General features: G+C 30.8%; 15 protein-coding genes, 1 long non-coding RNA gene and 1 pseudogene across 28 annotated transcripts; 5 read left to right on the top strand and 12 right to left on the bottom strand.

The window, feature by feature from the left end:
* Positions 1-6,621: 6,621 nt before the first annotated feature.
* Positions 6,622-9,367, bottom strand: LOC114418005 (probable inactive nicotinamidase At3g16190). Its single transcript, XM_028383123.1, has 6 exons — positions 9,226-9,367; positions 9,003-9,150; positions 8,813-8,926; positions 7,850-8,084; positions 7,652-7,768; positions 6,622-7,000 (listed from the first exon to the last, which is right to left on the bottom strand). Exons 1-6 carry the CDS (start codon positions 9,336-9,338, stop codon positions 6,927-6,929), a joined length of 801 nt encoding a protein of 266 aa, XP_028238924.1. The 5' UTR covers positions 9,339-9,367; the 3' UTR covers positions 6,622-6,926.
* Positions 9,368-17,373: 8,006 nt separating this feature from the next.
* LOC114418004 (transcription factor bHLH68-like) lies at positions 17,374-20,798 on the bottom strand. 3 transcript variants are annotated; one of them, XM_028383121.1, is made up of 10 exons: positions 20,665-20,798; positions 20,401-20,546; positions 19,850-20,177; positions 19,534-19,608; positions 19,253-19,318; positions 18,893-18,958; positions 18,678-18,734; positions 18,449-18,499; positions 18,160-18,204; positions 17,374-17,855 (listed from the first exon to the last, which is right to left on the bottom strand). In XM_028383121.1, the coding sequence occupies exons 2-10, from the start codon at positions 20,541-20,543 to the stop codon at positions 17,727-17,729; spliced, it is 960 nt and encodes a 319-aa protein (XP_028238922.1). In that variant the 5' UTR covers positions 20,544-20,546; positions 20,665-20,798; the 3' UTR covers positions 17,374-17,726. The 3 variants fall into 3 exon arrangements, with proteins under 3 accessions (XP_028238922.1, XP_028238921.1, XP_028238923.1); XM_028383120.1 differs by having other exon boundaries at positions 20,401-20,789; XM_028383122.1 differs by having other exon boundaries at positions 18,449-18,493; positions 20,401-20,788.
* A 5,631-nt stretch (positions 20,799-26,429) lies between these two features.
* Positions 26,430-30,758, bottom strand: LOC114418003 (peroxisome biogenesis protein 2-like). Of its 4 annotated transcripts, none has more exons than XM_028383116.1 (8): positions 30,428-30,758; positions 29,921-30,034; positions 29,639-29,800; positions 28,970-29,106; positions 28,763-28,861; positions 27,884-28,001; positions 27,037-27,203; positions 26,430-26,866 (listed from the first exon to the last, which is right to left on the bottom strand). In XM_028383116.1, exons 1-8 carry the CDS (start codon positions 30,512-30,514, stop codon positions 26,752-26,754), a joined length of 999 nt encoding a protein of 332 aa, XP_028238917.1. In that variant the 5' UTR covers positions 30,515-30,758; the 3' UTR covers positions 26,430-26,751. The 4 variants fall into 4 exon arrangements, with proteins under 4 accessions (XP_028238917.1, XP_028238916.1, XP_028238919.1 ...); XM_028383115.1 differs by having other exon boundaries at positions 29,921-30,037; positions 30,428-30,757; XM_028383118.1 differs by having other exon boundaries at positions 28,763-28,863; positions 29,647-29,800; positions 29,921-30,037; positions 30,428-30,752.
* A 2,363-nt stretch (positions 30,759-33,121) lies between these two features.
* LOC114418000 (protein THYLAKOID ASSEMBLY 8, chloroplastic-like) lies at positions 33,122-34,143 on the bottom strand. Its single transcript, XM_028383110.1, has one exon. It carries the CDS (start codon positions 34,016-34,018, stop codon positions 33,293-33,295), a length of 726 nt encoding a protein of 241 aa, XP_028238911.1. The 5' UTR covers positions 34,019-34,143; the 3' UTR covers positions 33,122-33,292.
* A 29-nt stretch (positions 34,144-34,172) lies between these two features.
* On the top strand, positions 34,173-36,250 carry LOC114418001 (photosystem II D1 precursor processing protein PSB27-H2, chloroplastic-like). Of its 4 annotated transcripts, none has more exons than XM_028383112.1 (4): positions 34,173-34,300; positions 34,997-35,108; positions 35,444-35,847; positions 35,990-36,250. In XM_028383112.1, the coding sequence occupies exons 2-4, from the start codon at positions 35,027-35,029 to the stop codon at positions 36,125-36,127; spliced, it is 624 nt and encodes a 207-aa protein (XP_028238913.1). In that variant the 5' UTR covers positions 34,173-34,300; positions 34,997-35,026; the 3' UTR covers positions 36,128-36,250. The 4 variants fall into 4 exon arrangements, with proteins under 4 accessions (XP_028238913.1, XP_028238912.1, XP_028238915.1 ...); XM_028383111.1 differs by having other exon boundaries at positions 34,195-34,326; XM_028383114.1 differs by lacking the exon at positions 34,173-34,300 and adding an exon at positions 34,564-34,763.
* Positions 36,251-46,093: 9,843 nt separating this feature from the next.
* Positions 46,094-49,251, top strand: LOC114418772 (auxin-responsive protein IAA27-like). Its single transcript, XM_028384275.1, has 5 exons — positions 46,094-46,819; positions 47,432-47,661; positions 47,909-48,050; positions 48,751-48,812; positions 48,949-49,251. The coding sequence occupies exons 1-5, from the start codon at positions 46,332-46,334 to the stop codon at positions 48,984-48,986; spliced, it is 960 nt and encodes a 319-aa protein (XP_028240076.1). The 5' UTR covers positions 46,094-46,331; the 3' UTR covers positions 48,987-49,251.
* Positions 49,252-51,890: 2,639 nt separating this feature from the next.
* On the bottom strand, positions 51,891-53,845 carry LOC114417999 (aquaporin TIP2-1-like). Its single transcript, XM_028383109.1, has 3 exons — positions 53,631-53,845; positions 53,064-53,314; positions 51,891-52,514 (listed from the first exon to the last, which is right to left on the bottom strand). The coding sequence occupies exons 1-3, from the start codon at positions 53,755-53,757 to the stop codon at positions 52,146-52,148; spliced, it is 747 nt and encodes a 248-aa protein (XP_028238910.1). The 5' UTR covers positions 53,758-53,845; the 3' UTR covers positions 51,891-52,145.
* Positions 53,846-59,066: 5,221 nt separating this feature from the next.
* LOC114419225 lies at positions 59,067-60,223 on the top strand (annotated as a pseudogene).
* Positions 60,224-63,494: 3,271 nt separating this feature from the next.
* Positions 63,495-68,305, top strand: LOC114417998 (protein MODIFIED TRANSPORT TO THE VACUOLE 1-like). The gene is made up of 5 exons (XM_028383108.1): positions 63,495-64,098; positions 64,444-65,202; positions 65,551-65,706; positions 66,409-67,350; positions 67,878-68,305. The coding sequence occupies exons 1-5, from the start codon at positions 63,892-63,894 to the stop codon at positions 67,917-67,919; spliced, it is 2,106 nt and encodes a 701-aa protein (XP_028238909.1). The 5' UTR covers positions 63,495-63,891; the 3' UTR covers positions 67,920-68,305.
* Positions 68,306-69,009: 704 nt separating this feature from the next.
* Positions 69,010-75,882, bottom strand: LOC114417997. Of its 2 annotated transcripts, none has more exons than XM_028383107.1 (14): positions 75,679-75,882; positions 74,532-74,946; positions 74,255-74,346; positions 73,818-73,976; positions 73,286-73,622; positions 72,808-72,926; positions 72,639-72,711; positions 72,325-72,545; positions 72,165-72,221; positions 71,919-72,090; positions 70,610-70,732; positions 70,365-70,535; positions 69,593-69,652; positions 69,010-69,511 (listed from the first exon to the last, which is right to left on the bottom strand). In XM_028383107.1, the coding sequence occupies exons 1-14, from the start codon at positions 75,720-75,722 to the stop codon at positions 69,386-69,388; spliced, it is 2,169 nt and encodes a 722-aa protein (XP_028238908.1). In that variant the 5' UTR covers positions 75,723-75,882; the 3' UTR covers positions 69,010-69,385. The 2 variants fall into 2 exon arrangements, with proteins under 2 accessions (XP_028238908.1, XP_028238907.1); XM_028383106.1 differs by having other exon boundaries at positions 74,532-74,949; positions 75,679-75,879.
* A 1,948-nt stretch (positions 75,883-77,830) lies between these two features.
* Positions 77,831-79,711, bottom strand: LOC114417996 (cytochrome c oxidase assembly protein COX19-like). The gene is made up of 4 exons (XM_028383105.1): positions 79,510-79,711; positions 79,247-79,335; positions 79,069-79,166; positions 77,831-78,131 (listed from the first exon to the last, which is right to left on the bottom strand). The coding sequence occupies exons 1-4, from the start codon at positions 79,520-79,522 to the stop codon at positions 78,026-78,028; spliced, it is 306 nt and encodes a 101-aa protein (XP_028238906.1). The 5' UTR covers positions 79,523-79,711; the 3' UTR covers positions 77,831-78,025.
* Positions 79,712-80,755: 1,044 nt separating this feature from the next.
* On the bottom strand, positions 80,756-84,860 carry LOC114418647. 2 transcript variants are annotated; one of them, XM_028384103.1, is made up of 9 exons: positions 84,575-84,860; positions 84,217-84,293; positions 82,867-83,095; positions 82,593-82,747; positions 82,417-82,462; positions 82,233-82,324; positions 81,978-82,074; positions 81,617-81,673; positions 80,756-81,395 (listed from the first exon to the last, which is right to left on the bottom strand). In XM_028384103.1, the coding sequence occupies exons 1-9, from the start codon at positions 84,716-84,718 to the stop codon at positions 81,234-81,236; spliced, it is 1,059 nt and encodes a 352-aa protein (XP_028239904.1). In that variant the 5' UTR covers positions 84,719-84,860; the 3' UTR covers positions 80,756-81,233. The 2 variants fall into 2 exon arrangements, with proteins under 2 accessions (XP_028239904.1, XP_028239905.1); XM_028384104.1 differs by having other exon boundaries at positions 84,217-84,298; positions 84,575-84,716.
* An 8,432-nt stretch (positions 84,861-93,292) lies between these two features.
* On the top strand, positions 93,293-94,529 carry LOC114417995 (dehydration-responsive element-binding protein 3-like). Its single transcript, XM_028383103.1, has one exon. It carries the CDS (start codon positions 93,429-93,431, stop codon positions 94,050-94,052), a length of 624 nt encoding a protein of 207 aa, XP_028238904.1. The 5' UTR covers positions 93,293-93,428; the 3' UTR covers positions 94,053-94,529.
* A 6,429-nt stretch (positions 94,530-100,958) lies between these two features.
* Positions 100,959-102,108, bottom strand: LOC114419403. 2 transcript variants are annotated; one of them, XR_003668253.1, is made up of 3 exons: positions 101,973-102,108; positions 101,659-101,845; positions 100,959-101,522 (listed from the first exon to the last, which is right to left on the bottom strand). It is a non-coding gene; the product is annotated as an uncharacterized LOC114419403 (long non-coding RNA). The 2 variants fall into 2 exon arrangements; XR_003668252.1 differs by lacking the exon at positions 101,973-102,108 and having other exon boundaries at positions 101,659-101,962.
* Positions 102,109-106,191: 4,083 nt separating this feature from the next.
* LOC114419222 (early nodulin-like protein 1) lies at positions 106,192-107,119 on the bottom strand. The gene is made up of 2 exons (XM_028384864.1): positions 106,960-107,119; positions 106,192-106,562 (listed from the first exon to the last, which is right to left on the bottom strand). Exons 1-2 carry the CDS (start codon positions 107,117-107,119, stop codon positions 106,192-106,194), a joined length of 531 nt encoding a protein of 176 aa, XP_028240665.1.
* A 1,869-nt stretch (positions 107,120-108,988) lies between these two features.
* LOC114417994 (CASP-like protein 3A1) lies at positions 108,989-111,741 on the bottom strand. The gene is made up of 3 exons (XM_028383102.1): positions 111,219-111,741; positions 110,114-110,249; positions 108,989-109,626 (listed from the first exon to the last, which is right to left on the bottom strand). Exons 1-3 carry the CDS (start codon positions 111,491-111,493, stop codon positions 109,411-109,413), a joined length of 627 nt encoding a protein of 208 aa, XP_028238903.1. The 5' UTR covers positions 111,494-111,741; the 3' UTR covers positions 108,989-109,410.
* A 4,034-nt stretch (positions 111,742-115,775) lies between these two features.
* Positions 115,776-117,539, bottom strand: LOC114419246. Of its 2 annotated transcripts, none has more exons than XM_028384883.1 (3): positions 117,377-117,539; positions 117,199-117,261; positions 115,776-116,017 (listed from the first exon to the last, which is right to left on the bottom strand). In XM_028384883.1, exons 1-3 carry the CDS (start codon positions 117,446-117,448, stop codon positions 115,862-115,864), a joined length of 291 nt encoding a protein of 96 aa, XP_028240684.1. In that variant the 5' UTR covers positions 117,449-117,539; the 3' UTR covers positions 115,776-115,861. The 2 variants fall into 2 exon arrangements, with proteins under 2 accessions (XP_028240684.1, XP_028240682.1); XM_028384881.1 differs by having other exon boundaries at positions 115,776-116,038; positions 117,377-117,537.
* Between the last annotated feature and the right edge of the window lie 731 nt (positions 117,540-118,270).

The following is a 118,270-nucleotide window of genomic DNA, read 5'->3' as shown; positions in this document are numbered from 1 at the left end:
AGATACGAGGGACTAAAATAAGTGGCAAATTACGGTATCGAAGTTTTTTTTTTTTATCTTGTTAATTTTAAGGACTAAAGTGAGAATGAATGAAAATTTTCCGAATTAAACTCATAATTTAACTTGTTTCTTTTTTATAAGGTCCAGGTCTTCGTTTTATTTATGCGATTTAATTATCTGATTTATTAAAATTAAGAAAATTAATTAATTTATTTAATAACAATAAATTTATTCTAAATTTATATACTTTTCCAAAAATACTAATGTCATTAATCTTTCTCTTTTTTCTAAATACATGTTAATATAATATCTCATATTTATTTAGGGTTATTTTTAGTCTAAATAATTAATATATGAGATAATATGAATTAAGTCTTATTTAAAGGAACACATAAATTTAAAAAGTTGGATCTTATAAATAAAAATGGAGATAGTGATTCATAATGTTTTATTAGATTAATTATTGTTAGACTAATATACTCTTAATTAAATATACTGCCAATCAATTAGGGGAGAGAGATAGGAGTATCAATAACAAATATAATTTTAAAGAAAAATAACATATAAATTTAGGATTAATTTATTAATTTTAATAATATGAATCACTTTATTAATTTTGATGAATTAAGTAATTAATTTTTATAAATAAGGATAAAAGGAGTATTACTTTGGTAATTTGTATAATAAATAATTAGAATCTGCTAACATGCACTTTCACTTGATTTTTATTTGTAGCACACTAAAGTCACATTATTAGTGTACTTTAAGATAATATATATTTATAACTTATGTATTATATTTAAAGAATAAGGAGATGTAAGTCAGTAACTATCACAAAAGTATTTATTAATCTATACACGTTTTTTGGTTAAAGCATATTAACAAATTATATCTCATCATTCGTGTATTTTAAGATAATTTTTAGTTGTAAATTATAATGTATTGTAATTAAAAAAAGTAAGCATATATCAACAAATTTATATGAAAAAAAAACTTGTAAATAATCTAACTCTAATATGGGGACAACATTAAAAACATTTAAGAAATTGCATCCAAATTTTTCCCTTTTAATAAAACCTAAGGTAGGCCCACGCTCCATTCTTGTAATGTTGGGGTTGCAACTCTTATATTTTTCATGTCAAAAATACGTACCCTGATGAACATTAGGTGTAGGTGTTGCAGTAGCATCAACAATAACAATCACAGGTTGATAGTCCAATGATACAACATCAAAGACAGTTTGCCTGATTCAGTTTGTGGCATCGAAGATTAGGACACATCTCTATTAAGAGAACTAAGAGATTGGTAAATAAATGGGTACTTAGTGCTTTAGATTTTACTGATTTTGAAACTTGTGTAGATTGCATTAAAGGTAAGCAAATTAATAAGTCTAAAAAGTGTGCAAAGAGGAGTTCAAACCTATTAAAAATCATACACACTAATATTTGTTGTCTAGACATGGACTCAAGTGACCTGAAATACTTTATCACTTTTATAGACGATTACTCACGATACATGTATCTTTACTTCATTCTAAAGATGAAGCTTTAGAAGCTTTTAAATTTTTAAGGCTGAAGTGGAAAAACAATGAGGAAAGAAAATTAAGATCGTGAGATCCGACAGAGGTAGAGAATACTATGGTAGATACACGGAGAATGGACAAACACCTGGTCTATTTGCGAAGTTTCTTCAAGAACATAAGATTCTTGTCCAGTACACTATGCCTAGTTCTCCGGATCAGAATGGTGTGACAGAAAGAAGAAACCGAACTTTAATAAATATGGTAAAAAGTATGAGGAGTAATAGAAAACTTTCTTAATTCTTGTGGATTGAAGCACTAAAGATGATTGTATATATATATTAAATCAAGTTACAACCAAGGTTGTTTCATAGACACCTTTTGAGTTATTCAAAGGTTGGAAACCAAGTTTGCAACATATACGAGTTTGGGGATGTCCGTCTGAAGTGAGAACTTATAACCCACAAGAAAAGAAACTAGACCCAAGGACTATCAGTGGGTATTTCATTGGATATGCAGTCCATCACATACCACTAGGATTGTGGAATTGAGAAATACAAAATTTCTTGAGAATGACTTTATCAGTGGGAGTGGTTAATTTCAGGACATTGCTTCTACAAAGGATCACTATGAAGCTTAACCCTCTGGCTCAAGTGACAAATTAATTTTCATTCACACTCCTCAAGTACAAATGGGTGTTAGACAACCAATGATTGAAACTCCACAAACTATTGAAAATGACCCTATAGATCAAGTTGTTGATGAGGAACAACAAGTTCCTCACAAAGATCATGAAGCAACATTAAGAAGATATACTAGAGTCAAAAAGTCAACAATTCCTAATGATTATGTGGTGTATCTGCAAGAATCAGACTACAACATTAGAGCCAGAAATGATCCTAAATCGTTTTCACAGGCCATGAGGTCTAAGGAATCAAACTTGTGGTACAATGCTATGAAAGATGAGATGGATTCTATGGCATCTAATCAAGTTTGGGATCTCATCGAGTTTCCTAATGGTGTAAAATCCATTGGATGTAGATGGGTCTTTAAAACCAAGAAAGACTCACAAGGCAACATTGAGAGACATAAAACAAGACTTATTGCCAAAGGGTTCACTCAAAGAGAAGGAATCAACTATGCAAAGACATTTTCTCTTGTATCTAAGAAAGATTTATTTCAAGTAATTATGATATTAGTAGCTTACTTTGACATTGAGTTACATCAGATGGATGTGAAACCGACTTTCTTAATGGTCATCTAGAGGAAGAAGTTTATATTAAACAACTTGAAGGATTCTCCTTTAGTGATAGTGAACACTTAGTCTTTAAGCTTAATAAATCCATCTATGGATTGAAACATACCTCCCGCCAATGGTATCTAAATTTCATGAGGTCATCACTTCATTCAATTTTGAAGAGAACATCATGGATCAATGTATATACCAAAAGGTCAGTGGGAGTAATATTTTTTTTTCTTGTGTTATGCGTGGATGATATTTTGCTTGCAACTAATGACAAAGATTTGCTATATGAGGTGAAACAATTTCTCTCGAAGAACTTTGATATGAAGGATATGGGAGAGACATCTTAATTATGTCATTGGCATTAAGATCCATAGGGAAAGGTCTCAAGACATTTTGGGTTTGTCTCAAGAAACCTATATTAACAAAGTTTTAGAGAGATTTAACATGAAAGATTGTTCACCAAGTGTAGCTCTCATTGTGAAGGGTGACAAACTCGATTTGAGTCAGTGCCCGAAAAATGACTTTGAGTGGGAACGCATGACGAATATTCTATATGCTTCATTATTGGAAGCCTTACGTATGCTAAGGTTTGCATCATACCTAAAATTGTATATTGTTAACTCATTGGCAAGTCCACCAAATTATCTCAGGTAGTAAAGTACTCGAAACTCCGAGTGTCGAATCCACATGGACTTTGTTTGTACTTAGATTGATGAAAACCCAATTTACATGTAAGAGATAAGAAATTTAAATGTTTTAATTTAAAGAAAGTAAGAGACAGGAAGGATAATAAATTTAAATTAAAATATTAGGAGATAGGATAAAAATTTAAAGAGATGAGAGATTTAAAGATAAAAAAAATAGAAGATAAAATAGACAAGAGATTTTAAAGTAAAAGATATAAGAAATGTTGAAGATAAAGATAATGATGCTTAAAGATAAATTCAAAATTTAAATATGTTGGGGCCTAGCATGCCAAAACTACCGGTGATGCAATGTGAATGATTTTCTCTATCTAATTATCTCAGTTTCCACTCGCATCTACTATGACACTCTATCTTTGTTTTTCCACATGAAGAGCCTAATTTATCTATTTTTCTCTCATAAATTTCTTTGCAAAGATAAAAATAGTAAATCGCATTAAGATTAGAGATGCATGAAAATAGGCTAAACGAATATCAATCTATTTCTAGCAATGATTTCATTTACATGTTATTTTCCAATTCTTTTGAAAACAACCATTTTCCAATGCATTATCCTTAAATACTATATAGGTGATTAGACCATAATAAACAAATAAGCACATAAAATAGCAATAGAAATAAAATTTCATTATATAGATAATAAGAAAGAGTTACGTTACAAGAGTTGCACTCCCAACAATGGGGGTTTAGCCTTGCCATGTGAGGTTTTACACTCTAGGGGCTGATGTGGATATAAGAAGGGAATGGATGAATAAAGGAAGAAAATGTGATAATGAACATAGAAAGAGAGTTTCCTCTATTTGAGATAGAAGTTTAGGATGTATTCATTATATAGCTTTGAGTCTCCATGTGTGTTTCTCCTATGCTTCCTACTCCTTTTATAGGCATAAGGTAGTTTAAAATTCATGCGACCTCGCGCTAAGCTAGTCTTATGAGCTGAGCGAATATGGTAGTGATCACACGCTTAACGAGGGATTCGTACTAAGCGCACCGTTGTGCTTTTTCATGGGCCTTTTTCGTACTAAGCGAGCTGTCCCCATCTTAAACTTTTCTTTAAGGTTTTTTCTTCCTGTTTCTACATCAATTTTTTGTCAAAGCATTTGAATTCTTCTTCTTTTAACTTATGCTGATAAAAAATTACAAAGATATTAATTTCTTCGTTATTTTATTAAAAATAACAGTAAAGTGAAATAATTGTAATCATTCTTTAACCAAAATTAACTCAAATTTTGCGGTTATCACATATGTTGTTGGAGTTTTGAAAAGATACCAGAGTAATTCAGGTATTGACCACTTAAAAACTTGCAAAATATAGTATTAATATAAGTTTTATGTGAAAATAGTTCAAAATTCAAATTTTATTATTTTTTCATTTATTATATTTTATAATCTTATATATTATCTTTTAAAATATAATATATAAGATTAAATTATATTTCCACATAAATTAGAATATATGTTTGTATAAGTTTTATTTTTATTTTATATATTATATTTTTATAATCTTATGTATTTTTATCACATTATTCAAAAACTTATCTTATAAGATAAATATATAATATAAATTTTATCTTTAATATATATTTTTTTATATAAATTATAATTTCATAAAATGATAATATTTTATTATCTTTTTAATATTTATATATGTAATTTAATGATAATATATTTTTGTTATTTATTATAATTGTATCTTTATTTATATTTAACAGGTACAGACTTTTTTTAAAGAATTAAATTATATAGTAAAGATACATAATTAAATAAAATAATAGTATTTTCTATTTTTTAAAATATTTATGTATGTAATTTATTGATATTATTTTTTATCTTTATTATAATAAATAACATAAATATTTTAATATAAATTAAAAAAATATTATCACTAAATAACAAGTATTATTTTGAAAGATAAAACTCTGAAGGTCAATATGAATGACGGAAGGTAAGTACCTTAGAAAAATATTTTTCTTTTTTCCTTCTGTTGATTGATCTGAAAGTGTTATGTATGGTTATTAAGTATTCAGACCATGTTTACATATTTTACATAAACCTGATCCAAGATGCCGAGCACATATCACGGTATGTATAAAATGAAGGTTCTTTTTTGTAAGAGTCGGAAGGATTTGATTATTATACGATTAAAAATGAATTAGATTATCTATAGTTATAAAAAAAATGTCGTACAATTCATAATCCACGAACTAAAAACTTGTAAACAACATTTATTTTAATATATCCTAATTAGAAAATTAAATTTTAAGAACTTGGATCTCCCAAGATTAAGAAATGAACATGATCTGCAAATTATCCTATTCCTACACAAATGTTCTGTTTCTGTCTTATCTTTTCAAGCACGAGTATTTGGTTTAACATTGAATTAAAGCATGTTAATAAAAAAAATGGCAAATATATTGTTTAATATTGAATTACAGCATGTTAACCAAATTTTTTTAAGAAATATTTATTTTAAAAATAGATCAAAAGCATTTAAATTATTATTATTTTAAAAAAAATATATAACATATATTATAAACTAAACACACTTAAAATAAAATAAGTTTAAACTATATACAATATTTATTAATTATAACAAGTTTATGTCTAAAATAAAGAAAATAATAAACTCCTTAAGTTGATTTTTGTTTTATTTTTAAGAAAAAGATAAATATCTTATTAAACACCTTTTATGACCTACCGTAGACCAATTTTTCACTTGATTACTTCTTTTGACTGATTTTCTATTTTTTTTAACTTTGTTTTTATCAATTTTTCTTGAGTCCAGTTCTATGATTTATTTATACAGGACACTAAATCATTTCGCCAGTTTTTTGGCCAAACCAGTCAGACCGACTTTTCAAAACTGTTTTATAAAATCAGAAATTAATAAATGATTTTTAAAACTCCAAATACTTAAGTACTTAATTTACATAGTTTTAAAGACGAATTTGAAGATTTCTTGCAAAATCCTTCAAGAAACGCTGCTAATTCTAGCATTCTTCAAGAAACGCTGTTATTCACTTGCAAACTCCAGAACCATTCAGTGATGGTATCCTTTGTATTCTTTTCTTGTAATAAAAGAAAAAACTCACCTGATATTAGCTTCGATGAATTAAGAATTTTTTTCCCCATAACAGACATTTGGGAGCGTATTTGAAGAATGAAAATGCAGTTGGGTTGCATGGATGATCAGAATTTTTAAGAACAGATTTGAGCTTAGTTTAGCAACTAGGGGTTTTTCTAAATTGGAGTGCATTGGACTAGAAAAAATAAGTTCATAGTAGTCACAACAAAAGTGAAGTGAATACCAAAATAAACAAACTTAGCCATGTAAATCATTTTATTATGCAGTAAACATAGATACGTTTGCTTCACTTCAAACCTTTCTTGAGTCTTGGAATTGAACACCAGTACACCACTGGGTGCAAAAAGTAGCATGCTTCATAGTTCATATAGATCAAGCTTTGGGTTCGCTCCATTCTTGTAATGTTGGGGTTGCAACTCCAATATTTTCCATGTCAAACACATTGGCTGAAACCACCAAAATATTGGTCATCATTGCCATCAACTGAACTTTGATTACATTTTGAAAAAACCAAAAAAAGTTTAACTGCTTTGAGGGCATCTATAATATCAGAACGTATCCACAGAGTAAGGAGAAGACTCAGCAAGGAATTTTGATTTTACAATTATTTGTCCTTGACTCCTCAAACATGTCACCACTTGACAATACATTCCTCTCATAGAAAATTATGAATTGACATTTAAAAAAATGTTTTCATAAAAAATCCTCTCCAGAAATCAGTACTGACCTACTAGATGTTGTTTACTATATTAGGTATCTGCAGAGTTAGATAAGTTCTTAATCTATAACTATGGTACAACTTGTAAAGTGATCAAATTCTAGTATTCATATGCCAAACTAACTAATGGCAGCACTTTATATAGATCAGAGTTCAATATCTCTCTGCACAGAGTTCTTGGACATATGAGTCAATATATGTTAACTAATAGATACTACTCCAGAGATAACGGAGGAATTTTTAAAAACAAAGACATTGCAAAGCTAAAAACCATTATCTACTTAAATATCTACTGCAGAGAAGATCTTCTCTAAGATGAAAAATGCAAATAAAGTTCCTGTCAATTGCAAAAATTTCTGAGAAATTGAAAAATACATACCGAGATGAATATCAGGTGTGGCTGCTGCTGTAGCATCAACAATAACAGTTACAGGTTGATAGTCCAATGCTACAGCATCATAGACAGTTTGCCTAATACAGTTAGGAGTTTGAACACCTACAAATTAACTATATTAAGTCAATGCGTAAATATAAAACCACAAGTAAGTTGACATTGTGCATTACAACTATAACTCACCAGTGACCACAAGACTATTAATTCCTGCTCCTTGAAGGACTGAATGAAGGTGTGTAGCAAAGAATGCACTAAACCTGGTTTTCACAAGTTTATAATCCCCTTCTTTAATTACCAGTCCATCAACTAATTCTGCACCTTCACTTCCTTTAGAGGTTGGACCAACTTTCCCTGCTGCATATAGATGCCGACGAAAGAGTTCAACATCTCTTCCTAAGGGATCATGTTCCCGTACTACCTGGAAACATTTTAGGAGACAGAATTCAACATCAAGGAACTATTTTCTTGAATGTCAACAGACCGAGATGTCCAGTGAAAACAAGAGTATAAGACATTCCTTTCTATGTGTTGGCTGTTAAACAAGTGCAGAGCATTACCCAGGGAAAACACCTTTGTCATGTCACCATTAGTGTGTAAGAAAACACAAGCAAAGAGAGAAATTTGTCTCTTAAAATTCAAGAAGGCAAACAAAAAACAAACCTCTGATACAAAATTCGTAGCACACATCAGGGTATGTATAAATAAAATCTAAAAATCAAGAACCTAAGGAATTATGAAAACTAAAACTTAACTATATATGTTTTTATATTCTTTCCCTAATATAAAACAATACTTGACTGAAAAAACAATATATACAGTCTAAAGATTCTTTACATTGCCATTTAATCACAAACTGTCACATATATACACACACGCGATAACTTTGTTGATTTTTATAATAAACATCTTAAAAGGTCATACCAATAATTATTTCTTATTGGTGGGTACATGCCTATTAAACTCTACTTTATCAAGCAACTTCAAGCATGGAGGCACCCATCAGGCAAGCAAGTAACTCAAATTAAAATTTGTTTCATTTCATAGAAAGAAAAACATCAGTTTACATTTGAAACATCATCCCCACCTTCCCCAACATGAAAGATCATCATCCATAGACAAGGAACATCAGAGAAAGAGTGCTGTTACCCAAACTATGAGAATTCCACGCTGCCTAGCAACATCGACAGCCTTAATAACATTTGGGACAATGTCTTTCCCTCCTTTTACTAGCATGGGACCCCCATCTTCTATAAAATCTTTCTGCAGAGAGAGAGAATCCTTAATTTCTCTGAGAACATGTTCTGAGAAGAAACAACATTGGAAAGTTAGTAAGCACCTGCATGTCGATCACAAGAAGGGCTGTGCGGTTCCAATCCTCTGCCATTTCCAAAGGGTCAGCCCCAGCAACAGCAAGAACAGATTTTGAGCGCAGTGACAAAGGTTTTGGCCAATTGGATCGCTTATTATGTACTGTGTTGGTCCCACTGCACGGGAACTTGAAACATGAACCTCACATAAATAGGGGGAAAAAAGGAAAAATAGAGAGAAAAGGGAATTACCGAAAGCTCAAATTGGGTGTACTGAGCTTCAGAAATGGAAGGGGTGAGTGATTGAAATGTGCAGGTTTATATTGCGGTCTCACAAAAGTGGACCAAACTACAGTTTTGACCATGTTGCTTCTGTTCTGTTTCTACCTGAGTCAAACACTTGCATTTGCATATATTGCTTCTGTTTCACAATTTCACATGGATATTTGTTTTTTTATATATATTTAATTTGAATTTTATTTTTTAAAAATTTATCATTATTTAATATTTTTTTTATAAAAAAAACGCTAAGTTGATTATCATTTATATAGTCGGCAAATAAAAAAGACTGCCATCTATATTATTTGAGATACTTGAAAATTTACAAAAAAAGAAGATGAAATATACTTTCACAGAATAAAAATAATTGTGATAAAACAAATAATGTTTTTTTCTTTCGGCAAAACAATGAAACAAATAACGTACCACATCAATATGTGTCTGTCTATTGACTAAAGGAAACAGCAAAACTAACTTGATCGATAAATCTCATAAACTATAATAGAATTCCCATAATTTTAAGGAAGAAAAATTAGCTTAATTTCATTTTTGCATTCTATAATTTACTTTTCGGAGTATTTTTGAGTCTGTTAAACATTTCTATTTTCAAATTAAGTAAATATTTTGTGTAAGTAAATTTTTTCATTCTATTAAAAGCTGTCAATTTTTTTGCTCAAAATATTCACAAATTAAATTAATAAAATTGTTTTAAAGATTTTTCTATTCTAAACCCACAATCGAAATCCGAAACATCCAATTTTGCTAAAAAAAATAAACAAAGAAATCTCAAATTTTCCTCTTTAAACCCTTATTCCACATCTTGTAAAATCTTTCAAATTTTATCAAGTTCTCACTAATTGTCTTGCTTTTTAAACTTTTTATAAGTATTGCATGTTAGAAATCCATTACAAACCAGCAAATATTTGGATAGCTAACAATAATTTGAGGATTTTAGGTAAAAAAAAAAATAGATAGAAGAACTGAACTTGATTTAAAAATTGAGGAACTTAGTTAGCTTAAAAAACTAAGAGGATTAAAATTGCAAACAATCTAAAAAAAAGTGGCTAAAAAGTGAAATTAAAAAACTTAATGCTAGTTAGGTTGCATTTGATAAAGATAGAATAACATTTGCAAAAATTGAAGCAATATCAAAGCTATAAACTTATTATATTGATGAGAGTACATCAGGTGTATTAGAACGTTTCAAGTAAAAATTAAATTGGCAAGAACCGATCGATTATGTTCTAGGGATCAAAAGTCAAATACTAATTAAAAGAAGAAAATGCAATTACTAATATAAACCGTGAAGAATAATTTATATTTGATTTATTGAGAATTCAGAAAAAAAAAATGATTTGTTGAGAAAGACAATAACTAAAATTAAAGAAGTAATCATTGTTCTGAAGCTATGAATTGTTATTAATTCAACTTAGTTCTTTATTTCGTCTCTGATCTATCGAGTGTTCACTACATTATTTAAATCCTAATTTCTTGTATTTTATCCCTAATTAAAAACCATAATTCTTTAGCTAGGTGAATTCAAGGATGACAAAAAAAATATGACCAACTATTACAAAATATGTAATATTATGAAAAAAAAAAGAATATTTATGCTTTTATAAGTTACAATTACGTTTTATGTATTTTTATACTTTAAAAATATTTTATGATTTTTTTATTGTTAGTACTATAAAAAAATATACAAATAAAAAAAATTTATGGAACAATTACCCCCACACCCTATAAGCTAGATATGCCAATGACTATTCTTATCCTAGAGAATGACACGAGTCATATTTAAAAGCACGATTTTATAGCAAATTTTCACTCAATATAAAAACCTAAAATCATCTTAAGAGTTTATCAGCTCTTAGAAAGTACGAAAAAAATAATTATGAGTAGAAAAATAGAGAAATTCTTTTTTATTAACAACTAAATAAACGATTCATAAAATCCATAGAAATTCACTTGACCCTAGAAAATGGAGATTTGGCTAGAAAAAAAAAAAGAAAAAGGAAGAAAGTGAAATAATTCTATTGATCCTTGGAAAATTTTGAGATACCACGCTAATTTTTTTCATACACCCACCGAAAGCTCTAAAGAGAGAATCCAATAAGGTGTTATTATCGCGACTAGAAAAATGATCAAAAGGTCCCGTCATGCCTCAATATTTTTTACAGGCAGGAGAAGGGGTGCCCAATGCCTTGAAGATACAAATTGAAAGTGGTGGGTGTATCTTTTTAAAATTGACAAACAAATTATATGCAAAATCTAAAATTTTGAAATTTTGAATTTTATTCTTTTATTTTTTTAGTCTTTATATTTTAAAAAATTTAGATATTTTTTATACTTTTTGTTATCCTTTAATTTTTATGTTATCCTCTTAAGGTTTTTTTTATATTGAGAGTTTAATTTTTAATTTGTTATATATTTCTTAATTAAAATGTTAAAATTATGCAAAAATTTGGAAAAACTCTAAAGGATAACAAAAAGTATATAAAATACCTAATAGTAAAATACAAAGAATTAAAAAAAAAAGATAAGAATAAAATTCAAAATTTTAAAGTTATGGATTTTTTGAATCACTTTTTAAATTTGTTGTCATATCGTGTTACTTGTTATTATGCTAATTGAGACACCCTTAACTTTTTTTTTTGTTTGCTTTAAAATTATTCTTTTGTTAACAATTTTTAACATTAAAGTTTCTTTTTTCAAATTATCAAATAAATTTTAAAATAATAGTATAATAATACAACTTGATTCTTATTGGTTGAAAAATCAATTGTATCAATACCCTTGAATTAACAAAGGCACGCTAGAAATTCTCTTATTTTTATCAACCAAAATGATAATTGTTATGCATATTTAGTTTTTACACTTAAATTTCATAGTAATTATCTCATTTTTTTTCTTTTAATGCTTAGTTTGATCCTAACAAAGTAGGATTTAATGTCTTTTGAGGTTTTTAGTTTAATGAAGTTAATTTTAGTGAATTCAATAGTTTTAGTTGTGTTTTGCAGGGTTTTGATGCATCAATAATGAAAATGGAGAATTTGAAGTTAAGTGGCTCGCTTAGTGAGTTAGGAGTCGCTTAGTGCAAGTAAAATCAATAAAGAAGGTTACTTGGCAAGCATCTCCAAGTTGAAAAGGCTAAATTTGAGTTTTTGAAGGCATTTAACTAGTGATTTTTGCACTAAGCCCAAATTCCTTTCAACAAGACAATTTTATGGATTTCTGTAATTGGGTTTAGCTAGCATTTGCATGCGGAGTTAACTACAACTTTTGTTAGTGTAAAAGTAGTGATGCACTTAGCAAGTGATGTTTGTGCTAAGTAAGTTGCCGGTTTGGTAAAAAAAAAAAAGCAAAGATTCTTGTACTATATAAGACACTTTTAACATTGGGACAAGGGGGCTTTAATTTAACCTAGGGTTGTGTGTGATAACTAGAGCTCATCTAACTTCATCTTCCATTTTCCTTCTTTTTTCCTTTCCTCCATTGTGTATTTTTAGTTAGGCCTCTCATGACAATGAGAAGCTTCCTTCATTGGGAAATTGGTGTACTAAAGTTTACTCTTATGTAGTTAATTTGATATTTATTTAATGTTTATCTCTATGTTATTGTTTATTTCTATTTTGATTGCTTGTTTTAGGACTAGATTATCCTAGCTTTAATTCTCTATTTTTATTGTCATTAGGAAATGCTTGAAAATTGAGTTTTGTATAGAGCATCTAATGAATGTTTCATCTAGGGATAAAGAGACATTTGTTGGTATCATTAGTGATCAATCATATGAACATGTTTCATAGTGAAAATGTCATTAAAAAAAATGCTTTTTGACTAATCCAAGTGGTTTAACTTGATTTGCTAAGAGATTAAGAGTTAAGTTAAGTTACTCAAACTCTCTCATATGAGGGATCATAATTAGAGCATCATAGTGGATTAAAATAACATTAAAATGAACATTAGATAAAAAAATAATCTATATAACTACTGATTGTTAGCTTAATGTAATCAAATTCTCAACATTTTAATTTGTTTATTTTACATTTAGCTCTTTTCTCCTACCAACTATTTGTATTTTTGCTCACCTTTAATTTGTTATGTTTTTAGTTTAAAACCAACTTTATTTTCTTTTACATTTAAAACTAAATCCCCTTTATCTAGAAGTTGAATTTACATTAAAAAAAAACTTAATATAAACAAGTTCTTTTGGATATGATACTTGAGACTTTCTATTTTATATTATTTGCATACCAAGGATTTATCCCAAAACAAATAAAACAAAATTACAACGCCCATAGATGAACATTAATATTTTTCTAAATAATGTGTCATAAAAGTAAAAGAAAAAAGAATTTGACATTATGCATGGTACTTTCATATCTTATACTTTATCTTTAATTTATACATAGTAGATAATATAGATGAAACGAAAAATATGAGTATTTGCTTTTTGGCAAGAGTTTTTATTTTTTTAAAAAAACATTTAATAAATTATTGTCCTGCTTAAATTCCATTGAGAAAATAACGTTTTAAGGTTTTCCCCCAAAAATTAAGGGTTATTTGATTGTTATTTTTGTTTTACTTTTAAAAGGTAATTTTTTTAAAACAATTTTAAAAAGTGGATTTAGAGAGTTAGAAGTGGAGAAGTAGGAGGAATATGAGTAATAGAAAATTTACAGTATATATCTAAGGTGAGACAGCAAGGAGTTCACATATGGTTGGTGTCTTGTCTAATTAGCAATCCATCAACCTCTGAACATGGAGTCACAAGTTAGGAGTGACACATATTGTTTAGGGAAGCTAATAGATGTGTTAATGCTTTGGCCAATATGGCTTTGTAATCAAGCCTAATCATGTGATTTATACATGAGAGATCCCTACTGAGATTAGTCGGTTGTTAATTTATGATGTAATGGGAGTTCCTACTTCCCGCTTAGTTTCACTAATATCTTTTTCTTTTTGGACTTAGGTACATTGAATTTTTTTTAAAAAAAATTGTAGAGAACCAACACAATTTAAAGATTTTATTATTTTTTTCATTTTAAAACTAGAAAAAGATATTAATTTTGAAAATAATTTTTAAAATTACTCTAATCAAATATTTTTTTTTGTTTTCTATTTTTTAAAACAGAAAACAGTTTTATATATAAAAAAAAGAAACAAACAGACTATAAGAATGTGATGAATTATCTTTTCATTAGAAGATAGTTTATTAAGTAATTAATATTCCATTCTCTTTTCATATATCCTTGCATGTGATTCCTCTTCCGCTCTTCCTAGGGTTGGCTTTGCAGCACGAAGGCTAGAGGTAAAGACAAACAGAAAGCAACACGGCCCAAAGCACTACTCAATTATTTAAAAACAAGCGTATAAAGATTCACCCATAACCCTTTGCTTTCGTAATTTTGTTCTTTATAATTTAACCCATATCATTCTTGTTCTTTTGTCTCATTATAAGATAATGTATGCACGTGTAAATTTATTATTATTATTATTATTATTATTATTATTATTATTATTATTATATTTGCGGATTTGATTAAATATTAAAACTTTATAATTTATTACTCTCATACATGCATTTTATCATAATTTCAGTTTCCATATACATTATATAAAATTACTTAGACAGATCTGGGAACCATCCTAACTGTTATAAATTATAATAATGATCGATGATTTCACCAAAAAAAAATTATAATGATGACTAACCCTAATTGCATTTTTATTTTCTTTTTCTATTTTATTGTAAAGTTAAACTTTATGCCTGTTGAGAATGTCAACTTGTGAATATGTAAGAAATCCCATATTAGATGTGAATGGACAAGTTAAATACTATATAAATTAATGATAAAAACCATGTGCCAATCTTTAATATTTTGATTTAGATGTAATACTATATTCTATAAGATTCACCTGTTCAATAATATGTACGATCTATACAGTTAACTTCACTTAGTAAGATAAACTTTTTGTTTTTACTGTTATGTAAGATTGACTTATATGATTCTGCTTGACCCTCATATATTTAAGATCTTTCCGCTATTTTTAAACTCCTGTGACTACCCAACATTTGTGAAAGAAAGATGGATATGTTTATTTACTTTTTTAGATAATAACTTAACGTTTCTATTTTAATGTATATTCATTGTGTGCATGTTTAACATAAATTCATTTCTTGAATTATTCTACCCTCCCTTTTGTTTTTAACAATGGAAAGCATATTACGAGGGACATGCTAGGAAACAAATGATACAATCACATTCAAACTTTTAACTTTTGCTTTTTCTCACATAATTAATATATTTATACATATATAAAAGTATTATAATCTACAACTTTCCATGGGAGTACGTCACCGTGAAAACAGTACAAATGTATAGGCCAATAATTAAATTTCCGTAATGGACTAATCACTTAACTAATTCATTATTTATCATTAGCATGACCATTCTATATATATAAATAACTTGTTAGTGGATAAAAGGTATTCACCAGTCATTACCCCATTGGCTTTACATTTGAAAGTGGGAATCAAGGCAGCATATGAAAACACAAAATCCTAACTTTTTCACATTTGCAAGAGACAAATTCATTAGGAAGTACTAGCCATAGGTTTTTTTTTCCATTAATCTTTGTCAAGAAATGTAACTGACTTTTAATAGAGTTTTAATTTTTAATAATATCTTTTGTATTTACAAAACTCGAAACAAAATTTTACTTAAAAAAATTTGAATCTAATTTTACTTGATCAAAATATATAATGTAATTTATAGCCTGTAACAGTGCATATATATATATAGAATAATTTTATTGTGTGAGATGATGCAATATGTAACGTAAGTATGATGAAAGTGCCAGTTGGGTTGGGGGCACACTTTGGAGGGAGCGTGGGAGAAATGGGGCATGGGGGCACTTGAGTAGTTGAACTAAAAGGTGGTCCAAAAATGACCCGAGAGCTGAGATGGGGTCCATATATATACATTCGGGTCAGCCAACAATTAATATAGCCATTCACATGAATGTCTGCCATCAACTGTTCACATCCATCGGCTTATAATTGTTTGTTTTTAACTATATTTAGAGACACAGTTAATAAACAAATTAATATTCATTGCTATGATCATGAGTAGTAGTAGTACAGTACGCTCCTCCTTCAAGGGAAAACTTTCTTGTGCAAATATATGAATAATGTTTCTTATATATATAAATATATATGTATATATAGTTTGAAATCAGACAGAGACCTTCTAATAAAGAGAAAAATAATATGATTAACGTGATGATTTTAAACAAAAGTGCTTGCGATCATTATAATGCATGTGCCACTCACATATATGCGTACAAATTAATTTTCTTCAGTTCGAAGCTTGATAGTTGACAGTGAAGATTTTTCTCTTCAATGCATGCATGCGTGTCTGTATATATAGTACCCTTATTTCTGATTTGTCTGAAGAATACCATATAGCTAGCTTATTATAGCATTTCAAAATAGGAATAGGTAGTAGAAACTACACATTCTTGTCTTAAATCTCTATTGCATGCTTGTATAAGAATGGATGACAAGATGTATCTGCAAAAATACCTCATTGCACCTATATTATTTATAACCCACATATATTAGTACTGATATCATATCAGTGATATGTTTTAACTAACTAGTGGCTGTACAAATTGACATCTATAAAATGATACTGAACATTTTATTATTTTCACCAGGATATAAATTCCGTTAATTATATTGATTATTATTTCTAAATTCTCATGATCCCCTAGACCAAATTAATTTGGTTCAACAGAGGTGATAAACAAGATCATAATCATTATTTCTCATTTTTATTATATATAGTTGATATTTGATTCGAAATCAGCATAAGAATCCATGATATTCAATTTCGCTTTTTCCATCACCTCTTCTTGATTTCTTTTGTCCACTATAAATTATTTTTCTGCTCTCTTTTTACTATGTATATTTAAATTAATGCTAAAACTTGTTTATTACAAATACACAGGTATTAGTCTGCGTCCATATTTATATCTCATGATTTCGTACTCTTTCAAACACTAGACTTGGAAGGGAAAAAAAAAAGTGCAAAGAAGAATAAGAAGATGGGAGGGTATGAATTAAAGTACTAGATATTGCAATCTTAAACAAATTAACATTGACAGAATGTTAATTATCAATAATCATCCTTCATAGCAAAAGCAGGGAATTAATAATTGCTACCTCTGAAAATGCATGTTTAGAAAAACGAAAATTACATCTTAATTAATGTTTTGACAACACTTATTAATAACTTATTGTGTTAACCTAATTAGATTAGAGACAATACATCATAATGGATAAGATTTTTTTTTCAACTGGCCAAATCATCATGAATGGCATATAGCATCGTGAGCAATCAGCCTTTTCATTATTACAGATTGACTGCTCACGATGTTATATCATCCATAAAATTTCTTCCATGCTGTTAAAATCCACTTCCATATGCTGGTGCCCAGTAATCAGCTCCATTTTCATTTCCAACATGTTGGGTACATGACACAGGAACCAAGCACAGCCCTCTACTCTTCAAGTCCCTTGGCTTATCTTTTGCGTCCTGATTAATTAATTATTACAAATAAATGATTAGATGGTAATTAAATAATTAATCCTTTTTTATATCAAAAGAAGATTAATGAATGAAATATCATAAATGAATATATTATCTTCGTCATTAATTAATGCAAAGCCTGACTATATTATTTTTGCCTGGCCATGCATGCATGTTCTACACAATTATGGAACTAATGGTGATAATGATAATAATCATTAGGATGAGCCTTATAAGACATCCAAGATAATAATGAGTAAATGAAAGACATAATAAGCGTGGTACACCTTTGCATAAAAAGAAAGAATACCTGGTTTGGAGCTCCCTTTCTTTTCAGGCCATTGTCATTCAACAGCTAGATGGAAAAAAAAAAGAAAAAAAAGTATTAGTAAATTCACTTCTCTCTCCAAGCTTTTTGACTTCAAATGAGAAATGCAGCCTCGCATTATACTTTTCACTAGCTTTAAAAAGATGTTATAAAAAGCTGAGAAGCCTTGTTTATGGCTTTTTTCCCTGATTAAATATTTCAGTAATAATTACGAAAGAGAGCCTCCTAACTTGATTTTAATGAGTTGATGGATCCAATAAAGCAAGCATACCTGACCGGGGTCCTCAGGAAATACAGAATTTCTTTCTCCGTGTACCTGTTGCTTCAAAAGAAAATAAAGAAAAGAGGAAACTTTCCCCTAAATTATATGTCTTAGTAGGTATTTTTGTCCTACATACTCAAATGTGTGTATATGTATGCCATATGTGAGCGTGTTAATTTGTGAAATTTATTAGCGAATTGAAAGATAGAGAGAGAAGCTTTGGAAAGTGGGTACTTACAGACTGTGGATTCCTCATGTTTTTTGATCCATTGCCCAAGTAAGGAGAACTGAGTGCCTGCACCCAAGAAGGAAAAGAAAAACTAAAGAATGTTAATCATGCATACTGTTATTGAGATAAACATACATTAAAATTGGTGACACTTTAGCTACATGCTCTATCACTAACACTCAATAGCTTGCAGGGTAGTATAAAATATGAGGGAGAAACATCACCTCAATTTGACCCTGAAGGAATCTTATGTATCCAATGGCTTCTAACAAGACAGAAGCTGTGTCAGTCTGCAAAAGTGAAACACACACACACACATACCACAACACCGGTCATATGTCTCTTTTAAGGTTAAAAATGAGATTAATTACGATAAATGAGGAAAAAAGAAAGAGGAAAACAGTAGTTTGGAGAGTTGGATATCATAAAAGAACTGTTTATGGGGTCTCTCTCCTTAAAGAGATTAATAAAACCAAACACATAAGGTGCTTTGTAATTATGGTTTATGGGTTTATAGTTTTTGTATTTTGTGAGATGTTTATAACTGTGTTTGGTAGTGATTGTAATAATGGTTTGTTTATTACCTTTCCGAACGGGGAAACTAGCTGGTGAAGAGCTGTTATTCTATCACCTAACTTCTCCTTTCTCACCTGATTTTTAAGAGATTTCATAATATTTAAGAAAGTTAGTACATGAATTCATGTGTTTTTCTCTCTTTCAACTATCATGCACATTTACCTGCAGAAAGAATATTACAGTTTTTTAGAGAGAGACAATCAAGAAAGACAACACACAATCAAACACACTCAGTAACTCTCTCTCTCTCTTAGTAGTGAAAGTGATGAGGTACAGTGAGAGTGGTCACCTTGAGAGGTGGTTGGCTTGAAGATGGTTGACTCTTAGTCTTCTTGTAAACTCCACCAGTGGCTGTGCTATTACACTAGAAAAGCACAAACAGATATTCATGAAAAATAATTTTGAAGAAATAATTAATATATAATCTATGCTGAGCATGTTTAAATTAGTATTGGAAATTAGGTGAAAGTCTAGAGTCTAGATGAGAGAATATATATATATATATATATATATATATATATATATATATATATATATATATATATATATATATATATATATTTATATTTATTTATAAAAAGGAATAATAAGAACATGAGTCTTACCTCGGATGTGTGATCTGGTAGTTGGTTCTTCCTATGGTCTGTCTTGTTGTAAGTGAAATCCAATAAATTATTGCTACTGAAGCTAGCAACACTAGACCTAGGGGAAGAAGAAACTGGTACCATATGTGACCAAGGTGCCCCAGAAACCTGAAATTCCTGATCATGTCCATGGTGATACAAGTTGCCACTTTGGGAAACCTCTTGCTTTATTACATCAGCCATAGGAACGATAGAGGATGGGTTAAGCATTTGTTCATTCCATTCATCTAACTTTTTTGATTGGAAATGACTGAATGCAACTCTCTCTTCTTCTCCTGGTAAACCAGTGCTGCAAAACAAACAGAACCAAGAAAATTTTACAACAACAATTAATACAAAAAAAAAAAAAGAAGAAGAAGAAAAACCTTGATCATTAAGGTAAAAGAACGTAAATATTTAAGCTGTTATAAACAGTTTATCAAACACTTAAAAGGAAAAAGTGGGAGATATGTATTGACCAAGAAGCCACACACTGCAGGCATGCACAAAGAAGAGAGAGAGAGAGTGCTTACAAAAGAAGTTGGCTCAATGAGTGAGGGGGCTCTTGGTTTTGTGTAGAAGAATTAAAAGGAATTGAAGAAGATCCAAGAACATACTGTGGAGGGATCAGAGATGGTGGATGCATAGTCCACCAGTTAGGGTTCCCAGCCATCATTTGCTGAAATATAGAAAATATTTTGTGTGGAATTAATACTGAATTCTTGTCTTGCAAATGAACATGTAGGTAGGAAATGAAATATTTAATCTCCTTTTCCCATATACTTTTCCTCTTTCACCTTTGTGATATTTCCTTGTATGTGCAACCAAACAAGCCTTTGGCTAAAGCTTTGAGTGTTGTGTTTTGCTTTCTTACTAGCTGTTGAAGAAACTTAAAGTTATGGGGTATCAGTATTTTATAGAGTTGGGGTTGAGAAACTTTGCATATGTTACTTTTTCTTTCCTTTCTTTCATTTATTCAGTATTCCTTTTTATTATAAAGTGGAACGCAAAAGCTGGTGGCCAGTGTTTTAGGGCTATTAAATTAATGGGTTGCTCAGACTTATTTCCTTAATTCGGGGTTGCACCTTGGGATTGTTTTGAGGCTAGCTAGGGTTGGGGTAGAGGTAGGGCATAATAGTAGTGAGATCAATGTCAGATGCTTTATTTATTCCCTAGAGCAATAATTCACTTTAGCAAACAAAACTACAGAATCTAAGAAGCTCATTAAAATAACAAGACCAAAGCAGAAAATTGGTAGAACTCCATCAATACATGCTTACTTGCAACTACAAAATGCAATCGGCAATGCCGTTAATTAGTATAATTTTTTTGGCAAAATCTGTTAGGAATGTTTAGTAATTAATTATTAAAGAAAAGATAAAAATAAATAAGTAACATAATAAGTTTAAAATACAATAAATTTTATTTGTTTTTCTATTTTTTGTTACACTTTTTTACTATAAATTCACGAAAACAAATATCCATATTTATTAGCATTTAATTTCAAGCCTAAATCACCATGTTGAAAATTCCAATGGAAGAGCAAGAATCGCCGTAATTCCACATCCATATTTTTATTTTTCTTTTTTAAAGCTGTCATAATATGTAAAAAAACAACCACTAAACCATACAAATCAAATATTAATTTTAACGGTTTAAAATCATTAGAATTTTTTTTTAAAAATTAACAGTTAAAAATCATCACAAATTATGAAATCATAAATACAATAAACAAAGAGAGACTAAAACTAATTTTTAAAAATCTGAGGGACTAATAAAAATATTTTTTAAGAACTTAAAAGAATAATTATCTAAATTTAAAGGATTAAAAATATATTTAAGCCTTATTTAAATTATATTTTATTTTCTGAAAAAATTGTTTGAATTATACTTCTCTCTCCTTTTATTTTAAAACATACATTTCTCTCTTGAAAGATCTATATTATTGTAGTCCATTTTAATGTAAATGAGTTTTTTAGAAGCCTTTTTTCTTGTTATTTTCCATTATTAAAAACTAGTTTTGAATGCCCATTATCAATTTTGGGATCTTAGAAAGTGAAATAAATATTTTAGAAGAAATTTCAAAATTGATCATATAAGTATTTAAAACCTTATTTTACACATTCTACAATTTAAAATTAACAGGATGCTCAAAATTAATAAACGGTGACATTAAAAGTTATAGACAAAGATAAAATATCATAAGACATTTTCATATTGTTCACCACTATTAACTATTAAGTGATTCGTACTTTATATTAAAACCGATTAAAGTACAATTCATATTCATCTCTTAGAAAAAGGAGCGTATAATTTAAATTATTAGAAGAAAATATATTTTACTAGCTCTTAAAAATAATTTTCATTAAACACGGTTAAACCATGCGCCTTACAGAAAAATAAAATATGCATTATTTTTTCGAATATATAACTTACAGAAATAGTGTTTCAAAATACAATTAAAAGGTAACACTAATAGTATATAACTTCGTTTTTGTTAAATATATTTTATTTTTAAATATGCATTTGAAAATTAAAATTTAAAAACTAAGAACCTATGATCGATTATCTTTAACAAGTCCTAAAATTTTAATTAATTTTTACTATGATTATAATAATATTAAAATTTATTTTATAGATAAGAAACCCTTCAGTTTGATATGGTTAATTAGATTTAAATTTTGGTAATAGTATTTAAGAACTGAAAAATATAAATTATAAACTGAGACCTAAGAAATGTTACTCAATAAACAAGACAATAGACGAGAGATTATGCTACTCCAAAAAGTAACTTTTAGTAAAGTTATTTTATTATCAATAACTAAATATTAAATTTAACTAAACTATTAATTAATTTCATCCTTGAAGTATTATCTCTCTCGAGGGGTCAAGTAAAGAAGAAAAAAAAAACTTAAGTAGTCTCAAGTATTAGAAATCATGCCAAGTAGTCCTCCATATGCAAAAATTAACCTTCAAATTAATTGATCCATGAAATTTATTTAAATGCATCAAATTAAGATTAAAGTGATGAATATTCAAGATAGTATAGAATGCATAAATAGTTTTATTAGTTTAGGGATCATTCAAGAGAAACAGTAATACTTCAAGGATGGAAATTGGTAATTTATTCTATTAATATTTATTAATAGAACCGTGAAATATTTTGATATGGATTTCTCAATAATCATGCACACCAAATTTTAAATGAATAAAAAATATGTAGTCATATTATAATCTCATAGTTAGCATACTGATATATATATATATACGCGTTAAATTAAATTTATTGAATGTGAAGTATTAAATAGTTTTAAATTTCGCAAAAATTTGTTACCATAATCTATTTAACAAGAACCATAAATAAGTTATTGACGAAAATCTTGAAATAATTACTTGAACTCTAAAAATAATAATTTAAAAAAATTCAGTATTTAAATTTATAATATAAGATTCTGATAATTTAGTTACCAAAACATTCCGTTATAATTTCTTGTACAATATGCATTGCAGGCTTGCAGCATCTGTACCAATGACAACCAATAATTAGCCTCCGTCCATGAAAGCCTATGTATTTCTGTCCCTACTCTATGTATAAACAGGTATCCTATTTTTGATGAATACCTATGTTTGACGAATATTTACACATGTTTATATTTTATAAACATGCGTGATATGTATTAAATTATTAAAAAATATAGAAAATTCATTACAAAAATAATTAAATGGTTCTACTAATGACGAATTAATTAAATTAATTTTTTATTTAAATATAGTGAAGAATGTCTATAAGTACATCTTAGTATATTTTTTCAATCATCATAAAACTTTTAGTTCTTGGAATTTTTGATTTTTGGGTTAAAAATGAGACTAATTATTAATTTTAATTACACTTAAAATTTATCATTTCTATCCAAGAGTGTAATCCAGATCCTCCATCCTAACTTAATATGTGCCATCAATTGAATTATACTTATTAGGTCAACTTAATAATATTTATCCATTGTGGTTAATAAACAGGTATAGAAAATCTTCAAATTCAATTATGTTAAATTTTATCCACGAATTCTGCCGACATGGATAATTTCATGCTAAGCATGCGCAAGCTAGGTCCAATTTGCAATCCTTATGCTGTGTGGTTGGGAAGATTTTGTGAAAACCATTATATATGCTGCCTCATACAAGAGCAGCTTCAGGTTTCTATTACCCAATAATAATATTAGAGAAAATTCAAAAGCAACTATTCATTGATCTATCTTAGGCACCAAAGTAGTGCTACCTGTACGGACGATCCATAAAGGAATGAGGGGAGAGAGAGTCGTATAATGTTGTTTGCGTCTTTGTTATTGATGAGAGAGAGAAAGATTAGGGAACCGACATGCCAAATTCTCAGCTATTACTTAGACAATATTCAGTGTTCATGAAAATTTTATATATGATATTTACTTAAATACCCAACAATATATATTTTTTAATTTATTTTAATTTTTTATTATGATAATTTTACTTATGAAAGTTTTACGTGATCAACAAATGTTGATGTAATTGATAAAAAAACAAACTCATATTTAATAAGAATGTAAGTTTAATATAAGAATTTTTCTAAGCACTCATGAGCCTAAGTTAACAAGAAAGTTACAAGCTATTAAGGACAAAACTTTCCTTAGTATTTAATTTTTTTTGGCCGTTTATTCAAATTAAACTTTCTTATATGATGTCACCTTAATAATTTGTCACTAAACAAATTTTATCATGTGATAGTTTTGGTATAATTCGAGACAAGCACCACTCACCCAGTACCGACCAAAAATCAGGGATTCTGTGCACAATGATCCAAAAATGGGAAAAGAATGTGGGAGATGCAACATAAAGAAAATTACATTTACCAAACGCCAAAGAACAAGTTTTTGATCGATACCAGCACATGGCCTTGTACGTATATACGTGCCTTTTGGTTGTATGCTATTTATATGTCTATACTTCTTTGTTTGCCTTGGGACCTCATAAATTAACAGCATAAAGAAACTCACCCAAGAAAAAAAATAATAATTTATTAACAAGTTTATCTAGCTTGACGTTGATTTGAGTAACATAATAAATATTATCAAATACGTTGAATATAAACAGTTTATCATAAATGAAAAAGTATACTACTAAGATCTTGTTTATAAATTTCATAGGAGAAAAAAAAAAGAAAGAAACGAAAAATATTTTTTTCATAAGCTGAAATTAGTTTATATAGAGAAAAAGCTTATTTTATTCTCCTATAAATATTTATAAATAAATATATCCAAACAAGAACTAATCATTTTATAAAGTAAATATCGAATTATTAGTGGTCAAAGTCTCATAGTATACGGAAGTTGCTCAAGGGTGCATATCTTTTCTAAGAACAAATATTTCCGCACATTAAGAATCAATGAAAAGGAAAGACGATAACCTCATATAAGCTAAAAGGAAAAAAGAAAGAAAAAAAGTTGGCTCATCACAATTTTTTTTAACTATTGAAAACAAAAGGTTATGAATTCAACATACCACATGTCATATAGTATACGAATGATCATCAGAAGACCGGATAAGAATTGGATCAGATGGATTCCTTTTGACCATTGGTCTTCCACTCAAGAATATTCAATAATAATAACCCCAAAGTTTATGCCTCTCCAACGGGCCAGAAGCCGAGTGATACCCATCAATCCCTTTTTAATCAATTGTGAACTTTTGGTTAATCATGCACGGAAACAACAAAAATGATAAAGAAAAATTGGAAAAAGGGCTGAGACTGAGTTTGACACATTGTTGATGTTGTTTCTTGTTTTCTCTTTTTGTGTTGTTGATCTGTGATATCATAAATAAATTTTAAGCTGGGTACTGATCATTATGACCGCAATTTTTGAAGTCAAAAGCACTATGCTTATGCCATCAGGTCGTTTCTCTGTCAAGAAAACATCCTAGTCAATTGATTCTAGCCACAACCTTTATTGTAAATAGATAATCCATATTAATTGAACTTTTAACTTTTTTTTCTCAATGCTATTCATAATAAACACTGTAATTCATATCCACAATTCAATTGTTTGCGGTGAGTTGGAAGACATTCTTGTGTCTATATTGTATTTGTAGACCAACCATTAAAATGGGACTCGAAGATCCCTACATGCTTAACAGAAAAATAAACGAGTCTAAATTTCCACTTTCACCTTGTAGTTATTTTCTTCCCATCCCATTTAATGTTTTATTTACATTGTAAAAATTAAAATTCCAATTATGAAAATCTGGTTATGTTAATAATAAAGATCGAGTAATAGTTAAGGTTGATGGAAATATAAGCAAACAACGATTTCAATCAACCCAACTTTATTTGTAATACATATTTAAATAATAACGAAAAAACATAATAAATAAAATCAAATATATATATATATATAATTTCGGCCATTGTTTATCCCAATAATAATAATAATTTCAGCCGTTGATTGAAATCAGTCTAGTTTCAAGTACACTGATATTCTGGCTCTTTTAATAGCTTAGCTTTTTAGTTTATAGGAGTGCTAATCTTTCAGTATTTATATCCAATCACAACATATATAATTTACAAGTATGAAGTTTAACTTAAAAATAACGGAAAGAAATGTATGAGGGATAACTGAATGATACATTGCTACAAGGGAAAGAATGCTTCCCACTGAACCAAAGTAAGTGATGCTATGAAGAAATTTGATTTGTTTTCCCAATTAAATAATAATAATAATAAGGGAGAAACCAACTAAAGAGAAAGTAAGGGGAAAAGAATACCACCACAATTTCAGGTAGTATTTTATATGCTAATTCTGTAAGTAGATAAAATGCTCCCTAACGCTAAAAGATCGTTTCTTAGTAACAATCAATCATTCTGTGGGGACACCACCAAGCCGTTGCATAGCAACAACAGGCTCACTGCACCTGGAACACCTAAATGATGGAGCAGCAGCACATCGTGTCCTAAGACAGTAGTAACAATATCTGCCACAAACAAATTGTCAACCATTGCTTAGTCCTTCTCTTTTAATGAGAAGCAGCTGAATTTGAAGCATATATAAACATTCCGTAGGCTATAGTCCCACTGAATTATGAAAAGAAGTTTAGAGTGGTAAAACAATGTGAGATGAGAATGCATATCTAGAGAGATGTACCTGTGCTGACAAGGTAGAGCAACATAAGGAATTGTTGGAGTAGCCTGGCAAATGGGACATGCTGTGCCATCCTCGGCTGAACCCGATGATTTATCTTTAGAGAAAGGTCGAAGAAGATTTTTCACAGATGATGAATTAAGTAGGGGGAGAAGCAACAATAACATTTCCTGTCATCAGAATCCGACCTAGTTAGCTCCAATGGATTGTAAAGTCAGAAGTGAAACATTCTTGCAAATTCACTTGCCATCAAATCTAGAGGTCACAACTAACTGCAAGGTAGCATCTAGCTGTTGTAAAATGCCCAAAACAACCAATAGCAGCTCTCGGGATGTGACAAACATTTTTAGAAATTGGAATAGGGCCGCATTTGAGTTACCAATTTAATATGCTATTATCCAATGAGAGCTTACTCATATGTTTGATAATTACACTAATTGAAATAAGCTAGTAAGAGCTTATAATGAAAGACTTTTCTAAGAAACTTATTGAAATTAAGCAAAATAGAGCTTATGTGAAAGTTGTAAGCTACTTTTACTGTGACACAACCAACATACCCTTCTCTCCCCTTCCTATATAAAAGATGTATAACTGTTCCCCTCCATTTTTAATCATTTCCTGCCTAAGTGAATATAGGGCCCTAACTATTCTTGGGCCTTCCAGTGTAAACCTGAAGAGATTTAGAGGCCCCAAGGGTTATGGGGTTTGGGGTCCAATCACATTCAGTCAGCTACGCCCATTTTCACATTCATTTGTCTTAACTAGTAAATAAATGAAAGGTCTCATGCAATAACCCATCAGCTTCCACAAAGTAAGTACAAATAAATTTAATGAAGAGGGGAACAAGTACCGAAAATTCATTCCAAACTAATTGCCGGTTCATATATTCAAAGCTAACAGCACGATTCATATTTGGGCTTCCATATACAAGCCTAGCTCGTAATGCTCTTTCAATAAGATTTCGATATCTGCTTCACAATAGCACACAACAAGAAGATAAGTTTTACAGAGAAAGTCAATCATCAGACATTCTCACCCTAGAGGACCCAATGAAAATTCAAACTGAATGAAACCAATTATATGGTAGGAATATATCCTAGAGGACCCAAAGAAAAGAAGAAAAACAACAACAACATCAAATAAAGACTAAAGACTCAGAAATATATGGTAGGAATATATCCCACTAGGTGAGGTCAGCTACATGGATCACACAACACATATGCCTGATTAAAGACTAAAGATTCAGAAATATATATCATGTCAAGTGAGAACTCTTCTTATTATGAGAAATGAGAGAACTATAAATCTAGACCATACAACCATACATGGATGAGCAAGATTAAAAATTAGTTAGTGGTCATATAACCACTTAAAAAAGTCATGCATTTTTCTTTTAAATCTTGATCATTCAAATACTTATATATAGGACATATCAAGTGAGAACTCTTATTGTGAGGAGTCAGAACTACAGATATTACTTATACAACTATATATTAATGGTCAAATTTAAAAGTTCATTAGCAGTCATGGATTTCTAGTCATGACCACTTAAAAAAAGTCATGTATATTTATCTTTTAATTTTGACCAATTAAATGTGATCTAATGGTTTATATTTATTTTTCTCATTTCTCACAATAACAAGAGTTTTCACTTGATACATTACTTGTATATATTTCAAAAGACAAAAACAGGTGTTGTGTGAATTGTTTGGTTGTTGAAAGGAATCACCTTCCCGTGCAAAGAAATATCAACAGGTTTCCAAACGAAGCAGCTCTATATATTCCTTCTATCCGCTGTATCAAGATCCATAAACGTCGAGCCAACGGTCTCTAGGAAAAGGAAAAATTGGAAGTCAAACTAGAGCTCACTTCAATTCAATCCATGTTGGTCTATAAGCTTGCAAGTTGGCAGTGTAGGGCAGCTTAAAAAAAATACCTGCTCAGTATCACCCCATCTACGAAAAGCAGAGAAGGATTGTAAGCGAGCCCATATATACTGGCCACCAACAGTGGCAACACAATACCAAAGCTTCTGAGCAACAGTGAGTCCAGGTCCCTCCAGACCAGTTCTGACTGGAATGTACAACATACATAAGGATGAGAAGATAGCAGTTAGGATGAGCAATACTCATATCAAGGTATAAATGCATCGGTAACAGAGCACCAGAAAAAATGATCACTTTTTCCTCTCCGTTATTGGTTTGTTAAAGCATGGACCCACCACAAAAAAGTATACAATTTAACACCTTCAGAAGTATGCTATATGACCATGAAGCAGAGTACAAATAATCATGGTCATAGATGATGAGTATACTTAAGGTTAACCTGAGAAAAATTGTACAACAAAGACTTGAAGACTATTTTTGAGCACATGTTAAAATTTCTTATTGAAAGGCATCAACAGGGTATCATCAATTACACTTATTTCAGGGCAGAATCATTCGAGATGCTGGTAATGTCAACAATAGCTGGTGTTTTTCCACAAAGTTCATTCCACGCATTTAACCCTTTCAACTTATCAAATAATAATTTCGAATTCAGAAGCATCTCACAGCATTGAAGACCGACTCATCTAAATAGAACTACGTACAGATAAGATTCAGACCTTCATACCTTTATCTCTTGGTTCTACTGCACGTTCATCTCTGTACCTCAGGTTCATGAGAGCAATGCCTGGGGTTGGCTTGTCCACCCAAATTGAGAACCGCCAAATAAGAAACTCAAGGAAAGCATCAAGCTCGGCTTCATACTGAAATAACATTCCTGGCTAATCCCAAAAAGCATAAAAGAAATTTGAAAGATGTTCAAAACAATTCCAAATTGGTAGTGAAGTTCCCACACACATTGCTTTCACACAATTACTACAGTAAGTCATACATAACAGTACCTTCATTAATAAGAACACTTTAACCAACTGCTCTTTCAACATGGCTGACATTTCAACGTCCAATCTTGCTGCATCAACTTGGTTAACTCTTGATATAGAAATTGGAAGAGTTGACTGCTGAAAACCCCACATGGACAATTCCTTAATCAATAGTGTTGTTGCAATTGCAAAACAAAAGTACATGGACAACATAGGAAACACACTATGCAACTCGATCAAACACTCAATCTTCAATTTGATAATAAAAATAAATTTTTATGACATTAAACTATTAATCTCCATGCCGTTTTGCAAAAATTCAGCACGTCTCTAGCTTCAACGACCTTGAAAAAAAAACAAATTTTTATCACAAGCTAAAGGGTTTTGCTGAAAGTAAAAAAGACCCAGTAGGTAATAATGAATGAATATGGGAATAGGGTTATGAAGATGAATAAGGAGAAGGTGAGCAAACCCTAAATCAGAAAAAAAGAGGTGAAGATTGAATTGTATGAACAGAGCGAGAAGAACCTGATGAGAGAGGAGGGAAAGAGATTTCCATCTGGGGAGGAGGGTGTGGGAAGTGTGAATCCAAGCATCGTGTGAAGGGAGAGTCATTGCGTGGTGGTGATGGTGATGATGAATTTGGTTGGGTTTTGTTGTGTGTCCATGCACCGCTTCTTTCTCTCTCTGTCTCTCTGCCACTACTACTGTTTAGTTTAGAGAGAGAAAGGGAGATTAGGATGTTCTGGTCATTAGGGGTAGCACTGTTGTTGCATTACATTCCACCATGTCACGGAATCTAACTTTCAATTCAGTGATAGAGATCCCACAACTTTTTTTTACACCTATTCTTTCTACTCTTTTCTCAAATGTTTCCCCTTTTGCTGATTTAAATTATTATCCCCATCCATTTTCATCGTTTTTCCTAAATACATGTTTCTTTTCCCTAATTTTATTTGTTTTCATTTATTTGTACAATTTTACACATTTTTCTAGTCGGTCATTTGCATTGTTTTTTTTTTTTTCTCTTTTGAATTTTTTTCTCTCTTATTTTGTGTACATTTGTATATTTTTTTCTTCTCATCTGAGATTTTTTTTTCCACTCATTTTTCTGTATTACTTAAAAATGTTTTAGTAATCACAAGTTAGATCGCATAGGAAATTACGGTAAGATGTTTTAATAACATTTTTTTTATTTTCCCTTTTTAATTTTTAATCAATGTTTTAGAATCACGGTTAGTATTCTCACTATGACATTTTAATTCATTTAAGAAGGATTTTTTTTTGTAAAGAAATGTTATTTTATGACAACTATTTATATGATTTAAAAAACTAAATAGTGTATTTTAACTCTTAACTCAATAAATAAATAATATATAAAACAACTATTAACAAGTGTGTTGTTGGAAGAAAGAGCTCTTCCATCACATGGAAGGAAGACCCAGATTTGACTCTTGGTCATGGTTTGATTGTGTTCAAAGAGATAAAAAAAATTAGAGAAAATTTTCAAAGAATTATATGATTTCACACCTCTATCATACTACTTTAATCATTAAAAGTTTGTTAGTAACTCAAGACCATTACTCGAATAAGAACTAGGCCCCCCTTTTAGGTCTGGTCATCTTACCTGCCTGTCAAACGAAGAGATCGCCGAGTTAATGGCACTCAATGAGGATCTTGATTTTATGCTCCCAATCTTGGCCAATTTAGGGGAACCTAGTCAGGGATAGAACTCCCAAGTCCATCCCAAGTCCGAATAATGATAACTTTGGCTAGAATAGTAGGCTAAAAGAATTTAAAAATTTACAAAAGAGTACTGGTGTGGTGAGTAATAAAAATTGAATTTGATCATTTGTGTTATTAAATTCACCCACCCTCCCCCCGCCCCCCCCCCCCCCCCCCAAAAAAAAAGTAATTAATCACATCTTAATGAATTAGTGTAACATTTTGCAAGACCAATCCAAGAAAGACTTGCTCTGCATTTACTTTCGCAAAAATAGTAACTCTTTATAGGAATTTGCAAATATCATTAATCAAAAGTACAAGTGACGAAAGATCAAGACAATGCATGAATATATTGTTACTACAATTTGTTGTGCCTTTGTGGATCCAATTTACTTCAACTTGAGAGTCTATTTCATAAATCACGCGAGACAAAGAGTTGATGAACAACCCGGATAGATTCCCCACAATTCTGTCCAAAGGACATTACTTTGATCAAAATTTTAATGGAAGCCTTTGATAACTTCCCTTTGAAGTCACGGATGAGACCATCACAAGCTGAGGTTTGGCCCACCCTGTCTGTGAGATCCATCCACATTAACCTTGAACACATTGAGGAGAGGTGGCTGCCAGGAAATGGAGATCTGAATATTGGAGGGAGTATACTCTTTTGGCTGCACCAAATTTACTCACTCATGGTGGTTATCAGTTCTCACTATGAAATCACATATATTAACAAATCAATACATATTTTACTAATAGTTATATTATACATGAATTGTTACAATTATTGAATTGATTGAACAAACAAACAAAAGTAACAGTGCAACATTTAGCTTCAGGCTCAAATTACCTCACAGTAACTTTCCAAATGACTTCCATTCGTTTTGAGCATCTCGCAATTGAACCATGCACTATAGGTTTCAAGCAGTTCACAACAAAACACAAGCAATCAACTAATCTACATCTACATACAGATAAAATGACAAAACACATCATCCAAAAAACTATTACAGCCTAAATGGAACGCCTCTTCACTTATCAATCAAAGGTCATGACATGACCAATAATCTAACAATGAGCTTCAAACCTGCTGTTGGACTCGAGAAATAAACACTCCGAATTCTAAATAAATTATAGAACTAATATGATTGAGTGTAAATAAACATGAACAACCAGAGTTTCCCCCAACAAACAGAGGACTTTCTCTGACAAGGAGTTTCCTCCTTCAAAACACCAAAAATAACAATCTGACACCACAAGTGCCTTCTACAATTCTGTCGCACTCACTGTGACTCTGTCAAATCATAACATGTAACAGCCAAATTTAACCTAAAAGTCATATAAAAATAATTACTTAATAACTTTCTAATACACTAGGAACTGCCTAATAAGCCAAGTAAGTAGCTAATTCAGAACTTGTCCTATGTCCTAGATTAACTACAAGTCTACAACTCTTAAACCCCAAGAATGTGTTGATAATATACATTGCTCATAAAGTGGGTGTAAATTAATCAGAAACCATTCAATTAAAAATAAGTTTACTGTAACACTGTAATCATAACATTTGAAAAAAAATGGGATTGACAAAATGCCAGCCAGCACTTTCTTCTTCTGCAGTTACCTAATGACTATATTAAAAATAATAAAAAAAAGTATTTACAAACTTGACTAAAAGCGCAATGTGTTTAATTGGGGCTTAGAGAACATAGCAAGCGCAATTTTGTATTCATCCTGAAGTTCTCTGGCAAGAGCCTCTTCCCCGAAACTCTTGAGCCCATTAACCAAAACCTTAACCACATACTCATCGGGCTCGGTAACGGAACCATATCCACTCTTCTTCATCAGCCCGTAAATCCTGACCGTTGATTCTCTGCTCCTAGCAGCAACGACGGCCTTGATCAAACTGGCAAGCCCCTTGTGATCGTCGCACTTGATTTCTTCATTTTCAGCTTCGAGGTCGAGGATGAGACGGTCCACGTGGTCGGTCATTTCGGCGGCGGCGGCGGCGGCGGCGGCGAGGGCCGAGATAATCTCGGCGTAGAGGGAGAGGTCGGCGCCGTATTCGGATCGGAGGGTGGAGAAGGCGCGGAGGGCGATGGTGCAGTGCTGCTGGCGTAGGAGCTCCCGCAGAGTAGCAAGGAGGTCGGATTTGATGAGGCGCGTGAGGGTGTTGGAGACGAGGGAGGAGAGGTTCGGAGGGTTGGTTCGGTGGAGGCGTTTTAAGGTTTGGATGGCTTGGATTGCTTCGATGCTCAGGATTCGGCCTTTCATCAATGGGCTACGCTGGGAACGCGGTCCACCGCACCGCACCCGAACGTAGCCCCAGCGCGGCGTCGCGATGGTTGGGGGTTTAAGTTTAAGGAAGGTGGGGTTTTGGAACAGAGAGAAGGCCATCGATAATGCATAACAAAAGATGAAATGAAACAAGCTCCAAGTTTATCTAGATTTGGTTGCTCAATGACGCTTTTGCCCTTTTCATAATGTAGACTGGGGGTATCCAAAGCCTTGCTATCTGTAATGAGCTTATTGGTCAGTTTCTTTTTGTGGAATCAATATCAATAAAATAAAAAGGTACCAGCTTTTATCCACACGTAGCGGGTGTTGGAGATTTCTTCTCGGTGAAAGGGTGTTGGAGCAAGAGAAGAAATCCAGTTCCAGAGATTTTCTCTATTTGAGGTGGGGAGCAATTTTGGCTTTATGCGGTAACCCTTAGCTCCCTTGAAAAGTTTTTTTCTGCTTGCTTGTGTTGAGTGTTTAAGTGGGATTGCTGCAAAATTCCCTTGCTGATTTACATCGTGTTGTGATGCTCTATGATCCGTGCATGTGTTCCTTTGTGGGTTACTTGAGTCATGGAGTCCGATTGGTGTTCAGATTTTCAAGTAGATTAAATTTTGCTAGGTTTCATTAAGAATGACCAAGTTGTACTGCTCAAAAAACAAAAAAATGTCTAGCTGCCGGTTTTGCACAGTATAGGGATGAATTGCCAGAGAGAGAGAGAGAGAGAGAGAGACTGGGGGCATTTAATCTGAGCGTTACTTGCTGAAGCTTGGCAAGGTCTTCCCACGTTTCTGGTGGCTACTCTCTACCACTTTGTCTTGGTATAAGAAGAATTTACTCCCTATTATATGTTCAGTTTTAGGTAATTGTAATATTGTAGTATTTTAATTTCAATAAAAAAAAAACTTTATGTATTTACTACTGAAAATGTATTTTCGAGCATAGGATAGATGCCACGTAAATATTACAAGTTATTATTAGTATATTTATATTATTTCGGGTGTTACGCATTACATGCTTAAGTGAAATTAAATTATATATTTCAATAGCATGATTGATGAGACTATTGCTACCTTGTTTACTTGGTGGATGTAGCTCTGCATTGTGGAAATTTACAAAAGGAGGATGGCAATTATCCTTGCAGCAAATATGTGTTCCATTACAAATTCCAAAACAGTTGAAGTGATCAAAAGATTTGATATTGAAGGTATGTCCTAAAAATTCGAAATACTTTTTCCTTCCTCTTCAATCCTCTTTTTGGTTGTATGAGAAATTATTATGGAACTTCTTTGCTGCTCTAGTATATTTGCTGTTTTCATATTCCTTGAGGTTCCTGTATCACTATTTGTCATACTAAAGGGATTACATGATTCTTTTCTGATTGGTTATTTTGAGATGATGACGACTTATTCTAGTCAAGGAAACAGAAAGTCGAATCAATAACAATATCATATCTAATTTGAGGGTGGACAACAGCATGATAATTGATACACCAAGTAATAGTAGGTCCTTCATTTATTGACAACTTCTGCAACATAATAGATAAACTGCAATCCAGATCTAATATTGTACTGCCTCGCCTGGAAGCTTCATCAAGTCGCAGGCATCTCTTAATCAGTGTTGGCCCTTCATTGGTTACCTTAACATGTGGTTTATCACCATCAATGGTATGGGCTGAAGAGAAGTCTGGTGACAAAGAGGAAGAAGATAAAGGGGTTATTGGGGCCATCAAATCCTTATTTGATCCTAATGAGAAAACAAAGTCTGGAAAGGTGTTGCCAAAGGCTTACTTAAAGTCAGCAAGAGAAGTAGTGAAAACAATGCGTGAATCTTTAAACGAAGTCACTGATGATAATGCTAAATTTAGACGGACTGCAGACTCAGCAAAGGAGTCAATTCGGGAGTATTTGGGCAGTTGGAGGGGAAATCAGACTGTTGCTCAAGAAGTATGTACTTCTAACTGAAACTCTTTAAGCAATGAAAATTCAATGCCTTCACTAATGACTACTAATCTGTGCCCATTTTGATGTAGATTACCCTTTTAAAGATATATATATGATCATCATGATTTGGATTGATTCTTTGCAGGAATCATATGTTATTTTGGAAAAAGTAATCAGATCTTTGGCAAACTTTTACTCAAAGGCAGGGCCATCAGCTCCACTGTCTCAGGAAGTAAAGTCTGAAATATTAGATTATCTAAATACAGCTGAAGAATTTTTGTAGAACATCTTCCAATGTGTTATAAAAAAAAAACAACATATCTAACTCCCTGGATGTCGTCAATGGTTGTGATAAAGTAAATTTATTCTTCATTCAATTTAAATTTTGATTCAAACTTGTTTTCTTTTTTCATGTGAATTATACTTGCTAGCTTTGGTTGATGATTAATCCCCCCTTCCCCAAACAAAAACCAGAGAGAGAGGACAATGCGAAAATTGAGTCTGTATGCTTCATGTAATCTGTATCTCAAGTTATATCCCAAGTAAAAGAGCAAGATACATTCTTGTATGTTTTACTTTATTTACCGTCCTCCCAACTGTTACTCATCTTTCCATTTATTTTTACAACTAGTTTTTTTTACCGTGCATTGCACAGGTTATATCGAGATTTTTTTTTTTTGAAAATAGTTATATCGATATTTTATACACTAATAAAGAAGATTAAAGTCACTTTTCATATTTTATAATAATCAAACAACCACTCATATAAGCATTTTCATCAATTGCTGTAATCTTGCTAATGTATAAAAGAAATGTAATCACCAAAATAAATTTTAGATCTCAATTAGCTATTTGTCCTTATAGGAACATGAATAAATTTTCTAAATGCTTAACTTTTCCTATCATTCGTGTAACAACATACAAAATGAAAATACTCACTTTAAGTTAATGAATAAGTTACAAAAAGGTGTTAAATCAATGCATATACCCCTTGTTCTCCTTTTACTGTTGCATTTTTTGTTTATTATCCACCTCATCCTCATTATTGCATTGAAGGAAGCTTTAGCCGAAATTGAAAATTTATCTGCAAAGCGTAAAATATACATATGAAACACCTTGTTAAGAAGCACGATCAAAGTGAGTGAAAATGAGACACACATGTATGTATCAGCCATTTAAGATTGTTAACTTTCCAATGAAGATGTGGTCAAGTCAATTCAAGAATATGAAGCTTGTTGTTCAGGAAAATCGTCCCATAGAAGGTAGTGATTTAAAGTTCCGATTGAAGCTGGTTTTTCAAGCGGCCCAACCTCTTCTCAATGGACCGTGACCTTCGGTTTTTTTTTTTTTTTTGTCTTGAAAACTTTGAACATGCTTATTCCCTTATATATATATTTTTTTACCACTATTCCCTTATATTTATGCTTTATTTGATATGAAGGAGAGCAAGTTAAAAAAGAGAGAAAAGTTTAAAATTTGACTTAAGAAAGTTGAAGTTTTTTTTTTGTTTAAGTTCAACTTTTCTTTATATTTTTTTTCATTTCTTTTCAATAATAATAAAAAAAGAAATATACACCGTATTTTCCTTTGTTTACTACATCTTGAAGACTCTTGGCTTTTAGTATATATTTTAATTAAAATTATTTTTTAAAATCTTTTAAGGAATATTCCTTAATGGTGTTGTTCAACTACTTTATTCGGAAAAAAAAAACTAAATTGACTGAACTAAACTAAACTATATATTTTAAAATAAGAAGAAAGGAGCAATGCAATATTCACATCTTTTTTAGCATGGAAGTATAATTTATTATATATTTTGATATAAGAGACACTATTGCTAACATTTCTCATACTTCTATATTTTTATGATTCTATCTTTTAGGAGTAAGGATTATGATTTTTTTTGGTTTTGTCTTATGATTCATCAAAGGAAAGAGACCTTGATTAATTCAATTGAGAGATAAATAAAATCTAATAAAAAATTATTTTTACCAGTGATTAAATTCGGGTATTACTCAAATGATTCGACCTTACCTTCAGCAAATAAATCAATTGTGTCCAATCACATGATTTAAGGATTGTGATTTACTCTAATGATGTCAAACTAAACGGGACAAACTGTGTATTTGAATGACTTAAATATCAATTTAGTTCACGTAAGTTGTATCTTTTCAATTTTAGTCCATATTAGTTTTTTTTGCTTCATTTTTAGTTTAGGAAGTTTGTGTTTTTAACTTTTGGTATCTTTAAGCTTTTTTTTTTTTTTCATTTTTTTGCCTCCATAAGTTTGAACCTTTTCAATTTTAGTTATTGTAAGTTCACACTTTAGGAATTAAAACTAAAAAAAGTCAACTTACAAAGACTAAAATAAAATAAATTATAGAAAGATCATATTTAAAAAATACGAAGACTAAATTATAATTTAAATATATTTTAAGAGAAGATAACAAAATATATCATCTAAGAAAAAGAGAGTATAATTTACTCATATTTATTTGAAAAAACAATGACAAGACAACTTATATATATGTATATTAAAAAATTAAAAAATATAATTTTGAAGAGTACTTCTGTTCAGTACCAAAAAAACAAATGCACGAAACTAACAAATGATCATGTATAGGATGTTATTTTCTTAATAATTAAAAAATAAAAAAAATGTTTTCTTTTTTTACGGAAAACAACCGTTCATATGATTTGTATGAAATTAGTTTTATACTAATAAGCATTTCCCTTTTTTAAAATAAATGAAATCAAACATGTTTTTTTTTCCATTTTGACATATTTTACATTATAAGACATAACATTTAGTTTGAGCACATGTTTGGTTACACTTCTACCTTAATGTGATCTACATTTATATCATTTCAAGATTTTGATGTGGAAATTGAAGAATACGTGCATCTAATCGTCTCCCCAAACTGCACATTACATTTTATCTCATCCTATTCCATTCTATATATTTTCCGATATATTTGATAATCATCATTAACATCTCACTGCAGGTTCAGGATACTTTTTTGTTGCACGGTCTGAGACTATTTAAACATTTAAACTAACCAATTAAGAATTCTTAAATGCAGTGGACCAATGTAGACTGCGGATTAATGGAACATATACAAAAATGAAAGATTAAATATATTTTTTATCTTCATATAAATATCAAAATGTATAAAATTCATTTATGTAAAAATTTTAATACATTTATTGTCCTTACAAAATTAAAATGTGTCATTTTTGAATAAAATATTGATTCAAATAACTCCAAATTTATATTATAACTTTTTACAGCCACTATGTATATGACATTTTTTATATCAGTTTTAAATATAATCAATATAAAAAAACAATGCAAATAAGTTTAAAGTCTAAATTTGACTTTAGGTAAAAATGACATATTTTAATTTTGTGAAGATAAAAAATATATTAAAAATTTTAAAAAATAAATTTCAAATATTTTTATATTTATAAAAATGAAAATTATATTTTAACCAAAATAAAATAAAAATGGTGGATATATACTCTAATCACAAATGAGAATGCATATTGTGGTTCATTAATTCTTTATTGGTTTAGAGCTAGAATGCATGCATGGGCCGCAATGGCATCTGAGGCAATAAAGCAGCCAAAATGGAACAAACACATCCACATGTCATATAAGATCTCTGGAGGTGCATGTCTATATATATTATCAAAGCGAAAAAGAGAAAGTATATATGTTGAAGGCATGCATTCACGAAACGAAAGCTTTGTGACGGGGTAGTGCACAACAAATAGAATCCGTCTTTAGTGATACTTGAAAGTTGAAAGGGGGCTAGCTTGGCATTGCATGCTTATCTGTGCACTGTAGCAATGGTACACGGCAAACAGGTCCCACATGTTTCACACTTTGATACGTGTGATAGGAGTTTCGGAATATTTAAGATAGTTAGCAAAGTAAGGGAATCACATATTTTACATTGTAAATTACTATATATTTGTATAATTTCTATAGTAATTTTGTATAGTTTTTTGTCATTCACATCAATTTCTCTATTCTTTTTCACAAACAGTATATATTTTTGCTGTTTTTTTGCTTTTTGCGATAATTTTAATTAAGTGATTAAAGTAGGATCAGTCAACTATATTCAAATATATATTTGAGTATTAATTGCCTCAGCTACATTCAACCTAGCTAGAGTGCTTACCCAACAAGAAACACTGATACTTTTACGATGGTTTGGTCTTTTAGATGAAATTAATTTGAAGGCTTTGAAAGAGTAGTTTCATTTATGCATAGCAATCAATGACCTTAACAACAGTGGAATTGCCCAACTGGAAAAGCCAAATAAAGGGCTTATATCTTTTGTAAAGCAATCCTACGTATGTTGTTAACTAAAACAAGCTAAGAAACCGATGCATGCCATCCATATCCTTGGTTTAGTTTAATTTTGACCAAAAAAAAAAGTCATTTATTTTTTAAGAAAGTTATTTTGAGGATTAAATGTAAGTTCATCTCTGATTGCTCTGAGTCCAAAAAACAATTCTGCCTTAAACAGAGATATCATTCTCTCCTCCTAAAATTTTAACTACTAAAAAAATCAACTTGGAAGATTAATGTGGTGAATTGTGTTGCAAGATGTGATACATATACTTTAACATTTAAGAGTTTGTTTATACTTGAACTTGTTTTCTTGACAAAATACTTATTTTTCACTTTTAAAAATAGAAAATAAATTAATGATTATTCCTCCAAATTCAATATTTTTCAATGAGGAGATTGGCATAAAGAGTTACTAATTGCATAGAGCTTTCGGACTAAATTTGGATTCCTTTTCGTTTACTTATCACCAAGCTTTTGTCTTAACCATTTTTTTAGGAAGTAGAGGGGGTTCTAATGTCTTAAAACATTAAATCAGCAAATTTATTGTTTTTGGTCAAAGTTCATTAGATGAATTTGAATGAGTAAAAGGCGCACTAGAGCCAACAACTGTAGTAATCCATTGTGGTAGAGGGCCCGTTTTGGTTGTGCAAAATAAAGGTTTTCCAGCTATACTATGAACCCTTTATTTTTAATCACAAGGGTTGTGGGAGCAACAGGGACACTATATATGGTCCATGCATACTAAAGTTACAAAGCTGTTAATGTCATCATAATATGCCCCTCTAATTAAGTTCTAAACCATTGTTCCAGCATAAAACAAAAGCTAGCTCATTAAAGATTTTCCAAATTAAAACATGAAAACACTAACGCTTTTTTTTTTTTTATCATATATGCGTTCTTTGTCATTTCTGCCGTCGATACCACCCTTCAAAAATAAGACTGACTAGCTACTTTTCCTTGAAGTATTCTGGAACATTAACTTTTGGCTTAATTCCCAGACACAATATGCAGATTCATCTAATTATGCATAGTAAGAAAGTTGATGTTTTCACAGTTTTGGTCCCCGGCCGTGGCTAGTGCCTTCAAGAATTTCCTCACTTTATTGAGCCATACGTTATTCGCATCTTGTTCCTTTAGAAAGATTGTCGACCTTATTGTTTTTTTTTTAACTACTGTGATTTAAGTAATAATCAATTCAGTAATGTATGTATATAAATTAATTAGTTGCATAACAGATATCACTTATATTGATTTATTTATGCTTTTATGATTTCTTATTATTTTAACTTCAAAGAACTTAAAGTTAAAATAAGAAGAAGTTTCTACGCCTTGAGGGTTCTCATAGTTTTTGACTACGAGGATATTTTGTTTTCAAAAACAAAATGAGCCTAATACCACTTAAATATGGGTATAATTTGATTTAAATTTTAAATATTTAAATATTGTATCAAACTAAAGAAAATCCAGTACCAACTGTGTTAAAGACAAACTATTTGTGGGAGATATTGATCCTAGCGGCAACACCCTAGCCCTATTTGGTCAATGGTCAAGACACAAGAGGGTATCACTTGGCTTGTGAGTTGTGACTTGTGACTTGTGAGAGGTCCAAACTAGCAAGTTTCCCAACCATAATGAAAGGATATGAATTATGAAGAGTACTAGTACCACGAGCCACTAGCTGGTCTACATAGAGATAATGGGGATAGTTACTCCCACAAAAAAGTAATTTTTTTACATAAATATATTGAATAAATTTCTTTTTTTTCTCCATAAAAAATAGATCTTGCCTTTATAAGATTATTTTTTTTAATAAAATGAATGTAAATAGTTCTAAAAGATAAAATAGAAAATAAATTAATATTTATTTTATTCTTTTAAATTTTACTATTTTTAATTTTTTATTATGATTTTTAATAAAGCTTATATAATTTTTTGTTTGAGAAAATATTAGACTATTTTTTGTTTCCACTGAATAAAATTCTAGATCCGCCACGAGCTATGATTGGTAGGAGGGTAGAATGGGGATCCCAATTTCCTCATAACCAAATAAACAAGAAAACATACAACAATAAATTTACCATAATCAAAGAAAAAATAATGTCCACTTAAATTGCTTATAATAATTTCTATAATAAAACAGAGATAAATAAAAAAAATGTGATAAGATAAATGAAAAAACATTATATTTTTTTAGTAAAAATATCAATATTACAAACTACTTACTAACTAGGTTTCATATATTTTTGTTGGAAATATGTTGAAAGAGGTCTAGTCCTTAAATTAATCTCAATATCTCAAAAGATTAATTCTTGACTATCGGTCAAGAGATACCTTATTTCATAAAAAATATATATTTGTTAGATGGGAGTACAATCAAGTGATGTTTTGTATCAGGTAATCGATGGTGTCTACCGTGCGAAATGAAAACTCATTTCATATTGTGTGAAAGTCACATAGACTATCAATTATATTAATTATAAATTAGATGGATGGATTTTTTTCTTTTTTTTTTTCATTCATCTTTATTGATTTATCCTTACCCCTTATCTCTTTTTCTTATCTCCTTCTTTATTGCCACTATCACATGCAATGACGCTCTTCCTTATTCAACCACCACATTCTCGTTGCTCCCAAATGCCAATTCCTTGTTCCCTCACCAACACAATCATATCCCACAACACAAAACAAAAATCATAACAAAAAATCACAAATTTGAATCCGGTCACAAAAATAAAAAACATCTAGAAATTCACACATCTAAATCTTATCTACCCTCAATGGACATTGCGGTGACGGTTCTCCGTTTTGATTCTATATTTGAGACTTACTTCTCTTCTTTATATATGAAATTGTTGGTGCTTAAGTATTGAGAAAATGTGCATCGTTAATGGAACAAGCTCGCAATTTTTTTTATTTTAGTTTCAACATACCCACATGCAATTTTTTTTATCAAGGTTTTAACATACTCATTTGTGTTTTAATCTGGGTTTCAACATATCCATATCATTTGTTTATGGGTTGATGTTTGTGGTCGGAGAGGAGGGAAGAACACAATTTGGGGAAAAGAGGAAAAACGAAAAAAGAAGTAAAATAGTAGATGCCGAAAATCGCTTGATTGCAACACACTATGTTGGAAATCGTTAAAATAGACGAGTATTGGTTAATGACTTAGTCGGAGTGGAAGGTGAATAGTGGAAGAGACCATTCTTAGTGACCATAGAAATCACGGGTTTAGATTTAGGGTATGAGACAAACTGGGAAAGAAAAAAAAAAGAAAACTAAAAAAAAGGAAAAAATAGACTCTCACACTGTGTGAAACAAGTTTTAGTTTCACGCTAGACATTGTCTTTTAAGTAATCAACTATGTTTGTTTTTGTTTTTTTTTTTCTCCTTTGAAAGCAAGTTCCGTTAATTTAAAAAGCTCTTTTAATGGTTCCAAGTTGTAGAAGACTAATAATTTGTAGGAAGTAAATGCTTATAATATTTCCTTCTCCCTATGTAAATTTGTACAAACAACTTTTTTGGGTTTTCGATATGTTGCCATCTTTAGAAGTCAATTTCAGCCTCAATTTTAGACAACATGGAGTTCTTTGTGCTGTTTCCGTTATCGAAATTCTAAGTCATGGCTATGTTACGAGAGTGGCTTTCATGGTTTGTTTTGGTCAATTTTGAAAAAAAAATTATAATAATTTGGTGAAACAAAACTTTTAAAAGCACGTATAAATTTTATATGTAAATGAATTTTGGCATCAGTTGAATTTTTTTAATTTTTATGAATTATTTTTGTAATTTAGACATGTGATAAGATTTGACCATTTTATCATATTACCTTATTCATTAATAAAAATGTTATAAAGTAAACTAAAAATGACCCAACTTCTAACTTATATATTAAATATTCTAAAATGTAGCCGGCTTGATGTGAGAAAAGAGACAGAAGGTACGAACAAATGCGTGTTTTTATTGTAAGGAACGAAAGGGACGAAATGAAATTGAATTAAACAGAATGAAATAGAGAGAAAATGTTTGAATTAATATAGTTTGATAAATAAGAAATAAAAGATGTGAGATTTATATTAGATTTTAAAATTTTCACACAGATCCACACAATCAAACACGTATGAATATTATATTTTCACATAATTCTCTTCCTTTTTCTCTCTCTTTTTTTTTTATAACCAAACAAGGGATTAGTGAATGTTCATATAATCGTAAGAGTTAGTTTTGTTTAATTATTTAATGTGTTTCCTGCTAGTAATGACAAACAAGTATAAGTAATTCGTGAATCGTGATATTTTAAATTTAAGTAAAATTAAAAACTGTAAATTATTTTTTTTAAATTATTAAAAATATGTGCGTAATTAATTTAGGTAGAATTTTAAAAAGAAAAAGTTAAAATTGTAAATGAAGTATATATAATTAGTTTATAAAAATTTAAATGTATAATTTTAAACAAGAAAATCAGGAAATAAAAGGATAACAAATTAAAAGATTAAATCACTCTTAAGATATTGTAGTCAAAATATAGATGTAGAAGTGAAACAACTAAATGTATTCCTACACAATATCTCATTTTTCTATCATTAGGTGGGTCTTAATGATTCTATCAATCAATTAAATCTATTTAAGAGATTGACATCTCTTAACATATATATTTTTATTTACACTCATTAAGAACCAAATTCATAATCACATGTTTAAGAGATAAAATTATCTATTAATTATGTTACATCATATTTATATAACATAATACTAATATCCAATTGATACATATTATTGACACTGATCCATAAGATATAACTGTATAAGTCAAGACATAGTTTCAGATTACGAATTTCCAAGCAGATCTTTCTAGGGCATACAAAATTTGTGGTTCTTAACTCCGAGAATTAATGTGTTCCATGTCTTACATTCGCAAACATCATGGCATTATCAAACACATGCTAAAGAATTAATGTACGTACATTGTTTGAAGAAAAAGAAAAAAATCTCAACGACACAAATGCTAAGATACGGAGAATTGTCTGCCAGTTTGGGACTCACTTCATATTCAACTAAAGAATGGAGATTCACCTCTGTTGAATTCCTTTCAACTGTGTCGTGTTTGGACTCATACAGTTATTTATTCTATTCTTAATGCTTTAATTTGCAAATTGGAATGTCGTGATATGCAAATTGGAGTGCATATATTACTACTATTAATTAAGGATTTGAATCCATTAAAGTAAGGGAGATGAATTTTAAAAAATCAAATGTAGTTATAGTAGTCATTATTAATTAAGTGATAATGATTAAGATCTTAATAACTTTATACAATCAATTAGTATTGTAACTGCACTGGATGATAATTAAGGTAAGAACAGTGGGTAAAATATTGCCTTGGATCGAGTACCCGAATACCTTGTTGGTGAAAAACTGGAAATGGTTAACATTGCTACTATTATACTAGTTTTTTTGTGCGTGAATTTTACAATTTATTTTGGAATACAAATGATACTATACTAATTAATGCAGCAAAATATATATTTTAAGAATGGAAAAACAAAAAAAAAAAAATCACCAATATGAATTGACACAAGTAGTTAATTAAAGATTTAGAGTTAACTTCCATTTTTTCATGATTTTGACTTTGATTCTCCTTACGCTACTTAAATCCTACTTAGTTGAATTAATCTTGATAATCTAGTAATAAGTTGGTTTATTAAATAATTTTGGTGAAAAAAAAATTCTCTTGGTAGGCAAACCTCCCTAAAGATATATCCCCTGATGCCTAGAAATTAGTTGTCACTATTACTACAATAACATTGCTTCAACATGTACATCAATTAATATCATATTGTCAAATTATGATAACTACCGGAGAAAAAATATGCCTGTGGAAAGAGAAAAGTTGATTCATAAAGGCCAAGAAGATTCGTAAGGGAAAAAAAAAACTCCCGGGAAATTCGTACCATACCATGCGATAACTGCAGCATAAACTCAACTTTCTGACTTGTTTGTTTGTTATGTTCTTACAAATTCTATATATATATATATATACACATACATACGCTTACTCAATTGAGTGACTTGTTTAAATATTTTTCTGTTGCATAAATTTGGAACCTTTCACTGTTGAATTTTGATGACTACACCCTTGGAACATGATTACATAGGTTTATCAGAGGCTCCATCCATGGAAAAAAGCTGTGACAAGATATCCTCTTCGGTTTCCTCCAACCTTTCTTCTGAGGATGAGAACACTTCATCTCTGAACTTCAAGGAGACAGAGCTGAGGCTTGGCTTGCCCGGTTCTGAGTCTCCTGAGAACAACAAATTAGGGATCTCTCTCTTTGGCAAGGATTTGCAGAATAATGGCTATTCTTCTGCTTCTTCAACCCCTTCCAACAAGAACCTCAAGAGGGGCTTCTCTGATGCCATTAGCTCTTCTTCTTCCTCTTCTCGGAAATGGATTTTCTCCCAGAGTGATGCGGCAGCAACTGAGGCTGATTTGGAAAATGGTTCTAATAATACCTCTGCACGATGCAACAGAGAGGTTGATATGGTTCCTCACTATGAGAAACCAGCTCAGGTTGCTGCAACAAATGACCATGCTACTGTTCCTGCTCCAAAGTAAGTTTTCTTCATATACCTGTGCTTTAGACGTACCCTGCTTGAATAAACTTGTTCATAAGCATTTACAGGAGGGGAAAAATAGAGGTAAAATGAATTGAGCATTTGAGCTTCTCCTATAAACTTAGATTAACTTATGCCGCCCTTAATTTTTGTAAAAGTCCTCTCATTTATATTTCCAAAAGTTGATGTGCATGAGCTGATTTTAGCTTCTATGCTATAAACTCAAATTCATTTTACTTTTTTTTAAAATTTTCTTCTCCTATGAGTGATTATAGAGAAGTTTATCCAAAAATATTGAGTGTTCCAAAACCAAAATAGTGAAGGGTGTATGCGGAAGGTTGGTAACTAATCAGTTCAAGGTTTTGTTAAAGCTTATTAAAATTAAGGTGTGTGAAACTGTTTTCTTATAGTAAGACCTTGTTAAAACATTCGTTGATGTATTTATTTTTTTGGTTCAATTTTCACTGAATTTTTATCCTATTTTCAGCTAGTTGTATTGGCTATTGAATTATATTTATGGGTTTTTTTTTACTGTTTGATTATTGATACTTGATAGATTTTTCTATATGGGGTGATAAGTGAAATATATATCAAACTTATTTGTTGCAGAGCACAAGTTGTGGGATGGCCACCAATTCGATCTTTTCGAAAGAACACGATGGCCTATAATTTGGCAAAATGCAACAACGAAACTGAGGAGAAACCAGGAGTAGCTTGTCTTTATGTTAAGGTCAGCATGGATGGTGCTCCGTATCTCAGAAAGGTTGATCTGAAAACCTACAGCAACTATATTGAACTTTCTTCAGGTCTTGAGAAAATGTTCAGCTGCTTCACCATTGGTATGGTGCACTCTCTCTCACTCTCTATCTTCTTCATTATGCATGTGTTAACCAAAGTTGTAACAACATAATAGTCTGAGTGGTCTAACTGTGAATTGGACACCTAATGGCCAATTATGATTTTAGGTGTCAATAATTGAATTGATTATCAAACTACTACTTTAAGCTACTAAAATTATAATTTTTTTGAATCAATTAAGGCAGGACTATTGTATTTATAAAACAACTCAACAATTTCTCAAATCAGGTCAATGCAATTCTCGTGCACTTCCTGGGAAAGATGGATTAAGTGAGAGTGCATTCAGGGATATTGTTGATGGCTCTGAATATGTTCTTACATATGTAGATAAAGAAGGAGACTGGATGCTTGTGGGTGATGTCCCTTGGGAGTAAGTTCTCTTTTCATTTTTGTTTTTAAATCTTCACTGATCAATATATGTCATCTTTTTTTTTTTTTTTTACAACAATACTTGTTGGTTGAACCGGACAACTTTACTTTTTTCTTTTTCCATTTTTTCTTACTTTGTTTTCAAAAGCCTTACAAATTTTATTTGATTATAATATGAATTATCAACATATTTAAATAATAATTAATGTCAACAATTTTTTTCTATGGTGATTATCAAGACAGTCTAGTATAAGTTAGTTAGACTAATTTATAGGCTAATTTAACCAAAATAAATTTATTAAGTATAGAAATTTATTTAGCAATTCTTAGCTTATTATTTCAACTAGCAATCACAATTTATTATATAGGATAAGTTTATTAATTTTTAAAATAATTATTTTAAAGTAATCAAGCAATGATTTATAATTGAATGAAAATACACTCCTTATATATTATTAGCTTTTTTTTTTTTACTTTTATCAGTTCACTTAAAATCTCTTTTAATAACAAAAATTATAATGAAAACATGCTATTAACCATAAGCAATTCTTCAGAATGTCTTTATCGTGTGTATAAACTTCTAATATGTCTAGACAAGCTTGTCATTTCTGATTGCGACTTTTAAATCTCATTGAATCTTCTCATTACAACTAAAATCACTTTTGTCTTTAATGATGTTCCTTGCCTAATGCTCACTGCAGGATGTTCACTGAGTCATGCAACAAACTAAGGATAATGAAAGGGTCCGAGGCAATCGGGCTAGGTATGTGTTACTCATAAATTTTAAACTCGCTTTTACATGCTTAGGTGAAAAGTGGCAATATATTGAATATGATACTTTTTCTTTTTACATCTTAAATGGAAGATTAGCTAACAATATGTTATCAATTTCCTTGCAGCTCCAAGGGGTATGGAAAAATGTAGGAGCCAATACTAGTACAGAACATTCTGCTCCGCCACTGGGTCATTCACCCAAGCATATATATAAAGAAGGTCTAGAGGAGAATTTCAGCTTAATCAAAGAAAAATAAAATAATTAAGAAAAAAAGAGAGGATAATTTCAGTTTATGGTTCTGTAAGAAATAAAACGAAACATGCGTAATGTAGCGTTTCAATTTTTGTGCGTTCAGACACTGATAAGTCTCAGTTTCCTTGTGAATGTGTAGAATATAAAATATATTGTTATTTACTTATGTGGTGCACCTTTTTGGGATTCTTGTCGCTGCATAAAAGAATTACTTTTTTTTTTACATTTTAAATATTTTTGTCAATTTAAATTATTAACCGATAAATTTTGTTACAATATTGTCTATTATTTGTAATTATTATTTTTATTAATAAGACTATATAATATTAAGTTATGAATATAGTAATTATTGTAAATCATTTAAGTAAAATTTTAATTTTATTTTAAAAAGTTAAAAAATATCATTTTATATTTATTTTAGTTTGAGACTCTCCTTTATCTAAAAAAATTTATTGAAATTAGTATAAAATTTTAATTTAATGAGTGAATTTATGATATATATATATATATATATATATATATATATATATATATATATATATATATATATAAAAGATATTTTAACAAAAAATATTGATTATAAGATCACATATTTAATTAAAATTTTATTTCACGTTGATATTATATATATAGATTAATTTAAATATTTAATTGAGAGTCAATTTGAAATTTGAATAATATTTAAAATATATAATTACATTTTATTTTTATAAAAAATTAACAGTATATTAAATTAAAATTTGAAGTAAATTTGATTTTAGGTCTCATAATCTATAGACATGACCTTGGTGTTTAAGTAAGTGTATGCAGGAGATGATGAAGTAAGATAGAATTAGAGTGTGAGAACCTTGAACTTGTTAGGCTTACTTATAAGACTCTCATTAAGCAAGGGATTTGCTTTCTGTATGAAGGTGTGTGAAAGGTGCCTAGTATTGAACCCCTTGATTCGTGTGTTGTTGTTACTAATGGTTAAGGGTCATATTACAATGTTCCTGCTTGTACAATCCCCTATATAGTGCTATGAAAGTTGTTGAGTGAGGAAGAGTTAGGCTGAATATATTTTGGGCCAATATATTTGTTTTATTTAGTTATATGATCCGAAATGGACCCAGTAATGGTCCAAAACAAAGATTTTTTGTGACCTAGTTGTATTCTCGGCAATCATACATCTAAAACAAGCTAGCATATTTCCACTTTGTAGTGTGAAAGACGGTAATAGGATAGATTGATCATTCTTTAAATCAAAATACAAATATTGCATGAACCATTTGTAGGTCAAAGTAAGCATTGATTGATATTACAAACGCTCATTAAACAAACTAGGATACTTTTACCAACTAAATACTAAAATGAAGTTGTTTTAAAACATATTGTCGGGATAAGATTATTTTGATCGATGACATCAACTCGCTAAATTGACTAGCAAGTTTCATGTCTGTCAGGTAAGAATTTTTTTGAAAAAAGAAATTAAGATTGGATCTCACATAATATGGAACTCGTTAGTCAAATTGCCGAGTTGATCTGGTCAACAACTGAAATTATTCGGTGCCAATAATATATTTTAAAACAACTTCATTTAAATATTTAGTTCATAGAAGTACCCTAATTTGGTCCATCACTCATGCATGCTTCAAAATAGTAAGCAGGGAATGCTTATAAAGCTTTTGTTTTTTTGTTAACCACCGTAATGCTTATAACACTTTATATTAATACTTCAATTTTTAGATACATTGTTGAGTTTTATTATGTCTAATTCTCTTCTTCTTCTTCTTTTTAATTTGATCTTTGAGTTTTATGTTAATTTACTATTAATTTCGTATCCCACGATTCTAAAAATTGATGGATCCCATGGCCATCTCTGTTTTACGATTTTGAGTAGAGGGTTGTCTGCAATTTAGATGTAAAGTACAAACCATGTGAGCTGAGAGGATTGAATAGAGTCTTGTCCTCTCTCTTTCTTCATCATGATCTAAAAGGACGTGACTCTGTAATGGTTTTCCCTGGCTTGTATTGATTGGAAGTTTACATTTGAAGATTAATAATGCTCACTTGCTGGGCCTCACCACACCTTTTAGACATTTGGGACAAACATAATGTCCTATGTATGCCATCTCATCTCCATGTAGTTCAACACTTATGTTGACACTTTGCATCAAGCAACATACTATATATTTCTTAGTGCATGTTTAGTATATAATTAGATATTATTTCTAAGCAATAATTGCTTACTTTTTCAAAGATCTCTAAAAAAAATTGACAAAAAACTAAAAGCACTCAAACACACACTTTGTTGCTATAATTCCCAAAGCACTAATAGACAGTGATAGTTCTCATGCCACTTTGGATCTTCCATCCGGTGTTGAACAGCTAATTATATTAGCATTTTCCCTATGTTTTTATCAACACAGTAAATTAAAGACTAGCCACTCTTCCATTACACTTGGTCACTAAAACCATTACTCCCATGGACAATTTCAAAAGAACAAGATCGAAGTTATAGGTTTTACTTTGAATCTGCTTTAATTTTCTTCATCTATGCATTAATTTGCATATCGTATTGAACAGCTAACTATTGACCTTTTCCCTGTGTTTTTATCAACACAATACAGACTAACCCACTTTTCCATTCACTAAACCATTATTGCTATGGACAATTTCAAAAGAATAAGAAGTTGCATTCTTTTCTTTGAATCTAATTTGATTTTCTTGATCTATGCATTAATTAATTTTCAGTATTATAAGGTTAGGAAGTGTGAACTTCTCCATAATGATAAATGCCAGTGGTACAATAGTCCTCATGCACGGCATCCAAAATTAAAAGGAAAGCCAAAAAAGTAAACCCCAGATAATTATATATAAAGCACTTCTGCACACCACCAACCTCTTGAATTCTCACCAAATTAAACAGTAGTAGCACACTTTACAAATAAATTAAGAGAAGAAAAAAAAAAGCATAGAATGGAGAGAAAAAAAAAAGAGAGAGATAGAAAAAGAAAGAAAAGCAAGAACTGCTTTTCCTCCTTTTATTATCAAGAAACATGAATTACAAAGGCCATGACTTGAATCAGATCAAAATTCACTGGAAAGAGGTGCATGGTCAGAGCGAATGAAGACATTGCCGTAGATAAGGCCAGCCAAACCACCACCAATAAGAGGTCCAACCCAGTAGATCCAGTTGTCATGGAAGTCACCACTAACAACTGCAGGCCCAAAGGAGCGTGCCGGGTTCATCGAGCCGCCAGAGAATGGCCCTGCTGCCAAGATGTTGGCACCAACAATGAAACCAATGGCAATTGGTGCAATGGTTCCCAATGATCCCTTCTTAGGGTCTGCTGCTGTGGCATACACTGTGTACACCAAACCAAATGTGATGATGATCTCGGTCACAACTCCTTCAACAGCTCCAACCCCAGAAGCCACACTGTGGATTGGAGTTGGCTGATCAACAAATAACAACAACTCAGTTTATTAATTTTAACAAAAATAAACTAAACATCATGCTATTATTTTTTTTTATAAAAAAAAGCACGAGAAAAGGAATAGAGTACTTTAAACTAGAATATTAAGATGGATGTGTGGTTACTGGCTACATAAAAAAGAAAATAGATTAAGATAATTTGGACAAGTATAAAGAAGTTCATCGTAAACACTAATAAAAAGATTATATTGCATGGTTTTTAGTCATATGAAAAGGGAGAGAGAGACCAAGAAGGACAGTGGGAGAAGTTGTTAAGAGGCACGTCATGGTAAATAATATCTGTGAAAATTTGATTTTTAACCAAGCTGAATGCATGGGAAAAAAACTTTTTTGTTATTGTTGTATATACTACATAACACTAATTGGAGGTACCATAATTAGAATTATACCTTTGGTCCCCCTTTATATAATTTTAGATAGAAAAAAGGGATGTAAATATGCCCTTGGTCTATGCATGAAACTTCTAATGCAAGGAAAAGATTTTCCAAATGCCTTCAATTTAAACTTACCAAGCCTCCTGTGACATAGTTGAGAAGAAAACATGCCACGATGGAGCCAAGAAGCTGCGCAATCCAGTAGAAGAAGCCAGTGAGGATGGTGATGTGGCCACCAAGAGCCAATCCAAAAGTCACAGCAGGGTTGACATGGCCACCAGAGATGTTGGCACCAACAGAAACTGCAACAAAGAGTGCAAAACCGTGGCAAATAGCAACTGCCAGTAACCCAGCAGGATCAAGTGCTGCATCTGATGTCAACTTACCTGCAAGTAAAGAAAATCCAAACATGTTGAAACTAAGAAAGCACGATGATTGCATGGTGTTTTTTGTAAACTTCTACATGGTGACAATTCAAAATAAAAGTCTTATAACTAATTACAAGGCAAAAAAAAAAACTTTGTTACATCATTTTTCATATATTTTAAGGGTTATCTAATTACAAGGCAACAAAAAAAACTTTGTTTAATCATGGTGAAACACCTTCACCTACTTGAATGTAATTACTAAAATGACAAAGGAGTGGCGGGGTTGAGACTAAGATCTTAGGTTCAATTTTGTTTTTAAGCAGAGAAAACTAACCATAGGCTATGGCTGAACCAACACCGGCAAAAACAAAGAGCAAGGTTGAATGGAACTCAGCAATATAGGCCTTGATTGAGGTTAAACTGAAAGAATCATCCAAGCGTCCGAATGCAATGCCACCCATCTTCAGAAGTTTCGAGGGGAACTGTTAAAAGATGGAGGTGAAGATAGATAAGGAAATGTTCCAAATAAGAAAGGTAATACAAAAGGCTTCTCTGGTGGTGGGTTATATATACGCAGCAGAAGTAGTCAAATACTGTATTAAGGTTTATTTAAGAATAAAATGTGTTTTAGACAAGTTAAAATAGGTTTTGATCCCTATAATTTAAAAGCAATAATTTTGATGTTTGCTTAAATGTGGTGGATTTCATTCCAAATCAAGTCAAAATAAAGTATAGCGTAAGGATCAATCTACTACATTTCAAAAATATGAAGATCGTCATCATTTTAAAAATATAGGAACTAAAATCAATTTGAACAAAATTTTGAGGAATTAAAAATACTTTCAACTCTTTATTTAATTAGTTGATTAGAGTCATTACGATTATTCATTTATTTTAGTGTATGTTTGTTTGCATGATAAAATTGAATACTGTTATGTGCGACATATCCATGCATATCCAATCAAGTGTTTTAGTGGCACGCTTAGCTGTCATTGGTGTGCTTTATTAGAAGTGTCCGGAAGCTAATGAATGATTCCTCCATGTGAGCAGGGGAGAGTGGTAAGAGGTGATGTTTGGTGGTGGGGTAGAATGTGAAGGAAATAATCATAAAAGAAAAGTTGGAGTGGAGAGAACATGAATGGCTTTGGGCCACAAATAGCACCGCCCATGCTCTAAAAAGAGGTTGTGGAATTTCAAAATAAGTGACTACAAATTCCTGGGTGCTTAAAATTTTAAGCAATTAATGTGTCACAGGTCGGTTTTGTTAAAAAAAATATTTATTTTAATAAAATAAGTAAATTTTTATATTTTTTTAGTATTTTGTTTTAAAAAGACAGGATTCTGTTTATTTTAAGAAGTAAACCTTATTTTTTTTTAAAAACACTTATTTAAAAAAAATTTAATTTTTTTTAAGTTTAAACAAACTCATTGGTTGTTTACGTCTATGTTATGGATAAGTTGGTGGGCAATTAGTGCTTCTTTTTTTTTTTTTTTTTACAAGAAGCAAGATTATGATATTTCGTTCAAAATGAAAGAACGAATACATGATGAAAAACTTGGCTACAAGTATTAAATCTTGATGCCTAACAATCTTAATGTGTGAGCAACAAAATTTATTTGGTGCCTAACAAAAACTCACCCTTACAGTTTGAAAGATTTGAGAAAAGAGGTTTACATTTAGAAAGAATCACATGTAAATCAGTAACCCAACTGGAATTAGAAGCAAAGTTGTCAACTACCATCTTGCAGTCACTCTCAAAAATCACGTTTTGATAGCCAAGTTTCCCTATCCATTTGAGAGCTCGATAAAGAGGTCAACCTTCAGCCTCGGCAGGTTTGGAATGCCACCAAAAGTTTCCATTTTGCATTGGATGAATTTGCCATGCTCCCCTCGGATACAGATGCCTACTCCAAAAGATTGGGAGTAGTTGAAAATGGCTGCATCGAGGTTACATTTGATAATGCCAGCCGCAGGAGGAGTCCAAAGAGGTTTCTGGTTGGACGAGCTTGATGTTGCCTTGCTAAGAAGACCGCCATGGTCGGTGAAATGTCGAGATTATTCCAGATTTTGTCGTTTCGTTGCTTCCAAATGGACCATAAAATGATAGATAAGAGAGATTGTTGAGCTGGTTGAAGTTGCTGGAGCATGTTGAAAATGATATCATCTAGCCCATCTTCTGTATTAATTCTTGGTTCAATGAGAGACCAGAGTCCAGCAGCTTGCCAAGTGTGTATAGCGCGCTATTGGGCAATCAAAGAACAGGTGCCAATCATTCTCAATGTGGTTGCTGCAGAAACCGCATTCTGGAGGACATAATCAATTCCCTTTTGCACAAGCCTCTGCATTGTTGGAAGACATCCACGAAGGAGTCTCCAAACAAAATGTTTGATTTTTGGAGGTGCTTGAATGTTCCAGACCTTGTTCCACTTTCCAGGCACTTTGAGATGGTCATTGTCTAGCATTGCTTCCATGATATTATGACTTTCGCTTCTTACTGTGTCAATTCCATTGTGACTGAACCTCCACATTAGCTGGTCATCATCCTGCACATTCAAAAGAGGGATATTCTGGATTTTCCAAACAGTATCAGCATGGAAAAAAATTTCAATAATGTCCTTCTTCCTAGTTCCTGCAGTATGATCAATGAGGTTACCTACCAACTAGTGCTGAGCAAAGAAATCTTTTGGACTTTTTTGGCGCTTATGTTGGAAGTTTTTTTCTTTTTCAAAAAAAAAATAAAATGTTTGGTTAATTATGATTAATGTGATCATTAATTTACTCACACCAACAAACCCATTGTTAATTATTTGATATTATCAAAGAGGGGAAAAAGAACAGTCACTTTTGGATATCAACAGGTAATTTTTTGTCCTTTGGTATTGGCCAAAAGTTGAAACTTGAAGGTGAAGTGGTTAGTGAATACCCATGGACCATGGTTTGAATCTATGATCCAAAAACTATCCAAGACATGACTCATCGCTAGACCAGTCCAATGGCTTTGTTTTCAGCAGAGTTTAAAGTGCCATTTAAAGCACAGTTGACTCAGTTGCAATAACCGTTCTCTGTAATACCGAAATTTTCCAAAGAAGTTTCATTAGATCAGAGGCATATATACTGGTAACCAACTATAAATTCAAAGTAATTTTTTGTTATAATAAAGTCTTGTAGGATTTAAGAGAGGCTCCACTATTAAAGTGATAAATACATATAAGGGATCTCCCCAAGGGGATCCAAGGATATGTATGGAAAAAAGAATGGTAAAAGAATATTCTTTTCAACACATATCAATAGATAAAAATGTTGCAGCAGCACATGCTTATAAATAAACAAACTTATTGAAAAAATCACGTGAGACTTATTAAATAAAAAGCAAAATTAAATCAATTTATAAATTTTAATAAATTTTAAAGAAGAGCCTCTTTTATCGTTGGACTTGAGAAATCTCCTATGGATGCATGACTTGTAGGATTGGAGTTGCAGTTAAGGAGTCATTGGAAAATATAAAAAATAATATAAGTAAGAAACTACCATAATTTAATCATTCAATACTTTAAATTTAAAATAATTTTTATTATAGATTATCTAATATTTTAAATAAAAACCAATATTCATACAATATAAATCTATAAATAAGTTTCAAACACAAATAAACATCCAATGTCTTAAAAATAATTATAAGTTCACAAAAATAACATAAAAAAATACATTTTTCTTTTTTTTTTTTAAAAAAGAGAGGAACACCCTGTTCAACCAAAAACTTACCTCAATTCAACCAAAGACCCATCCGATATGATTCAACTCAAGTCATATTGATTTTAATATATTTTTTATTCTCTTAACAAACCAAACTAATTTACTCATTGAGTTCCATCGGATCAGTCGGTTCAGTTTTCAAAACATTGAAATGATGGATTACTTACAATAATTTTGTTGATTTCAATAGGTTGGTGTAGCTACATAATATGAAAAAAAAAGGAGACAAAAAATAAATAATCATAATAGAAAGGCTTAGAAAATCTTATTCTAAGGATTTTTTTTTTCTTCTAGACCATTGGTATCCTTTACCAAGACAATTTTATTCTATAAAATACTAACAATATAACTTTTAATGAAATATATTTTTTAATACATTTTTTATACTAAAATTTATTAAAAATTACAAAAAAATTGAGTTCAACTACTTATTTTATAAACTTCATTCATAATTTTTGTTACATTTTAAACAATAAAAGAGAACATGATAAAAGAAGTATGTTGAACAGTGTCTAACTCTTACTAATATTTCTTCTTTTTCTTTTATTCTTTGACCGAGTATTCCCCCAGACATTTGCGATTCTAGGATTGAAATTCCTGACATTACAAGTAAAATTCATTTGGGGTCATAATTCACCTCTATTGCAATCAAGTTATTGCTAACTACTATAGTTATTAAACAAATAATAAAATATAATTGGAGAGGTGCTAGTGCTGTTTAAAATATGTTAGAAATGGACAGAAACAAACAAGTATAGTGCAAGGTGAATCGATGAACCACAACACAAACAGGTACTACATAGGAGAAGTCTCCTTGTCGGATTCTGGCTATTTATAAAAAATCAAAGTAAACATGTATTGCTTTAGAAAGAGATGATTTCGCTGTTTGGCCCAAGGTGCTCTTATGGGCTGCCCTGGTTTTAAGAAACAAAATGGCTGGAGGCATTGGTGAAGGGACTTGTTATTTATTCCAACAGTTCTATTGATCCCTACAAACATTTTTAATTTGTATAGTGGAAATATACTTTCCTTGTATTAGAGGGATGCAAAAAAATTTGTGTAACGAAATTATAATTCTATTGTAAAATGCACAACGTAATTCCATCGTGTAAGCGAGGTTGCAAAAATATTACACAATAGCACTGATTCTATTGTGTAAGAGGAGATATGAAAAAAATTTATAATGAAAATATGATTTTGTTGGACTATTACATAACAAAATTATATCTCCATTATGCATTTTTCCTGTCTCACAGTACAACACAAGTATGATTCTAGATTTGTAACACAACATAATGAAGATTTAGTTTTTGTTATGTTATACAATTGGTAAGATAATAAAATTATATTTCCATTGGATTGCTGAAAAATCTAAAAAAAAAATAGAATTGTGATTCTGATGTACCAATTGTACAACCGAATCAGATTTTGTTTGACTATCAAACGCGAAAAAAATACCGTGTAGAGGAGGGAGCTTTTTGCGAGGCAAGGAAGGAAGAAAGAGAAAGAAGCATGAAATGAAGAAAGGTTGGTAGGAAAGGTGGGTGCCAATAATTGGAGGAAAATGTATTTTGATATTTTCGCAAAGTAAAGACGAATATCTTGTGACATTAATAATTTTAAATAAAAAAATCATCCTTCACGTTGACTCTTCTTCTTCTCGCATAGTTCTGTTAGTTCCTTCCCCAAGGTGCTTCCGACGACGATCACCATAACATTTTCGTCTTCTCTATCGCACACCCAGGTTTGCATTTTTTTCGTTTGTTCACTCGTTTTTCTCCGCTTTTCTTCACTCTTTTGTGTACGCGTCTTCTTTATGTCATTTTTGGTTGGCCTAATGGCACCGTCGGCGTCCGTCGTCGGCGTCGACGGTTGTTTTCTGAACAGTCGTTGGTTTTGGGTTTCGAAATCCCTAATGGCGCCGTCCGTCGTCGTCATCGTCCATTTGGATTTTGAAATCTGGAACACAATCTTTCATTTTGCCTCTGTTCTCAAAATTCGACGGTCATTTTACTGATGTTGTGTTTAAACAGGGTTTGTGAAAATACAAATAATAGGGAAACTGGGTTGGCCATTCCTGAGAATTTGGATTCTGCATTGGCTATTCCTAAGGATTTGGAGTTGGAAGAAGCAGAGGTCAACATCCACATGTGTATAGGGTTTCTCCTGAACAGAGGAAGGCTCTTGGCTCTGGTTCAACCAAAGCTTTGAAGGACCATATGAAGTCCTCTGCAACTGATGATAAAATGCAACAGTGGTTCCGTGAAGGTCTTGCAGGTGATTATCCGTATATTCTGGCTTTCCTTCTAAGTTTTACTCTGTATAGGTTGCATGATAGGGATGAAAATGTTACATTAACTCTTTCTCTATTGGCTTTTGTTATGTCCTCCTGGTTTCTTCTGAATATAAGAGCTGAAAACAATGGCTTCGTGGTGTCCACCTCTCAATCACGCCTGAGCAAAGTTTTTTTCTTTTATGCCAAAATAAAGGAGCTGTTGTCCTATTTTGGTACCCTGCATAACGTTGAAAATATATTGAGTTTTCTTGTTCTCTGATACAGGGCCAATGTTTAGTTCTGGCATATGCACTGAAGTTTTCCAGTTTAATGTTTCTCCAAGTCCTGGAGCAATAGTTCCTGCAACATCAGTAGCCAATGTTTCCACCGAAAACTGTCAGAATGCTACCAGTGTCAAGAAGACCAGGAATAGAAGAACCCTTCATGAGCTCCCAGAGCCGCTTAATGGGTCTAGTCTGAACATAACTAAAGAACAAGTGAAAAATTTGCAGAAAGACCACCTCCATGGTAACAAGTCTTCTATGGTGGTTTCAGTCTTTGTTGATCCCAGAGAGGCTGGTGATGGTGATGTTGATGTTGATGGCATGATGAGGCCGAGGATGAAAGCTCAGTTTGTAATTTCATCTAGTGTTGGTTCTATAATTATTTTTCCTTGAATACAAGCCCTTGTAATTTTTTTCCTGAAAAATTGTTTATATTAGGTTTGAAAACTCTTGAATATATGAAAACTCTTCACCAGTCATTAGTGATACAATAACTTTTTGTTGATATGATAGATAGTGAGAATGTGTTTTTTTTTTCTTGTGAATGGACTTATTGTCTCTTATTTTGATTTTGGTGTAAGGGTTGTCTTTATGAATAGGTGATATTCAAACAATTCTCATTTTCATTCTGTTTAATGACACTCAATGATGGTAAAATGTAGGGTGTTACTTATATATGTTTTATTTTGTTTTAGTTTTTCTTATTGGAATATATATTTCACAAGAATGCTATATAGATAAAAAAAAAAATAAGCATTATAATTTTAAGATTCTCTGATGAAAGGAGAGAAATATGTCTGAGGATCCGCTGGGTATAAGGAGTGAAAGAGGGGATCATTTGTTTCTTGAACAGTTCTTTTAAAAATAATTTCTATCGGATTTTTGAGTCATAGGAGATTTTATTAAGACTAAATTAATCACTTAATTTTTTAAATTTTTATTTCACATCATTTTTATCTTTTAAAAGATTATCATAAATGAAATAAGCCTTTCAAAAATTTAAAATATTTTTGTGTTTTAAAAAAACTTATTTCATTTTACAAAAATTTAAAATATTATTATATTTTTAAAGAATTGTTTCATTTCATAATTTTATTTTATTTATAATTTGTGATTATTAACTTTTACTGGTGATGATTTATTTTTCTATTTTTTATTTTTATATTAATCGGTACTTTATTTTAACAAATAAATATGAATAAAAAATAATTCTCCATAAAGAGTGACGGGAACACTGTTTTCGTCTTACCCAGATTTTATAATAACGGATGAGTAAACAATCATTTTTTTTATAGAATCTGAGTTGTTAATTATCCACTGGATATTTCGGCTAATATCTCTTGCAAGATTTTCTGTCAGGCATTAAATTGAGTGCACAGCTCATGCTTACCTATAGTATTTAATTTTTAAATATTTATTTATTTAACTAACATTTAAATAAAATATTATTTTGTTCATTTAAAGTTATAATTTTAAATTTAATTAATAGATTTATGGTAAAGATGGGGAAACTTATTTGATTTTTATTTTATCAATATATATTTGATTAAGCATTAGACAAAGGTAATGATAGTATATTCTGTTATGCAGGCTCATCAAATTTTACACATTCAGATAACACAAGTTTCTCTGTCTCTTATAGTGCCTCTTGAAGTTTACAATTGAACATTTAGTTTTATTTTATGAAACTATACAATTAATAATACAACTATTGACTTAAATAACATTTGTTGCAAAGTTTGTGAGAAATAAATTTAATTTATTTGATCAATTATTAAATTTTTAACTAATAATGTATTCTATATTTAAATGATGTGTAAATTGTATTCTTCTATTCATAAAATAAGACTAAATTATAAAAGGTTTCTTTTTATTGATTAAAAACATAGATTATTAGAAAAGGTTATCTATATCGAATATACTTGAATCAATTGACAGAAATTATTTTAACTTAATTAGAGATATCAGATTTAAATATTAAATATGTAATTGTGTTAAATTGTGAAGAGAAAATTTTGTCATTCATAATAATATTTTATCTAGTTTGAACAAGATTATCTTTTTAGAAAGATATATGCGATTTAAAAAGAAAAATAAATTGTTTATATATACTTTTATAATTTGTTAGATCTGATTAACTATTTTAAAAAAATAGAGAAGACTATAATATGAGGAATTAGTGATTATATAAGTTATTAGGTTATTTTATCATTTAAGAAAAAGATAGTCAACGTCGAGTCGAATAACTACTCCGACCAACTTCAGTTCCAAAGACGTCATTTTTCTATATTTGTGTGCTTCACTGTGACTATAAATAAGAGTTAAGATCAATTGTAGATTTATTTCTTCCAAGATCAATCTTTACTTATAATCAATTATATATTGATGTTTCACGAGTCAAGAGAAAATTTGGTTCAAAAGTGTTAATATGCGACAACCAAAAATCAACAGTAACAAAAAAATATTGTATATAAAGAGGTTTTTGATATGATCTAAAAGAATGCATTGCCAATTTAGTTAAATATTAAAACCACGCTAAATGCATAATTAATTTCCGTTTTTTAATTAGAGTTAACACATGTATAAAGTGTTAAGCATATTATAATTAGTTACAAGTATGATTATGTTTTAGATCAAATAAATCAAAGGTTCAAAGCTTATAAAAATCTTGTCATGTTATAAATCATTTTGTAGGGTATAATATTACACTTAAAATGACATAATAGGCAAAGGGTAAACAAATCAAATATCGATTATATTTTACATATTGTCTTTGCATTAAAATAGCTTGTCTTTATGTTTTGAGATCTATCATTTTTCCTGGCAAATCATTTTTTTTAATAAGTATATATCCAAACATCCTATGTATAAAATATAAAAGAAATAAAAGATAGATAAAAAACAATTTTAATATATATTTATCAAAGTATTATAAAGTTAATTTATTTATACAAAGAAAAAATAATAAATAACTTGAGTAATAAAGTAATTAACTAATTATTATAATCAATTAATTATTTAAATAACTTTTAATGATTAATTAACTGTCATAATCAAATAACTACTTAAATAATAAATAACTTCTACTGATACTATGAAATATAAGCTTATTTCAATGAAAAATTGATTTGTGAGAAATTATAAAAGTTAAGAAAATCCACATCGTCGGGTTGTCTTGTCCAACTAGTTCTTTGAGAGTCTTCTTTTCAATCCCTAACCAATTTTGTCTCTTACTGGTACCTACTTTTCCGTCTTTGTGGCCTCTGACTTAGCACTACGGTTCCCAGGAAGACACATGAAAAACGAGGACATAGAACATTTAAAAACTAAATTTACAATTATTTAAACTACTCTTTTAGGTTGAAAGACATTTGAAGTTAGTAAAAGGATTTTTGTGTAAAACATTTACACATTAAAATTGGATAATTTAGTTCACTCGTCCATTAGATTATATTTAATTACCATTTTTTTTTATCATTCACATCAAGATTTATAATTTTTAACAAACAAAATAATAGTATAAAATAGGTTTTGGGTCTCTCAAAATATTTTAAAATGTCTCTATGAAAATGTGATATATTTTTAATCTATATATTTAAGGTTTTACCTAATTTTTTTAAACATTCAAAGAATTTTCAAAATATCAACCGACCGTCATAAATTAATAGAATTGGTTATGTCTTTGTCAAAAATAATATTACCCTACTACCCCAATAAAAAAAAAAGCTCACATAATTTTTTGTACATATGGGTTTTTTGGTACATAAAAAAAATCTCACATATAAGTATATAACACCATACAATTAGATTAAAAGTAAAATACTATTTGATTAAAATTAGTCGGTTTTATAATTACTCCAGATACATATATTATCAGAATACGTAAGATTTTTTTTTTACTTATCAATCCTTTTTTCTTTTTCTTTTTTTTTCAGTTGAAAGAAGAAGAAGAAAATACAGTGAAACTGCATTCCACGAGTTTATCTTCGCAACAACGAAGTCATATTTGCTGCCACAAATTGCCTTTTATTTCTCTGTCATCCTATCTTCGATTCCTCCCCAAATCTCTAAACTCCGTCGCGGGGATTTGTTTTCGGTTCAATTCCCCTCAAAATCTTGCCACTTTTCAAACCCCTGATTGGCTTTTCCATCTGGGTTTTCATTCCCGATCGATCCGTGGGTTTGAGATTCGGAGAATTAACATTCATCTCCGGTTTCAATAAAGTTGATGCATTTAAAATCTTAGTGGGTAGGTTTAGGGTTATTGTGATTTGGGGAAAAAATGGAGTCGAGTCGAAGAGCGGTGGAATCGTACTGGCGGTCGCGGTTGATCGATTCAGCTACGTCCGATGAAGATAAAGTCACACCCGTTTACAAATTGGAGGAAATCTGCGAACTTTTGCGTTCTTCGCATGTTAGTATTGTGAAGGAGGTTTCAGAGTTTGTCTTAAAACGTTTGGAAAATAAAAGCCCAATTGTTAAACAGAAGGTACATAAAAAAAAAAAAAACCATTTGTTTTTGGTTAATGTTAACTGCATGAGATTGGATGAGTTGGATCTGGGTGATTCAAAGTTTTTATTTTCATTATTATTTTTGTTATTGGGTGTGGGGAGTTTTTGAAATAGCTGTTAGCATAGGGCGTGAAAGAGATAGTGGATTTCAAAATTGACATAGTTAGAACTAGCTTTGTAGTTATATGGTGAAAAGTTGAGGTGGGGATATGAGAAAGTATCATAATCGTTTTTGGTGTCACAGTTTGGAAATTGCATCAAAGGTACATATATTTGTCTAAACTCTTTACGCTGTATTACATGCTTTTGTTAATGTTGGCAGGCTTTAAGATTGATAAAGTATGCAGTTGGGAAGTCTGGTGTGGAGTTCAGAAGGGAAATGCAGAGACATTCAGTGGCAGTTCGTCAGTTGTTTCATTACAAGGGACAGTTGGATCCTTTGAAAGGTGATGCACTAAATAAGGCTGTGAGAGACACTGCTCATGAGGCTATCTCAGCCATATTTTCAGAAGACAATAATAATAATAATAAGCCAGCGCCTGCTGAAGATCTAAACCGGCGGATACAAGGGTTTGGGAATACAAACTATGAACCGCCGCCAGAAGATAAGAAATCTTTTATCAGTGAGGTTGTTGGTATTGGAAGCGCATCAATTAAGCAAGGACTTAATAGCTTAACGCAGGGACATTCGCTAATGAAGAATGATCCTGGAAGCTACAAGAGTCCAAATCTTCGAAGGTCGTTGACCAATGAAACAGAACATGGTGACAGATATGAACTGGTTGCATATCGTAATGAAACTCAGGGTAGTTTTGGAGCATCAAAGAGTCAATCTACTGGTCCTTGGAATCAGGATTCAAGAGTAACTAAGGTGGAAACATCAAATGGGGAATCTAGTGCAAGTTATGTAGAGAGTAAGACAAGTGAGGATAAGTTGCTGGAGACAATTGTAACTTCAGGAGGTGTTCGACTGCAACCCACTCGAGATGCCATTCAAGTTTTCCTAACAGAGGCTGCAAAGTTGGATGCACTGGCTCTATCTCACGCCCTTGAGCTGAAGCTTCAATCTCCAATTTGGCAGGCATGTCTGTTATGTTGATTTTTTACAGAAATATATATTCACACGTGAAAGGCCATGTGAAACATTTAAAATTTGCAGATTAATTTTCTTTTAAGTATTTTGGATCACAATATGATGGGACTTTACATGAACCTTTTCTGGTGGTAAAACATTTTAAATTTAAATGGGTTTTGTATGCATTTTAATTTTTAATTTAAGCATCTATATCCCTTTTTTATAGTATTATTATTATAATACCTTGCAATCTTGCATACATCAGTGCACATACAAGCGAATAATAAGAATTTTAAGAGGTCTTGCTGCATTGATTTTATTTTTTTTAACTTCTAGTGAGAATAATTTTTTCAGGTTCGCATGAAAGCTGTTTGTGTCCTTGAGGCCATCCTTAGAAAGAAGGACGATGATCACTTTTCACCAGTGGAATCCTACTTCACGGAAAATAAAGACGTGGTGCTGAGATGTTCTGAATCTCCCCAAGCCTCTTTAAGGGAAAGGGCTATGAAGGTACCGTCATTATCAATCCAAATGAATAGTTATTACGTGAAAATTCCATCTTCTCAATCATTTTTACATTTTTCACGTATTCCGATCCATTTTTTATGTGTGAATATGTTACCTCAAGTTGCAGTAATGAAAAAACTAGGGAACCAGGAAGAAGAAAAATTGGTCATTTAGAGTCAACTAAGGTAATATAGATAACTAGTTTGTACTGAACTTGCAATTATAAAGTAATATAAAAATTCAATAGTTGACAGACTAAAGTCAACTGTGCATGCTATTGTTGTCCCTAAAGAAAAGGATGGTGCTTTGGATAATATCATTAAAGGTTCCTTAGCTGATGTTATAAGCAGATTTGGTTGCATGCCTTTAGTGTTATGTGGATCTGGAGAGCACTAAGGTTTGAAGCATTAAGGAATTTCTTCTGCAAAACAGCCTTGATAATTAAATATTTTGTGGTTACCTATTGGAGCAGTAAGGAATTTCTTCTGAGTCTCAAAGCCTTGTAAATGTGCTGTTCTTTCTTTCTCTTCATCAATTATACAGGAAATTAATTACTCTATACCAAATATGAAATATCTAAGTGTCATCTTAATTTTTAAAAATATTTTAACTGTAATTAGACCATTTGTCGCTTAGTAAATGTGAGCTAATAAGTTTTAGAGCAACTGTTGTAATTTAATTTATCACTTGGCCCTTGATGGACAGGTTCTTGGCCTTTTAGGTGGAGGCCAGCCAAACAGCTCTACAGTTAATTCAGAGAAGACTGTGAAAACAGAGAATGCTACTGTTGCTGAGTTGCCTGACTTGATAGACACTGGTGATTCAAATGATTACCATGGAACTGATGACACTCTAAAGGGTACAAGTGATCAAAATATAGCAAATTTGACATCATCAACTCCTCTGGTTGATGATTTATTTGGAGATTTTAGTGCTTCTATTGGAGCTAGTCAAGAACTAAAAAATGATGATCCATTTGCTGATGTATCATTTCACACAAATGAGAACAAAGAACATGCAGATGATCTCTTTTCTGGAATGACTGTTGGTAGCAATAAGCAGGGCGATCATGAGAGTCACAGGCAGGGGAATATAACTGAACCTCAACTTTTTGACATTTTTGCTTCCAATTCTGAACAAGGAAACCATAAGGAGCCTGTTAGTGATTTAATGGCCGGTCTGTCAATGGATGAAAATACCTCAAGTACGAAGCAGAAGGGAACGTCTCCTTTCATGCAATCTGAATCTTTATTTTCAGGTTTGAATAACCATATCCCTGACAATACTTCAGGTGGCATGTTGAGCTCTCAGCCAATGGGGTTTAATGTAAATCCTATGTTTCCCACTGGTCCTATGCCTTATAATATACAGCCTGGTTTCATGTTGAACCAACCTTATTCTTCCCAGCCTCTCAATTACGGTGCCATGGGAACTCTTTTGGCTCAACAGCAATTCTTGGCAACAATGGCTAATTTCCAACACCTTAGTAATGTCAACATGCAAGATGATGGTGTTGCTCAAATGGCCGGACCTAATGGAAGATCACCTTTGCCAGACATATTTCAACCAAATTTTCAAACTCAAACTCCTAGCTCAATGATCAACACTTCAAGGAAAGAAGAAACTAAAGCATTTGACTTTATCTCGGTAAGTTTGGTATAAATACTTTACAAGTACTTTCCATTGGTTTAATTTCTGTTAAGGGTCTGGTTTGAATTTACTGCTTTGTGAAATACAGATTAACTAGTATTCAATTTAGCAACTTGTAATTAAATCATTTAAACTGTGATTATCTCAAAAAACAAGCAATTTGGTATTTTACAGGGCTATTCATGAAAACAAAGGCTTGAAACAAGAAATTTATTATTAAACATCTAGAAACCGGAAGTCAGCATGAATAATTTGCCTTCTAGATCATAGTATTTTTTTCCGGTTTGCCTTTTTGTTGATGAGGGAAGTATATTCCTGTTCATGTTAAAATTGGTTTAATAAAATTACAATGTCACAAGTCCTCAGTTGGTCCCCATGCTGTGCATGGAATAGGTAATTTTCAATATTTAACATATTCAAGGTTTTTTTTTTTAAAAGTGTGCTTTAGGCGGGAATTGATTGAGATGATATAATTTGTTTAGCTTTTGGTGAAATGACATGATTACATTGTTTCGTGCTTGTAGGACCATATGTCATCTGCTCGTGATTCAAGGAGAATGATTTAAATTTTCTATCTTGTGCTGTTGTGGAGGATATTTACGGTGTGGAATTGATGGATTGACATTAATAGATCAAACGGTTTATAGTTTCCTTACCTGTGCAAAAAGTTGATTTCTCTTGCCGTGATGGAGCATTATAAATGACATTCTACATGTCCATGTTGACAACAAAATAATAAAATGAGAATACGTTTTGGACATGAAGAAGAGATTCAAATTGGTTGCGCTTTTAATTAGATTTTAGCATGAGAATGTTGTGTAGCACTGTAATGTTATATTTCCATGAGTATGTTGTGTATGTAGTTAATGGTTGAGATTTTGCAACTGTAATTCAGGCGTCAAGTAAAATACAACTCTCAGATTTTGCAAATGTCCATTCATATTTTTTGTTATCCATTATGTGTGAAAGAGTGTCTTTAGGCTACGTGAAACCTTTGCTGTAGCTTTGCGATTTTGTGTCATAGATTATGGGAAGTTTTATCGGCACAGGATAAAAGAAATCAGAGCTCAAGTTGTAGGAAATGAAAAACATAACGATTAGAAAAAGACCTTAGTCCTAAGTATGATCCTCAAACAAGTTATACCGCTCCAAATGAGAGGCACCATGGATTCAAACTTCAGAAGAATCAGAGTCTCAAATGTTTCGAATTACATTATTCAATCATATTGTAGATGAGTCTTTGATAGCAACCAGTTGAGTATAAAGATGAACTCTGATATCAAGAAAATCATTGAGGCCTGTACATTGTTTATGGTTTATGCGGATGAGAATTAAGACCAAGACACTATTTATAAACTATGTACTTAATCTGAAATCAATTTGATACGAGTTTCAGTGAGGAGGGTAGAGCTGGCAAATAGCAGAGATAAACGAGTGAAGCAATTTAATCAATATGGATATCGGCATTTCATTTTATCAAACAAGCTTTGAGGGTAATCAAATTGAGTATTGTAACACATCCATTTTAACGTTTAAGGGTATGTTTGGAAAACCGTTGAACGGAAAAATCACATGTTCCAATGCAAAAATCCAAAAGCTATGTGCCTTCAAGAACACCAGTTACATTTAACTTGACTGGTATCCAAACACACTAGGTAAGGTGATCATCTATTTATTAGAAAATCAACAGATAGATGAATATTGATTATTAAGAGTGTTCTTTTTGTCATAATCATGGTATTCTCACTCACATTGCAGCAAGAATAGGTGCATGATTTTGGATAACTTTTACACCTTCCGAAAGCCTGTTCAGAATAAAAGATACAAACAAAGAGTATCCTTTTCGAAGAGAATGTGCAGCACCCAAAAATATGTTTATAACGGCTATCCAAATATACCTAAACTTTTTGGGTACTGATGCAACTTGGAAGGTCATTGCAATTATTATCCACTCTAAGGCTTGAACTAATCACTATGAAGTTTGATTCGAATGATTAAGCCCGACCCAAATGTAACCGAGAGTCGGTCATACTCAAGAAATGGTTGCTGGTTGATCTTCAAGGTCAAACTGAGCCGAATGTAACTGATAACCCATCTTTCTAGTTTGCTTTATTAGCTTTACAACATCCAACCGCTCTGAAGAAAAAGAGGAGGGGATCTGCATAAAGAAAGTAGCAAGCATCATCAATAACATAAAAGATAAATGAAAAACGTAATGGGCAAGGCAGCAAAAACTTACCAAGAATGGCATATACTTCTTGATAGCTGCTAGAATAGCTGCATGGCCTACAGCTGTTACCTGGTAACACAATGAAAATCAACGTGTCATTGAAATACTAGTGTAAAACTACTTGATTTTGTTTCTAAAATAAAGTGGACACCATTTAAGAAAATGCTAGAAGAATTTAAAAAATATAATGTATATGTTAGAAAAAGCATTATATATCATCTGATTAATGGGTAGTTTAGTATGGCCTTGAAAATGGGATGAATACGTGTCTGAAAAATAACATTGAAAATTCATCTTTCAAGTCCAAGTGTAAACTCTTTCATCAAACACTGATAAAATTAAGATTAACCTGATATACATATCTCCACATTTCTACAACTCTAAAATTTATTATTACATTTAACTAGAAATTGACAATAATTATTTATTCAACAATGGCACCTCTTGGTTCTCTCAATGTCTAAACAGCTAAAGATCTGAATTTGAAATTTTGAATTCCCCTTGTGTATATGTCAACATGGCAAACATTCAACAAACCAAAGCAATGGAAATGTAAGGTAAGCCCATAAACTGCATTTTAACAAAATATCCGCACTCAAGTTTTGTAACTTTGGGTTCACTATCTGTAAACACAGTTTTGTCCTTCTTTAGTCTGATGTTTCTATTTACCATGGGAAATCTACCAAACTTCTTATGAAGCTGATAAACTAGTTTATAGTATATCCACATAAGAGGACGGAAAGTAAAAATCACATGTATTTAAAAGGGTAAAGGTGCTCACAGGAATTAGCATCAAAATTGTCACTGGAATTAGCACAATTATGTCAGTCATGGTTCTGTGTAGTTTCTTTCTTTGACTCTCGGAAGCCTTGCAGCCATGCACTTGCCTTACAAGTAGTTCTAAAGCAACCATAATGTCTATGAAGAGCAACACAGTACCCATCCAGAGGTCCTAGTAAAATTTTCCACAAATTAAGAACCTAGAAATCAACTTGTTTGCCAGAAACAGGTGAATAGAAGTCTTACTGCACTTGTGGATGCCAACTTGATGCTGTATCTCTTGATAAAACTTTCATGCTGAGGATTAGACTTGTTGACACAGGTATCTTCCTCGTATGTTTTCTTATTCGCGATTGCTGAAATTGGAGCCTATAATTAAAAGAAATGAGAAACAATTGGTTACTAAGAGCAAGGAATATGTATAACTGATGTTCCACAAAGTTGACACTCGAAAACACTAGTTCAAAACTGTAGGTCATTGGTTTGTTATGCATTAAATCATGTGCCAACATATTTCACGCAGAATAGGGAATCTTACTACCATGCATCTATGCCAGGCAGAAAGCACATGCAGTAATACTGTAGTAGAGCTCATCACTTTCTATTTTTAAACTCAAACTATGTTTATTCTGTTGCTAACTTGCATGATTGATATTTAATACAAATATATTATTCAGAAGGAAAATAAAAGATCATGACTACATAGCAATTGCCTTTCAAACCCCATTACTAAAACAAAAGGAGTTAATTGTAAAAAATTCACTACTGAAGAACTTCTCTCTCTGGTGGATATCTACCAAGTACTTTGATCACTGTAGCTGATTTCTGTTTTTACAATGCCTTCAGTCTCAGTTATGAAGCTATTCAATAAATCTCACAGAACTAAACAAGGCATATTCAAGAGAGGTTGATGTTGGGGGGAAATGTCCATACGCAGCAGAATGGCACACCCAAACACTTCGTACAAATCCAGTAAACCAAACATAGCATAAAATTACAAAGAAAAACAAAAACAATAGATGACAATGAAGGGACAAGAATTTAACTTAGTTCAGAAAATAACTTGTGTATGTCCACCCAAGAGGAAAAATACTTTCACTGAGTGAAAAAATAGTAAAAGATAATCAGAGTTTAAAACTATCCAGAGCCAATGCCCCATGTATACCCTCTCGTAAATCAAAGCACCCCTCTATCTATGCTCCCAGGCCATTAACTTCAATGACAACAAGACTCACTTTGTTTCCTAATCCTACTGATTTTCCTATAGGAATTCTGAAAACCCTTTAGATTCTCTCTTATCCTTCAAGGATAAATTACAAACTACCAAGGATACTTATAAAAATAAACATCAATAAAACCAACCTTCATCATTGTCAAAATACGTGAGCTAAAAGCCCAACACTGATAACAAAAATTAAACCAAAATCTTGCAATTGAATTAAAAAATGGCTAAGATAAATTTGAGTATAACAGAAGGCATCAATTTACATCCCAAGTTTAGCAAGATAATGAATTTCCTTAACTTAGTATCTATCATGTTCATTGCCTAACATACTTTTTTGAATATAGAACTGTTTCGGAAATCACTCTTTGGACATCCTTCTGTAGTTAAGTCATGTGACATCTGTTGCACTTCAAACACCAGAGGTAACTTGGGTCCATTTATACTTCCCATATATGATGTATGGTTGTCAAATGAAGCATGATCCACAGTATTTAGTGATTCACTGCAAACAGGCACTATTTAATGATCCACAATATTTAATGAGTAAAAGAATCCATCAAACCAGAACCAGCCTACCCTGAATTGTCATAAGCAGCCCAGTGATATTGCAGACAAATACTTAGCAAACCCTGACTAGGATGTTAAAAAGAGAATAAATAACACACAAGGTTAATAGTAATTGTAGGCAGACAAAGAAACTTAAACCAGTAACACTGATGTATAAATTAAATGTTACCAACGAAGCAAGTATGAGCGTGAAGCTGTGTCCAATGATTGTTGAGTTGTGCGATTGAAGTGTGCAAACCCAGAGAAAACATCATAGCACACAGTAAAAACTACAGAAGAAATTATCTCTTTCTCTGCCTGGCGAGCATTATGTTTAGACCTTTTCTCCTTGCAATTTATTTGAACATATGAACCATAAAAATCAAGCCATCCTATCTCATCAGTTACCACCTGAAAGACAGTATAAATTACAATTAGCGACATTTAAGCCCAACATAGAAAAGGCATTTAGCATCAGCATTGGCAGAATTAACAGAAACTAACCTCCATGAAACACTGATACACTCGAATGGAGGAAAATTCTGGATATATGAAAAGAATTCCACATTCCAAGTAACTAAAATAAAAGCATTGAATCTTCAGTATCAGTATCAGTATCAGTATCTTGAAAATTGGAATGGTTAAAATGCAAAAAACAACCAAAGAGATCAACCTGAGGAAGTTCTTAACTACTCCATCAAGATCCTTAATGCCCATTGCCGACAAAAATATTCTTGTCCTTTTTCCAAGATATGTAAAAAGTCCCAATGTGGCCAAATTATCTGCTTGTATCTGTAAAAGGTACACCACGAACAACTATCTGAATGTAGAATGGTATATAACCACTACAAGTATAAAAAACGAGATTAACAAGATCGGGTATTTGGTGGACATGTCAGACATGATCATGTAAACCGAGAGTAGGAATATATTCTCTCTGTTTTATAAAACTGAAAAGAAAAATGCACAATGATAAAGCATGTTCTCTTCATGTCAACTGTGCATCTAGAGAACAGGACTGAAATTTGATCCAAAATATGTTTGCCTAAATGTTTCTGCTATTTACGGTGAATGAGGCAAATTTCTTAAACAAATATTATAAGATTAAGTTCTATGAATCCATGAATTTCTGCATGAGTCTGCAATTTGACCTTTTGCTGAAAATTTTGCTTCTTTGAAGTGATGCTTTCTTTACAGAAAGCTTTCAATAGTTTCTTATGGGCTAAACCGATCCAAAACTCTAGGTCCTCAGTTTTCTCACTGGGAAAAACCTTCCCACCAAAATGGGACAAGAAATTCAGTTCAAATCCCGCCTCAGTTGCTAACCAGTGTAATTTGTCCACAGGTGCAAGATTGAGTGAGAAATCCATGAGCTTGACCAAAGCATCTTCGAGAGACAATACAAATAAGGGGCAGCAGATGCGCCTGGCGCCCAATTTCACCACTGCACTACAACAGGTTATAGCCACAATAATTCCTGCAATACCGCTGAATAGTTTTCTGTCAGGCTAAATTCCTTCTTCTGAATATTTGGCGAATCTAACAGAAATGAACATAAAATCATCAACTTGAAGAATAACTTTGAAATTCAAGCCAATGCAAGGACATTTGTTGACTATGAAAAAGGATTTTCATCCAAGGTTCAAATATATGTTTCTGAAAACAAGGTTGTTTCAAGCAAACCTTCCTGCATATTCCACAGACCACTTTTTTAGAAGTGGAATAAAATATCCTGCTATTCGTGGCATTTCAGTCTCTCTAAACCACTGCACCAAATATGGATGCTTCATTTTCAGTCGAATTTCAATGCGCTCTCCCATTTGATTCATTAATGGGCTCAAACTGAAACCAGGGAGGAAAAGTAACTCAGATCTGAGCAATGTTTATATCAGTTGAATTTTACAATATCACGTTTATTATTACTAGTCATTACTTGTAAGGATCAAGTGGAAGTAGTAAATATAATATAATATGATGCACAACTATTTCTTCCAATTATAGGGTTGATAAAAGCCTAACTCGTTACATCTTGCATATATATGTCAATGTTACTATAGATAAGAAAAGCAATGTCCCAAAATTATGTTATAAGTATGCAAGAGAAAAGGGTAAAAGCTTACATCTTTTTAACAGGGGAAAATTCATTTAGCCGTTCATGTGAAAGCAATATCTCCAAATCAATTGCAGCTTTCATTAAAGCATAAACTGCAACCTGAATGAGCAAGTCATCAGCCATATTTTTATTAGATCCAATCAACTATTCATGACTCAGGGCAGAAAATAAGTGCATGCGCCTTTTCATAAACAAGCTTATATCACAAATTGTCAGCTAATAATGTGTATAAAAAAAAAGTAAATTAACATGTAGGAGACAACTAAATATTTCGCTGCATGTACCTGATAAGCAATACGTCTATGCCATTCATGCACATCCTTCCCAATCCAAGCCATTGCAAGAGCTGGACCACTCATTGCTACTCCAAGCGAGTTGATTGCTTTGGAAAAGCTCCTGGAAGATTCATGCAATAACCACACAACACAATCCACCCTACTAATTTCCATTCCCTGACTAGTGGATATAACATTGGTAACCTCATCTGCTTCTTTGCTTTGATCATCACTACTGGAAAAATGAGCCTTAGCTGATGCTGCCAATGATGAGCACTTCTTTAAGGATGTGTAACATACAGACAGAGATCCAACTAACAGGCCACTATTCAAAGAATTATTGTTTCTCTCATCTAATGCATTTGAATTGGCATGTTGAAGGGCATAAGCAGTTGTTCTTTTTCTGATATCTAATCCCACGGATCTGCTGTAGGAAGAAATACGGATGCATGAGCTTTTCAGGATATATGCAATATCTTAAATGCATAGCATCATCATATACATCAGAGATTAAGAAAAATAAAGAAAGATTCTAGTTGGAACTAGTGATTAATATAGTAAGCTGCTACTTGACTTCACAAACACGGACACTGAGACAACATACATTTATGTATAATGAATGTATTTTTTTTAATAAAAAATTGTTATAGGGTAATACTCATAATTGTTGATAAATTTTTAATTTTGTAGAAAGGGCCATCTTCCAACAACTTTGTGTTTTTTTTTTGTGTTTTTGAAATTTTTGGTCGATAGTGATTTAGGGGATAATTGGTTTATTTCTGGAGAAGTTCCAGTAGACAGGGAAAATAAGAAACAAGAGAAGCTTAATTTCATAAGGAGACAAAAAAGGGGTAGCAAATGGAAACTCATCCTCAGAACTCAGAAACTTAGCTATATTATCTTCTGCATAATCTACACAAATCCTAAAGTGTGCATGCATGAAAACCAATTTCAATTTTCAAGTAGCAAAATCTCCAAAATGGAAAGGATTGTTCTCAACATTAATATGTAATGAGTTTAAAATATATCAAATACTATTCATTCTCTTAACACAACATAAGGGTCACACTCTGTCATTTTGAAGCGTTTGTAACAAACGTTGAAGTCACTGAAGGGAAAAAGAGAAAAAAAAAAAAAAAAAAAAGAGGAAGCGTACGAGTTGCTGAACAGTTGGTGTTGCAGATTGAAGTGAGTAGCCATGGAAAGAAGAAAAGAAAGAGAAGAGAAAAGGGAAAAAGATAAGGCATGTTAGAACAGATAAATAATGGATTAATGTAGGAGCGGTGGCATCGAGGCACAGAAAGAGAGAGATACTAATTTATAATTAAATTCACCAACTTCATTTAATTATCCATTGTGCTATACATTGCCCTTAGGATTTAGCTCCTATTAGCTGTTTTGCTTGCTAATTAATGCTAAGTTGGTAAATAACAAAACCTTAAAACAAAACAAAAATGGCTTGTATGAAGATGTCAAAACTCTAGACAGCTAAACTTGAACTCAACGGTGCTTTATCCAAGTCAAAGTCAACATCAAACATTGCTCTGAATGAGGCTTGAATCTCTCTTCTATTGTTGAATCTTCCATTGTTGAATAGTTAGACTTGGGCGGGTATTATTAAACATGACAATCAATTAATATGATTATTTTAAATTTATTAAAAAAGTCTTAAATGATATGCAACTTTCTTTAACATTTAAAAGAAAAGTTTTGTCTTCTATAAAAAAATATATATAATTTAGATAAAAAAAAATTGGTGATATATGATTACACTTCATCTTTACATAAAAATTAATCTGTATTTTTATAACTATTAAAATTCAGTTACTTCAAACACTATAAACATATTTAAATTAACTAATTTAAACAGATTTATTTTTAAAAAAAATAGGTAAATACATAATCGCAGTTCATCTTTAAATATAAATTTATCTCTATTTTCATAATTACTAAAATCTACATACTACAAACATTACAACGTATTTGAATTAACTTTATTTTAGTTTAACTTTTTATTCAAATTAATTTCAACAAATATGAAAATATATCAAGTACTCGTAAGTCAAATAATATAGCCGTATTAATATCGAATGGTTATAAAATTGTATTAATCTACCATTGTATCTAAAACAATAAATACGTGTCCAAGTTCAATTTTTTTTTAAAAAAATATAGATATATTTTTATCAACTTTCTCAAAAATTTAAAAATGGACAATTATTTTGTCTTAACTTAAGTAGAGTAAAAGATTCCATAATTATTTTATGTTTTTTTAGACAGTGATTAGGTGAAGTAAAAATACCATTGTAATTAATTTTAAAAAATAAATAATTGAAATTTTTATTAAAAAAAACACATTTTAATATATGATTCTTTAGGCTACAGAAGAATTAATGTATTGAAAAAAATTGTATTGATTTTAAAATTTCAACATATTTTCTCACATTTTTGCATTAGATGGACAATTGATTTGAATCGTTAAAAATACCAATTTAAGGTTCATTACTCCAACAAATCAAACTGATAACAAATAAATATTATCATATTATATAAGTAATAACTTAACAAATTTGTAACAAGGTTAAGTAAAGATAAACATAACATGAAAAAATCATATTATATATCTTGCGTGATAAAAAAAATTAACAATAAAATGCTAAAATATAATAGGAGAGTTCTATTGTTTACCATTAAGTCTATTTGGTTTAAAAAGTGCTTTTGAATTTCGATTGAACAAGAAAGATTAAAAACTTGTTACAAGAGTGGCTCAAGCACCTAATCAATGATCATCCGATTTTTGGTTGAATGACGATGACCCATAAACCTAACTTGTTCATCAATTTTTCGATTGTAACCCGGTCCAATTTTATTTTATTTTTATCATGGCTAAGAATAAACAAAACCCGTGAATAAAATTCCTCTTTGCATTAGTTATATAGGTACATATAATTTTAAGATTTGATTATACACTTGACCTCTTAATTATAATTAAAAATTCAATTAAATCTCTTAAGTATTAAAAAATTTAATTAAATCATTCAATTGTTTAAAACATTTCATTTAAGTTCCTAAATTATTTAAAAGTTAAATTAGATCCTTTCATTATTTAAAGCATTACAATCAAACCCTTTTTATAATGAAATATATAAATTTTGATTGAATTTTGTAATAATTAGGGATCCAATTAAAGAAATTAATTGAACTTTTTAACAATTAAAGGATTTAATCCCTTTAATTGAATTTTTTTTAAAGCAATTAAAGGATATTATTAAATTTTTTAATAATTGAGAGACTCGATTAAGTTTTAATTATGACTAATTGACCATTTATATAATTAAACCTAATTTTAACTGCATGTCTAATAGAGGGAATAGGGCAAATTGTCCATCATCTTTTGTTCACAGTGCTGGTACATTACTAATCAAATGAATTGAAAGACAACGGAAAAAATGGCATCACCAAAACTCAACCTCAAAATCAATATGCATTCTTAATCTTGGGGTTCATTGTTCTTGATTATCAACCCTGTCAGTAATGTTCCCTCCAGGAGTTTCTACATTACTTTCCTTAAAACCAAGTTCACCGAGGTCTTGCTTTGCCATCAAGTTCCTGTAAGATGCCAATTATATAGTTCATGGACAACCAGTTAAAAAAAAAATTCTAGTCAAAACAAACCAAAGAACCATATATACCAGAAACAATATCAATAGAAAACAGGACCAAAGATATCCACCAAAGCCATCAACTTCTTTACTTAAAATTTCATAATGAGAATTATATTAGATAATATGAGATGTTCCATCATTTCATTGCAAAATGACGAACAAATTTAGATAAAATGGCATTCTACTTGTGACTACCATCTAGTCAAGCTCCTATGCTGCCATAAAAACAATACACATTTATAGAAGGAAAAAAAAAATGACAAAACTATTGTCTGGGCACAAAGATTAATAATAGATGCCGAAGGAATTACAGGAGTAAAACTCCATATAATGACCCTATGCCTTAAAATGGTATTGCTGTCCCCTGTACTTTTCTTCTCTTTTAGGGTGTAAAAGGTAATCCTTCCTATAATTAGGTAAATGGTATGGTTGAATGCGTATTTTCTTTCATTTCATTTAGTTACACACCCAATGTGACGATAAATTTTAATGAGCACTGTTCACTATTTTGCTCACCAAAACTGCATTGCTCACTCAAACAGAGCACACTAAAAAATTTAGAATGACTAATTCAAATCCACTAAAGATATTAATGTTTTTATAAAGCTGCTTATTTATCAAGGTACACTACAACATTGAGTTCAAAATGAGTTATAAGGTGAGTTGGATGGTTAAGAGAAAAGTAAAGAAACGAAAGATGCAGGTTGAATCGGCTAACAAAAGTAACATTCTAACAACTACCATTTGCGGATTAAAAAAACAAACATTGAGCTCAAAAGGGTAGCCTACTTAAGTAACACGAAATACTAAAACAGTAAAAAAGAGAAAAAAAATGTGCATTAAAAACTGATATGTAACGTATTGAAAGCAACTAAACTCACTTCTCCATGCGACACTGCAGGTATTTTTTTGAGAATTGCCTGCATTTTTCAGACTGGTGCCCAGCAGTCTTTAGACAATTGAGATATTCTATTTTCTCCTGAAATGAATAAACAAGTGAAAAAGGGCACAGAACATGTAAAAAAAATGTCTAAGGTTAGAGAAGAAGAAGCATATTACGAGGTCACACAAATGCATGTGGTCCAATGGAAATATCCCCTTTTCGGGAGGCACTGGACGGAGCCCCCTATTGCCACCAAATGCACCACCTTTCGTTTCAAAGCGAGCGAGTATTCATATTCATAGTCCACAACAAACAAATATTGAGTTTAGGAATAAGCAAAGGAAGTTAACCAATAGAATCTAGAGTCTTTTTTCCATCCTTCAACAATTTGTGAGGAATTTATGGAAGAAAGGATGAGAAGTGAAAGAAAATCAAATACCTGCGGCACTCATTTCTAGGGTTTCATGCGGTTGCAGAATCTCAGAAAGCAGTTACTTTCAATTTCAGCTGGACTGAAATAATTACGCTGCAAGTTCGATCATTTCACCTGCCGCTAAGTTCTGTAGCTGCTGCCGGAGCAGGTGGGGTTCTCGCCCGCCCAGGATGAACACGGGAAGGAGAGAGAGAGAGAGAGAGAAATGAATAAAAAGTGTAAATGCGTAAAGAGAAACAGAAAAATAAAAAAAAGTCAGCCATTGATTTTTAAAAATAAATAAATTGAATGGAATCCAACGGTTTGAGGCACATTTCCTACTGTGGGAGACCTATGATACTTTCCCATGCCAGAACTTGTCCTGTATCATCGATAAATGATAAATATTCTTTTAGGAATGAAATTAATCATTTATCCTTTTTAATCTTATTATTATAATTCTGTGTTATTCTTGTTTCAACAAGAGAAGTTGTTATTTTGAAAGGAAAAAACAACAACAGATATTGTATTTATAATTATATTTGTGCAATTTTTATTTAAAAACGATAGAAAGAAAAAGTGTGTGACAAAATAATGAATGTAGTAAAATTAAATGGAAGATAATATTGTTAAATATTATATAAATAATATAACTAGATAAATAATTTCATAAACGTGACATGCTTATGATAAGCAAGACATGGCTTACTTTTTTAAAAAAATTTCCTTGATTGTTTTTCGAATTTAATTGAAAGACAAAGGGTTTTTTTTAATTATAATTTAGTATACCAACATGGGAAAACTTGAAGACTAATTCTCTTACAGAACGCGTTTAATAAAATTGATGAATATTTTATACTATTAATATAATTATAAAAAATTATAAATTAGCATATGACGGAAAGTTGACTTTCATAATAATAATTCAGAAGTCTTATTTTAAAGTGATTTCTAATTTCCCCATAGATTCAGTAGGAAAATAAATCCCCCCTATATAAAAACTAAACTTTTGTTCATTTTACACTTTAGAGAACTTTTGTTAGCTACTTGCGGCAGCAAGAGACACAAATTTATTTTCAAAAAAAAAGAGAGACAAATTTAACACTCACAATACGGTTTGATATGGCACAATTTCAATTTGCAAATTGATTTCGAATGATATAGCTAGGGATGGGTGACAAATTACCTACAAATATTTTTAATATATATATTAAAAAATTCTTGCTTCAAGTTTGTTATTAATACATTTGCTCAGCAAGATTAAGCATTCATATTGTTTTGAAATACCAACTCAGTCGGCACATTGAATGTAACTAAATACAGAAGAGAAAAGGCAAAGTTGATTTTCACGAAGACCTGCCCCAACTTGATAAAAGTAGACAGATTAGTTTATCAACTTTCCATGTCAATAGAGCTTTATGGGTCCTAGATTCCAGGTAGCAGATAAAAATAAAAAAACCCTTTGACTCGACTGTTCTTGAAAATGAATGTAAGTGTAACCAACACTGGGATCAAGAGGAACATACACATTTATAACTACTTTGATAATGTATTTTTACATATTTGCAGCTGTCTCTAACCTCTAACTTGGGGTAAACGAGCTAAAACTCATTGTTTTACCCTTAGCCCATGACTCCTAAGTCGATAAAAAAAATGGATGGTATAATAATTAAAGATATAAATCATCGTGCCCATGCCAACTGCAAGGAAAAAGGCATAAGCAGGTATAATTGATCATGTAGCAGTGTTCGTTATGTTGGGCATGGAGATGAATTTGTATTGAGATCTGACACAACAAAACAGTCTGCCCTGTGCGAAAAAGCATCGAGCTTTCTTAGCCTCTGTGCTCGAGGATGCTGAATGATTGCCAAAACTTCATCTCTGGAGCTTTCATCATAAGAAGTAGACGTTGGCTACACATGCAGAAAATCTAGGATGAAACTATTTGAATTATTTGATCTTCATAAAAAGTGTATGAATAAAAAATAATAGAGGAACATTTTAAGAATGTAACATAAGTCACCTAAAGCTCATACGAATGCTGGTGATATTTTAAGAATGTAACATACCATTATTAAATTAGTAAACTACCATATAACTAAAGAACATGAGAGCAGATTTAAGTAACTCTTACCACCCCAATGTGCCATTCATGGCTACTAAATTCTTTAAATGTTGCTGCATCCATTTCCTGCATCAAGGTGTTTAGTGTGGTCAGAAAACAAAATAATCTGTAAACTACATCTATATTAATTCTTTAACTATATTATTTGAATATGGGAATGAACTCTAGATGTGTTTGGATGAGAGGAAAGAAAACTCAGATAATAATTTTTTTTTAAAGAAAAAGTGAAAATAAAAGAGAAAAAATAACTTACGAGTATACCTGACTGCTTAGAATTAATATATATTGAAAATGTTCCAAGGGCACATGACAACTAACATAATACATATTATTAGGAATCTTCATCTACAAGTGAAGAAGAATAACTTACAATACTGTAGATGGGAGGCACTAGAGTCTCGCCTTTACACTTTGTGGTAGGCATAACAGAGAAGTTTGGTGCCAAATCTCGTGACCTGAAAATCCATCTGTATGTAAAGAAATAGATTAAGAGCTATTTAAGGATAGAATATGATCATATAATTGGAGTAAAATCATACTGTGCGTTTTTTTTTTTTTTTGTCGAGAAATTTTATAAAGTTGAGATAATTCAAGTATTCTTGCACAGGAACACAGATATGCATACCCAATGTACACAAAGATGCAGAATTGTGCCCATTCCCTGAGCAATAAACGAAGCCAGTAATTCTCTGAAGAGTCATCGATGTTCATGTATATCTAAAATTGACGAGCTTGTCAAAGTCAGATATTTATACATATCGTTGTTCGCATAAGTTTATAAACTATAAAGAGAAACCCAAATATAATACCACAGTTTCTGCGGTAGCTACTATCTGCATTGCACCCTGAAATTTCCTGCACAAAGGAAAGCACGTCAACCATTAAGTATGAAATATTGTTTGCATGAGTGAAATATATCTATGCATTTGGGAATAAATTACTCATACACACCGCATCATGCATTGCTTGAATGCGTGGCACTTACTTGAACATTGTGTACTTCTTATACACAGCATCATGCATTGCTTGAATATCCTCATGTTCTATAATGCTCAATTGTTCTCGCAACACTAGTAGGTTTTGGGATATATGGTGGAATATTATGTAGAATGATATAAAATAATTTAGTAGCAGAAGAACCTGTACATTTGGTCAATTATGAATTAGCATCAAAGAACCATGCATGCTTATTATAAATCACAAATATAATAGTTTTACCAATTAAACTGCACGTTTTATAGACCAGCTTAGTAACTTACAGAGAAGTATGGCACACAAGCCTTGTAACCAACTAGAGTCAAGTAAAAGACACATGCAAGTGCGGCAGTTGAACGGCGTTCATTTAAAGAAAGACGCTCACACATGATACAGTAACCATGGGAAATGAGCAAAAAGGAGACAAAAGCAGCTGTCTGAAATAGCACCCCTGTTACATACACCCCAAATGACATCCACAAAGAGCAGGCCTGAAAATTGAAGCAAGAATACCTGCAAGAATAGTGTCATGAGACCCAATGAATTAAATTTTGCACACAACAAATGCAACTATACAAATTCTCACTTCTATGATGTGTTATCAAACAAACTTCAATTCCTGCAATGCTTTGTCCAGTCTCAAATTAAAACGCACGTAAAATCATTAGCAAACTGTCAATGTGTTTTGATAAACATTATAAATGCAAAAAACACCGTCAAAATGGTGAATAAAGTGGAAGCTACATTTGGTAGGTGGTAACTACTCTGTTGAGGCAGAAAACTACGTCCCAAATGCGTGACCAAACACACAGTTTAACATTTATACCATTGAGGTTACTTGACAATGGACGTCATAAACTACCATTTTGAAAATGAACTGCCACATGACGTAATTGATTCTTCATTACAAATGACAACCCCACAAATACACTTCAAAATTGCGGTTAATAATTTGAGCACTGCCCGGCCCCTCCCCGTCATAAGCTTTCTACAGGACGAATCCCTTTGTCTTTAGTGCAAAACAATGGGTACACGCGTTCAGAGAATTTGAACGATTTGTAAGTTTAAATACAGAGTTGGGCATGAGAAGGCTTGCATGACTCATATCTGATGTATCTTAATTTTATCGCAATTATTTGCCCTTTACCATCAGTATCTTTCGTCCTTCACTTTCAAAAACTCTATCAATATAGTCATCCTTACAACAAATATAGCTACATATTTCCACGACCTTGTCCAGACAAAAAGCAGAGTACCCTCCCATAAAATCTTATTTGTTGGAAATTATATTATTAAGAACGCAAGGGTGAATCAAAGAGGGTGGGTGAAGAAGCAGGGTGATGAATATCTAAGTGGAAAGATATAATATCTCAAGGTTTTGATTCAAGATGGATTGGCTAATCTTTTAGTCTCTAAATGGAAAGTGTCATAAAAATTTTATAGAAAAGAAGTAATGATTCTCAAATAAATGGAATGTTTTTAGTTAACATAGAAAATTTGGTATCCCCTGCTTTTACATCAATCATACACTTAATTTGCCTTCTGAGCTATCGACAGAGACGAGAGTTACTCACTCTTTCCAAACACACAACACTTGATTAAAATCAAAATACATATTGATCACAAAAACTTACCAGAAGAGAAAGGACAGCATGAGCTGCAATGCTTTGATCAACGGAACCGAAGCAAGTGTCCACTGCAAATTATTCCACTGCTCTAACAAAAACAACATCACAAAACAAAGCAGTTATGAAACCGAAAATCTCACCAGCTTCACAAATCAACAACACTACCTCGTTTATGAACTGCGAAAACAATTAATTATCACAGAGCTGTTAATTAAATTCACATACTGATCGAAAATTCTTCTTAATTTCACTCAAAACAATATGTATGTCATTTAGAAAATTCATTGTCTCGCGTTGCATATTATTATCAATAAAGCAATAGAGATCAAACTCGAATATAACGAAACATCTATTAACGTGAAACCTGAGAATGGTGCGTTTTGTAGGTGTAAACAGTCCAAGAGCAAGCAGAGAGGAGCCAGATCGACAAGAACGTCAGGTACAGCCACGGCAGCGCGCTATACGACTCGTCCACTCCGACACCGTAACCGTCGCCGGACCTCGCCATCTCGTTGCCGGAAAAGTTACGTTTCTCCGCCGGCGACTGGTATTTCCGTTTTTAACTGTTGTGTGCCGTCGTCGTTGGGTGGTGCACTTGTACTTGAATCTTTCCATGCGCATTTTTATACGCTGGAGCGTTGCACACGTCTCAAACGTGGCCTGTGTGCTTCTAATCAGTCAAAACCGTAATTCAATTATTTCACTTCATTAATGGTTAATCAACAAACTTTGGTTTATTTTCTATTCTTCAGTAAATTATGTGATGCCACTAATACCACTGAAAACTAAACTATAATTATTAATAATGAGAATTATCTCAATGTACATATTTACTTGATAATTTTAATTACTTCTTTTTCTTTTTTTTAACTTCTAAGTTTTTCTTCTTTCTTTTATTATATTTTTATTTAAAATATATCCCCTAGTTAAAATAAAGTAATTAAACTTAGACAGGGGACAGCTTTGTGGCATAAGGCTTGATCAATATTACTTCAAATGAAAAATACAATATTCAATTTTAAAAAATTTACATGAATTTATTTTAATTTAACAAAATCTCGTGTTCAACAATATATTAATATGTCAAATACTCAAAAAAATTATCATTTATAATAATTTTATCTTATTTAAATAGGATTGATTCACACAGAAAATATGTAGAGGATATTTGTAACCTTTGAAGAAAAAATAATTAAAGTAGTTTATAAGAAAATGAGTTATATAATTATGAATGTCACTCAGATTTTTTTAGTTAAAATAGTATTTGACTGGATCCAATTATTTGGTGGAAAACCATGATAGCTTACTTTGACAATTGGATGGATATGGTTTTAGGGAATAAATGTATATGGGTTTAATTAATTAAGCCCGGCCACATTTTTCTTTTGTATTTTGGATTAAAATGCAAAGTTGATGGGGGCATGTTTTGGGGAATGAAAGTTGGTGGGTGTAACTATCTTTACCTGGGTGAAGAGCATCTCATCAAAAGATTATCCATGCAAACATTGGTTGTTTTTCTTTTATTATGCTAAATTGATTCTAATTAGTTGTTTACTAAATGGAAAAGAAAGAAGAAGATATTGTTGTTTAGCAGGGTATCTTTGTCATAAGCGCGTTGAAGAGCACTCGAAAGCATTTGTCCGCTACCTACTTTTGAATTTTCAGTTAAATAAACATTAACATGTAAATGTAACACAAGTGAAATACCCTACATTTTTTTATAAAATACTGTTTAAAGATTATTCGGTTACTCTTTCCGAAATTCCATTCAATAATACATTTTAAAACGATGAATAAGCAATATAAATAAGGAGGGATGTTTCATGTTGCTGTTCACGAAATGTAACTTTCAGTTTATTCTAGTTTTTAAATTAAATGACAAAACTCACCAAATCAATATAGGAAGCAAGTGATGTTGGTGATGCATTTAACCACCAACTAATATGCAAACTTTAAGTAACGTGCTGTTGACTTTTTAAAAAAAAAATGGATAAGTGTCTATTGATCTAATCTGTTTAAACCAAATTTGAAGGCTGCCCGCATGGCTTGATATCATGATATGGTAGATGAAGGAGGTAATCAGAAGAGAATGAAGACTTTAGGTGAACAAACTCACTACAAAACTAGTTTCCTTCACATCCTACCCAATCAAAAATCCTGAATATGTAATGCTTATTTCCATTTGTCATCATCCGTAAACTTATAGTTCTATGTAAATAAACGCCACCTTCTCCATAATAAGTTTAATTCATATTTCTATGCTTAGTAAAACTGTAACATCTCAAACTTCATATTTTGTCTCTTTAATTTTAAATAAGAGCAATTTTCTCCGACCCCAAAAAAAACACTTTTTTAAGATTTTGAGCGAAAATAAAAACTGTAAAGATATGTGGTTGACATAAAAATTAATCAACACGAGGATCCAATTAAGAGGAAGTATTGTCATCCCCCCCACCCACAACACCATTCTTATTTTGATCAGTGAAAGAGATCACCAACATCACTTGTTCAACAAATTTTTTGGGAGAATAATATCATAATCCAAGATAAGAAAAGTCTTTACTTCAAAGACCACTTAAATAGATAATAAGAAAAAGCCTTATAATTCTGACCTAAGTGCTCACCCCTTCACTTCACTGCAGACCACATGAAATGGCTTGGACTGACTCACGCAGAATTGCATGCATGGGGACATTCCGGGAGTTGCTTTGGGCACCACCAGAATTGGTGGTACATCCGGCAATTTTTTAAAATCCTCATTATACCCATCTGTTATAAGTTCTTGTTTAGCGCTTTCCTTCTTCACACAACCTTTTTTTTTTCTTCACCTTCGTTCTTGTGAGAGGTGTTCCGTGAGAGTCTATTGTTTGTTCTTGTATCCTCTTTAGTGGAGGTGCATTGTTTTCAATGATTCCTCGGAAAGTGATGGTTGTAACGGTGGTTGGTTTTGCCATTAACAACGAAGATAAGTTCTTGATTTGATTTTTTTTCACGTAATACTTACTGATTGATAATCCGTAAGTTATATAAAATTTACGGATTGACAGATTGATGATCCGTAAGAAGCATATGAACTGTCAATTCATAAGTTTCTTACAGATTAACAATTTGTATGTAACTTACGGATTTTCTTATGGATTACCAATCCGTAAGAAGTTTACAGATTGTCAATCCGTAAATTTTTTTAAATTTTATTTGTTATTTTTATAAATTTATTTTATTGTTTAATTAGATAAAATTAGAGTTATTCATTAAAAAACTTTTAAATAGATATAGTTTGAATATTCATTTAAAAGTCTATAGTTTGAAAGTGATATTAATGTGAAAAATCAACTTACAAAAACAAGTATAATAAATTAAATAAATACATATTTAAAAAACACAACATATATATTTATTAAATAAATATTATTTAAACTAAATTATTAAATTAGTTTTAAATTAATAAGTTATTTTATTAATTTATTAATTAATAAATTAAAATAAAAAAGAATCATACGGATCCCCAATCATGCCATCGCAATAAATCCGATGAACAACAACATGACAACTAAGGTGGCGATCGCTAGTGGCGCGAATGACGGCATAGACGGTGACGATGGACGCGTGACGAACTAAGGGAGAAGAAGCGCAAGGAGTACTATAGCGGGAGAAGTAAATGAAAATGCTTTTAAAAATTAAGTGAAGGACATTTTTGGCACTTCACATAATTTGTTGGGTGTACCAGCCAATTGTGTTGGTGCCCAAAGCAAAACCCGGGCATTCCTCGTTTAACCAACATTAGTAATTTGGGCTTACAAATTTATTTTTTGAAGAAAGCATATTGAAAATGGGCCCTTGAAGACCCCGAATGTAACCACCTGCTTGCCTTTGTCGAGGCTTGATTTGATTCTTAAAATTTTGTTCATTCCATGTTATTTTCACCCTCTTTTTCTCTTCCCACTCTTCTATTTTTTTAACAAAAAAAAAATCAGGAAACAAGTTTTGTTGTGTTTGATTTTGTGCATGTTTAATTTGTAGTTGAAATTAATGCATTTTTATCCTTTGACAAAAATACTTTTGCCTTAAAAGTAGTTTTTCACTTGATTTTCAAACAGGCATTTTTTTGTATAAAAAGGGAAACTAATTTTTGTTGTGTACACACAAAATAATTTTCATTGAATCTCGATGAGAAAAAAAAGGTACAATAGGGGTGGGAGAAGAGGTAGAGGAATAGGTGTCTCGTGAGGAAGTTGAAAAAATAGTTAAAAGAGACCGGGAAGGATGTAAAGAAATGGGTAGAATAGAAAATCAAAACAAAAAACTAGGGAGTGAGAAGAGAAAAAAGAGGCGATAAGAATAACTTGACCCTTTTGTCTCAGCGCCAAATTCTACTTCTGCTTGATCGGTTTCAATGCCTTTCTCTTGGGACATGCTAGGTGCACCCAGCAACATTGCTGGTGCACCCAGCAATTAGGTGAATGGGCAAAACTGCCCTTGTATTAAAAAAATAATTCCTTCTTTCGGAAGAAGGTTCTTCCGGTAGAACAATTTATTTTATTAGAAGAACCTTCTTCCGAAATAATAAATTGTTCTACCGGAAGAACCTTCTTCTGGAAACTTTTCGGAAGAACCTTCTTCCTGAAAGCTTCCGGAAGAAGGTTCTTCCGAAAAGCTTCCGGAAAAAGATTCTTCCAATAGAACACAAATTATTCTTCCGGAAGAACCTTCTTCCGAAAGAAGAAATTATTTTTTTTAACGCAAGGGCAATTTTGCCCATTCACCTAATTGCTGGGTGCACCAGCAATGTTGCTGGGTGCATCTAGCATGTCCCCTTTCTCTTTTCCTGCAATGCAAGTTGTGTTTAGCCTTATGGGCCTTTAACTTATTGCCAAAAGTTTGTTAGATTATTGGGCCATGATATCGTTTCTGAATCTTCTTGGTACTTGTTATATCCATTTTCCTTCTTTACTTATCTACTCTCATTTTTTAAGTAAAACAGGAGTGTGTATTTTTTGAAAAATAAATTGAAAAGGGGAATAGATAAGCAATTAAGGAAAGTGGATATAGCAACTGCTATCTTTATTTATGGTGCAAGATTTTAAAATGGTGAAATTATTCAAACTGGATTCATTTTGTTGACAAAATAAAAACTCAATTAGTAGTTTCTTTTTATTTTTACGATAATAGAAATAGTCTTGACATGTCATTCTAATCGTATTTTTACGATAATAGAAATAGTCTTGAGTTTAATAGATATATATGCACTATCAAGGTAAATACCGTTCCATTGTCAACTAATTAAAAATTATTGTTGAAATTATTTTTAAGATAATTATTTTTTTATAACATATCTAGACTGAGCTCCTCTATTGCCCATTTGTTGTGACTTATTTGCCTTGGATAAAAACCAACCTCAGCACACAATGTCGCACTTTAACAAAATAGCTTTCCCTTTGTGCTGGATAGAAGCTGATGAACTCAAACCCCTCTCCAAAAAACAATTTTGTCTATCTCTAAATTAATTTTTAAAATAAAATATCAATAATTATAAATTGGTTATTATAGATCTAAGATATATAAAAAACATTTTATTATTAATTTAATAAAAATAAATAAATAGAAAGGATTTTGATTAAGACAAAACCCTCTGCCTAAAAGAAACCTGACTATATCTAATCCGATTGATATGCGGGGCTAAAAAGAATAATAAGACAAACCGATATAATTATCTTTCGGAGGCCCAAATTTCGCAAGAGAATATGATATTTTCCATAGATTACTCCTAAATACTGTGTGACTTTTTAAAACATATATTTAATCACTGAAAATTGAAAATATTATAATTCTTAATTTTAATTTCTATAAAATTATTTTTATTTCTATGCGCTATAATGAAATGTGTGATTTTAGTTAAAAATATGTATTTTTTCTAATTTATAGAAAAATAAAGTAAAGGCTTAAATGATATTATAATTTAAAAAACTAAAAAATTATTTAATCCTTTTTACTTGTGTCACGGTAATTTATCCAAAGGGAACCCAGATCATCCTTCATCTATATTAAAATATTCTTCAGCATATATCGTCAAGATCGCATCGTGTATCAAATGACATTATTTTTGTTTACCAAATTCAACCTTTAATGACGTGGTCGTACACAATGGCAAATTAAATAGGATTGTGCTACGCGTTGCCGTCGGTATATTACTGTTGATGATAATTATTTAATCCATTATTGTCGATAAACAAATCAGAGTTTTTCTTTCTTTATTTTTATCAATTAGGAATTTAAGTAGAGCGACATTCTTAATTACCCAAATTGTTATTGTTTAGAAAAATGAAATACAATGCACGTTGAGAACGATATTATAAATAATACATCCCAATATTAATTAAAGACTCGGATTCTATAAATTTAGAAAAATACAACGCATCGATGCTCAATTGAGAATTTCTTTAGTGCATTAGTAGTTGTATAATCATATACTAATCCTTTTTTTATGTAGTGTACCAATCCAATTTCAATGACCATTTGGTGGAGTGATTTTATAAAGCGGCATGTGAATTGAGCAAATTAAAAGAGCTTACATCAACGAATTCTCTCAATTATTGTAAAGTATAGGTGTTGCTAATAATATAATGAAAACCAACCGCAATTGGCAAATAGAAAAAGACTACTTCTGTAACCAGATCCATTTCTTTCTCAAGTAAACGTGTAAATTAAGCACAAATTAAAACAAGTTTCTCTGAAGACTCTTGTGTTAGCGACCATCGTTGCTAATTAATATCATTTTATGCTGTACCACAATAATAAAATTAATATATAAATATCTCATTTTATGCTTGTGCATAAATAATACAACACCCCTTTGGGGCATTCCCCGTGCTTTATCCTATTTCTTTTTTGTTTTCGAGGCGCTATAATGATCATATATAGTAAAGACAAATGCGAATTATGGAACCATTAAAAAATATATTAATAATTTGGTTTTTGTCATCATTTGCCCATTAATTAGTAACAAAATGAGACTTCCATCTCACGAGCCAATTAGGACTGTGAAAATAGAGCTGACTTTCTTTGTCGAACCTTCATAGAGTTTACTAAGATAGAAATACAAGTTTTATTATTTATATACTTACCGTTAGACCCTCCAAATCCAAGTGGTTGTATCGAAATGATATATTTCTTCTTTTCTTTTCAACTTCCTTGGTAAGAATATTAGCTCCAAAGTCCAAATTATTGACCATTTTTAAGTGTCACATCTAACAATCTTTGCCAAGAGGTACGCTCGAATTAAATTTAAACATCTAGGGCATTGCAAATTTGCAATCCTAGTAATGCTTTTGCAAAGGTCGAGATGTTTCTTCCTCTCTTATTAGAAAGGATGATTAAGACACTAATGGTGCATCAGACAACCCAAATCCTAGTGTGGCCTATAGGGTAGATACGTTCCTTCCTCTTTTATCACAAAAGGATACAAGGTTATGATTCTAATTACTTCATTTTCACCCCCAAGTCGTTGTCCCTAAATTATTGCACGAAAATTGAAAAAACAGGAGGTAGAAACCGGGGGAAAGAAGTGAAAAATAACAAAACAAAGAAATTAAAAAAGTAAGTAATGGTGTGTAATAGACTTTGTCAAAGGCTATTTGGTAAAGAGGTGGAAAAAACTAAATGGGTTTGTGTGAATTTCTTAAATAGTGAGGAAAGGGGTTTGGACAAAACAAGAGACAATTTGATCACACAAAGCAACGGACACAAGAAAGGGGAGATGTGGACTTATAGGAGACTTAGCCAGAAATGATATAATGATATAATGAACGTTGCAGCTAAAATATTGGTGTGGGCCCTCTTGTACCAGTAGCGTCTCGCTCCTCCAATCCATCCTCCACACATACATCAACTAGTTCTTGTCCAAATAAATATCAGAGACAAAAATACTATTTTCTAAACTACACCCTTTTAAATAATAATAGAGATATGAGAGAATTCCACTTTTCATTACTCTTGCTCTTTGTCTCATTCTTTGCTATAACAAATTAAGTGAAAAAACCACTGCAACTATTTTATTTTTAAAACGATAATTAGTATATACTTCTTTGTTTTTTACTATGCTTGAGCTCAATTCTTCTGTTGGGCAATTAATTGGGTATATATCAGTAAAAAAAATCTTAGAACTCATCTAATAGAGTTTAGTTTTACTCAATAATCTATCTTAGATACATCAACTTGGGTTATCTTAGACGAAATATAAAAAATTAATCTTGGACCTCTTCTGCTAGAGTTTAGTTCCAGTTAGCCATCTACTATGTTTGGTACATCATCTCGAATAAATTGTTTCTTTGTTTTTTTAATAATTTTATCTCAAATTATTTATTATTTCGTACCAACAATTTTTTTTTTATTTTACAGTATTAAAAAAAATTAATTATTTTTTTCTAACAATACCTGTAAGAAATAAATACACTTGTATTATATATATATATATATATATATGTAATTAATATAGTGTAGTAATTAACGGTAAATAAGATTATTTTATTATAAAATTCAGTCTAATTATATTATCAAAATATGTATGCATTATTTTAAACTAACAAATAAAAAAATGGAACCAAAAAGGAAAATAAAATAAGACGAAAAAAGTCACTATTTTCACTCCAAATGCGTCCAAAACGTTAGAAATGTACTTTTATATTAGTCTGGCTAATAAAAGGTAGACCTAAGCTACTTAAAAAGGCGAACATCAAATTTCATTCAATATATTAAAAAAATGAGAAAAAATGTACTGTTATTGTTCCTGGTGATGCAGAATTTTTGTTTACTTCTTTTATTAGAAGAAAGACTGTGAATATTAATAATTTAAAACTAATAAAATTTATGAAATAATTTAATTTTAAATGAACATAATAAATTATACTCTCTTAATTAAAGTTTTCATGTTCCAACTTCAAAGTGAGCTAGTCAAATCATGCTGGATGAAATTTTTTTCATGGATGAGAAAAGATCCTCTCTGATGGATGGTTAAAAAAGTTGAAAAAAGAGTGTGAAATTATATATAATTGGTAGGTCAAGGGTCGCTGTACGAGAGCGTATTATGATTCACTACAAAAAAGACTACGCCATATGGTTTGTGTTCCTCAAAGACTCACACTCCTCTATTATATGTATGTGTCTGTTCCCCCTACATTCTGCTCCAGAAACCAAAAACATTCCCACTCTTAACTCAAAACACAATGACACAACAAACAACAACCTCTTCCTCCTCACATTCGGGCCCAAGGGCCCAGGCCCAGAAACAGAGCAAGAGGCCCAGGGACTGCAGCAAGCACCCGGTGTACCACGGCGTGCGGAAGCGGAACTGGGGCAAATGGGTGTCCGAAATCCGGGAGCCACGCAAGAAGTCCCGAATCTGGCTCGGAACATTCTCCACTCCCGAAATGGCGGCGCGAGCCCACGACGTGGCGGCCCTCACCATCAAGGGCCAGTCAGCAATCCTCAACTTCCCCGAAATTGCAGACCTGCTCCCTAGGCCCGTCACGTGCTCCCCACGTGACATCCAGACCGCGGCCACGGCCGCGGCCTCCATGGTTAAGTTCGACCCTGTGACACAATCCTCAGACTCGGAGACTCCAGAGTCTTCGGAGCTGAGCGAGATTGTCGAACTTCCCAACATTGAAGACAGCAGCGTTGACTCGACACAGGAGTTCGTCTTGGTCGATGTTGTTGACAGTTGGGTGTTTCCCCCAATGGGAATGGGTTCAGAGGGAATCGAGTTCTGTGCCGCTTTTTCTGATGAGTTATTTCCGCAACAGAGTTTTATTGGTTCCGAGATAGAGATACTACCCATTTGGGATTGAATGGTGAGTGGGATTCATGTGCCTTTTGCTTGCTTCACGTGGGATTGGCAAATACTAGCATTCATGGCTGTTTTGCTGTCAATGGTCCAGGGCCACTTCAATTTACTCTCTACTGTGTCTGTGTGCACTATATTTTTCACACTGTTACTTATAGTTATAGTTAGTTAGCCTTAGCATTTAGCAAGTTCCATTGTCTTCAACTTCAATCCCTTTCTTCCTTCCTTCCTTCCTTCTACCGAGTAATTTCCTCTGTTTTATACAAGTAGAAACAGAAAATATGTGAATGCCAAATAAATTTTTACCACATTACCTTACTGTACAGAAGAACTATAGTGTTTTTTAAGAATGTTCCCAAATTTTCCAACTACATCTTTTCTGTAAAAATTCTCCTACAACTATAACCTCTTTTACTTCCTTTGTATGATACTGTTTACTTTTTTGAATAAAATTTGACAGTGTTCACTCCGCGAGTGATGAGATGATTGTGAAAGTGACGTTGATAGAAATAATTTTCCTAGATATACATTTGTAAATCACTAAATTGGGATGATATATATTCACAGAGGGGAATCACCGATTGCTTCTAGTTGTGTATGTGTATGTATCAAACGAGCAATCTGGCACTGCACATGGACATTTCTAAATTTAATAAGGAATATAATAAAAACTACTTCCTTAACTAATACGTTAATGTTTAGGCCGTTAAAAAAAAAACAAAAAACTAATGCGTTAATGTATAGAACTGTTTTCATTTATTTGTGGCATAAATAATACATTCGTTGATTTTAGACTTATTACAAAACCATCATTTTGTTGACGTTTATCTTTAAAATAATAATATGTTAATGTAATTGAAAAAGTTTTTTTTTATATATTTTCACCATTCTCAAAAGCTCTTTTAAACTTTTAATTAATCATTTGGTATAATTTTAAAAAAAATTATTATAAAAATAAATAAATTTAATATATATATATATATATATATTTATTTATATACACACATACGAACACTTTACATCTATTATTAAGTTTGATTTTATGTATAAGAAACAAATTATAGTATAAAATATATTATCATTTGTTTCTTATATATAAGATTAGAAATGATATGAAACTTTTATTTTTGTAAGAATGTTTATTGTTATTTTTCTAAGTCTATAGATTTTTTTTAAGATAACATCTGTAATTTAGACTTTTGACTCCCAAATACAAGTGCAATCCTTTCAGGTTTTAAAGTTACAATTATTTGGATTAATTAACGATTAATTTTTAATTCAAGATTTAGTGATATTTTAAAAATTATTGTTCCTTTTTTATGTATTATGTGAGAATTAAACAAATCTTTTCTTTTTAAAATTTAACGTCTTTTGTGAACTAAGTCTAAGTCACACTTATTGTTGAATATATTTTTTAATAACTTTATTTGGATTAATTTATTCTTTTAGTTGATAAAACTAAATATTTAGAGAAAATTTTGTAAATTTAAATTAAATAAAAGTGATAAAAAACAAATGAAAATAAGAATATATATACTCATATAATTTAGTATTGCAATTCAGCTTTTTCTCTGTTTTTCAATTAGTTATCTTGGATCTTCATCTGGTTGCTTAACAAATTACTTATTTTAAAGTTCTGTTGTTAGTTGTTTAGTTTTTTCAGCATTAGAGGTAATCTACATGTCATGTTGTGTTACTAAATTTAAACATTGCTTCTATAAGCAATCATGGCTTATGATAAAAAAAATTATTTTTCTTACCATTTTAAGAGTGGATCATTTAAGTGTGAGTCATTTATGGATTTCTTAAAATTATTTATCATTAAAGTAAAATATGTATGAATTACTTAACTATGATACGAGGATCAATTAATAAAATATCAAAACTTAAAATAAATTATTTAAATTACATTCATTAAAATACTCTTACTAGAGAAATTCAAGTAAGTTATTTTATGTGGATGCTAGCGTACTTATGAGATTTCTTATTATCTTATTTCACATCATTTCCCAAAAAGTTTAACACAAGTTAATAAATTAAAGAGCTCACTCGTTTACTAAATTGATGTATATATCAGCATACTAGTCTGGCAGGCATTATGAATATCAAGTGTAGTATATGAATTTCAAATCACACGACTAAGACAAATATACATGCCCCTATCTCACTAAGTAATTATTTTTACGCATGCTCAATTTCAATAGGTTTTCCTGTTACTGATTTGTTTTTAGTTGCGTTATATTAATAAGATACCAACTATAATTTTAAAAAATTAAAATGTCATAGATATGATATGAATACAGTAGATTGAAATGTACAATGTTAGGAAGGCTATTGGATTTCTTAATGATTGCATACTCCACAACTACAACAGAATTTACTTATTTTGGAGGAGTAATCATTAAGACTTATATTTAGAGTGCATCTGATTTACTAAAAAGTATGGTGGTATTAGATAGTATAAAACTATAAATATAAAATTTTCATGTTTAATTTAAACAAAATATTATGAATAGCATAAATTAAATAAAAATTAATAGGATAAAAACGCAATTTTTTATACTTGATAAATTATAGAACAATTTTCTATCTCAAATACAAAATAATTAAAAGAAAAAAACATTTTTATTTTTCATTTAATAATTATATTTTCTCTCTTTCTTTGTCAATTAAGATCCTGGAAACTGGCAGAAAGATCCTAGAAAAAGTATGCAGCTGTAGTGAGTGGAATAAAGTAGCAAGCATTCTCAATGTACGACAGGTTACCTTAAACTTTACAAAGGAAATTTGATTATTTTTTGATAATTAAAAGTTCTATTCTTAGCATAGAGAAACCATTGCAATATATTCAATACATGATTTATTTGTGATGACAAGTTGTCGCCACACGATTCATGTGTCCTTCTTAAAAACAAAAGAGTAGGTGGCAGATGAAGTTTCCTTTTTATTTTATTTTTTTGTAGTGACAATGTAATGATTCTTTTACATTACCATTTTATCCTTATGGATAGTAAGGTATGATCAAATTGTTAAATAAACATTTTAAAAATAATGTTTTGAATAATTTTTAATTAAATAATAATATAAAATCAAATACTTACACTGGTAATATATGAATTTTGAATTCTAATTAAATAAATTTTGAAAAGATGGAATTAATACGCATTAACTTTTTCCACTTTGATCTTTAAAGTTTAAACGGCATTAGTAGTCAGATTTTATATATTTTTTTTATTAACATTGGAAATTAAGATTTGGGCCTGGCTAAGAATGGAATATTTCATAGGTTGAGTTGAACATTAGAGTATTTTTGTTTATTTTTTCAAAAAATCATATTCAGACTTATATCAACAATAATTTATTATTGTTTTATGATGATACTCAATAAATACTTACATATTTAAACCTAAACTTATTATTCATATTTTAGTGAAATGGAATACGCTTTCATATATAGACCAAAAAAGAGAGCAAATATACATGCTTCCCTTTAAAAGTGTCTTCTTAATTTAATATTAAAATTAGCTATACAAATAATAAAACAGAAATACTAATTAAAATAGTAACTATTTTTTAAAAAGGAATATAGTAATTATTTCTACCTCTTTCTATTTTGCAATTTTTATATAAAATTAGGGAAGAGTATTGGACAAATTGAGATGATATTTGTTCATACTTGATTCAAAAGGTTGACCACATAATTTATTTGAACCAACTAAATTAAGACTCAAATTATGTGAGACAATATCGGACGAACCTGATATTTTAACACATTATATGAATATTAAATCATGTATAGTTTAATTGTAGAATGAAATAAATATAAACTTGTATTAGGGATATTTTACAATGCATAATTTAAAAAATATCATTGTAAATATAGCATTGTGATAAACAAAAATTTATTGATTATATAACAAAATTTATTATTAATAAACAATTGTTAAAAAAATATACTTTCAATTCCTAAAAAATGCATCGAATCTAATTTTAAATCCAAGTCATCTAAATCAATATTGGAGTGGGACCAAATTAGTGGACTCAACTTTGTCATGCTCACCCCTATGTAACCCTAGGATAACAAGAGAGAACACCACCTCATGAACCTAGGTTTAAATGAAAAGATTAACACGTTCATGGAGAATGAAAACTTGGAACAAAAACTAAAAATGAAGGAGGAAGATTCGAAAGAAAAAAAAAACAAAAATGAGAGATGTATAATAAGAAACGTAAATTAATAAAAACATGGTTATATGAGAGGAAGAATATTGAAACACACGTTAGATTGATTTTTCTTTTATTGAATTCTTTTAGAACAAGATAACGATGACTTAAAAATTAGAGGGAGAATTAAAATATGAGCGTACTACTAAAACAATATTTTCAACATTCAAAATTTACACTGTACTAACAATTTTTGAAAAATCAATGTAAAAACTTTTTGCATCATTATTAGTACAATCAATATAGAAAATTATTTTCTTGATCAGTTCTAAGACAATCAATGCAAAATGTTCGTCTCAACATTACAAAATGTCATCACCTACCAAACTATATTGGTTTTCCAAGAACCGTTATAAATTGATTTTCTAAGAACCATTATGAGTTTTTTGCACTAAAAGTCTCTTTTTATTAGTGCTAAATGAAGTAAGACAGGATCTGATTTAATAAATATAATTTATTATTTGATTGAATTGACATAAATTTTACCTAATAATAAATATAACATTAAAATATTAAATAAAGTGTTGTTAGTATTTATGAAAATATTTAAAATTTTCTATTATGTGCTTATAAACAGACGATGGAAAAATTATAATTAAATATACCTTATTAAATCATTTAATTTACCTAAAAACCATTCAATTTTTTCTTTTTGATAATCTTTTTATTTATTTTTAACTCTTTGCCTTTTGTTCTTAAACACTCGTTAAAAAAATTGAATACATAAATAGTACAGTACATGATTATAATTTTTATGTGATATTATTGTAAAATATTTTATGCTGTCAATTAATTTAAAATTATTTTAAAGAGAAACTACGAGTTGAGCTTATTCACAAGAAATTGTCAAATCGGTTGTTGTGACTTGTGACCAATTTTAACTTCAACTATTCTTAAACTTTATCGTTTTCAGTCTTTTAAAAGTGCAATTGTCATTATACTATTATTATTATATCCGTTACTGTGTTTGTGTCATCTTTTGAAAGAGTAATTGTCTATTTTATAAAATGAAGATTAGCACGTGTTATTATTATTTATATTAATGTTATTTTTATCTTCTTAAAGAAAAACAAAAACAATAGAAGTACACCAAACCCCAAACAAATCCGAAAAGGCTTACCTCAAGAGTTAAATACTCAATTTGATCGTTAAATTTATGGGATAGTGATGTTAGATCTTTAAAAGATGGACAAAATAAAATTTTATTCTTAAATTTTCAAAGATTACAATAAATCTGTCTCACTGTCTGCTAATCTAAATGACTAATCTTATATGGTATAGTTAAATTTATTTGTCATCCTAAATTTGTTTTTCTCTTATTGGTGAAAAGAGGATCATTTTGAGATAGGAATTGATCTTGTTCTAACCTTGAAATGTTTTTCATGTTTTCCATTGGGTCAAGAGGGGGAATATGTATCTAATCTATCTATCACTTGAATTCATAGTGAATTAAATTAGAATGCACTAATTCAGCAAAGGGGTGAATGGTGGAATGGGGACCTTGTTCGGGTTTATTGTTGTTGCAGAGGTTGAAGGGTTTCCAATGGCTTTGAATTGGGGGGATTGTGATTTTGGAAGGGTCGAATTAGGTGATGGAGTGTTGGAAATGTTGTTGAAGGTACTATTGAGTATTCACGGATTTGGACTTCGATTGGGATTTTGCGGTGGGGATGGAGAAGGACAACTTCTTCGTGGCAAATGGAGAAAGAAGACCAAGAAGATCAACTCGATTCCAGGAATTATAATTTGCCCAAAAAAATATCAACTATTCTCTACACTCATAAATTACTCGTCCAAATTTTAGTAACAATTTAATCACTTTATGTCACTTTTTGAAAACTCAAATATATTTTTTTTTTCATCTTTTAAGAATTCAAACGTACACTTTATAAATTCAAAGATCAAGTTTGTATTTATCCAAAAAGTAAAGAGATCTTTGGAAATTAAAAAAAGAGAGAAAAAAAACGCACTGTGGAAAATGTGTCGATGCAGGGTTTTGAATTTTTCACACGTCCTATTCCTTTTTTTCTTCTTTTTGTTAGAATATCACATGTCTTATTCCGATTAAGTCGTGATAGTGTTTTGAAATTTACTACATGACAAGAAGAGTACGCCATAGGCCCTAAAAAACCTAACGAGATTGATAGATAATGAGAATTAATATTAATATTATTCACTGAATTATTTACAATATTTAATCAATACAAATTGTTTTAGTAAAATTCACAATTTATTTTTTCATTACTTTTATTTATGTGTAGTTTTATTTTTAAATTTTAATTATTGGATGATATTTTTATCCAATATATAGTAGAAATGTAACTATAGATTTGGTGTATATATATATATATATTGAAAGGCCAAGATAATTTTATTAATAAAACAAAAGTCCAAGCACAAGATGTACTAGAAGGTTTGGTATATTGTTGATTTGTATAACTTCATAAAAGAATACTATATATATAAATGAAAACATAGGAATAAAAAATGACTTTCGTTACATTTCATACACTTTGTTTTTATTTATTTTACATTTTATTTTTTTTCTTTTGAATCTGCACAAATCAATTATACATTTCAATTCCATTGCATTTTTTTAATTATTAGGTGAAAATTTGGGATGAAGGACTAATTTGAAAATCATTAAGATTAAATATGAGCAATTAATACTATGAAAATCAAAATATAAGAATCAATAAACAAGTGTAATTACGTCTAATTCCACCAAGACCGACAAATCGGTAATTTCAATTAATTTCGTCTAATTCCATCAATAACTCCGTAAATAACTTTAACATCACCTACTTTGTTTTGCCAAAAAATGTTAGACATGCCAGGCCAATCTATTCGTTGGTTAGTCGTATATATTTACATGCATGCATATCTCCCGCTGCATAATCAACAAGTTGTGGAGGTTGAAGGAGGCGGCTAAGATGTCTTTGTTTTTTTAAGGCTAAATTATATATCATTTTGGTCCTTTTGTAAGGTTAACCTTAATAATATTAGTGTTTTAAATTTTAAAATAATTAATTTAATACAATAATGATTAAAAATTATCACTATGTCATCAACGTCACGTATTCTTGTGATTTATGCCTCGTTGCAAGCATTCTTGAGCAACCAATAATCTCCAAACTCCCATTGCAAGCATTGTATGAATCGTTGTGACCGTGTCTTTCCCAAGTTTGAGTTTTACCAAACCCTAACAACACCTGTTTCGTACTCTCCATTGAGTCCTAGTTCTCATCCGCTGCCAAAGTTGTCAAGAAACAAAATCAAAACAAAATTGCAAATCAAAACCAGAACCAGAATTCACAGGCTCCAACACAAAGGGTTGCACTATGCGAATGAGCTATTAATAAAAAAATGCAAATCAAAATCAGAACCAAAATTCGTAGGCTCCATCAAAGGATGCGCAAGATGAGAATGAACTCCACACATACGCCAATTTCCAAAAATGCCGAACTAAACTTGAACCTCGATTACAAAGATAACCATGTCATTGACCGTGACCTCGATACCATTAACACCAGCAATTTTATCTGCATTTTGGGACCCTAGATTGCAAATTTTCTTGACAGAACCCCATAGCCAACAAACATGAAAACAAAAAAAAAAGGAAAATTATTGGTATACGAAAAATGAAACAGATCATAATGAGAAAGAAAGGATTGAAAAAAAAAAGAAGAAAAAAAATTACCAATTTGATGGTGGTGAAGTGGAGGAAGGGACGACGAGGGAGAAGGACATGATTAGTGGTGGGGGAGGAGAGATTGTAAGATGCGGGGGTGGTGGTGGGATTCATTATGTGGATAAATTACCAATTTGGTGATTGATTGCTGAAGAATGCATGCTTGCAATGAGCGATAAATAACATGAATATGTGATTCTCATTTTGTCGTTTACACACAGTGATACTTTTTAGTTGTTATTCTGTTAAATTAATTATCTTAAAATTTAAAACATTAATAATAGTAAGATTAAACTGACGAAAAAATTAAAATAAAATTTTCAAAGACATAAAATATTAAGACTTTTAAAATTAAAAAAATGTAAAGGATTAAAATAGTAATTTACAATTTTTTTCATTCAAAATTTCAAACGTCTTAATATAATTAATTTTGAATCTCATTATTTTTCAAACAATGTGGGACTTAATTTGTGATTACCAGAAGAAAATTATCAATTATTATTATATTTGTCAAACTTTTGTACTTATATTACTTAATTTTTTCTAGAATATAAAATTAATAAATATAACCGTTGTACCAATTAATATTATTTTTGTGATTATATATATAAAATTTCACATAATTTTGATATTCGTTAGCATATTATCTTGTAAAAGATATTTACATATTATATTTTAAATAAAAAATTAAACAGACATCAAAATTATAATCTAATCTATTTTTTATTGAAAACTTTTTTTATATAGAATAGTAGGATGATTAGTAAACAACAACAACACCAGTTGATCTTTTAGTGTGAAATTAAAGGTTATTCTTTTGATTTATTAAAAATTATTAATTTTTTAATATCTGATTATCATTTAATGATTTTCTATCCTAATTTAAATATGAAATTTATCAAAATTGATGATTATCAATAAATTTCAGTCAATTATATAAAAAATGTAAAAAATAAAATGTGAAAGAGTGTTGCTTACACTTTCTTTTATAAAATACTGTAATACAATGGGACTCAAAATCCACTAAAAAACTAATTAGCATTTCTTAATTTAGAGAACCTCTACTTCAAACCCATTAATCATCTATAGTTGCTTGGTGAAAACAAATGCTGGCTAGACTAATAGCCGAATTAACAAGTTGGTGGGACAATAAATAGTTTCTAATTAATGCTTGCTAGCTAGAGAAAAAGAGACAAAGATTGTCATAACAACGTGACTTACCAAGCTGGATTGTGAGTTTTCCTTAAAAAAATCCGAAATAAATTTGGGCTTTATTGATCATGTCACATGATGATACTTGTTTTCACTGTTTGAAATATCACAATTGTGCTGTATGATTTGTATGAATTGCATCCTACACTTCTACGACAGTCAAACGATAAAATAGGTTACAACTAGATATGGAACTCTAAACTATTTAATAATTGAGCTAGCTTTTGCCATTTAAATTACTATCACTTGAGAAAACTCAAATTCAAGGGACGGAGCTAAGAAACATAAAAGGGGTAATAGTATCATAGCTCACCAAAGCAGGAAAGTTTATTGAGTCACGATGCATTTAAAAGTGGGAATGATAACAAATTTTGCAAACGTGTATGTTCACTAAAAAATAATGAATTGTTGGACATATCCTTTTGATAATCATATTCCGGACATGTTGCATATTATTTTTTGTTTTATATCAGAAGTTTCTATATAACTTTTAGTTATGATATCAATCATCCAACAATTAAAATATACAAATTAATGGTCGGTTTTAATAAACACCTTATCATATATAAAGCCCTTCAATCATCAAACTCAAACTTATTCCTTGAGATATATTAGATACAAATTGTAATATTGATGATTAGTGGGCGTGTCTGGTTTTAAATATTACTTGATAATTGCAGCCACCACTTTCAATAATGCATGAAGACTAAAAATTGTCCTTTTAAAAGGAGATATTCTGTATAGATTGCGATCTAGAAAGTAATGGCAGTTTTATTAAGTGGTGGGATCTTATAATTAGTGTGATGTCATTGTTCTACATTGAATTTATATTGACTGTTTTTGTTTTAATAATGCACAAATGTTTATTGTAAAGAAAAATTAATAACAAACAAATGGAAGCATGTCAAATGCGAGGATTACTATATGAAAGACATAAACGCAATGACAAAAGACAAAACTGGATATTTAAAAATGGCTTAAATATTTCTTACGATTTATTATTTTTTTTTTATTTTTTCCTTACAAAACTAACTATTTTTTTGTTTTTAGTCCTTATAAATGATGTTTTTTTCGTCCTTATAATAGTTTAGATATTTTTTTCATTGTTTAAAATGCTATTTAAAGTAATTTAAAGGCTAAAAATCAAACAAATATAATTTTTAAGCACTAAATAAAAAAAATTATCATATAAAACAAAAAAAAAATACTAATCATAGCACTTGATTGAATTCTTTATAATGAAGACCCTAAAATTAATTTAAGGTATAAATTGTTTTGTAAGCACTTATAAAAAATAACCTATTAGTTAAAATCAGTATAAATTAAAATCAATTTTTGAAAACTAACTTATATAATTTTTCTTATTTTAATTTAATTAAAATAAGAAAAAAATATTGTATATGGGGAAATTTTCTTATTAAAATAATTAAACCTAATAAGTTAATTTAAATAAGAAAATTTCTCCACATACAATATCGAAACAAACTTATATAGGTTTTCTTATTTTAAACTTAATGGATTTTTTTAATTTATTATTTTCTTCTCATAAAATTTATGGAAAAATTTATCAAATCTGGGCCTAAGTATTAAATAAGAAGTAAGACCCACTAAAATGATGATTTATAACAAATTTCAATCTAACAAGAGTGTTTAAAAAAATATCACTAACATTCTTCTTTATTTTAAAAAAATATTGGAATTAATTCAATCAATTTTAAAAATTAAAATATTTAATCGAACCTTTTAATAATAATAAAATCAAATTAAACTTATAAAATAAAAGACAAAAATAGCAATCAAACCTATAATTAAACAATGTGCACACGTATGCTGCAAAACAAAAACAAATAGGTCTTCAACGAGTTTGGACCTTTGGAATAGTTAAGACGAATGTTTTGTTAGAGCCCATAATTCAGCCATTTTCTATTTTGGGCCGAATGGGAAAGACATAAAGTGGGATATGATTATAATACTATTTTATTAGTGTCAAAACTCAAAATTCATATCAGACGTATCAAATAAAAAGTTATATTTTTTTATCATTCTTGATATTTTTTATCATTAAATGAAATTTATGACTATAAAAAGAAATTTTATTTATGTGATTACACTATATATAAATGATGAAGATTAAAAAATAAATGTTTATAATTATTTTAAATAATATGTGATCATTAATATCTATGTATAATTATATAGATTACATATATAGTTTTATTTTTCACCATAATTAAAAATTCTCACTAATAAATATTCAAATTTATATTAAAATCCTGGTACAACACCAGGTGTATTATACATTTAAAGACTCAAGTACCATGATTTATAATATATGATTTGATTGTCTTATTCTCGATCAAAACAATAATAAGAAAATATAAACTATCGTGAACATTTATATTAAATTAAATTTTGCATATACAAAAGATTATAATGAAGAAAAGTTTTCAACCAACTGTTCCAAAATTTTGAAAGAGTATATGTGAAAAGGAAATTAATAGAACACATGAAATAATTATTTAGGCATAAAACATAATCAACATTCACGAAAGTCCACACTCTACATGGTGCAGTTAAAGTACAAAAGTACATGTACCGAAAGGTTCTGGTTATGTTTGGGTTTTTAAGTTTGCACTTTGCACATCTATATTTTGACTGAAATCAAGTTTCAAACTCAATTTGCAAAATAAAAACCATTTCAAAGTTAAGTTTTATAAACTTTAACCTAAACATGCACTCTGTTATGTTATCAGTAGAATTTACTTTTCTATTAGTTGGAAACACAAGAAGAGGTGGTAAAATATTTGAGTTGCTGGGCATGCAGCACCCCATAAACTAGCTACTAGCTAGTACAACACTGCATCCATAAGCAATTAAACTTAGAAATGATAACATATATAGTATCATCAATGTGATGGAGTAAAAAATAATTATAGTGCAAATGCTAATACTAACACCTAGACAAATCAGACTCCAAAAGCAATTTTGTTTTTTTATAATTAAAAAAAATAACTAGTTAAGCACTGTGACCAGAAGAAGAGAAGTTCAGGGTTGGAAAAGTGGTTAAAAGAGCCATAAAGACTGAACCAAGCAATATGGAGACAGAAACCCCTGAGCTATGAGAAGGTGAAGGAGCCAATGATGAGAAACCTTGTGCTTGTGGTGGTGGAGAGTTTGGAATTGAATGTGGCGACATCACCTCTACAATCAATTTCTCACTGTTCTGGCAATGATCTTCAGTTCCACTGATGAAGTAGAACACCCCAGGGCCTTCAAGAATCACTGTGCTGTTCCCGTCATCAAATATATCAATGGGGCTATTTGAGTCACAATGAAAGTAGTTCCATTTCTCCACACTCATAACTGAGTCATTCTGGTACACAAAAACTGCACAGACAAAAACTTCAATTAACGTGTTTTTATATAATGGGATCACCTTACTATTTGAAACAAATGGCACATATTAGTTGCAATTTTTTTTGTACAAAACTTGTGCTTTTTAATTTGGTGTTGATCTCTAATATGGAGTTTTACCTTAATAATTTATGTTCACCTTTAATGCAAATCTTTATTATGTGGATTATCAGATTGAAACTCCAATTCTAATTGAAATCTAACAAGTTGTATTTAAGTTTTGTCTTATTTTATTTTCTGTTCAAAAGAAAAAAAATGATATATAAATTATACCGCAAAAGGTGACTAAGAAAAGTTGTATTCCCATACAATAAATAAATGAGTGATGTAACTAGTCTTACTCTTAACCAAAGAGTCACCAACTTGGAACCTGTTCCTTGCATCCCAATGATTATAAAATGCAGTGACGTTGGGGCATGTTCATGCCAACCCAAATCACCACCCATTTTGAATTCCCTAGCCGCAGCAAATTTGACAGCCAAGAAGACAACGATCGAAGCCGTGCAGAGGATGCTAAAAAGGGATGCCATATTTGCGTTCTTCTTAATTGATTTCTCGGACACTAAAATGCAACAATTGATTGTTATAACCAAATGTACCATTGTAGAGGAAAGTACACGCATGGCCTAGTGTTGTTTACGGGGGACGTGACGGTTGGCACTTGGCAATAACGTGTATGAAGTGTTGGGGGGTTCATGAATCATGGCCATGTTCATATTGCTCACATTGGAGTAATGTTATTCAAATTCTGAATTGAAATTCGGCAATCATAAGTGGACATGCTTTAACTTTGATCTTATCTTTGAAACAAATGTGACAGCGGTAAACAAGGAGCACAAATCATAAGTAGTACCACGGGACCAGGTGAAGCTTAGTGGGCCTGAGCCTGAGTAGAATTTAAGTTCATTAATCGTGTGCTTTTAATTGGTTTCACTATGGACCCCTAAGAACGAAAAGAAAATTGGTCCCTCATAATCAAGTAGTACTAATTTAACGGAACAGGAAAAGGAACTTATGTTTACTGCTTACACTAATTTCATTTTTAAATCACCCCAAACATTAATGAGATGTACTCTTATTCTTAACTTCCATTTTCTTAATCTCTTCTTCACACGCAATTAAACTCTCAAGATGTCCAAGACAAATAATATATTCCATATGCTATTTAATGAATTTAAAAAATGACTCATAATTAAAGACATTTTTGTAAGAAAATTAAGTAAGAGACATTCTGCATTGACCTTTATAAAAATGATCAAGCAAAACTTGTAATTTCTTTTTTCGGTCAACAAAGACTTCTAATTTAATTCTTATAAAACGGATTTGGAGAAATTAAGTAAGAGACTTCTAATTTAATTTGACACCCTACCCACTTCATCCTATGTTACAATACTCGATATTTTAATATAAATTTATATAATACCCAATCGCAATTTTAAAATTAATCCGTCATATGCTATAAGACATTCATAATAAATGTTAAACAATCATTAAAAAAAACATTAACGTTTTTTTACAAGTGAAAACCAACTACATTTTTTGAAAACTAAATAAATTAATATGAATAAATATTAACTTCATTACTAAATTAAGCTTGATGATGTAATTAGTTTAAATACAAGTTGCATGGCCAAGGCAAGATGGAACTGTTTGACGATGCATATTAGAATTCATTAAAGTTGGATTCGCATCATTATGTTTAACAAAAGAAATCAGAGAAACCCCAATAAAAAAATGAAAGAAAAAAAAAATACTTGGAAGATGAACCTGCTTGATGCAATTGTTCAAAGTACAAACTCATCGAATGGGTAGAATTACATATTCACGAGTCATGGTGTGAAAATAAGCCTAGATATTTTGGCGATTCGTGGGAAGACTTACCTATAAACTTAACAGTATAAAGCGTAATGTCGGTTTCACAGTAAGTGTGAAATAATACCTTTCTGGCTTTCTCAATGAAAGAAGCATTTTCGCAATTAATGTAAAATGTGCAACATTAGTAAAAAAAAATGCAATTAAGTGAATAAATTTATACTTCCTTTTAAAGTTGGAAAGAACTATATTCGATGAAGATTAATTTAAAACTATTGAATGTAATTGAATTAGAAAAAATAATTTATACAATAATAATGTAAAATAATCTTGTAGTGTTATCTAATAACTATATGTATTTACTTTTATAATAGCTATCTTAAGAATCATATTATTAGTGATTTTTAATTCATTATCAGCATAATAGTTATCTTCACAATACATGATGATTACACTCGTTGAAATCAATATTCAAGTAAGTCAGAGACATTATGTTAAAACACGTGTCAGGAGTTGAGAAATTGATTAGGACTGAAATTGCCCGTGGACGAGCCTCACCAAAAAAATAAAATGCAAATACACCAAGCTGAGAAATTGATTTTGAATGTAAAAGTACTGTTCATGGCTATGCCTACCACACGGGCTTTTCCCCCTCAATATTAAAAGTTTAAATAACAATATCCAAATTGCAATAGATGGGTCTAAAGTATACTTTGTAGTTTATAGTTTCTTGAGAAAGTATAACATAGTTAAAACTTAAAAAGTATAAGATTGCTTATAGCAATCGTATTGCCATATAATTCATTCACAGATCACTAGCCTTCACCACAAGTCACCGATCAAGAGTTTACGCTGCCATCATAACGTATCAGAAGTAACATCTTGCAACCAAGATGTAAGAGAGCTGAAAACATGAACACTGACTACAAGGTCTAAAAGGATAGGGATCATTGTATGGAGATTATAGTTTCAGATGTTTTGTTACATTTTACGTGTAATATGAGGCATTTCAGTGCTGGGAGAGCCATATTACATCCTGAACAGCAGATGTAGCCAGCAAAAAACAGCTAGTGAAAGTGAAGGCTATTGAGATGGCAACATGGTCACAAAAATTGTGCAAAGGCTTGCAAAAATCAGGCAGAGCTGTGTGTCTAATTCCTGTGCGATTCAGATTGGTCACCCCAGATGCAGCAGATCCAGCACTCATCAATGCATAAGCAAATGCCTGCAATTTAATCATAATAATAATAATAATAATAATATAACCCTTATAAAGTAGCACTATATTATAAACGAGTAATCGCGCATGATTAATTCTTAAGTCCTACTATATTAAGAGTAAAACGATCGCAAGTTATAAATGCTTCAGAAAGGTAACATAAAAGATGCAATCCATTTAAGTTTAGTCTAATATAGAAGTAACAACTATATATTCCAGCTAATGCATTGGACTGCAGTTTAGATTATCTCAATTCTCAACAACTCAAAAGTCTACAATTGTTTACAGTTTAGACCCTATTTCCCATAATAATTGACTTTTGCTTCTTAAAAAAATTTGCATGTTGTCTACACCCTTAGTGGTAATTTCTGCTGGCTTTTCCACCATTGTAATTTGTAAATGGATTTGTTATTCATAGAACATATAACAGCTTAGGGACCAAATGAGTATTAAGTACAGAACCTTCATAATACGTATAACTAAATTAATATACCTGATCCCCAGCAAAAATAAGCCATGCATGATTTCTGGAAGGAATCATAGAAGACATCCTAAGAAATCTCGATATGCCGATGAGTAGTTGAAGCAACGAATGAGCTGCCACAGCAGCAGAAACCCCAACAAGATATCTGCCAACAATGACACGTTGACAACAATCACCAAACATGTTTTTATAAATAAGATTAAGTTAACGAATAAGTTTTAGATCGTTGAAAGCAAGAGCTTATGATTTCAATTTCAAGTTGTACAATTAGTAAATAGTATTATTTTTTAAGTATATCATAAATTCAAAAGCTAAAGATAGGAAACGAAGATTGCACCAACATTATTCTAGCAAGAACAATTTTAAATAAAGTTATGAGGGAAGTTAAAAAATTTGCATAATCTAAAAAGACATGGAGGCATAGGGACAATCAAATACCAAAAAAAAAAGTGCAAAAGATGGAGAAAAAGATTTTAGAGGAAAAAAAAAACAGAAATTCGATCACGGGCCTGTGACTGTTCATTCAAATGTCATGATGACTAGACAAACAAACCCCACCAAGGCCCCTCTTTTTACAGTCAAATTTGTCCGCAACCCACACCCCAAGACATTGCTGGCGATAAAATAATATTGATACCAATAAAATAAAATAAGAAAAGCAAACTCTCATCAACTCGTGCATGGTTACCAATAAATTGTGAGAAAATGAGGCGAAGGTTTTCATATGAAAATTGATACCCTGTATTTAAAATTTAACACGCACTTTTCTCAAACTATTTCCTTAGTATTCTTCTCAGAAGAAACAGGTGTTTTCAGTTAGTTAGAAAACACAACAACTTACGTTGCTTTTCACTTTTCTCTCTCTCTTCTGAGTAAAAACAGAGCAAAAAATTATTAAGAAAAGCAAAACTAAAGGAAGAACAGAAACTCGTTTTTCATGAGCAACCCATCAAATTAGCATAACAAGAAAAGCTAGAATATAAAGAAACACACCCAGTAAGAAAACAAAAAACAAAACTTGAATTAACATAGAGAGAGAGAAACAGAGAGAAGGAGATCATAAAGCACTGAGCAAAAAAAAAAAAATAATAACATAACAATGGAACATGCTTACTCGTATGACTCAGAGAAAGACCACTTGGAGTGAAGAGGTAAGAGAAAGCCATAAATGGAGACAGAGCTGGATTCCTTGGCAGTGACCATGAGTGAGATCGCAACAACAGAGGAAGCCATGCATAACGCCCTCAGAACCAATTGCATAGCCTCCGCCCTCCGGCGTCGGCGAGTCCCGGCGGAGGCGGCAGCTCCGACGAGGGGTCCACTCATTGTGCCGCTGCACTCCAACGCCGCCACCTTTGCCTCCTCTTGTATTCTCTGCTCATTCACCATCTTTCACCTTCAGCTCTGCTTTCCCCTGTTTTGCTCTGTTTATATTTTTCTCTCCCAAAAACAGAGGAAACGGTGCCTTTTAACACTGACACTGTTCAATGATTGTGTTTGTACAGTGCGTAGGGAGGTGGGGCAGTGTGAATGAATGAGCTTCTGGCTGTGCAGGTAAACGTTTAAATGGAGAATGGGTGAGTGAGGAAGAGAGAGAAAGAAACAAAGAAGGGTAAATTTTGTGTGTGTTGCCATTAAAGCTTTCCTAAGATTTGTACTTATATGCTATGTTTAATACTACTAAATTAGTCATTGGTTTTTTTATTCATTTTTTACATTTTAATTATATGCTTTTGTTGCTACAGCTTTGTTTTACTATGAGGCAGGTATATATACACCTTTGCCAAGCTTATGGATGGACAAAAGAAAGTGACTAGATATAGATTTCAATAGGGGATAACTTGACCCTCTCTTTGTTTGAATATAAATTTTGTTTTCAAAAATTATTTTTTCTTTTAATTCTTTGTTTGATAAAAAAAGTATATTTTATTCATCAATTATTTAAATTAGTCCTGTTGAAATTTTATAAATTCGACATTAACAACTTATAACTTATGAATATTTTGTTATTTAATTTGATGACGAGAATTTTACTACCCTTCACCATTTATACATTCATTATAGAAACATATAAAATTATTACTATTATTTTTATATATTAGATTATGAAAATATAATAGTCTATTTTTTTTTAATTTCACAATCACATATTAATCATATATTTCTATGTGAAGATTATTATTAGTATTAAAATATTTATTAAATATTCAGTTAAAAAAGTTAAAAAATAATTTAGAAAACTCATAAAATAAAAATATATATTCTGATACTATAAATTAGAATCATTGTTTTTTACAGAACAAATTAGAATCATTGTTCGAACTCGAAGAGTAAAAGTTTTACCTTTTTTTAAGGTACATTTCACACAATTTTTTCCGAAATTAATAAAATATATTTCTTCTCTCAATCATATTAATTTTTTCCCCAGTTAATTGTCATTCCGTTTCAAGTTGAAAATAATCTTATATCATAATATACCTTTTTTTATTACAAATTCAAAATAATTTATGTATTCCGATTGATTATTTAAGATAAATTATAATTATATAACGGTATAAAAATACATATGTATCCCATTAATGTAGAAATTAAAAGACTAATTAAATTATAATAAGCTAAACAAATCAAACTTTATAATATAATATTTTATCACAAGTTAAATTCAAACTCACTTACACTCATTTAATTAAAGGAATCAAATCCAAGTAGTTTATATTCTTTTTATAAACCATACCTAAACTTCAAATATTCAACAGGATTGAACTCGTTTACACTATTCCCTACCATGTAAGTATTTTAATCTCTTTCGTATCTATGAAATATTTTAATCTCCCTCGTATTTATGAAAGACGTACCACCCATGCTTAGTTATCGTAAATAATTTGTATCGGAAAAAGTTATCGTAAATAACTTATATACCGATAGAAAAAAAAACTAACTATTCAATTCCAGATCATTGATTAATAATAATAAAAATCCAGAGCATTGCATGGTTCATGGTTGAATAAAATACAGAATGAGTAACTATGTTGTTCTGTTCTGTCACGGGTGCTGCGTCGGTGAGCAACTCTAAATTTCTCTTGGTAGGTAGGCCTTTCTTATTTTATTTACACTTTCTTTCTCATCCTCACAACACATTAACATAGTGTTCCACCTCCCCCTAAAAACCCATTTTGCTATTATCTCAGTGTCTGTTTCGTATTACGTTTTCTAAGTGCATTAAAATAAAATAAAAATTAGTATTTCATAAGGTTTGTTTGGATATAAGTTAGAAGAAATTTTGAGAGGTTTTTAAATAGAAATATAGACTTTTTGTTTTCTACACAAAAGCAGTCAATTTTTTTTCCTTTTTCTTTTTTTTTTTTATCTTTGTATCCAAACATACACATAATCTATCAAAAAAATTAATGTAAGATTGTTTTAGTTTAATAAATTATTTCAAGTTGAAACCCTAATATGCAATTACATCAAATATTCTAAAAACTAGTATTTTGCTCACCATAATGATCATACTCAATTCCTTAAAAAAAGATCATACTCAATTTGAGCTTCATTAAAAATAATTTTAAAATTAATTAATAAAATATGCAGAATATGTGAATTAAGTTTGACGTCATGAGAAAATAAATGCACACTTAAATATCATATAAATTTTTAAGCAAAATATTAATGTGAAATTACATGTAAACAAAGCTACAATCACTCTCGAAAAAGAAAAAACGCAAGAGAAAAGTAAAATACAATCATTTCAGTATCATGGAGCCATTGACTACACATATAAACAATGCGAAACGTGTATGCAATTTTTCAGGAAGATTTCGTGCCCATTTCAATGACCTATTAACCTAAAGGATAACGTTTTGAAAACAACAAAATGAAATATTAGAAAGAAAAAATGAACGAATTCAATTTAAATATAATGATATTGATAGTGTAAAAAACAATTACACTGTCATTTCATTTTTTTAGGCTCACTATCATTTAATCATATATTATCATATATGATAAAAATATTAATTTTTTTAGAAGATAAAACTATTAAACTATTTAATAGTTACTTTAAAGGTCACATTTAGAGTAGTTCCTAATTAGTTAATAGTGTAAGAATCTTTACATAAAAAAATGTTTTTTAGGTATAAATATAAATGCAATAAGAGTGGTTTCTAATTAGTTAATAATGTAAGAATCTTTACACACAAAAAATATGTTTTTTTAGGTATATTTATAAATGCTACATGTGATTTTTCTTTAAAAAAATTGTGAATAATATTGCATTTGGTATTCACTTTTTTATGATTAAATGATGAAACTTATCAACTAAGTATATGAAAAAATTAATTTTTATCTACACCTGAAATTATTTCAAGAAAAATATTTTTTTTGTCATTGAAAAAAATGTTTTATTCCATTGGTTTCTTAGTAAGTTACTAAGTTTTAAATAGTCTAAAAATATATTTAAGTGTAATGTTCTTCACTGGAATAGATTTTAAAGAATTAAATTAATGTTAAGCTAGCAAGTATCCTAATATTGCACAAGTAATTTTTAATCTGATTCAAATTTAAAAATATAAACGAAAATTTAAATTAAAATGTAAGTATATATAATTACCTGTGCAAATATTGGGCAAATATTTAAATTAAATTAAATTAAATTAAATCCTCGGTTAATATTGGGCAAAGTTAAATTAAATTTTCTTTATTTTTAATTTTTAATTTTTAATTAATCCTCCGTGACACTAGAAGCAATGTTAAACAAATAAGATTTTTCAATTATGTTTTTTGTTCAACATTGAAACAAAACAAAGCACCCAAAACAGCCAAAAAGATTAAAGATTCTAACGGAGAAAAATACCTCTTTATCGGACACTTCTATTTCAACACAGTTATTCCAGACTAAAATATATTTATGAAATAATTATCTCAAAATACGAAAAAATTATATTCTAAAAAAACGGTTCTTCTAGAATAAATTACATTTTGAATTAGTTATTCCAATAGGATACATTTTTTAGAATAACTATTATGATGAAATGTATTTTTTTTTTTTATTTCTAGTTGTTCTGAAATATAATTTTTCATATGAAATGTCTATTTTGCAATATATCTTATTCCAAAATAGCCATTCCAAAATGGTGGCAGGACCCTCTTCCCTGATTCAAGCTTGAACTCAGCAAGACCCGCAAGAAGACGACAACTTGGCGTTCAATATTGTGGAGAGGAGGTATTCGAAGATTGTATGTAGCGGGAGAGGACGCGGCCGGCGATGGCAACGCCGTTGTGGTTGTCAACCTTCAAGATCTTCTTCTGGTGCGATGAGAGTTGGGAGTGTACGTTATCCTTGTTGATCGTCTTCTGATCGTGCTTGGGCGACACAGGGAAGAAAAAGAGGAGTTATTAGGGCTGAGGATATTTTTGACCATTGAAGCTTTTTAGGAGGTGTAGGATTCATACTGGGAGATGCAGGATATAAGTGCTCCTTATTGAACGTATGTGGTACCAAGAGATGATCTAAATATCCGAAAAATCTCATGTTTTCTGGAAAATTTTCACGTCGTTGTATTTTGGAAATGCTGCTTTAGTATATTTGCATAATAATGGAGTTGATTCCAATGAGTCCTAGTCCTAGAGTTGTTAGTGTGAGCTTGAAATCATGCCCATAACCCAATTAAAATAATAAAAGGAACAACGTATGAAACCTGCACTTTATTAGCAATATTTGCATTGACACCACCCGTATGTAAAGTAATAAAGCATTAATCAAAACGGTGCAGAAAGTGGTTCTTTAAATGGGTTTTCAGCAGCGCACGAGCATTGGCAATGGCAAGCTTTGTCATCAGGGATGGACTCAGCCTTCTTCATGCAATCAACAAGCTTCTCAGCTAGGCTTCCATTTTCATCCATATGCATCACCTCCTGTATTGGATGCATCAGCCCCTTCATTAACAAACAATAATCATTGGTTTCATTAATAAGATAACCACATAGGGGCTTTTGTGGTGCAATAAACCGGTTATAGTAAGTATTTTTTTTTTCTATTTCCCTTAAAACTGCAATTTCATCTTCTTAAGTAAAATTGATCAAGTTTGTGTAGCTCTGGCTCGTGTTTTTTTTTTTAAGAAACTGTCTTGTTCTGCAAAATTGTCCGAGTCTAAATCTATTTTTCTGTGAGGTTAATGTTGATACATTTCAGTGTAAGTAGTTTTAATTTGTCAACCAATTAAATATTACTTTACACCTAACTTTTAAAATAATTATTATAAAATTTAATAATTTTTAATTATATCACAATTGTTAGTGTAAAAAAATATTGCTAATGTATTTTCAATTATATTCTTACCCCATTTATATTTTATGTTGGTTTCTAATTTTCAAGTTCTGTTTCAATATACAACATTTATTTTGTCACATTTCTTTTGTAAAATTTTTCACTTACTTTATTTATTTTATTTACTTTCCTTCACATATGTTTATCCATCTATATACATAAGACATATTTTATGAGAGGAAATATTTTAGAGAGTGAGATGATTAAATTTAAACCATATAATTATACATGAAGAATTAAGATTTAATGTGATTTGATTACTTAAAAAATCACATAATTTTTTAAAAAACTCACATATTTTTTAAGATTAAATCTTGACCGTCTATATTTAATTATACGATGTAGATTTAATCTTCTCACTCTCAAATAAAATATCTTTCTCTCATATGATATGTCCTTATATATATTTCACAAATCATCTCACTTGTTGGTATGAGAAACTCATCTTGCTATATAACAAGTAACCTTTCCTCATTTCTTGTTATTGATCTAATTCTTAGCAAAATCCAACAGCCAGGGTTCACCGGTTGGTCCATTATAAAATTCTCCTATGCAAATTAGACAAAACAAAAATGACTTGTGTTCATCCTAGTAAATAAGAGATATAAGAGAAAATTTAAAAATAACAAGTATATGATGCGATAAAAAAAAAAAAAAGATAAAGAAGATTTGTGAGTGTTAATGATGTGTTTAGAATTCAAGAGTATTCATGTATTATGTATCGTCGACACTCAATACAAAATATCCTAGGTTTGATTTGAAATCATACCTCAATAAACAGTGCTGATGCTTCACACGGTTCCAACTTTTGAACTACCTTTGCAGCTACTTCCTGCAAGAAAGAACACAGATTATCAACAATCATGGGTAAATATTAGGAAATTTAGCCTCCAAAAGCAAACAAGCTAAATAATTGGGAAATGATAGTGGAGGTAGAAGTTATATACCCTTGCTTGAGTGAGCTGCACTTGATTCAGTGTCCTAGGCTCCAGTTCAATGGGACAAGAAGTGTTCGCCATAACTAACAAAGAAACAAAGATCTGATATCCACACTAAATAATTTAATGAGTAGCAATTGCATCCCATCACCTTAAGCAACATTGTCTTATGTTCATAGATTATTAGCCAATATATAACCAATCAGGAGTATGATATTTTTTCAACACATTCACGGGGTCTTTGTGTCACGGGAACAAGTTTGTGGCCAACATTAACGCAAATATTGCCGAGCTCTTTTCCTATCCCGTGGCTCAGTGGAGGACAAAGTTTCAATGTAGCTTGTAACTTCAAATGCTCTTAATTAATTGGCTTAGCAATCATTTTATTGGTCAAGATCTCTGTTTACAAAGTCTATCATTGGTTAGATTATTATTGTGGCAAAAAATAAGCTAAGGGAAAAGGGTGCACGTGCACGTCTGACTTTTGATCCTCTCACTTTTTCTAGCGATTTGGTGATTGATTGGTGTTTTGCGCGACGTAGGTTACCTTTTTGTGTTCCTTAGATATTAAGGGCATTTGAAGAAACAAAAATGAAATCACAAACAAGCAGCATATTTCATTTTATTAGACTTTCAATGGTCATAAAACTTACTGAATTCTTCCAATTTGTCCCAGGGCCTTTATCTCGAGACTTTGGGCATGGGATCAATCCTACTCCTTAAAAATTTGGCTGTAGATTTTACACTTGTTTCATGATTTTAAAGGATAACAGTGAATATATGTACGTGTGTGTGATTTTTTATTTGGTTATAAGCTGCCATCATTCAACAATATCTCTCTCTAATTTGGAAGAAGGCCTTTTCTTCCTCCAGTGTAATAGAATTTTTGGAGGAGGATATGGT

This window comes from Glycine soja, chromosome 7, assembly GCF_004193775.1.
Source record: "Glycine soja cultivar W05 chromosome 7, ASM419377v2, whole genome shotgun sequence".
Lineage (NCBI taxonomy): Eukaryota > Viridiplantae > Streptophyta > Magnoliopsida > Fabales > Fabaceae > Glycine > Glycine soja.
This window is presented reverse-complemented; position numbering and strand designations above follow the sequence as displayed.

What these genes read in the sequence shown, in the direction of transcription:
- LOC114419222 (XM_028384864.1), bottom strand. Translation starts at nt 107,119, where the DNA reads ATGGCATCCCTTTTTAGCATCCTCTGCACGGCTTCGATCGTTGTCTTC. An exon ending in CATTGGGATGCAAGGAACAG is followed by an intron (nt 106,563 to 106,959) that starts GTTCCAAGTTGG and finishes TTGTCTGTGCAG; the next exon opens with TTTTTGTGTACCAGAATGAC.
- LOC114417997 (XM_028383106.1), bottom strand. Translation starts at nt 75,722, where the DNA reads ATGGCTACTCACTTCAATCTGCAACACCAACTGTTCAGCAACTC. An exon ending in TCTGTGGAATATGCAGGAAG is followed by an intron (nt 73,623 to 73,817) that starts GTTTGCTTGAAA and finishes AAAACTATTCAG; the next exon opens with CGGTATTGCAGGAATTATTG. An exon ending in CGCTCATACTTGCTTCGTTG is followed by an intron (nt 72,222 to 72,324) that starts GTAACATTTAAT and finishes TTAACATCCTAG; the next exon opens with TCAGGGTTTGCTAAGTATTT.
- LOC114417994 (XM_028383102.1), bottom strand. Translation starts at nt 111,493, where the DNA reads ATGGTGAATGAGCAGAGAATACAAGAGGAGGCAAAGGTGGCGGCGTTG. An exon ending in TCTTTCTCTGAGTCATACGA is followed by an intron (nt 110,250 to 111,218) that starts GTAAGCATGTTC and finishes CATTGTTGGCAG; the next exon opens with ATATCTTGTTGGGGTTTCTG. An exon ending in TTATTTTTGCTGGGGATCAG is followed by an intron (nt 109,627 to 110,113) that starts GTATATTAATTT and finishes ATTAAATTGCAG; the next exon opens with GCATTTGCTTATGCATTGAT.
- LOC114418647 (XM_028384103.1), bottom strand. Translation starts at nt 84,718, where the DNA reads ATGGCGAGGTCCGGCGACGGTTACGGTGTCGGAGTGGACGAGTCGTAT. An exon ending in ATGCTGTCCTTTCTCTTCTG is followed by an intron (nt 83,096 to 84,216) that starts GTAAGTTTTTGT and finishes CTATTCTTGCAG; the next exon opens with GTATTCTTGCTTCAATTTTC. An exon ending in CTTGTGTGCCATACTTCTCT is followed by an intron (nt 82,748 to 82,866) that starts GTAAGTTACTAA and finishes CCAAATGTACAG; the next exon opens with GTTCTTCTGCTACTAAATTA.
- LOC114418000 (XM_028383110.1), bottom strand. Translation starts at nt 34,018, where the DNA reads ATGGCCTTCTCTCTGTTCCAAAACCCCACCTTCCTTAAACTTAAACCC.
- LOC114417999 (XM_028383109.1), bottom strand. Translation starts at nt 53,757, where the DNA reads ATGGGTGGCATTGCATTCGGACGCTTGGATGATTCTTTCAGTTTAACC. An exon ending in TGGTTCAGCCATAGCCTATG is followed by an intron (nt 53,315 to 53,630) that starts GTTAGTTTTCTC and finishes CTTTACTTGCAG; the next exon opens with GTAAGTTGACATCAGATGCA. An exon ending in ACTATGTCACAGGAGGCTTG is followed by an intron (nt 52,515 to 53,063) that starts GTAAGTTTAAAT and finishes TTTGTTGATCAG; the next exon opens with CCAACTCCAATCCACAGTGT.
- LOC114418004 (XM_028383121.1), bottom strand. Translation starts at nt 20,543, where the DNA reads ATGATGGCTGGGAACCCTAACTGGTGGACTATGCATCCACCATCTCTG. An exon ending in ACATGAGGAATCCACAGTCT is followed by an intron (nt 18,500 to 18,677) that starts GTAAGTACCCAC and finishes TTTCTTTTGAAG; the next exon opens with CAACAGGTACACGGAGAAAG. An exon ending in TTCCTGAGGACCCCGGTCAG is followed by an intron (nt 18,205 to 18,448) that starts GTATGCTTGCTT and finishes TTTTCCATCTAG; the next exon opens with CTGTTGAATGACAATGGCCT.
- LOC114418003 (XM_028383115.1), bottom strand. Translation starts at nt 30,514, where the DNA reads ATGACTCTCCCTTCACACGATGCTTGGATTCACACTTCCCACACCCTC. An exon ending in TAGTTTGGAATGAATTTTCG is followed by an intron (nt 27,204 to 27,883) that starts GTACTTGTTCCC and finishes TTCTGATGACAG; the next exon opens with GAAATGTTATTGTTGCTTCT. An exon ending in GCTCTACCTTGTCAGCACAG is followed by an intron (nt 26,867 to 27,036) that starts GTACATCTCTCT and finishes TGTTTGTGGCAG; the next exon opens with ATATTGTTACTACTGTCTTA.
- LOC114417998 (XM_028383108.1), top strand. Translation starts at nt 63,892, where the DNA reads ATGGAGTCGAGTCGAAGAGCGGTGGAATCGTACTGGCGGTCGCGGTTG. An exon ending in TAAGGGAAAGGGCTATGAAG is followed by an intron (nt 65,707 to 66,408) that starts GTACCGTCATTA and finishes CTTGATGGACAG; the next exon opens with GTTCTTGGCCTTTTAGGTGG. An exon ending in AAGCATTTGACTTTATCTCG is followed by an intron (nt 67,351 to 67,877) that starts GTAAGTTTGGTA and finishes TCGTGCTTGTAG; the next exon opens with GACCATATGTCATCTGCTCG.
- LOC114417996 (XM_028383105.1), bottom strand. An exon ending in ACATGCATTTGTGTGACCTC is followed by an intron (nt 79,167 to 79,246) that starts GTAATATGCTTC and finishes TATTCATTTCAG; the next exon opens with GAGAAAATAGAATATCTCAA. An exon ending in CTGCAGTGTCGCATGGAGAA is followed by an intron (nt 78,132 to 79,068) that starts GTGAGTTTAGTT and finishes GGCATCTTACAG; the next exon opens with GAACTTGATGGCAAAGCAAG.
- LOC114418772 (XM_028384275.1), top strand. Translation starts at nt 46,332, where the DNA reads ATGACTACACCCTTGGAACATGATTACATAGGTTTATCAGAGGCTCCA. An exon ending in GCTACTGTTCCTGCTCCAAA is followed by an intron (nt 46,820 to 47,431) that starts GTAAGTTTTCTT and finishes TATTTGTTGCAG; the next exon opens with AGCACAAGTTGTGGGATGGC. An exon ending in GTTCAGCTGCTTCACCATTG is followed by an intron (nt 47,662 to 47,908) that starts GTATGGTGCACT and finishes TTCTCAAATCAG; the next exon opens with GTCAATGCAATTCTCGTGCA.
- LOC114418001 (XM_028383112.1), top strand. Translation starts at nt 35,027, where the DNA reads ATGGCAATTATCCTTGCAGCAAATATGTGTTCCATTACAAATTCCAAA. An exon ending in CAAAAGATTTGATATTGAAG is followed by an intron (nt 35,109 to 35,443) that starts GTATGTCCTAAA and finishes GCAACATAATAG; the next exon opens with ATAAACTGCAATCCAGATCT. An exon ending in ATCAGACTGTTGCTCAAGAA is followed by an intron (nt 35,848 to 35,989) that starts GTATGTACTTCT and finishes GATTCTTTGCAG; the next exon opens with GAATCATATGTTATTTTGGA.
- LOC114418005 (XM_028383123.1), bottom strand. Translation starts at nt 9,338, where the DNA reads ATGGTCAAAACTGTAGTTTGGTCCACTTTTGTGAGACCGCAATATAAA. An exon ending in ACACCCAATTTGAGCTTTCG is followed by an intron (nt 9,151 to 9,225) that starts GTAATTCCCTTT and finishes GTTCCCGTGCAG; the next exon opens with TGGGACCAACACAGTACATA. An exon ending in TTCTTGTGATCGACATGCAG is followed by an intron (nt 8,927 to 9,002) that starts GTGCTTACTAAC and finishes CTCTCTCTGCAG; the next exon opens with AAAGATTTTATAGAAGATGG.
- LOC114419246 (XM_028384881.1), bottom strand. Translation starts at nt 117,448, where the DNA reads ATGGCGAACACTTCTTGTCCCATTGAACTGGAGCCTAGGACACTGAAT. An exon ending in TGCAGCTCACTCAAGCAAGG is followed by an intron (nt 117,262 to 117,376) that starts GTATATAACTTC and finishes TCTTTCTTGCAG; the next exon opens with GAAGTAGCTGCAAAGGTAGT. An exon ending in CATCAGCACTGTTTATTGAG is followed by an intron (nt 116,039 to 117,198) that starts GTATGATTTCAA and finishes TTGTTAATGAAG; the next exon opens with GGGCTGATGCATCCAATACA.
- LOC114417995 (XM_028383103.1), top strand. Translation starts at nt 93,429, where the DNA reads ATGACACAACAAACAACAACCTCTTCCTCCTCACATTCGGGCCCAAGG.